At 39.5% G+C, this 121896-nt stretch overlaps 11 protein-coding genes across 15 annotated transcripts in view; 3 read left to right on the top strand and 8 right to left on the bottom strand.

The window, feature by feature from the left end:
* Nucleotides 1–4574: 4574 nt before the first annotated feature.
* hp (haptoglobin) lies at nt 4575–10644 on the bottom strand. The gene is made up of 4 exons (XM_086289100.1): nt 10497–10644; nt 10134–10222; nt 5917–6200; nt 4575–5393 (listed from the first exon to the last, which is right to left on the bottom strand). The coding sequence occupies exons 1-4, from the start codon at nt 10562–10564 to the stop codon at nt 4833–4835; spliced, it is 1002 nt and encodes a 333-aa protein (XP_086145226.1). The 5' UTR covers nt 10565–10644; the 3' UTR covers nt 4575–4832.
* Nucleotides 10645–14302: 3658 nt separating this feature from the next.
* LOC147339101 (trace amine-associated receptor 13c) lies at nt 14303–32911 on the top strand. Of its 2 annotated transcripts, XM_086289088.1 has the most exons (3): nt 14303–14539; nt 25891–26258; nt 27728–32911. In XM_086289088.1, exons 2-3 carry the CDS (start codon nt 25976–25978, stop codon nt 28618–28620), a joined length of 1176 nt encoding a protein of 391 aa, XP_086145214.1. In that variant the 5' UTR covers nt 14303–14539; nt 25891–25975; the 3' UTR covers nt 28621–32911. The 2 variants fall into 2 exon arrangements, with proteins under 2 accessions (XP_086145214.1, XP_086145205.1); XM_086289079.1 differs by lacking the exon at nt 14303–14539 and having other exon boundaries at nt 25835–26258.
* A 10740-nt stretch (nt 32912–43651) lies between these two features.
* Nucleotides 43652–51439, bottom strand: dhodh (dihydroorotate dehydrogenase). Its single transcript, XM_086289068.1, has 9 exons — nt 51333–51439; nt 50597–50809; nt 50315–50514; nt 47964–48046; nt 47446–47633; nt 46334–46447; nt 45831–45984; nt 45594–45753; nt 43652–44647 (listed from the first exon to the last, which is right to left on the bottom strand). Exons 1-9 carry the CDS (start codon nt 51396–51398, stop codon nt 44587–44589), a joined length of 1239 nt encoding a protein of 412 aa, XP_086145194.1. The 5' UTR covers nt 51399–51439; the 3' UTR covers nt 43652–44586.
* A 2090-nt stretch (nt 51440–53529) lies between these two features.
* pkd1l3 (polycystic kidney disease 1-like 3) lies at nt 53530–68408 on the top strand. The gene is made up of 23 exons (XM_086289055.1): nt 53530–53905; nt 55529–55618; nt 55717–55742; nt 55837–55870; nt 56013–56122; nt 56248–56310; nt 56960–57118; nt 57208–57314; nt 57394–57517; nt 57607–57729; nt 58733–58952; nt 59098–59279; nt 59383–59613; nt 59715–59816; nt 62601–62779; nt 63352–63498; nt 63584–63786; nt 64383–64570; nt 64767–64899; nt 65509–65704; nt 65817–66045; nt 66254–66338; nt 67482–68408. The coding sequence occupies exons 1-23, from the start codon at nt 53575–53577 to the stop codon at nt 67526–67528; spliced, it is 3309 nt and encodes a 1102-aa protein (XP_086145181.1). The 5' UTR covers nt 53530–53574; the 3' UTR covers nt 67529–68408.
* A 2207-nt stretch (nt 68409–70615) lies between these two features.
* ist1 (IST1 factor associated with ESCRT-III) lies at nt 70616–75650 on the bottom strand. The gene is made up of 10 exons (XM_086289041.1): nt 75504–75650; nt 74844–74944; nt 74559–74739; nt 74394–74481; nt 74203–74286; nt 73989–74099; nt 73717–73896; nt 72793–72894; nt 72255–72300; nt 70616–71738 (listed from the first exon to the last, which is right to left on the bottom strand). Exons 2-10 carry the CDS (start codon nt 74929–74931, stop codon nt 71572–71574), a joined length of 1047 nt encoding a protein of 348 aa, XP_086145167.1. The 5' UTR covers nt 74932–74944; nt 75504–75650; the 3' UTR covers nt 70616–71571.
* A 3773-nt stretch (nt 75651–79423) lies between these two features.
* Nucleotides 79424–86971, bottom strand: mphosph10 (M-phase phosphoprotein 10 (U3 small nucleolar ribonucleoprotein)). Its single transcript, XM_086289001.1, has 11 exons — nt 86810–86971; nt 84423–85083; nt 84156–84328; nt 83907–84072; nt 82659–82800; nt 82470–82537; nt 82236–82373; nt 82027–82137; nt 81707–81814; nt 81397–81627; nt 79424–79710 (listed from the first exon to the last, which is right to left on the bottom strand). The coding sequence occupies exons 1-11, from the start codon at nt 86893–86895 to the stop codon at nt 79558–79560; spliced, it is 2037 nt and encodes a 678-aa protein (XP_086145127.1). The 5' UTR covers nt 86896–86971; the 3' UTR covers nt 79424–79557.
* Nucleotides 86872–90503, top strand: mcee (methylmalonyl CoA epimerase). The gene is made up of 3 exons (XM_086289026.1): nt 86872–87016; nt 88744–89084; nt 90082–90503. The coding sequence occupies exons 1-3, from the start codon at nt 86989–86991 to the stop codon at nt 90232–90234; spliced, it is 522 nt and encodes a 173-aa protein (XP_086145152.1). The 5' UTR covers nt 86872–86988; the 3' UTR covers nt 90235–90503.
* Nucleotides 90504–92770: 2267 nt separating this feature from the next.
* On the bottom strand, nt 92771–95677 carry fth1a (ferritin, heavy polypeptide 1a). The gene is made up of 5 exons (XM_086289014.1): nt 95397–95677; nt 94615–94720; nt 93916–94062; nt 93481–93606; nt 92771–93189 (listed from the first exon to the last, which is right to left on the bottom strand). Exons 2-5 carry the CDS (start codon nt 94714–94716, stop codon nt 93031–93033), a joined length of 534 nt encoding a protein of 177 aa, XP_086145140.1. The 5' UTR covers nt 94717–94720; nt 95397–95677; the 3' UTR covers nt 92771–93030.
* Nucleotides 95678–98764: 3087 nt separating this feature from the next.
* Nucleotides 98765–101717, bottom strand: rplp2b (ribosomal protein, large P2b). The gene is made up of 5 exons (XM_086288987.1): nt 101565–101717; nt 100621–100744; nt 100453–100501; nt 99304–99399; nt 98765–98877 (listed from the first exon to the last, which is right to left on the bottom strand). Exons 2-5 carry the CDS (start codon nt 100741–100743, stop codon nt 98801–98803), a joined length of 345 nt encoding a protein of 114 aa, XP_086145113.1. The 5' UTR covers nt 100744; nt 101565–101717; the 3' UTR covers nt 98765–98800.
* A 4932-nt stretch (nt 101718–106649) lies between these two features.
* lin7c (lin-7 homolog C (C. elegans)) lies at nt 106650–115246 on the bottom strand. The gene is made up of 5 exons (XM_086288974.1): nt 115040–115246; nt 114076–114194; nt 113119–113190; nt 112760–112969; nt 106650–111556 (listed from the first exon to the last, which is right to left on the bottom strand). The coding sequence occupies exons 1-5, from the start codon at nt 115074–115076 to the stop codon at nt 111389–111391; spliced, it is 606 nt and encodes a 201-aa protein (XP_086145100.1). The 5' UTR covers nt 115077–115246; the 3' UTR covers nt 106650–111388.
* A 2336-nt stretch (nt 115247–117582) lies between these two features.
* bdnf (brain-derived neurotrophic factor) overlaps nt 117583–121896 on the bottom strand; it is a 14667-nt gene continuing 10353 nt past the window's right edge. For 3 of the 4 annotated variants that reach the window (XM_086288935.1, XM_086288953.1, XM_086288961.1), the window contains exon 2: nt 117583–119218. In XM_086288935.1, the coding sequence (XP_086145061.1) occupies nt 118388–119218 (831 nt within the window). In that variant the 3' untranslated portion in view covers nt 117583–118387. The remainder of the gene's footprint in view (nt 119219–121896) is intronic. The other variant, XM_086288944.1, reaches the window with a different exon arrangement.

The following is a 121896-nucleotide window of genomic DNA, read 5'->3' as shown; positions in this document are numbered from 1 at the left end:
CAGTGGAGTGGGGGGTTTTAGGCTTGTAGTTGGTGATATTCCTAAAACCTTTCCACACAGAGGCCGAGTCATTCTCTGAGATCTGCTGCTGCATCTTCTCAGAGTGCTGATGTTTAGCGATGTCCACTTCTTTAGTGAACCTGTACTTGGCCTCTCTGTAGCAGTCCCTGTCTCCGCTTCTGAACGCCTTTCTCTTTTCCAGCCTCAGCTTTTTGAGTTTAGGAGTAAACCAGGGTTTGTCATTGTTATAACTCACCCTGGTGCGTGATGGCACAATGCTGTCCTCACAGAAGTGGATATAGGAGGTGACAGTGTCCGTAAACGCGTCCAAGCTGTTAGAAGCAGCCTTCAATGTGTCCCAGTCTGTGGTCTCCAAACACGTGCGAAGCTCCTCCACAGCCTCGTTGCTCCACAGTTTTTTAGTCCTCACGACAGGTTTGGAGAGCTTCAGCCTCTGTCTGTACGCGGGGATTAGGTGGATCATGACGTGGTCAGAAAGTCCGAATGAAGCGCGGGGCACCGCGCGATAGGCCCCGCTGATCGTGCTGTAACAGTGGTCTAATGTCCTCTCCTCTCTGGTCGGGCATTTAATATACTGCTTATATTTTGGAAGCTCATGGCTCAGATTGGCTTTGTTAAAGTCCCCAAGAGCAATGATGAGAGAGTCCGGGAATGTCCGCTCCGTGTGGAGAATCTGCTCCGCGAGTGCGCACTGAGCTGCCTGCGCATCTGCGTCTGGCGGGATGTAAACAGCGGCCAGGATGAATGAAGCAAACTCCCGCGGAGAATAAAACGGTTTGCAGTGGATAAAAAGATATTCCAGAGAGGAAGAGCAGTGCTGAGCAATCACTGTCACATCTGTGCACCCAAAACATAAGAGTTAGTTTAGTTGTTGCTTTGATTTCAAACTGTTTAGACATCAAAGTGTTCAGCAGAAAAGGCCCCAAATGGATTTGTTAAATGAAAACGCATAGCTTGATGGGGAACTCAACAAAAAACAGAAGCAAACAGAGGGCTTAAAAACATGGGAGGATATAAGGGCAGTGTGGCAACACATGTATGTATTGGTGAGTCATTCCTACTATTCGGTGCCATTTCAGTGTGATCACTCTTCATCAAAAAATACAAAATTTTGAATTATTTTAACATTTCATCTAAAAGAGGGATTTTCAACCTATAAGAAAAATGTATTGGTCCAGCTAAGGATATTATATTATAATATTTTTTAAAATCAAAGTCTTTACCCATGACGTGCCAAATGTCCACCCTGTTACAGGACATTCAATTTTCTATTAATAACTGTTTTGAATACACAGTTATAGTAATATTTACATTTTCTAAAAGCTACAATGTCCCTTTTTAAAATCTGCAAGGAAATTTCATGTTACAGTGCATAGCAATAACAGGGGTGACGGTAACAGGGGGGAGATTTTATGCTAAACTTAGCCATTACTACTAGTATGATGAACAACAAGCTAGTACATGGTGACCACTAAGAACCATTTTTAACATGTTTATTAGCCATATTATAAAAATTACAAAAAAAAAATTGTTTCCACTATTAATAAGCGTAACAGGTTGGACGTGTTATGCTTTGCCACATTACAAAATCTTGCTAAAACATTGAAAAAAGGGTTGATTAAAGAGTGGTACTTACTCGTCTTCTTCTTGAAAGTTTTCCCTCCAAAATATGTTACATCCGGGAGTGTCATGTGACTAAAAGAATAATCAGGTGATGTGTTCTATGGCATTCTTATCAGAGTAACAGGGGTGACAGTTGATTCAGGGACACAACATTTTTTAAAGATTTTAAGTATTAAACATGCATTAATAATAAAAAAGAACATTTGATGAGGAACATTAGAAATAAGCCAATCCAGAAATGATGAAAAATTTTGATTTTGATTTTTTTTTTAAGTTATATTTGTAACTGAAGTCGAGCAAGCATGACTGGGGACATAGTACTTTAGTGACTTGTGCTAAAATAAAAGTAATTTACTTTTAATGTATTTATCCTGTGTATATATCAATGTGTTCTATGGTAGAGGGGGGTTAAACATACAAGAAAATGGTTTAGAAATAAGCATTAGACAAGTTTTACACTAAATATACCATATTATGTCATTAGGACTCAAATGGCACCGAATAGTAAGAATGACCCTGGTATATTAGATGACAGGCTATCAAAATAAAACAGGAAGTAACAAACAAGGTAAAAAAAACATGGAGATTAGACTGACTTTTGCATCACTTCACGCTTCCTGGATGCCTCTATTGGAAATGTTGGAGAGAATATGATTTTTGACTGTCTTGGGTTGATTTATAAGTTTTTCTTTTCTTTTTTTTCCTGGTAAAATCCTGCTCTCCTCCTTTTTTAAGATAAAGTAACTAAAGAAAATCACCATAATTAGAAATGCATGGAGGAAGAAATGAGAAGAAGGAAGAGAATCACAGTATTTCATTTCTTGAGCAATTTTATAAAAGCCAGCAGCAGTTTCCATCGTGGAGGCTGGGGACTATAGCAAGCAGATGAAATGACTCACTTATATATTTGAGATGATAGTAATAAAGACCATCAGTCTCATTATGCCTGTCTCCTTGACCTAAAATTGTTTGTCTTTACAATACAATGAAAAAGATTCCAAGGTATAAAATCAATCATCTCTCCTCCACACTTTGATTTTTCCTTCTGTTTTATCTTTGCTATCACATTGAATCAACTAGACAGGCGGCTGTCGTCATATCACTGTTCAGGGCATTTGTTGTTGAGACAGTTCGTGATTTGTGGCAGAGTGAACACACCTGCCAGACAAAAATATCTTTGAAGTCTTGCTGCTCTAGGTGAAAGAAAAAAAATGTGGAGGCAACACTTAAAGTCCTCAAATTCTGAATTGGGTTATTTTCTTTTGATTTATTGTTAACTTTTGCTTTCACGCTGATGACTGCACATGATGAAATGTAGTCTCAACCTTTGAAGCTCTTAAGTCTCTTTTCAGAATGGGCAACAGGGAAACTTCACGTCTGCGCAGAGCAGTTCCTCATGAGGACACATTATTAATCTGACACCTGTATCAGCAATGATGTCTCACATCATTGTGTTTAAGGAAAGTAGACAAAATAAAATTCAGTTTTTGAAAGTCAGTAAAAGATGATACGGAGCATTCTGAATACAACATAATTTTTCTTTCATAAATTATGGCCCTTTTAGAAAGATCAAGGAGGACAATAAAAGGTTATTGGTTTCACAAACAAATCTGACCCATGCTCATAATTTCTTTTTTTAAGAAGCTGAGATGGATCAGCAGGACTTGGTGGCTACATCCATATTTGCATAGTCACTGGTCCAAAGGTTGTGCACCCATTTGTCCTTTTACATCATTTCACAACTAGTTGATATTGGCAACATCTATTCACCACATAACCAGCCAAAAGTCTCAGACTGACAGCTTAGCTAAAAGGAAGCAGTTTTACCATTTTAGAGCTGTAATAGCAGCAGCATTCTCTTCCTTGACAGAACTCCTCACCAGTGTTGTGGAGTTGTGTTTCGCTTGCAAGTGTTAGTTCAAAATGTAAAATTGAGCCAAATGGGAACCTCCAAGGCTAAAAAATTATGCCAATGCCAATGTTTCTCAAATGGCCACTTGCAGCTCCAAAAGTAGGTCAGCCTTCTTTAAACTACCCACAGCCAGCTACAATATGCATGTGTATCAGTGGATGTATGGCCATTAATTAGAGTTACTGAGCAACTTGTGCTTTTGGAGGACTTAATATGATTAGCCTTCTAGTAGTATTGGTTATTGCCAAATACAAGAAATCCCATTTAAGAATAAGTTTATGCTTACATTTTGATGAGTGAAGGTCTAGAGTCTCTTTCTTAACACTAACTAGCCAATAACTGAGCACAACACTCATCCAAATATGGTCCCAAAATAAAGAGTCAGATAGCAGTGGGTAATATTAATGTCACATCTTTATTATACCGTCTTTGAGTAGAGCTCCATAGCAGCTGATGGATTTCTGTTATAACCTTGGCACAACATAACGTGAACACTTCCATAATTTGATAACTGAGCTGTTGTATTTTATTAGACCTCACATCATCAGAGCTTTCTTTGTTAATGTATTAAATGAATTATTAACAATTTTTTCAAATTTTACATCGCACATGTTGGACAAAGTGGTTAGCAAGATGAAACTCCTTTGTTTACGATGCTATATCACTGAAGCTTGTTTACTTGCTAATGGTCATTGTGTTTCCATATGAAGCAGCAATCATAACTGATCCCAGAGCAGTAAAAGCTGAGACACTGGCAGCTTGCTTTGTATACTGGTCTTTCCTTAGTTAACGGTGAAATACTAGTGCTTTATCCACAAGGAACATGTGCAAACCACCAGAAAAAAAATCTGCTAGCATTTTAGCTTTAGCTCGAGTCTTAACGGGAGATAAACACACTGGTTTGACAGAGAAAGGTGCAGTTTCCTATGAGCATGAAACAAGCGCAACTTTCAGCGAGTTGCAAGAAGGCAGTATGTAAATGATGGATACACATATTAATTGACAGTTGAGATGATGATGATGATGAGATAGCCTTTATTTGAGGAGCTTTATGACATCACTGTCCAAGATGAAAGGAGAGAGATTGCTTTTACTGTGGTACATTTTAATGTCTGTTCCTTCTTCTTCTTTTAAAAAAAAAATATTCAGTGTATTTTTCCCTCTCTTCACAGATTTAAATGATACAAAACAACAGGTGTTACTTCACAAGCACTTAAAAAAAAAAAACAAATCACAGATTAAACACCTCCTCAACACTTAAAGGACAGCCGAATTACTACTGCCTTTTGTACATCGCAGACATCGCTTCAAAGCGCACAGCAGTTGATGTGTCTGTATCTCCTCTCATAATGCTGTGGATCCAGGGCAAATACGAGGAAAGCTTCATATACACTGCATGCTTGTACCTAGTGCAGGATTTATCATAGGAAAGGATCCCTGCAGCATATATGTCCCCAGTTTCAGGATCTGTGACAGCCAGAGCGCCACCTGCATCCCCAAAACAGACATTCTCCTGATATTCTGTGGCAGCAGTGCAGATCATGTCATCATCTACAGTTGGCGTGAGTGCAAGACTTTCATATTCAGCCCTACACTCAGAGTGATTGGCCAGTGGGACTACGATGTGTTTGAGAAAGGGAGAAGGGGTGAGAAGGGGTCCCCAGCCCCATCCAGTGATAATTCCTGACCCACGCACGGCCTTGGCCAGGTCCTGGCCTCTCTCTGGTAATGGGATGGGGGTCACTTTATCATTTATAACGACAGGCTGCTTCAGCTGGATCAGAGCCAGGTCGTTGTTCCAGTCAGACTGATTCTGAAAGCCTGGATGGAGAACAACCTGCAGGAGGGAAATGCAAAAGTTTGTTCTTAAGTTTGATGTTGCATTTAGCTTTGTATTTTTTTTTTCACTTTCAAGCAGTGCTTCCTAACACAGAATAAACGTGTAATGAAGTATGAAGTAAGAGCCATTAAAATGATGACAAATTTCCCGTTGATAATAAATTTTAAGGTCTAAAGACACGTAAGTATGCCAGATTTCAAAGAAGTTCATAAAAAGTGATATATTTTCACATGAATCATTTGGTCTCATTCAGTAGAATTCACATCACTCACCCTGAAGGTTTGAACAAATTTCTTTAAGCTCAGAAATGCTAGCAACTATGTGGTGTTAAAAAGCAATCCTTTCATGACTTAACTTTGACTTTAATGAAAAAGATATCCACATACTTGATTATTTTATAAACTTGTGGAACCTTAAAAACATGGTGTGTATAGAAATGACAGAACAAGAAAACAAAAGAAAAACAAACATATAGTAAAATAATATAATTCTTGACTCTACAACAGTTTCCTTTCCTCACCTTCTCAACAGCAACCTCATTGGAAGATTTAGCATCATCCTTTTTTCTAATTCCCAGGTACACTTTAGGGATGACAGGCTCCTGTCCCTGAATGTCCTCCCGACTCTTCCTAACAAAAAGGTTTCTTCCAGCCGTCAACACCCAGCGGTCAGAGATGAGAGCACCGCCTGCATAACCTCCATCCAGCATGCTCTCAGCAATGTAGACCATGGCCTGCCAGGGCACATGAGGAGCCAGTTTCCCACCAACCATTCGCCTGGAGCGGACAGATGCTGTCCTGGAGGCTGGGAAGTTAACGCAGACATTCTTATTTATAATCCTGTCGATCATGTCAAATATTGTCTTGGCCTACAGTTCAAGTTTACACAATTTAGTTCATCACAAAAAAGCTTCGCCATCCACATTTTACAAAAACTATTGACCTCTGGAGACCATTTATCCACATACTGGGACATTAGACGTTATACTCGACCGGCACCTCATACTTTAATTCTGCTCAGTAAAGTGTTTAAACTCATTATCAACCTCTTTAAAATACTTTGTGTTAAAAAAGGATAAATTTTTTACCTGTGATGTCCGACTATAAGGCACTCTCAAAAATCGACAGTGCACCTTATAATCCCGTGTGCCTTATGTATGAATTCTGGTTGTGCTTACTGACCTCAAACCGATTTTATGTGGTACACGGCGCTCAGCAATCTGTCAAATGTTTTAGTACGACTTTGCTAAGCTACGAACCCGCAATGCTTGATGGACTGTTGGAGCATTACGGCTACCGTAGTCAGGAGCCTCCCGGAGTGATACGTACTGTGCTTCAACATAATATTACTGTATTGTGTGTGTATAAGGACCCCAAAATGGCACCTGTTAAGAGACATGCGTATTAAGCGGATTTTAAACTCAAGGCGTCACGCAGTACAACTTGGGAACAGAGCAGCTGCGAGAAAATTCAGCATTAATGAGTCAATGGTGCAGAAGTGGAGGAAGCAAGAAGAATGAGTTGAATAAAGTTAGACTTATCTGACTGCTTTATTTTTGCTTAATGCGCCTTATAATCCCGTGCACCTTATGATCTGAAAAATACGTATTTGACTTATTTATTTGGCACACTGCAGTTTCATGTTGCAAAGCACCTCTTTTTAACTTTTGTGGATATTATACATGGTTATGCTCAGGATATGTCCATATATTCCACTGCAAATGCCTTTTGGTTAAACTGTCAGCAAGGCATTTGCACTGTTACATTTTTATATAGCTTTAATGCACATAAAAAACTGCTGCTTGTTTAAGTGAAAATACATTGATGGAGGGTTTTTGCACTGTAAACTATTTTGTCTCGCATCAGTTACATCGTCAGTTATATCGTCATCGCAAATTTTCAAATATATCCATCCATTCAAATTGGTTGAAATTAAACATTTAAAGTAAACTACTGTGCTTTGCTGCAACTCTTAGCCCTACATAATTTGCACAAAAAACAACATTTATGCCCATAATGCTGACTTTAAGTAATGTGATCACATGTACATTTTCCATGTAATTTTGTCACATAAACACAATGTAAACCATTCAATTCAATGGCATCTGGTCAAATGCAAGTACAGAGTATAGATTTGTTGTCCTGTAGTATCTTTGTTTTCATTCATTTTATAGTATAAAGTGCTTTGAGATGACTTTTATTGTCATCTTAATTATTATCTTTTTTAATGAAGCACAAATTTTTTGGTATTCCCATAAATTCTAATTCATTTGTTGTTGTTGTTGTTGTTGTTTTAAAAAACAGCTTGCAATTTTTTCATTGCCTGAAACTGTCACAAATGTTATGTTTGACTCGCTCATCTTGTTTTGCTGCTTTCTAATTTGTTCTCTCTCTGTCTTAATGAGACCTCCTGCATAAACGGATATTTAGAACATGTTTGTTTTAGGCGTAGACCTTAAGGACACTTTGTCAGTTTGAGCATTTCTGCTTTGTTAACAGCACTTTTGCTCTTTCCCATTTTCCCTCAAGTAGAACTTAAACCTAATTAATAAAACATGACCTGCTTGATGTCAGGCTTGTCACGTTTTACTTTGTGCCCTTCAGTCATTAAAGAATATTGTTATCTCTTCCTGCTTTTTCAGCAGAGCTTTTCCATCTGAATACGACACTTTCTTGCTCTAAAAAGCCTTTTCAAAAACAACAGACTTTAAATAATGTATCATGGAGCAAAATATGGAATCTGTTCTCTGTGCTTTTCATCCACTAGTCTTTTGTGTGGCTGACATAATCATGAAGACCGCTTTGACTAATGTATTGATAGCTCCGTACAGCACTGAAAGACTATCATCAATTTTCTTCTAATTTTACATCCTTCTGGCAGAATTAATATACCAAGAATGAGTTCCAATATTTTGTTCATTTATTGTATTAAGTACAGCACATAATGTATTACAAGAAATGAACAACTTATTATTTTAACACATCACAGCAACAATGAATGGATTTAGTATCTGTGCTACATTTCTTGTTTTCTTTGTCTCATTATGTTAATATTTTTAGTAAACAATAGCATCCTTTGTCTTATTAAAAATGTCTTTTTCATCACGTCTCCAGTGGGTTCAGTTATCTTTCACTAAAAACTGATTGTTTGGATTATTGTAAAGTTTTTATCAGCTGTTTGGGGAGAAGCAGGGAAGCAGAAGATTTCCCTTTCAAAGGTAGTAGCCTCAGAGCCAAATGAAGGGAAAAAAAGTCACCAGTCCTCAGATCCCTCAGGAAAGCACGTGTCATTTAATGCAGGAGTTATCTGTCTGAACAGCAGCTGCAGAGGAGGTTTCGTTATAACCCAAGGGTGTCAAAGTCATTTTAGTTCAAGGAATACATGAAGCCCAATTTCATCTCAAGTGGGTTTGACCACTAAACTCATATTTAATAACCTGATATTTATAAATTCTTCCCTTTTAGTTTAAAGAAGTATAAGAGCTTTATTGCAGTAATCAAATTGAATGGTATACCCATTTACAGAATTGATGAACAGCCTGCATTTAAAAAAAAGCAACTTTGGCAGCTCTCACACCACACTGTGGTATGCAAATGTGTTAGGTTGCAAAAATAGACCAACAATATAGGAAAAAAGTCTAAAAACAACAAACAATTTTTTGCAGCTGTTACTGTAATTTGCAAGCCCCCCCAACTGGCATAATTTGGAGCCCTTTCACAGCCCACTTCTACGTTTGACACAGCTGGTGAAAACTGTTTTTTTCACAGCTTTGAACTTTGTGGGTGGTTGAAGTGAAAAAGCGGCTGCTGCTGCTGATACTGAAGGAAGTGCAGTGGTAAATGTCACAGTAATCTGAGAGTATGGCAGTAAGTCAAAATACGGTTTGTTCCACACTCATTTATCGGAACAAAGCTGGAATAGTTTACCATAAAATTTCATGTACACAACAATATCACAGGGGTATTCCCTGTATATTGTCATTTTGTTTTAGTTACGTTTCCGAATTTACAAAATCAGTTCAGTTAGTTACAGTTAATTATTTTTAAAAGTCATGTTTATATGTAATTAACAAAAATGTCTTTTGACATATAGTTGTAGTTTTTAGTTTAGTTTTGGTTAAACTTTACTGAACTTTACTGAGACCCATATTTAAACTGCAAGCGTTTTGATTTTGATTTTTTTAACTTGTGGTTTTTAGAAGCGATGAAATGCTTCTCCAACTGAAAACGCAACATTGAGATAAGAGAATCAGCTTTCAGGGTAACTTGATGATGCTTGAATACTTTTAACTATCCTTGTTTGAATTATTTGACTTTATGCTGTTATTTCTTATTTCGAGGCCAACTGAGCCTACTATACTGGCTGACTGATCTTTAGCTGTGATAACCTCTGATTATTCTGCTGACATTCAAAACAAGTTACTACAATCTGCAAAATGAATGACTTCTTTTTGTAGTAAGTGCTAATTAATGTCAATTGTTAGAATGCTTACATGGATATTTACATCACTGGCTTACTTATAAAGCAAGATATGACATGATAAACATATCTGTTAAATATCAGCTGTCACGGTGAGCCAGTTAGCGTGCTGACGTCTCAGTTTGACTCAAAGCAGCATTGCTTTTTAAGGCTGTTTTTTAAATGCTTGGCTGGTCAAATACTATACCATGCAGAAACCTTTTTGTTACATGAAATATTGAAGTAAAAAGCTTATTTCAAATTAAGAGTATGTGTTACCTAACACAGAGGCTTTCATCCTTTCTTCAGCATGAGCCACATCTGCCAGGCAGGCCCACACAGCCAGGACGACCACAGTCAGAGAAAACCTTCACACGACAACAAGAGAGAGAAATGATGAATAAAAATTAAATGCCTCTGCTTCTGTGGGTCGGTGGAGCTGGGAGCAGATAAAAAAATAGAATGAGAAACTGTAAGGAGTCAGTTATTTAATTACTGAGATCGATATATCAGCATTGGATTTACAGCATGTAGGAAATGATAGATGACGAATGGAAAACCTTTCATGGTAAAACAATGCTTTGATTTATGGATTGTAATTATTAAGAGATTTGATGAAAACCAAAAAATAATCCAACTTACGCCATTCTGTGGATCATATTCATCTTCTTCAACAATGCTAAGTCTCTTCTGTCGAGTGTGTTGTGCATTTTTCTGCTGGGAGTATTTATATCTGCTCAGAGGCAACACCTCTGCTCTGGAAATTTCTGTTTAGAACAAAAGCATCGATTCCTGAAATCTAAAATAAATAATTGTGCAATCTGACTTTTATTCCTCTATTCAGACGCTCTCTAAAGACTAGAGTCAGGGTGCATACAATCTGGGGCATATCCATCTTTTGTTAATATATATGATATATTTTGTTGTATAATAAACTGAATTAAATTAAGTATAAAAATGCACAATGGCAAAATACCATAGCACAGTGGTAAAACGTGTTAATTTCTGCTGGTTTAGTCTATTTTTTTATTTTTTGTATTTTAACACTTTAGCTCAGCAGTGGATCTAACAAACTGCAGGTTTTGTAATTCTGTGTTTTTTAATTTTGCAAAGTATAACAGTTTGTACTTTGGTCATAGATTTACTTCATAGTTTACTAAAGATAAACAGTGCTGACGGATTCTGACACACTGCTATCACTTGTGGATGAGAAGTATTTTGCAACACTGTGTTCTGTTTATTTTGTTATTACACAAAACGAGGTTCAGATGAATGGGTTTGTCTGTAGGGAACAAAAACGCAGCATTTCATCAGATTCATGGAAGTAAATAGTTACCTTGTGCTGGAATAATTTAGATGTGTTTCATGGTGGGAAGTCCAGAATTGAGGCTTTGGGCATTTATTTAACAGAGGCTGTGTAGAGGTTACTCAGACGTGCGATTAAAACACGTCTGTGTTCACTACAATGTTCTTATTAGTGATTATAACTTTATTTCGCATTGGGAGTGGTCTAACCAAGGTTGAAACTATCAAGAGGAAGAATCATACAGCCTTAATGCCTAAAATGTTGCGATGCGGTGTAAAATGAAATCAGAGTTTTTCAGAAGTAAAGATGGGCAAAGGGCCCAATAAGATAAAAAGACTGAGAGAAATCTCTCTGCACAAGAGACAAGGCCGAAAATCGATACTGAACGCCTATGATCTCTGGGCCCTCAGGCAGCACGGCATTATAAATAGTCATGGTTCTGTCATGGAAATCATTGCATGTGCTCAGGAACACAGTTAACTATGCTAGCCACAGACGCAGGTTAAAGCTCTATGACACAAGGAATAAGACATATGTGAACATATGTTTTAATTGCCACGATCTTCACTGGGCCAAAGCGCATCTAAAATGGACTGAATTGAAGTGGAAAAGTGTTCAGTGGTCAGATAAAACAAAATTCGTATTTATTTTTGGAAAACATGGAAGATGTGACCCTCTAAAGGGACTAACAGTGCTAGGTTCAAAAGCCTGCATCACTGATGGTATGGGGCTGTATTAGTTTGGAATTGGCAGTATTGGCACATGTGAAAAAGGCACCATCAGTATTGAAATGTATATACAGGTTTTACAGCAACATATGCTCTCACTATTTATTTTTAAGGGAAAGCGTTGCATATTTCAGCAAGACAATGGTAAACCACATACTGCATCTATTACAACAGCATGACCTGCGTGCAGTCCAGACCTTTCACCAGCTGAAAACAATTTGGAGCATCATCAAACAAAAATATGGCAAAGAAGGCCCAGGACTAGAATCCTATATCAGACGAGGCTGTCCTCAATTTCCTGACATTTATGGGCTGCTGTTAAAAGAAGAGGGAATGCTGCACAGTGGTAAACAGGCCCGGTCCCAAGTTTTTTGAGACATGTCAATGACATCAAATTCAAATTAGACTCAATATTTTCCTTAAAATGACACTTTTTAAAAAAAAATGTTTGATATGTAAATAAAATATGAGATTTGCATTGGATTCCGCTTTTATTTACATGCCACACAGAATTAGTCTTGTATGTTATAGTGTTTGCAACACGTATTGAGGATTTTTGGACCACTGCGATAGATCATCAAAAGACCAACTGAGGGAACTGCTTATGGACAAATCGTATTCTTCCCTCCAGTAAAGTTCAGACTTGCAGAATCAATGCCAAACTGAAGGGAAGCTGTTTTGGCAGCTTGTGCTGGCCTGACACATTTTATTTTGTGTTCATTTTTTTATGAGTACTGACAGAAAATGTGTGGAGGCCATTATGCTCTCATTCTCAGTCATGCATTAAAAACTATCAGTAACTGACTAGATAGATTTAATATTCATGCTCTGTACTTAAAATATAGTCTAATTGGGTGTGAAGATTTGACTTCTAGGGAGCCCTGAGAAACATTTCCTAAGGGTAATCAGTTTAAGAACATAACTTGGTAGCAAAACCCTAAAACTCTAACACTAATGTCAGGGTAAGTCACTTTATGGCGGCGGTGCTAAGGAGATGACACTCAGGCGAGTGCACTTTTAATTGGGTCAGACACAGAGCTGTTCATTTAGGAAGCCCTTCTGTTCTCTGAAAGTCCACATTTCAACCTCATCACCGTGTCAGTGGGTGCAAACTACTCAGATCATGCAAATATTTTTCTGGGACAGAAAATGTCACAAATGTTTGTTCTTTACCCAGCTTTGTTAGCGGCATTGCTCTGGAAGGCAAGGTTGAGTAAAGTTGCTATGAATCAATCCAGTATGTGGGAATGGCAGGAAAAATGTACACAGACAGAAGTTAAACCTGCATTCTTTATGATGACCAACAGAGGGCGACTCCTCTGATTGTGGAAACAAAGTAAAAAAGAAGGAAAGGAAGGGTTGACAAATCACTAACACATGTGTTGTCCCTGATCTTATAGGAACTTCATTCAGGTTAATACTGCATGTTTTATGTTGGATTATTCACAGTGTGACTCCCACCAGAGCTTGAGCCATTCAGTTTGTCTGCAGGCTTCACACAGCAATAGATACAGTATGTATAGCTGACAGTGCTGTACCATCAAAAGACCTGTCACTCAGGTTGGTAGGCCTCCAAATGTAATCAACCAGAACAGAAACCAGGCTATAGCTCCCTGACTATAACATGGGATATGTCCTATTTATTTGGCAGATTTACAAACCCCTTGAGGATTAAGTTACATAAAGCTGCTCAGCACGTACACTGTTGTTTATTCCTCAGGCCTCATCAACATTTCTTCAGCCGAATGCTTCAATTTCCATTTCAATCTCAGTGCATTTGCTGTTGAATGACTTCAGCCCGTCTCGTGGAGATTTTGTTAAGGCAAGAACAAATCAGTGCTGTGTACTTAAACCTGATGTTCAGTGTTTCCAATCATATTTGAAGGTAGGAGGTCTCACTTGAAAGCTGTAGTCTTTTCTCCCTGAGGAAAACAACAGAGGATGGATGTGACCCTCAAGCTAGACAAGCTTTGCACATGGGCCCAGACCACTAGGGGCAAACGATGGGTGCCATTGAAATGGAGCTAGAGATGATTTTCAGCAGCACAGGCACGTGAAAAGTTCAAAAGTGAAAGCATGTAAGAAAACTACAATAAGCTTGAGGACAAAGAGTCTATGCAGATAATGAGGCGTGGACTGAAAGTGAGAATTCAACAGCAACAGAAGCTCTGAGACACAACAGCATGACAGATGTTCAGAGCACCGAGGACCAAAGAGAGAAGATGAGAGAGGGTGGGGGGAGACACATGAGAGGCCAAACATGGGAGGGAAACAAAAAGAGAAAGGGAGCAAAGTGCTGCTGTGGACTTTACCTTGAAGCTCTGGGAAAGACCGTGTGCATGTGATAAGCTGTAGAGAGGGGAAACAGTGAAGTAGTGGGGACTGGAGATTAAGCGCTCAATGCAAGGAGAGAGAGTGGGAGGAAGGAGAGGGGAGAGGCTGAATCACATGGACAGAGAGCCGGAGTGTGTGAGAGGCTTTGTGCTTAATGTGTGCTTCTCGGGAGAATGAATGATGAGGACTACAGCTCCACTTTCTTCTCCACTGGACGGTGTTTAACAGGAATTTATTTCCACTAAGTCAGCATCTAAATACTGGATTTTGTTCCTGCTTTCAACCTCTGTCTTGCCAAGTGCTCTGAGGAAATGCCGGTAAGATTGTCTCATTAGATTTCTTGTAAATTGTGTTTTGATTAAATGACAGCAGCTCTTTTATTTTGACACAATTTCTTGATAATATAAGGCTAAATCCCCACGCTGTATGCATTTAGCTCTGAATATTAACTCATAATTACTCACTTAACAGAATTAAATTGTAATGTGTAACATTCAGAAAAATACTATAATTATTTGAAGCATAAGACTTATATTTTCACTTTAAGTTTACCAAAATATTTATATTTTAAATAGTCCCATTGCATTTTTCTTTGCTGGTTGTTATTGGACACAAACATTGAGTAGTCTCTGCGGCCACACAGATACGTGTCTCGTTCAATTTCAATGATATTTTTCACAACAGTTGTTTTTAGTGTTTTTATTTTCTTCTGTTTTATTAAACAAGAAAATTTCTTCAGTTGGAAGCTTTTTAAGAAATCTTAATCAGTGTAAGCTAGCAGTGTCAGCCTAATCAAACCTTCAGTGCTTTGTATTGGGGAAAACGCTTCATACTAACCTGCTAATCTGTCAGGTGTATCATGCTTGGTGTCTGACCATTCAGGCATGCAGCAGCTGTTGGCTGAGTCCAGAGGTGGGTGTGATGTCTGTTAGCTGTGCATAATTTCGATAGGGACAGACAGGATGTAAAGACATATAAGGACAAGTCCAGAAACACATGCTCTGATGTAAAAAGTTCATCATCTTGTGGGTGAATGGGACTTTTCAAATGTATTTAGTTCATTATTAAATACCATTACTGGGAAACAAGGCAATAGCAATCCTTGAGAACCATGATATCACTGACAGAAACAGCTTTTAGAAATTGTAGTGTAATTTTAAAGAAACATAATAATAATGGATACTTTATTGATCCCCATGGGGAAATTACTTGTTTTTCTCTGCATTTGACCCATTCACTCAGTGAAGCAGTGGGCAGCCCACTAAGCAGGCGCCCGGGGAGCAGTGTGTAGGGACGGTACCTTGCTCAGGGGTACCTCAGGGTAGCCGTTAAGTGGATTCGAACCGCCGACCTTCCGATCATGGGGCGACCACTTTACCTACTGAGCTATCCCTGCCCCTTTTTAGGTTTTAATTGATAAATTATTGATTTCTATTTTTTTCTCCCGGGAAACAAACCTGAGAAGAAGGGTGTAAATGTAAAAGCGTAAACTGGACATTTGTCAAATGTTTGATATGTTTTTACAGTTAAATACCAGAATGTCAAGTCTGTGATGCACAGTTTCTTTTATTCAGTTTGTTTGGGATCATTTAAAAATCCTATTAAACTATTTTTGTTCTTCTTGTTGTTCTTGTACTCTCTAAGTATTCATTTGTTACCCTAAATGCACAGCAAAGACCACACACAGAAAAAGAAAAACCTAATTTAAGTGGTTTAAAAAGGGTTGAGGGACTTCCAGAGTATTTCCAGATGTTGCAGTCCATAAAAAAGGGGGGTACACCCTGAATGTCTTATATGATCTCTCCATATAGGGTATCTTTATATGTTAAAAAGGGGCTTTTTCAGTGTTCAGATCATCATTTTAAGTGTAATGTTAAGAAATTTTAAGCAATGGAATAAAAAGAAGAAAAGCTAGAATGAGAAACTACTGAAGTGACAACAAACACTGCCAGAGATTTGTTTTTTCAGACAGAACAAGAGCAAAAATATTCCCAATGATGTCAAAAACACACGAACAAAGGCAAAAATGTGAACTCATTTAAAAAAAAATTCAATGCTTTATAAACTGCATACAACTATATAACTGAACTGCAGTGATTTGATCATTCAGACTCTAAAGTTAAATGAAAATAGTACAAGGATAATTGTTTTATTTTGTTTTTTGAACACTTGCTTTCATTTATTATGAAAGCAACATGTTTAAAAATGTTGGGACACGACCATGTTTACCACACGTTTCATCACCTCCTTGTTTTTCAATTTGGGAACTGAGGATACTGACTGCTGTAACTCTAGAGATAAACACCTTTCCTTTAATTAGTTGATATTTTAGTTACTAAGCAATCCAGGGCTTCCTTTCTCACATTTTTTCATCATTTCATAATGTGCAATTTTAAGTTGGGGACGACTCTGGACTGAAGGCAGACTCTTTGTGATGAGCCATGGTGCTGTAATACATGCAGAAGGCGATTTGGCATTGTGTGTGTGAAATTAGGAGTCCGTTCCTGAAAGATTTTGTAAAATGGCATCATGCATTACTCCAAAGTCTGCAACATCATTTAGCAATAATGGTGCCTACACAGATGAGCCCATGCACTGCAGAAGCTCAGACCATCCCAGGTGTGGATGGGAAATTAGATGCTTACAGCTTAAATAGATTAGTCTGAGGACAGCAGCTCATACTCTGGCAAAAGGATATGAGATGGATCTTTGTCAATTTTATAAATGAATCACTTTTTTTTTCATATTTTGACTGGAGAGACTGGCACTGGTTTCCTAGAATGGTCAGGAGGGTGGTCAGCTCAACCAGGTGAGCCACAGCAGTGCCTTCACCTGGTGTTCTTTAAATGCTCTTTAAATCCTTTGAACCCTAACCCTGTGATGTTCCTGTCCATCCAATTTTTGGACGTTGCTGGCATCATATTCAACAAAACTTCTGTGTTCAAACATTAGAAATGTTAGTCTTGTACTATTTTAAATAAAGTAAAACCTTTAATAAGGTTCTCACATTTTATAGTGTCCCCACTTCTTTTTTTATAACCCTGTTTTTGTGAACAGGGTTATAAAACAACCCTTTTTAAATGTGTGCCTGTATGTGTTTGCTGTACACAGTGAAACAAACACAGACAGAATGACAGGCCAAGATGTGAAGACAAAATTGTATTTCTGCTCATGTGCTGTGGCAGTCGGCCTCAGGCGACTCTGACCCACTTATTACTGCAGATGACCCCTGTGTGCGTTAGGCGACCTGGCTCGAGAGCCCTGACCGGGCCCCCACGGTCTTCCTACATTATCTGTCACTCAGAGACACAGCCCTGTCAAAGAAGGTTCACTGCATGCAAGAAGAACAACCTAAATGCAGCTATTCCACCACAAAGGACTCCATATAGCACAGCATTGTTACTGGAGCTTCTTTCGGGTAGTTTTATCTGTGCATGTGTTTAGAAACCAATAATGAACACTTAATCGAATAAATAATTAGAAATGACTTATTAAGTCAGAGTTATTTAGTCAGAAAAAAGTTTTTCCAGAAAAAACTAAAGACGTTAGATGTAGCAAAAACTATCCAATTAATACTCACACATGCAAACGCAAACTTTTTTTTAATCTGTCGGAAATGTCAATAAATTAAAAAATTAGAGTGTCTGGCAATTATTTCATGGTTCAGGCTTTACAGGGTTCAGAGGCATCTTTATTTCCAAAGTTATTTATTCTAATGGCCATCATCTTCACTGTTATTCCTCATATCGGTTTGCACTGTTGTCAACACTACATTCCTGTAGAAAAAGACCTGATAACAAGTCTTGTAAATGACTGTTAACTCAACAATTTATTTCTTGAGTAAAAAAATAAATAAATAAAATCGGGGAAGATCTGAAGACCAAAAGAGGTGAGAAACAGGAGAATTTCACTCGAATACACACAAAGAACTGATACTGTAGCTTATATATTTACTACTTTCATACCTCAGAAACATGACGCACATTGAATTTTTTGAAAATATTTTTTTAAAACATACTACACAGTAGACAGCCCTGCAAAGTCTATATCAATTAAAGAAGTGTTGACAGAGACTGAGCATGACTAATCGTCATTATGTGAAGACTTATTTGTTATTTGCTATGTGCTAAAATGTGGACATGGCAGAGTGCCTATCAGCCACTGCAACTACTTTTGCAGTTAATATGATGTAATTAATGATAAGATTCATTAAAACTGGAGATGAAATAAACATATATCTATGTAACGAATCACAACCAACATAGTATTAGCAAAAGAAACAAACCAAAAGACAGTGACGCCGTTCTCATTCACAAAAACCTGAGAAAACTGTTCAAAATACAGTCACCTGCTCCACTGCTCAATAAAGTAATCCAAATATCTAATCAGCTTTTCACATCAGCAGCAGCTCCATGCATTTACGTATGTAGACATGAACAAGACAGCCTGCTAAAGTTTAAACCGAGCATCAGAATAGATGAAACATGGCCGAATGTGGCATGGTTGTTCGTGTTAAATGGGCTGTTCTGAGTATTTACGACATTGTTGATGTACTGAAATACACAACCATCTCCAGGGTTTATGGGGAATCGTCTGAATCAGGTTGAGGTCAGAGGAGAATGGCTAGACTACTTTGAGTTTATAGGAAGGCAAGAATAACTCAAATGGTTGATTGTCTCAGACGGGCTGGTTTGTGTATTTCAGAAACGACTGATCTCCTGGGATTTTCTCTGCACACTTATCTCTAACAGAGAATGGTCTGAAAAAGAAAATATCGAGTTCTTTGAGTGAAAATGGCTTGTAGATGCCAGAGGTTAGAGGAGAATGACCAGACTGCTCCAAAATGATAGGAAGGCATCAGTAACTCAAATAACCACTTGTTGCAACCAAGGTATGCAGAAAGGCATCTCTGAATGCTTGATAGGTCAAATATTGAAGCAGAAGACCTTCAGCAGCACACCGGCTGCCTTTCCTGTCTGCTGAAAACAGTAAACTAAGAGTAAAGTTTCCATGGGTCAACCAAAATTGGACAACAGAAGATAGAAAAATGGTATTGTAATGGTGTGGGGATATTCTCTTGCCACTCTTTGGGCCCCTTGGTAACAACTAAGCATTATTGTATATTGAGCAACTGTGTGATGCTATCTTGTCAATATGAACCAAAATCACTGAGCAAGGTTTCCAGCACCTTGTTGAATCTGTGCCATGACAAGACAGGGAACAGAGGAACTTCAGGAACGATTCTAACTCCCCCCTAAAGACTGCTATAGATACCTGAATCATAAAGAAAAAGATTAATAAAACTCCTAACAGCATAGAAGAATACTTTATTAATATTATGGAAAAACATCTCCCAGCTAAGAAACATGTTTCTCATATTTACAAAAGGATTATAAAGGAGTCATGCCAAAACACAGGCTATATTAAGGAGAGATGGGAACTAGAATTAAATGTTATAATCACAGATAATATATGAGAAGAGTTGTGCAAAACCTGTCAAGAGGGAATAAGAAGTCAATTGTAGAGAGAATTTGATTGGAAATTTAAAATCAGACTTTTCAGTACACCTCTTGTTATCTCCTCAAACTATAAAGAACCTAATATAGAACTATGTTGGAGAAAATGTGGGGAAATAGCAGCAAAGTGCACCTAATAAAGTATCCAGTAAATCTGTGGTGGGTAACAGAAAAGGTGTACAAAGCCTCTCTCGATGGCGGCCATCTTTGAGCTGTAAACATCCACACCAATCCCATGCAGGAATCTGCACACTCTAATTATTACACTCTTACTCAGATTTAAGACACAGCAATGGAGGGCTTTTTATAAAAGGAAAGAAAAGCACATCAGTCGCACAAGACGACAAAAACAGCAGTCGTAACGCCCACAAACAAATGCGCAGGGTAACTGTTGATAGTTAAGCAGTTTAGATGTTGGATCTTTGGTCCAGAACTGATTTCTACTGAGACATAAAAAATAAATGACCTTTGTCTTGAGGACTTGAAATTTCAAGTTGTGAAAAAGCTCGTATGTAAATCATCATGCAGCCTATTTTGTTGTGTGTGTGTGTGTGTGTGTGCGTGCGTGCGTGCGTGCGTGCGTGCGTGCGTGCGTGCGTGTGTGTGTGTGTGTGTGTGCGGTCTTTGCTGTCAGCTGCTTGTCTCACTGTGCCTGAGGTCTTGCCACAGGGAAGGCTTCCACTTGTCATCTTCACTCAAGGTAAGGGCAAAAAGCCCCTTAATGAGGTTCATCTCCCATCCTCCCTTAAATAATTTTCCTTTTGTTTTACCACCAGCACCATCAGGAAATTTAAAGTAAAATAATTACTCTGACTTGAAAGCAGTTGTCTAATCCTGTTGATTTTAAGAGCATATAATTTAGACTAGAATCAGTTTTTTTAAACACCCCTATGACACTGTATCTTTCACAGACAAAAGAATGCACTCATAAAAAGACGAAACACAGTCAAAGGCTGAACTATGCTTGACGTCATAATTCCTCACCATTCGCTGCTACCCATTTTAAGAATTTTAGATTTTCAAGAGCTGCTTTCATAAATTGTAAAATGAAAACAGTCTTCTTTAAACACTCTCTTGGCCTTGTTCAGGCTGAGTTATCATTGTGCCTGCAGCTCAGTGTTACCGACACAGAGGGGGAGCAAATATCAAGCTTTAGAGAAAATCAAAAGGGCAGATGGATTTTCTCACAATCTGAATTTTGCTGAACTGAATAACAGATAACGATTCTTCGAAGCTCAGAATTGATTTTCAACATATCTGGCTAATAAAATGAATGCCTTTGGCCACTGCAGCACTGAAATGACAGGGATATTAAGTTTTTGGTCTGAGACTTATAAACTATAATCTAGTATAATCTGTAAAAGAGGAAAAATCTGTTTAAGAAAAGAACAAAACATAGAAATATTCTGGCCGCTGATAAAGTCATAAAAATACAGAAAAATAATTGTTTATAGCTTTAAATGTCATATTTTGTGTTAAATAAAACTAATTTACAAGGGTGGAAGCAATGAAATGAGATCTTTCTTTTGGCACGATACAGCATAGACTACAGAGCACTGTGAAAACGTCTCAAGTTTCTTTATACGTGGCTTGGAAAATGAGTTAGTACATTTTTAACAAGCTTGAAAATCAGTATTTATTCTACAACACTTCCCTGGGTAAGTGTTCTTGTAATTTCTTGAAGTAGTCTTCAGGAATAGTTCTCCAGGCTTCTTGAAGAACATTCAAAGCCCTTCCTTGGATGTTGGCTGCCTTGTTCTGTTTTGGTTCAATAATACTGAGGTCCAGGCTCTTAGGAGGCCAATCTGATCATCCTAAATGATGTGTTTTTCTGCCCAAGCATATTTTTCCTGCACTAGCAGTGTGTTTTTGATCGTAGTCAATCAGATGCTTTCCAGATAGTATTGCATGTTGGATACAAATCCAACAATACGTTCCATCAATTTTGACAAGATCTCCAACACCACTGCCTGAAGTGCAGCCTCAAACCGTGACAGAGCCTCCACTGTGTTTACAGATGGCTCACTGTAACACTCACAGTTTTACCTCTCTGAGCTCCTCTGCATATATTAATGACACTGTGAACAAAAGTTTAAAATTAACAAAGTGCATAAAGACACAATTTAAAATAGGTTCAGTTGTCTGTTTTGTGTAAACACAACACTGGTTCATCACTTGAGTAAGGTGCCTTTTTTATTTGAATGATCGATACTGTAGCTCAGTGTTAAGTGTGCAAAACAACAACAACAAAAAGCAGAAAAATGATAAAAGCATCCATCGACTGCTTATTTCTGCTCTAAAGTGTAATCTTATCATGGCAGGTCTGGGAGGACTGACTTCCTTTAAGGAGCTGCAGTTAATGACACTTCTCCATTGTCCTAATTTTAAAACCCTGGAAGTTGCCCCTTGGTTTTTGCTGTGAACCGCAGCTGAAAGAGACTTGACTCCAACTAAATGACAGTTTGGGTTTCACTGACGACAACTTTCCATTGTTAGCTTTCAGATGCACCACAGTGGGGCTTGTGAGACGGCGAGGATGTAAAATTCATTTTAACAGAACTCCACAGAGAGCCACAGCTGTGCATTTTCCTAAGCATGCTTGAGCAGCAGAGGGGTCTTTGGGAAACTCAGGAACATGATACCAAAAAACAAACATTACAGATATGCACTGGATGTGTCTGCTGTTATTTATGTGCAGCTAATTTGTAACAACAATAATGTTTTCATGGAGGCATATGGGGCCAACCAGATTATGTTTCTGTTAGGATAAAGACAAACAATGTTAATATTGAAGTATTCAACATACTTTTAAGCTTGTGTTGAGACACTGTCAGCACACATCAGACTGCACTCTAGTTTTATGCAGAAAGAGACTGAACAATACAACAATACCACCCTGACCGAGTTGGTATTGTTGCCCAAAATTAATCACAGACAGGAGTGTGCTCGCTCTTCACACTTTGGACTCACATGTCTATCCTTTGCATTCATATGACTGCTGCTGTGGCCAGGATGTATAAATGTAGAACATCGTTTGCTCTGAAAAAATGTCTCTAAACAATCCAAGCAGCAATTGCATTTCTCAGCACAACATAACCATGAAAACGAAAGATTCGTAATTGTCTTTTGAGGCAGGGTTGACATGAAAGAGATGAGCTCAGAGGAAGAAATATCAGAAGTGACGAGAGCTTGACAGGAAAGCCTTGCTTTGAAAGTACAAGAAGACAAATAAAGCTCTTTCTCTTTATTTTACAATGCGAAAAGGTGAGAAAACCACGAAAGCTCATTTGTACCTATGAGGAACAGCATGCCCCGTTGTTTCATAAGCATACGCAAACGATGGGTAAACATGAAAAGTAATCACATACTTAGGATTTCTAGTATTTTGAAAAGCAAATGAGATAAAGCAGCCAATACAGAACATAACAAATTAAAATTAAGGCGTTAGGAGTGATCCAAAATCTTTTTGTCACATGAAAAACAGAAATGTCAGACAACCAAATGTCTTTTTTTCGTTTCAAGATAACCAGGGATGGAAAACCTCCAATAATGAGAACACTGTTTATAATTTACTCAGATGATAAGTGTGAACACACCACTGACATCTAGACATTTGCAATCTGACAGGCCTTATCAACATTAGCAGGAAGTAAAAGTGTTTCCAGCAAGTAAACGATTGACCCACACATGCTGGAGACTGAATCAGAATCAGAATCAGAATCAGAAAGGGGTTTATTGCCAAATGTTGAGCAGGTTTACAACATTAGGAAATTGCTGCGGTGCTTCAGTGCAAACATAGTGTCATAAATAGCACTTAAATAGACATGAAAAAATAAAAGTAGGGATAAGAATTAAAAGTGCTACGTAGAAAGATATGTGCATGAGATATACATGAGATATATACATGAGAATAAGAATTAAGAGTGCTACGTTGAAAGATATATACATGAGTGCAGGTGGTGATCAGTGCCAAACATGGAATGATGCAGTGAACACAGCGTAGGGTCATGTGTTAGTGGCGGGAACAGTCATATGGTTATTGTTCATGTGTCCAACAGCAGAGGGGAAGAAACTGTTCTTATGGCGAGAGGTTCTGGTGCGAATGGACCGGAGCCTCCTGCCTGAGGGGAGCAGGTCAAACAGACTGTGTCCAGGGTGAGAAGGGTCAGCTGAGATCCGAGCTGCACGCCGCAATGTCCTGGAGGTGTACAGGTCCTGCAAAGATGGGAGTCTGCAGCCAATCACCTTCTCAGCAGAGCGCACAACACGCTGCAGTCTCTGTTTGTCCCTGATAGTGGCTCCAGCGTACCACACGGTGATGGAGGAGGTGAGGATGGACTCGATGATTGCAGTGTAGAACTGCATCATCGTCCGTGTTGGCAGGTTGAATTTCTTCAGCTGCCTCAGGAAGTACATCCTCTGCTGGGCTTTCTTGATGACGGAGGTGATGGTGGGCTCCCACTTCAGGTCCTGGGTGATGGTGGTACCCAGGAAGCGGAATGAGTCCACAGAGGTGATGGGGGTGTCAGTCAGGATGATGGGGGGGAGTGGGGCTGTGTGCTTCCTGAAGTCCACAATAATCTCCACTGTCTTCTGGGCATTCAGCACCAGGTTGTTGTGGCTGCACCAGGACACCAGACGTTCAACCACTTGTACCAAAGTCACTTGTACCAAAGGTGCATCTGTGTAATCTAATTTATTGTTTGTAAAATCTTACATCTCAGTAAGAGTCACTTAATTAAAACAAATAACAAAGTGACCAAAATTTCAAAATGATGAAATTTCTTATCAGCTTTATAAATATAAATTTATTTTTCTGTTCATAAAGCTACGTTCAGCTGATCCCTTATTCACGAAGGGTCACCACGTGTTTCGTTTAGCAGATATTTAGCGTGATATCGTTTCCGTGATATCATATAATTTTTTTTGTCTCCGCCCAGGATCAAACCCACTTCACTAAATTGCTAATAACAAGTAAAACGTCAGGTTGTTTTATATCTGGCCCTTGTTTCCAGACAAGCTTTGAGGGTCTTTCATATCTGATCTTAATTCAACCCTGAACCATGAGCCAGTCACAGAAAAAATACACAAGTGTTTCCCTTGCTTCTCAAGAACCTCTAATTCCCTGCTGATATTAGTGAAAGGACTTCAGCCACAGCTGTGATGTTTTGTTGACCATGTTTCTGCACACAAAGCTGCACAGCAAATGCAGGCTTTGATTTGGTTTTGCTCTGGTCTGAATATGTCCACTCCTGTTACCTTTTGTTTCGTCCTCTGTGCGTACCTTCCTGCTCTCTGGCCCAGTGAACAGCATAAATGATTGAAGGACTCGTGTATTTAGTTGTCAGCTGAGACAGACATTTGGTACTGAACTCAGAGTTTCAGCATGGGAACTGACAGCATCGAGGTGCTTCCAACAGTGTTAGGGCACAGAAACAGCACGTAGCTGGTACACACAAGTAATAAATTCAGTGCCAATACTCTCCAGCTGGAGAAAAAGAAGACTACCTATGATTTGTAAGGCTATTTTTTATTCAGCCTTTAGTGTAACATATCTGTACTGCAACATAAGCACAACCTCTCTACCCTACACATGTCATATACTACAGACTTTTAGCACTTCAAACCCTTTGAGTCAAGCATATTATTGGATTACATGCTTCAATTTATATTAAAAGCTATGTTTGTAAGAACTGTTTTAATGCCACTGTTTGAATGGCAGCAAAGATATAGAGTATACACACTTATGTCTTATGGTGGCTTTCAGAGGTTAAAATCAAACATCCCTAAATTTGCAGATGATACATATATATTAAAAGGTTTGCTACTGACTGCAGTAACCGATTCAAAGCTTTAAATGATGTGATTTTGAGTGCTGCAAAAGTGCTATTGTGTCTGGTATGAACGACCTAAAATTATCTGACATTTGTTAAAAAATAAAATTTCTATTGAAATCATGAGAAATAACAAATTTAATGCGATTTTTAACAACTGCATTTAGAAAATCTTTTTAGAAATAGAGAATTAGAAAAAAAAACATTGGTTCAATTCGGCCATCAAAAAGAGAAATACCATGACTGTTAACTGTTGGACATAATGTGCTTATTATGTGATATAAGGTTTTCAATGCTTACCTATTTTTTTCCCATTAGGAGAGTTTCCCAGTCCAGGACATGGTCTCCTGAGTGGTCCCGCCACCACTGCATCACAAGCCTTAAAACCAGTCTAACCTGGGACATGACTGCTCTGCTTCCCAACGTCAGTGTTCCTGGGAGTACGGCAGCTTTGCTGGTGACCACTGACTGTCCGTTTAACCTGACTGCAGCTGCTCAGGCAGGACTGGGGTCAGGCCATTCACTGGCCCCACTATGTACCGTGTGTTGCTGTGGGGTTCTCAATCGCACCTTGGCAGTGGCATTCATGGTCAGCCTAGCATTTGCCATCGTGGTTGGGAACGTGGTCACACTTACAGTGTTTGTGCAGACCAGACAGTCGAGAACACCACAGGGATACCTGAAAGGTAAATGTTGTGAACTGTGTGTTGAGACAACTTTTGTTGTAATTTTGTGCTATATAAATAACATTTATTGAATTGAATTAAAAAATAATAATTGAACTGCTTTATCACCACATCTTAACATGTACATCTAGAGTGTAAATCAAGTTTCATGGATTGATTCCAGTAGAGCCCGACCAACATCAGATATTTACCGATATTTGATATGAAATCTGATATCAGCTGATATTTTTTTTTCTTTCAGGCACAGGAAACATAAACAGATTTACCTGACATTGGTCATGTGCAGTTATTTATAACTCCTTACTAATATAATATAACGATTCTGTTCATATTGCTACATTAAGTCATAGATCACTGGTTTACATTTCTTGTATCTGCTGGCTGTTGTGTTTGTGTGGTTCCAAACACATGCAGGAACGTTGTAGAGTGCCCTCTGGTGGACAAACTATGCAACCTTAATACTAACAACAAGATTATAAGAGTTTGTTCCACCTCTTCTTTCCTTTTGTATTTTAATTTATCCTCTGGTATATCACATAGATATTACTGGGCAATATATCGTCCCTCAACATTATATTGGTAGGGCTCTAATTTCAAGAAACGCAAAAAACAATTCCTTAGTAAAATTTAATTTCCTGTTTGTAAAATGCAGTAATATTAAAGAAGACTTTTTTTTCAGTCTAGAGAGATATAAGAGAATCTTTAATTTTAAGCAATAAATATATTGTAAATTGTATTATATGTATAATGTATAAGTATTGCATTCCTTTCACAAGGTGGCAGTGACCAGAAGGGATTATAAAGTATTATAAATCAACTTCAAATTCAAATTCAAATTTTATTTGTCACGTACACAGTTGTACACAGTCATACACAGTACGATATGTAGTGAAATGCTTAGACAACTGCTCGTGACCTAAAAAAAAAAAAAAAAAAAAAAGGCTATGAATAAGATAGGAAATAAATATGAAAAATTAAAAAGGGTAAATTTAACTAGGAAGGAATAAAATATAAATTAAGGTTAAAAATGAAATAACTGTACAACACAATTTAGAATGAAGGGTAAATTTAACTGGGAAGAATAAGATAAAATATATAAATTAAAGTTGAAAATAAAATAACTGTACAACAAAATACACAATACACAGTATAGAACTATATAAGAATGTATGAAGAAATATAAATAAATATATACACAATAACAGCAGCTGTACAAGTATTAACTGGAAATGAAGAATATAGTGACCAGTGTTGTGCAATCCACATTATGTCTTATATTAAATAGTTTCATTCAGCACAACCGATTCATTTAAATTTATGGAAAACCTAAATCAGAAAGGTTGTTTTTTAAATTCTGCAAATAAAGCAGTTCTTGTGATTAATGGTAAAATGCTAAGTAAATGATAATAAGGAAAACTAAATACAGCTATCCAACATGACATCTTCCTCTTCTTTCTTCTCTGTGACAGTGTCTCTGGCCATAGCAGATATGATGGTCGGTGTCCTCGTGGTTCCTTTTTCCATCTACACTGAAATCTCTCTGATGGTAACCACCACGCCCCCTGTTTGGTATCAGGGTACTTCTACTTCCCCTGCCAACTCCTCTTCTCGTGGTGGACTAGTAAGCCCATGGCAGCCCTGCATGCTGATTGGTCCAGTGTTTGCTGGATGCACATTTGTTTCCATCAGCACCATTTTCCTAATGACTTTGGAGCGCAGTGTGGCCATCCTGTGGCCACTCCAAAAGGACGCCTTGGTGACCCGAAGACGAACTCTGTTCCTCATCCTGTTCTCCTGGGCTTCCAGCTTTCTGCTGGCTTTAGCGCCTCTCATCTTCAGCAGAAACTTCACTTTGGAGTACAATGAGTGCAGTCGCATGTGTAACTACACCCCACTCATGCTTGGAGGCCATCTCCCGCCTGATGCCAACATCTTGTTGTTATTCCCAGCGTTCGATTTCACACTGCTCGGTGGCACATTGGCTGTTAATATCGTGTCTTTCACTAGCATTCGGCGGTACTCCCAAAAACGCAAACTACTCTCAGAGGGGAGTCTGAGCGATGGAGGAGGAGGAGGTGGAGGATGCCCTCACAGGCCCTCTTTTTCAGACATCAAAGCAGCCAAAACAATTGGCATATTAACATTTGCCTTTACAGCATCCTTCACGCCCATTGCAGTGTTTGTGCTCGGGAACGTGGTGGGATACACCTGGTGTAATTTCTCCTTTTTTGCCTTCTGGATTCTGACAGGAAACAGTTGCTGTAATGTTATTATTTACAGCGTCAGGGACCACCGCTTCAGGAAGGGTGTGACCCTGCTGTTTCAACGAGATCAATCCCCCCCGCATGGCGAGAAGAACTAAGAGACGCGTAAATCTGTGTTGTGGCTGTGACCCAAAGTATGACTTGGAATAGTTTAAAAAGTAGAGAAAGGTGAAGAATGGGTTTATTCGCTTACTCTGTGAAAAGATTGTCATCCCTTTCCTGTTTTCAAAGAGAGGAAAAAAGGAACCCTGCCTATTTCAACTTGTGGTCCTTAATATGCCATCAATAATCTCTCTTGCTAAAGCATTATGTTAAAAACATATGAATTTCATCCATTAAAAAAGCAGCAACGTTATTCCATATTATGACCTATAAAGGCTGTGATTATTTTACATGTGCAATGCACTCTGGATTGATGATGGAAACGAGTTCGACTCATTACATCAGTCTCACAACCAAGTACATAATGTATGAACGCTACGAAATGTCTAAAGGAAACAAGAAAAGAGATATTAATCTACACAGTTTTCTCATCCATAGCAAGAGAAAGGGAAATGATCGGGCACATGCGGATGAAGACAACTTCCAAAAGACCCCGAGCTGTGTTCTTGACACTTCTGTACTAACACATTTGATTAATTTAGAGCTCACAAACACTTTTTGTTGTTGTTGGTGAGAAGCAGAAGCTAAGACCAAAAGCTGCACCTATAATTTGTCTCCCCAAAAATGCAGACAGCAAGTGAAAGTGAAAATAACTTTAAGATAGCCTGGGAACAGAAAGTATTAAATGTAAAGATGCTCTGCAGGCAGCAAAATATAACTTATGGCAGGTGCTGCCTTTGAAAGTGCACCAAAGTGTGTTTAAGAGTCTATAAACATAAAGTGTCTTGAGGAGAGATTGACTACATTGAAAAGGTGGATGGTAGGCTGAAATTACAGGTTAGGAAAGACATTTTATCATAACCTGATACACTCCCCTTTCACACCTCTCAAGTGGCTGCACAGAAAAGGATTTTGTCCCATGCTTGCTTCTTCAGCTCTGTGATCGTCTTCATTGTTGGGGTTTTTTAGTGAAGAGGAAACAGAAAGCAGGAAGAGAGAGTGGTGGAAGACACTCCACAAAGGGCCACGGTTCAAAGTCAAATCTGGTTAAATGCATTTAGCCTTTCAGCACATGGTTGCCTGCTCAACCTGGGAGAAGGTCATCCTCGTTTTTTGTTTTTTAATTCTGAGTTATGCCAACAGTCTTTTCATGTTCAGTTATGTCATTCTCAGATTTTAGTTGAATGGGATGTGCTATCTAGCCCAGCGGTTCCCAACCCCTGGGCCTCGGACCGGTACCGGTCCGTGAGTCGTTTGGTACCGGGCCGCGAGAGTTGAGGCTCAGGTGTGAAATGTATAGTTTTCAGGGTTTTTATCGGTTTTCAGCGTTATTTTGTTATCGTTTTTATCGTTTACTCGGTTTTCCTGGGTCTTTTCACGTGTGTTATGAATAAATCTTCTTTTTTTCGCTACCGGTACTAGTTTTATTTTGTTGTATTTATCTGCGACACCTTAAAGGCCGGTCCATGAAAATATTGTCGGGCATAAACCGGTCCGTGGCGCAAAAAGGGTTGGGGACCGCTGATCTAGCCTACCTGCACCATAAATAACAATGGTGGCCTATTATTTTTTTTATTAAAAAAAAACTAAATATCTACATTACATCATGTTTAAGTTGTTGTGGTGTTGTGGGCATAATAAGTCATGTCTTTGTAGTCGCTTTTTTTTTTACAGGTAGTAAACATATTTATTTCTGCTAAGATGTTGACCATTTTACCACTGACTTGCTTTTTAAATCAGCCTCAAGTGGTCATTTGAAGAACTGCAGTTTTTGGCATTAAGCATTACCTTCATTATTAAGCCCCATATGTTGTCTCTTGGACTGGGTTTATACAAACATGATCAAATCTGCCTATAAACACATAGAAAGTTTCCTTACCTTTCTTTTTTTTTTTAATGTGAGTTTCTGTGGTTCATGTCCAGGGTAAAAAATAAATCAACAAATAAACAGTTGCCAAGTAACCACTCTAGACGATTATTGGTGTCAACAAAGAAACAATTTAGTAACACCTTTGTGAGGTTTAGAGGTGCTGGTAGGCGGAGAGTTTTGTTTTTGTATCCAGTTTTTAGACCAAGCCATTTCCTGGTTTAAGCTAATTTGAGGTGTTTTCATCACCTAACACGTTTCCAAAAAAGCCGAGGCTCAAGAGTTCCCATAAGTCAAATGTAAATGCCATTCAAATGGAAACACATAAAACTTTAAATGAAAAAGTTCTGAAAAAGTTAAAAAACGCTTTCAGGTTTGTCCACATATTATGGATCGTGACTGAAAAGGTCATTAACTGCACAACAGCAAGTCCTTGCAGTGAGTCTACTGCCACAACAAATCCATATCCTCTCCCCGGGTGTCCTTGTTTCCTCTCTCCAAATCTAAACCTTGCTTTCAAAGGGCTTTAATGAGCCTTTCACAAATTTCAGAGAAAAAAGTATGTCAAGGAGCCACAACAGCCACAACTGCATAATGAGTAGTTTATTTGTAACTTTTTTTTAATCTTTTGTTTGTTTTTGTGTTGTTTTTTAATGACAGCAGTGTTTTTGTCACCTGTTAATTTATAATGGGGTTTGTTTGTAATTAGAAATCATGTTACAGCCTCCTCATAGGAAACAGTTAAGGTTACTTTTAAAATCCATTAATTCAGTTTATTTTGATAACAGTCTGCCTCAAGTATCAGAAATGCACTTTATCAGTTGCTATATGAGCCATTTCCATTGTGCCAGGTGTCGGACACAAATATTATTTTGGACAGATTTTTATTTTTAGCTTTGTATTTTGTCTGCATATTAAAGAATGATCTGTGTATTTATTAACCCTTGTGTGGTGTTTGTATTTTTGTTACTCAGCCAGTGTTCATGGGTCTGGTGGACCCGCTAGAGTTTTGGCTTTCCAAATTAACACTATCAAACAATTTTATGTTAAATTACTCAACAGATGTTTACTTCATCCCAATTACAAGACATATGAACAGCAAACATGGTTAATTTTTTCCCTTTACCTTTGTTAGATCACATTTATGAATTAATGTGCTTCTCGTTTTTCTTTTATATAAAATGTTATAAATAAATCAGTTATAATCAAGTGGAGTGAGTGGAAAGACACAACACATTTACACGTGAAAAAATAATTAATTGTTTAATTTTTCTTTTGAAAAAAACTGAACACGGGTCTCACAGACCCGAACACCATACAAGGGTTAAATCAGTACTGACTAAATGAATGGGACTCCAGCCACTTGAGATGTAGAATAAAAACATTATGATATATAGCGGACCCTCGGTCTATCTTTTCAGGGTATAACATACAATGTATAACATGAAATAATGTGTTTCTTGTGTACTTAAGAATTAATTATATTTATAAATAATGAGAATTTTGAAGTATAAAATGTCATTAATTTATTTCTTGACAGAATAGCTTAATTTGAGCTATTCTGTCACAACTGAGATCCCTTTGAATGCAGGGAGGAGGTTATTCTTGCCATTGCTGCTGTAAGCAGTTTACAGATTATTCTGTGAATCCATAAACAGCAACCCAACAGTTCGATTGACATAAGAGTGAAAACATTTTTTGTAACTTACCATGAAGTGATTGTTTGACATTTGGAAAGTACATTTATTAGCTCACTGGTCACCTTTACCACAGCAACGAAATTTAAAAGAAATTGGTATTCCACACACAAGTACCTTGGTTTTTAATGTCAAATATGCTGACATATGGTACATGGAAGTTTGTTTTTGGCAATATTAAGAAACATTTGATTGATGCTAATGTGTTTTAAATGGACACTCGCATTGTAATGGCTGATAGGCAAGTTAGATTTTAGAGGTAAGTCTGAAAACAAGTTCTAAAATACACTACATAATAAATCAGCCTCCCAAATCAGGGAACTGGAGGAATCTGTGGAGCTTGTGATTGCATATTTGGATAAAAGATTTAAAACTGCAAAAAAGACAAAAGGATAAGCCAATCATGTAGCTGGGAAAATATTAGAAAACGACGACGTAAGATAAAATAAGAATTTACCTGCCAGCAAATATAAAGCTCACAATTAATATGTTTTATTTATTTAACCCTTTCACGCATAGTGGTCGCTACAGTGAGCAGCTATTCAAAGACTGTTTTCTTGTATTTGTGTCAGTGTTGATGGTATACTTGCACATAGACCACTACGTTGGACACTGATGTGTCACTCCATACCCTGCCACCCTCTGGTCGTTTAATGTTACTATAGATGTATGCCGTGTTTCATTGTAAATATTGTTATTTAACCCTGTCATGGATGAATTATGACAACCTCAATCAGGATTTTTTCTTACGTATTTTTATTCATCTTTTCATGCCTAAAGATGAATAAAAACACTTAAAAAAAAGTCCTGATTGAGGTTGTCATAATTCATGCATGACAGGGTTAAACCATAAAAAATGAAATCAAAGACACTTTATTTTTATTTATTTACACCAAACACCATTAAACACCATAGACATGCAATTGTATATATTATAAAACATTTACAGTCGCACAAATTTTAAAAACTTGCCCAAAATTTGTACATAATTTTTAGGATGAGCTTTATTGGGGCTGGAAGGATTGTGTTACCTTTGGACAGACCAGTTTAGCAGTTTGCCCCGCCGTCCAGTGTTTGTGTTAAACCAAATTGCGGGATTTTTACCTTTCTCAGTTCTCAGTAAGAAGATTAATAATGTACTTACCAAACTGTCAAACTAACCATCCATCCAGCCATCCATCCATCCCTCTCGCCCTAAGACAGCTGGGATAGGCTCCAGCACCCCCCGCAACCCTGAAAAGGATAAGCGGAATGGATGGATGGATGCAAACTGTCAAACTACTCATTTAAATCATAGATCTCACAGAATGGATGAATGAATGAAAAACATTTTCCAGGAAAAACTATCATTATCTTCTAGTTTAAAAATTTGTCACAGCAAGGTTTCAAATCAAAAGCATTTCAATCATCTTGGGCTCAGTGTAAAGGTCAAATTGTCTACTACTACTGCACTACTGAGACTATAAACTTGTATGAGTAGTGCATAATTCCTCAGTGGTGACTGCGTCAGATTTGGTAACAATAAATGTGTTTGTGAACACATCATTTGTGACTTTAATAGGTTTCAGTGTGACAGTAATGCACTCAGTTTACTGCGATGATATTCACAACCTCCACAGTTACTCTTGAGTATTGAAGGGCTGTCACATTATGTAATGTGAAGAAGAAGGAGTGGCAGTGACGCTATGGGACACCTGGATACTTAGCATGGAGGACTCTTTGACTGTGTACAGGAGAGAAAGCAGAATTAGGTAGACCGAGTTCGCATCTTTACATCTAGAGAAGAGGATCCTAAAACCGAGTGACCTAAATTGTATTTTGCGTGTGTGTGCATTTGGGTAGATGGGGACAGAGTTTATATTTTACATTTACACGGTTAAAGCGCAATCTTGTAATGTGGGAAGACATTTGGGTGGAGACGGAAGTGTAGAGCAGTAGACTTCTATCAGTAGTGACATGATAGAAGTCTACTCCACCACCAGTCCCACCACAAGATAAATGAGCTGACATTTGGTTGCTCATGTAATTGAGTTCAACGATGAAAAACACAAAGCTGTCCGACAGATATCGGGAGAATGGGTAGAAACAATAAAGAGAGAGAACAAATCATGTACTCTGGAATGGCATCTAGCAGCCTCATATGTCATTTATAATCAGTACAATAAATGAATTTGATCTGTATTTCTGCTGTGGACTCATTAATCAGTACATTGTACCCTCACAACAGTCCTGTTAATCATGTTCATTGTGCAGAGCACTGACTCACTGCATCATTCATGCATGCTTTCATACTTGCTGCAGGTGGATTAATGGTGGGTTTGTTATAGTTGTTGTTGTTGTTTTTTATATTTTGTGAGTCACACTTTTGCAAAGCACGAGGCATGTTTAAAGCTGCATCTGGCATTTTGAGACATATTTGAACTATTGCAGCTTGTCAAGTCAATCTTACAGACATAAATCAGTGCCGTGGAGTATTTGCCTTCATGATTTTTTTTTTTTTTTTTTGCATACTTCAGCTCATGAAACAAATGTTAATATTAGACAAAGATTACTTGAGTAAAAACAAAATTCCCTTTTTAAATGATGATTTAATTTAGTGAGATGAAAAAGCTATCCAAAGTAACTGCTCTCCCAACCTTGGCAGCAATGAGCCTTTCACATCGCTGTGGAGGAATTTTGCCCCATTCTTGATGGTAAATGGTAAATGGCCTGTATTTATATAGCGCTTTACTAGTCCCTAAGGACCCCAAAGCACTTTACATATCCAGTCATCCACACATTCACACACATTCTTCTGTGCAGCACTGTTTTAATTCAGCCACACTCGAGGATTTTTTCACGTTTAACTCATTCCCAGACAGAGTTTCTGGTAGACAGCAGAATTCATGATCCCATCAGTTACGGCAAGTCCACATCTTGAAGCGGCAAAGCAGCTGCAGACCATCATACTACCACCACTATGATTGACACATGACTGTTTGTGTGATGTTATTTTTATGAAATGCTGTTTTCAATTACATGTCTGATTTAATGGGACTCAAACCTTCTAAATTGTTTACATTGCTTCCCAAAACTCATAAAATTTCAGTGGGCTGGCCACTCCTGGGCAGGTTCCCCACAGTTCCAAGTTTTCACCTTTTGTGGACACAAGCTTTGTGTAGTCCAAAAGCCAGTCTGTAACCCTGTCCAGATTGATAGATGTCAGTGACTTCATTTGTCACCTGTTTCTTCAGATTGTGACATGTGTGAAGCAGAAGTGTGCAGGAGGAAAAAGTCACGTTTCATGTTTTGTTTTGTTTTTCTTTCTATTCACCTGTCGTTCAGAATCTTTGTAAGACAAGTAATCACATGATAGAACTGCAGTGTGAATTTATCTGGATCTGAATTTAGTACATTACTGTTATTTATAAGTCAACAAGGAGCGGGAGGCTGAGGGACGGTTATTTTTCAAACAGGGCTCGGTAGGTTTGGATAATTAAAATTTGTTTAATGATGTGAAATGTGTAAGTGTGACAAATATGAAAAAAAAAAAAAACCCATAAGAACTGGAGAAGAGGGGTAAATACTTTTTTTTACAGTACCATAAGTTTATATCATTTTAATTTTCAACAGCAATGAAAAGACTTGTTACCTGAATATGTTTTCTATTTCTTTTCTTCATATAGTAAAATCGTCCCTGACAAAAGATTTTATGCTATAACGTCTGCTGCTTACTTGTTCTTTTTCCACTGTCTTTGCTGGACCTTCACAGTCCTGAGTGTTTGTGTGTTCATGCAAATAAAAAGGAAACTAGATCTTTAAAAACATCATGCTAGTAGGCTTAAAAGTCCACATGATGTCTTTAACACACTGTACACAGTAATTATGCTTCTTAAAAAACAAATAAAAGTACATTGGTCTTATTTCTACTTGATTACTTACAAAAGACTATGGAAGCCCTTCAAGACTCACTAGCTTGATAATCACCACTCATGGATATGCACACTTAATGATTACACGGGAACAGGAGGAATAGGTTTAAAGGTGTTGTGTGTTATAACAAGGATACGTCAAGGAGAAAAACAAATTCAGTTCCTTATTTAAAAAAAAGCTCTAGAGTGACAGTAAAGGCTAATTTGCAAGTAAAAGAAAAAAACATGAGGGAAATATTTGTTATTCAGAATCATTTAAATGTGTTCAAATGTCTGACGATAGTGTACTTGAGTCATATTCCCCACCTTTGTTTTGATGGACTGAAGAAGTGAGAAACGAACTGCTTAAACACAGAAGAGACTTTAATCAACGGCTTGAAACAACAAAGTAGAGATTAAAGAAAATGTCCGTTTCCCCCGTGACTCTAAGGGCAGCACCAGGGCAACCTTCTTTTTTGTTTTAGACAAGCGCTGTATCTCTATAGTTACACTACAACGAAACCACACACAGACGTGCACAATAATACCGCCAGCGAGACATATTGTAAATGGTAGGTCAGAGATCTTTAGAGCCACAGCAAGGTTATATATTTTTGTTTGTCCCGTTTCTTTTATTTATTTATTTTTGCCCCCTCTCTCGTTTCAGTGTCCTAATGAATTTTTAATTGTCTCTCTAAGCTCTTAAGGCAAGAGATGTGTGTCAGAACCAATAAAGCACAGAGACCACCTGTGGCTGGTGTCTGTTTTTGGCTCAACAGAGGAAAGGGCAAAGGCAGAGATGGCTGAGAGGGGTGACATGGAAGGGGGGCGTGGGAGCGGTGCTTAATCCAGCAGGGGCAACAGCAAGCCACTGTCCACTCTGGGTTCACATGAATTAAACTAATCTGTAAGATGATACAAAACAACTGGGACTGCCCTCATCTCTGTATCCCTCTATGCTTTGCAGCAGTTAAAGTCATGTGAGAAAGTTTCCTGCAGCAAGGTGTTCAATGCACCACTGTCTGTCAGCGTGTCCCTGACCTGGTCTGTTAATATTCTGAAGACCTGGCTGTACACTTATCATGGAGACTGCTATAGTGACGTTTGGGAGTTCAACTATTCACTCAGCTGCAGAGAGATAATTGGTCCTTATCCAGATCTGATTGCCTGCCATCTCTCATATGTAATTTACATACTCTGGAAAGTGAACAGCTTCCCTGTTTACTGGTTTATTGGTGATGTTTGTGAAGTGCTGCATACAGCTTGAAGGGAGAATTGGAAAAGTGTAAGGTTGGCATTATTAAAGTAATCATTCATGCAGGGTCAAAAAGAGCAAAATATCCTTTAAGAGCCCAAACAAAACCCCAGCGCCATCACCACCCATCCATGCTGCTCAGTCACACATCATGCTGATATGTCAGCTAGATTATTCATCCATAATCACAGCGTGGCCCCGGTGAGCTGACCTGCCAGCGCACGTATGCACAGACCTTTAGTCTTCCTGGACTCCCCGCTTATGTTGTCAGCTATAAATACACAAACCTGCACAGTTCATCCAGTCTCCTCAGTGAGCTCACTAGTGCACTTAACTTGAGTGTTCCTGTCACTGCAGCCTGTCCTCGTGCAGAGAGGGTGCCCTGTAATATTTAACACAGAGATTTTACCCTGTTTGAAAAAGGTGCGATGAAAAGACAACATCTGCTGCTCATGACGTGATCAGTTTTCAAGTGAAAAGTACACTATGAACTTCAAAAGTTTCATGCCTTTTAAATATTAATCATTGTTCGCATCTGCTTAAAAATAGAAATTTTATTAGTTACACTGCAATAAAACACTGCCGTTAGTTTCTCTATCTCTCACTTTGATTGATTCCAGTGCACCTAGTGTGCGTATTTACTGAATGGCAGTTATCTCTGATGCCTTTCAGCCAGCTTGTTTTATGCTGTCCTGGGCTAATGAGAACTGAAGTCCCATATGGCTATACAGCATGGCTGAGAGAGAGTGGCTGTTTACTTACTGTTTTGGAAGTGGGAGTTATGTAAACCAACTGTAGGACAAGATTAAAAATAGAAGCAGAAAAGTCACACAAGCTAGGAAAAATTGGAACAGGGTCATTTGCTCTTTTGCCTAATACTTTCAATATTCTGTGTGTATTGAACCAGTCATTAATAGGAAATGTAAACAAATTAACTCTATTTAGATTGCAGCAATATATGTACTGTATTGCAGCAGGATTATCTGAATTCACCTTTTGCAGCTATAACCATATCAAGGTTTAGGAGTGTGTTTCTGGGAATTTCTGACCATTCTTCCAGAAGCACATTCATGAGGTCAGTAATTTATGTTGAAAGAGAAGGTCTGGCTCACAATTTCTGCTCTAATTCCTCCCAAAGGTGTTCTGTTTGGTTGAGTTGGGGATCCCCAACTCAACCAAACAGCATACCAAAACATTTTCCAAAATGTTTTGGTATGCTGTTTCAGTGTAACTAAGAGGCCGAGCCCAGCTCCTGGAAAACACCCCAACACCATAATCTCCCCTCCACCAAACACAGTCAGACAAGTTCTCCTGGCATCTACCAAGCCCTGGGAGCTTGAGGGTGCTGCACAGTATCTTAGCTGTTCCTAGGACTGTGCTCTTCTGGACAGAGATCTCCGATGTTGTTCATGGGATCTGCTGAAGCCATTTGCCTAGCTTGGGAGTCACTGCACCTAGTGCTCCAATTACCACAGGGACCACTGTTGCCGGATTGCGGGGCAAGCTGTGTGTAAATTATTAAAGCACCCAGGATGCAGACATTATTGAAGTGAGGGAGCTTTATTAATGGAGGGTGAATATACAAAAAGGCGAGGGTGGCATAAACAGAACTCAGTAAAACCTAAACTGGGAAAAACTAAGCATGGAAAACAAACCAGAAACCTAGAGACACACACGTAGATACACGTAGATGCAGGGAGAGACAACGGAAGAAGATACGCAGATGAACCAGCAACCCACACAAGAAAACACAGGGCTTAAATACACACAGGGCAATCAGGGAATGGGAAACAGGAGGGAGGCACGGCTGGGAATAATTGGACATAATGAGAGAAGGGAAGTGAAACTAGAAACACTGATGAGAGACACAGACTTACAAAATAAAACAGGAACTCACACATGCAAAGACAGACTAAGAAATGCGGACATGGCACAGGAATACACAGGCAGAAAAGACTAAACACTAAACTGACGAAGAACAGAACCAAAACCCAAAGAAATAGAAAACCAGAACCAAAATACATCACAATAATAGAAAACACAAAACACTGGGTCAAAAGTCCCAGAATCATTACAATATACAGGGTGGGCCATTTATATGGAAACACCGTAATAACATGGGAATGGTTGGTGCTATTAAAGTTGTGGCACAGATATATATATATATATATATATATATGTATATATATATATATATATATATATATATATATATATACACACACACACACACACACACATATATATACAGAGGGGGTGGCTGATATCCAGAAATCCTACCAGTGGTTGGACAAAGCTGGACTGAAAGACAGCACAGAGGCACTAATCATGGCAGCACAAGAACAAGCTCTGAGTACAAGATCCATAGAGGCTGGGGTCTATCACACCAGGCAAGACCCCAGGTGCAGGCTGTGTAAAGATGCCCCTGAAACAATCCAGCACATAACAGCAGGGTGCAAGATGCTAGCAGGCAAGGCATACATGGAACGCCATAAACAAGTGGCCGGCATAGTATAGAGAAACATCTGTACTAAATATGGCCTGGAAGTCCCGAGGTCAAAATGGGAGACGCCCCAAAGGGTGATGGAGAATGACCGAGCTAAGATCCTGTGAGACTTCCACATACAGACGGACAAAATCGTGGTGGCTAACCAACCGGACATAGTGGTGGTAGACAAACAGAAGAAGACGGCCGTAGTGATCGATGTAGCGGTTCCCAATGACAGCATCATCAGAAAGAAGGAACACGAGAAGCTTGAGAAATACCAAGGGCTCAGAGAAGAGCTCGAGAGGATGTGGAGGGTGAAGGTAACGGTGGTCCCAGTGGTAATCAGAGCACTAGGTGCGGTGACTCCCAAGCTAGGCGAGTGGCTCCAGCAGATTCCAGGAACAACATCTGAGATCTCTGTCCAGAAGAGCGCAGTCCTGGGAACAGCTAAGATACTGTGCAGCACCCTGAAGCTCCCAGGCCTCTGGTAAAGGACCCAAGCTTAAAGGAGAGACCGCCCGCAGGGGCGAGTGGGGATTTTGTATATATATATATATATATATATATATATATATATAGGCATATATTGGCATGATAACACTTTCAAGTCAAACTGCTGCTGATTGCAAGCTATTGTAAGGCATTTTCCAGGCTATAATATTTATATAAAAATACTAAACCTGTGTCAAAATAACTTTGGTAGTACAAAGCAAAGAGCACCCATATAACATACATTTCATGCAAATTAGATCATCTAACAGGGCTGTATCTCCCTCCTGCCTCTCTAGGGTTTTTCTTTTTTTTTTTGTATGTATAGACACCCTCCCATCAGCTGTAATCGGTTTGGGCAGGGTGGTGTGTGATTTATAGCTCTCTCTGCCTCCACCACACCTGTGACTTCCTGTAGCCAGAGGCTTCACCAGCTTTCATAACAGCCATCTGCAGAAGGACACTTGTCTTTATTCTTCAGTCACGCTGCAGTGCGAACATGGAGCATTCAAGTTCAAAATGAACAAAGTTCTTAAAGTGCTCACGCCACCATCTTCCTTTTCCACCCTTCTTTTAATACATGTGTTTTGTATCCAATTACACTAAATTGGAATTCTTATCTCCATCACCTTGCAGATGTTCCTCAGCAGTGTCTGATTGTTCATTTATTTGGTATTTATATGCATTTTCTCCTGTGGCACACCATAAAAACAAAAAAAGTAAAAATCCTGGAAACAATCTTTCTACAAAGCTCTTGTTTGCATGAAATGCAATGATGTATGAAAGACGAGGAGGGTGTGGTAATGCTGGTGCCCACTGTGGACATCAAAAAAGATGTTTCCTATACCGAGAACTGCGTAATGAATAAATACTGCGGATAACATAGGTCAGAGACTTTTCCTGAATCAGACACCATCCTACAACATACTAATACTCATTTTTAATATTTATATTAAGATTAAAGGCACTCATTTCAATTCAGTCGGTGGATGTGGATAAAATCAGCAATGATTTTAACTCTACTTTTTCTCTAAAACATAAATGACTGGTACTATAAGTGCTAATTTGGTCTCTGTTCATTTGAAAGATATATATTCTAGAAAATACTCTTGTGACTGGGTTGACTACCAATGTAACAACACGCGCATGATTTAACAAGGTAATAAACTAGCCAAAAGATAATAAACAACTAATATCTATAAAATGTGTAAACCTTCAGTGAATCTTTCAGCAAATGTAACTTTGATAAGTCACGCTCAGCTTAAAAATATGTCAATACAAATATCCAACTGAGATTACATCACCAGCAGGATTTGAGAAGAACATGTTCCTTATTTGTTGACCATGTTTATTCCTTTAATTCAACATTAGATGGCCACTTCCAGAAGGATAAAACACCATGTCACCAAGCTCAAATCACTTCAAACTGGTTTCTTTAACATGACTATGAGTTCACTTCACTCAAATGACCTCCAAAGTCACCAGATCTCAGTCCAATAAAGCAAATTTGGGATGTTATGCCATGGCAGACTTGTATCACTGATATGCCGCTAACAGATCTGCAGCAACTGTGTGATCCAGTCACACCAGTGTGGAACAAAATCTCTGAGGGAGCTTGTTGAATCTATGTAACGAAGCATTACAGCAGATCTGAGCAACTCTGAGCACACAGATGTTAATGACAATCAGCCCGATGTGTAGAAGTTGAATGTTTACTACACTTGAGACATTTACCAAAACTTCACAAAGATGCTGGAGAAATAGTGATAAAAGCCGGCACCATCATCTTTGGGGACCATTCCAACCTGTACAAAAGTTTCAAGCAACTCGTTTAACAGTTCATAAAACATTTTTTGTAATGACATTTTTTTCTCGTGTGACATTTAGCCATTTTACACACAGCTAGCTGCTTTTGGGTTTGATCAAATCATGTAAAACAGCCAATTTGTGAAAACTACTTTGTGCTCTGGAGCATTTTTCATAATTATCTGACATTTAGGCACTTCATTCAAAAACAATGATTTGCTTTCTACACCAGTGAAAAAAAAGCTGCAACCCTGAAATTTCACAAAATTATAAACCTTGGAACTCTTCTTCCACGCTTCCTACCGCATTAGCAGAGCTTTAAACGTTTTTGCAGACAGATTTTAAGACTGAATGAGCGCTTTGTGCTAATTGACTGTTTTTTCATTCAGCAATTTTCTTTTTTCCCTCGCTGTCCTATTACAAGGACATGCCCTCCACGGAGAATAGTACGATCCATGCAGTATTGAGTAGAAGAAAAAAATGCTTCCGCTCTACATCCACATATTGGCCTTGTGTACAACACTATCTACAAAAGACAATATTTGGTTAATCCTTGCTGAAGATGATGTACCTGGCCTTTCCTATTAGTGTTCAGATTTTAAAAAACGCAGCACAAACACCATCTCAGGGACAGATAAGTGCTGCCTCCTGGCTACAATCAAAGTTATAAGAGTACATGTAAGTGGCCCTCAGTTTTAGTTTTGCTTGTCTGGAGGCTAGGATTCGCCTCTCCTGCCCCTCTAACACCACACATGGGATAAAACCCAGTCTGGACCTAGAGTAGCCTCAGGAAAGGAAGGAGGCGGCGCTTGGCAGCTCACAGCTGATCCTCACAGATTCTCTGGCTTCACTGGTTGTACCTAATGACCGCCGTCTATTCTGGGATTAACAGGCAGTACTGTGACGGGATAGAAAGGCGTCTCAAAGTGTCAATAAGTGAGAAATCCAATAATAACTATAAAAGCAGCAGCCGACACCAATGGGAGGCCATGATGCAACACCGCTAATAGAACAGAGAGGAGTGGGAGTCCAGCTGAGAGGAGCATGACTTAAGGGCTTCATGCGTTGCTGTCAAGAACACAGAAAACTCAGAGTCCTTTCATGTCTGAAACTACTTCAATCACAAGAAACACTTCATGTATGGATCTATAATAGAACATATATGCACAGTTCCTCCTAGAGTGAACCTTTTATGTTGTTGCTGCACCTTCATTTTTTTCTACTCCACATGAATTATTCCATTATTAAGACCTTTATATCTCCACATTTATATAAAACATGCCAAAACAATTTATTAAGTCAGTTCCAATCCCCATCACTCTCTCACACACACACACACACACACACACACACACACACACACACACACACACACACACACACACACACACACACACACACACACACAGAGCAAAATGTAGTGATGTATTTAATCTACTTGAAGGCTAAAGGCAGGCTGTTAAAGGAAACTGAAAGATGTTTATTCTTTGAGGAGCATCACAGCACTGAAAACAGATTCTAAGATGACGTAAAACTTCATTTTTGTTAGCATGAGAAGTCAACACATTCAGCTTATTGGATCCTCTGGATAGTGATAAACATGGGCTTTCAGTAGTGGTTACCTTTCAGAACACAAGTTGGGTTTTGATCTTTGAAGTGAAAAAGGTACGTTTTACACACTGAATCAGAAATAAGTCTAGAATCTTTCTAATGCGTCACCTGCAAACGTTTCAAAGCACATATTCAGAATACACCAGAACAAAACAAGCGCTCTGAAAATTTATCAGCCCAGCAATTCCTGAATACTGGCCTTTGTGGCTCATTGGTTACTGAATATTTTAGTTTTGCACTTAGAAGTAAAATCACGACATTCTCTGAGCAGGGAAATGAATAACAAAACTATCCGTTTTACTTGGTGCATGTTGTCAGGTTCAGGGCATTCTTCTTTGTAACTTGAAGCTCCACCATGAAACAGTTCAAGTCCTTCAAGGATGCTCCTGTGATGTTTCAGAGCAAAATAAATGACTTGATGGTATCTGAGCCTTTAAAGTCTTTGATTTTATTTTCACACAATACCATTACAAATATGTTTCAAGGTCATATACTCTACATCACAAACAATGATTTTCTTCACACTGAAGAAAAGTTTGCATCATTAAAAATCAGTTGTGGGGCTTGAAAGGTTTAGGCCTGCATGTGAGAAACACCAACTGCTGTTACACTGTAACAAAGTCTGAATGTCTGAAATCAAGGTACAGATCTCAGGTTCTTAATACTTACGACAACATAAAACACTGATCATTACTCACTTACTGGTTTTTACTGTGATTTCAGACCATAATGTGTACTCCACCCTGGAAATTAAGATGGACGGATAATAAATACTCCGGATTCACCCCAGTTCAGGAGCCACGGCTGGCTACGTTAGCAATCCCCCATCTCCCGATGTGGGCTCTGCTTAGGAGTCGACTCATCTGCTCTGCCTGTGATCAGCTCCAACTGCCTCGGACACACTGCTGAAACCCTGATCTCTGTGGAAGCAGACACAGCAGCGTAGGTTATAAGTATTTGTCCTGAGAAGCAAAAGGACCGGAATAAACTGATGGAAGCCTGTGCTCCAAATTTGTATCCCGTAATAACATAAGATTTTAGGCACAGCTGTTTCATGCCTTGCTGAGGTGTGCCAACAAAGGTACTGATAAAACTGAGGAGTGATACAGTCTGGTTAAATGGTTGCTGTATGCATGTACAAAAGTTCTTCTGAAAATGCAATGAAAGGGAAGTTTTTGGGGGCTGGTGATTGCTGCTGTCTCAGACTTTAAACAATCATATATAAATAAGGATGCTCCGACCTAGCAGCTAAATATCGGTATATCACATCAGCCTGGCTACATAGTAGAGTAGTTAGTGGGCAAAAAAAGATGTCATCTACTGGCTGCTGTATGTCTGTTATCATGTTAACACACCTTTACACTGGCTTTAAAAAAGGGGGGGGATGAAGAGGTTTTAAAACACACAGGGAGGAGTGAACGATAAAGTATCGCCAAACTCTTATTTCAACATGGATATTGGCTAAAGAGTTTAAACCTTTAGCAAAACTTATAGTATGAATACAATCTTCATTGGTGTTAATACAGAACACACAAGTTTGTGTTTCTTCATACTACAACCATTCCTGGAGCTTTAACATCTTCAGATTTTTTATTTTTCCTTCTATGTTCACCTTCAAACTAAGTGAAGTTGTACTTGAAGCCTCTATTCTGTTTCTACAAGCTTGCATATCAGCCCAGACAGTCACAATTCTTGTGTCCCTACACTAAAATTAAAATTTATAAACAGTAGGAACAACATCCAATAGTTCTAAGAAAAATGTGTCCTAAACAAGAACAACTCTTAAAATAAACTATTAAAAACACCAGAAAAATTCTTAAACCTTTCACTTGAGAACTCGGCCTTAATGGTTATTTTCATACTCACTTAAGAAGCTGTTCCAGTTCTCGCTTTATCTTTATCACTACAGGTGGACCCTGATAGGTCAAAGCAGTGTAGAGCTGAACCAATGATGCACCAGCACGGATCTTATCCATTGCATCCTGCCCACTAGCAACACCGCCAATCCCAATAATTGGTATTTTACCTACAATAATAACAACATACAGGAAATTTACTTTATATGCACAGTCGATACTGAGGGAGATGGACATAACTCCGTACCTTTGGTGAGGTTGTACATCTCTCTGACAGTTGTAGTAGAGAGGTCTCTGAGAGGTTCTCCACTCAGCCCTCCAACCTCAGACTTATTTGGGTCCTGAAGTGTCTCTGGCCTTGACACAGTGGTGTTAGACACCATTAAACCATCCACTCCCAGCTGGAAACACAGAGCATAAGCGGAGATAGAAAGTAGGTGTCACAGGTGGCGGCACCTACAGCAGCAGAACTGATGTATGTATGCGAGTGACCTCTGATGTGAAATACTCAGTGACAAAGAAAGAGACAAAGTGTGATTCGCTTTCTGTTCCGTCCTCAATGTCACATCTACTAAAGTGCAACTCCTCACCGCTCCAATGAGCACAAAAACCTACTGAAGTAGTGACAAGGTTACCCGAGCACAGAGGAGGAAGGGAGCCATGTGAAGCTTTACGCAGAGTTAAGGCTGTTTTTTTTTTTTAGTTTTTAGATAAAGCATGTTTTACTTTAGACATAACAATGATTCCCACCTCAGTGACGACATCAGCAATGTCTTGTTTGTCTTGGGCAGTTAGGTCAGGAGCAATCTTCACCAGGACGGGAGGTTTACGCTGTTCCTGCAGGGCATCACGTTCTTTCTGCACCTGAGCAGATAGTGCAAGTGATGAGGTAGAGAGACTAGTTAGAAAGATGGTTTACTGTGGCATAAGATCTAAAGCCTTGGAAATAGGAAGGGCTAAAAATACAGCCTATGGTTCAAGAACTGATGTACAGAAAAGAGACTTTGGAGCTACAGATTTTATTACATTGAATACCTAACATATACCCATCAAATCCACTTGAATGCCTTTCTAATTATTTTCAGTCAACCTAACGGGGAGTTTATAAAAATGCCTTTTTTTAAATTCCATTATTACCCATCACTACCCAATCTGAACCAGTGAAGCCAATGAGTACTCAAATTGGTGCTGATGGGGCATGAAGCTTTTATCACAGATGTCGCAGTTCTGTGACATTCATTAACCCTGTCCTTGACTTATTTTCCCCTTTTGCTGCAAGGGAAAACAACATTTGCTTCTCACTGGAGGGGTGTGGGTGGAGGAGGGTGGTGGTGGGTGTGGGGGGGAAATACTACAGCTGGGGAAGCTGTAGAAGTTAAAGCAAAACCAACACGGGAGAAATACTATCGATTATACAAATATCAGCTGAACAAATCACTGTTGAAACCATTTTTCAGTACACAAAGGCAAAATTAGCACATGGCTACAGGTCAGATTCAAAGCATTGTGTTCAAGTTACAAAAAACTACAAACTGTTACGTCAAAAGAGCAGCACATATGACCTAGTGGCATCTAGCAGTGAGGTTGTGGATTATAACTTCAGCCTTGAATAGCATCCTCATCGTCACTTTTCAAGAGTGTAGTCTACAGGTTAGTAAAGATAGACAGGTTATGTTGAAGAATAGAGGTGATCATACCAAATTATCAACTTCAGGCTTGTTAGAACTGCTTCTTACAAATGTTATTGTCTTATAAACTGTATTACATGGCATGCGTCCATTAATCACTGCACCAATATGCCGGTGAGGATTTGTTTGTGCTTCTCAGTGTTTGCAATTCAATTATCACTTCTGTAGTCCTACTGTGTGCAGAAGCTGGCGAAGCTCAGCCTTGCCCTGTAGATCCCGGAGACCTGGTGTATTAGGGCTGCTAACGTTGACCACCAGGTAGTCGGCCAGCGGGCCCAGCACTTTCACGCCCTCCAGATAATCTGTCCCCGCATCCTGTGACAGCTTGTTCTTCCCCAGGTTGATGCCGAGGGGAAGGCCAGCTATAAACAAACATGCACACACACACAAACAGGAAAGTTCAGAAAACACAGACACAGGTTGCATCATCAGGCACATGACTCAACTGGGGCACAAGCTGCTGACGTGCTAAATGAGATTTAAGTAAGTATGCAGGCGTGATTAAAATACAAGATGAGGAAAGGTCAAGATCATTAAAAACATATTTAACCTTATACATAATTTAATGCTGACATCCCACATCTCAAGCCACCAAAAAAACAAAAGTATGTAAGATCTAAATGAAAGTGAACTATGTAATCTCTGGTGCCACATTTACAGTACTTCAGAGAATACAAAGAGAATCTGCTAACCTTTACTTCGCCCTTGCTGCGTTTCTTCTCTGGCCTTCAGCCTCGTGTGTACTTCTGCCAGACCACAGCTGTTGAATCCATATCTACACACAGAGGGGGTAAAAAAAACCCTGTTAAAACATTGGCTTAAACTCTATGCACGTACCAACAGACAAACTGAAGCTTAACCCTCTCAGGCCCAAATTAAGTTTTTTGTTGCTAATGCACAACCAAGTCCTGCAGTGGTACTTCTGAGTAAAAGAAACTCATAAAATATGTATGTGGGGTAATCAGGTTGTCAGTTCTTAACTGTTGCAAATCTGCAACGTCTGCCTGGAGAGGGTTAAAATCATGTCTGTCCACACACACACACACGCACGCACGCACGCACGCACACACACACACCCTGTTTAGTAAAGAATGTAATTAACTGACCAAATGTCACATACAGTCAAAAAACTATAGGTTTGTTATGGCACGTAATTTTGTACAAGACATGATAATGTGACAGTCAAGCTGACCTTTGACATTTCGACATCATATTAAACATCTTTGAAATCATGAGTGCATGAAATCTCTACCTATGTAAGAAAAACCTATAATCATCTCAGAAACATGTAATTTAATGCAAAAAAATCCAGTGATGAATTACTAATGCTTGTTTGTTGTATATGCTCAGACCTGCAAACATCCAGTGCAAGTATCAGTATAACTAATATCTGGCTTACTTTTTGACATCATTCTACCTTTCTAGTATTTTCTACAAGCAAACATCCTCTGCTTCCGGATTAGGCTGGCAAATGCACTAAAGCAGCGGTCCTCAACCCCTGGGCCTCGGACCGGTACCGGTCAGTGAGTCGTTTGGCACCGGGCCGCGAGAGTTGAGGCTCAGGTGTGAAATGTATGGTTTTCAGGGTTTTTATCGGTTTTCAGCATTATTTTGTTATCGTTTTTATTGTTAACTCGGTTTTCCTGGGTCTTTTCACATGTGTTATGAATAAATCTTCTTTTTTTCGGTACTGGTACTAGTTTTATTTTGTTGTATTTATCCGAGACACCTTAAAGGCCGGTCCGTGAAAATATTGTCGGGCATAAACTGGTCTGTGGCGCAAAAAAGGTTGGGGACCGCTGCACTAAAGGATATGAACAGCAGATGTGGCAAAAGTACAGACTTTCTTCGCTTAATTCATTCAGTGAATTAATGTAAGTATCCTCATTGTAAATGCAATTTAATCTCTGCTATGTAACCTAAATGTGAGCATGAGCACCACTGTGGCCCAGTCCAACACAGACCTTTAATTCACCAAATTACTGCAAAACACATCAAATACAGATCCAATATGTGATTCAAATTACACATAAGCTGTAAGTTGTCTGAAAAATAAATACTCAAGTACAGTACAGGTACCTGAAAATTCTACTTAAGTATTTGCACTTTGTTACTTCCCACCTCTGATGTCAGTGTGATGTGCATTTACATAAGAGTTCGACAGGTTACTTACAAGCCAGTGATATTATTTATATTGGCGCTGAGTGTCCTATACTTGCTGCTGTATCGTCCTGAATGACAGGTGTCACTACACAGACAAAACCTCAGCATCAGCACTAATGTAAGTCAAAAAAGCAGAGAAAAGATTTTCTCTTTCCTAGCTGTTGCATCATTGCCCTCTGAATAATTTGGGAAACTCACTGACATGACGGTAAAAACCAACATGAGCATACACTCGTGTCTTCGACATGGCTGTGGTGAGGTACACGACTGGCCAAAAACAGCATCAAAAACACAACACCTGTTGTCGTCATCATTGTCGTAAGCGCACGCCAAAAGTGACGTCACACACCAACACTGATGCTGCGGTTTTGGACAATTTACGACACCTACCATTCAGGAGAATACTGCCCACAACCTCAGTGGCAGTGTTGTCTGTGTTTAAACAGTTGCAAATGATCTCTCATATCGCTCATGAACGACATGTTGTCATTTTGAACAACAAAGGACATTTCTGTCACAAGATAAAAGCTGCAATCAGTGCTCGGCAAAGAGATTTAATATATTCTTTATTTATTAAGTCTCACTGAGATTTAAAATCTCTTTTTCAAGAGCAATCCAGCCAAAAGGGCATCAGGAATGACAACAAATAGAACTTAACAAACTTAACAGTTCTACAAAGATGTTCATCCAAAAAATTGTAAAACTCCTTCATAAATCCTGTCGATTACAGACTATTTACAACTAAAGATAAGGTTATTAGACATAAAACACACACAGAACCATGAGCCATCACTTTTTACTTTCAGCTAAGTATGTCAACCTAAAGACATAAAACAGGCCTTTTAAAGCACCAACTGTGGTGCAGCACTTCCAACCTCACCTGTTGATTATTGCATTATCTGCAGTGAGGCGAAACACGCGTGGCTTCGGGTTCCCCTCCTGAGGTTTGGGAGTAACTGTCCCCACCTCAACAAAGCCAAAGCCCAGTTTGTACAAGCCATCAACGGCTTCTCCGTGCTTGTCGAAGCCGGCCGCAATCCCAATCGGGTTTTTGAACTTTAACCCAAGGACGTTGACTTCCTGCAGACAAACAGAACAAACCCTTAGAGAAGTCCAGAAGCGCATGCAACCCACTGAGGAGACAGCCCTGTGACATGCTTACCAATGACGCAGGGTCCTGGTAACGGTTCAGAGGTACCAGACCCAAACCTATCATCTTCACTGCCAGCACATGGGCTGTCTCAGGCCCCACAATCCTCTGCAGCAGGGGCATTAGCTGGTTGGCATAGAAACGCTCATCTCCAGTCACAGTGAGGTAGGAAGCGAACAGGAGGCTACCTGAGCTGATGACCTTCACGGCTTCTTTTAACTTTTTCTGTTGAACGGTGATAAACATCATGTGACCAGACTGCTAAGAGTTCAATACGACTACTCACTCTGTTTACAATGACACAATCTGGGGTTGAATAAACAGACACAATACAAATAAAAGTATGTGTGGTATCAAACACATACCTCACTCATGTGTGTTTTAATACGAAAATGCATTTCAAATGGACAAAAAATAAAGTATTATTAGTAAAAAATAAAATAAAAATTAGTTTTACTTTTTGAGGTCAGGTTTGGTCCCTGTCAGTAGTAGATGCAAGATACGCATTAAAAAACTTAAACAGCAGACTTTGTTCAGCTTTCTTAGAGTAAATGCAAATAAACCCAATAACAACTCATTCATTGCATGCTTGTGTTTACGCAGTAAAACGAGAAGAGACGACCTGGAGTGTTTTACAGTAATATTACTTTCAGGCAGAGAAAACGAGCTAGCAAACAGGAGCACAAGTATCGCTGCGACGCTGAAACCCTGCCAGACAAACTCTGTTGTCCACGGTCTCTGACATTACCTTCAATCCCGCCATAGACGCAGTTTTGCCTTCGCAATAAAGGGCATTGAATGTATTTCCTAACATGTTACACAAACCCACGCGGTGTTAACTTCCGGCACATCATCTCGCGATATTTCAATCATGGGCGGGCGGACAGTGACATTCTCAGATACCACGGGTGATTAAAGTTGACGTGCATTACACTACATTACGTGTGTATTAGATTTAATACAGGTTTTTTTTGGTAATTATTTTTTTAATAGCCTCTATTTTTTATTCAGTCTAGTGTCAGTTGGTTTCCAGAGTGGATTTTCTCATTTCAGTTTAGTTTTTATTGTTGTGAAAAAGTTTAGTATTATTTTTTTAATCTTATTTAATTTTTATGCTTTATTATTGTATGGAGAGCATATGTTGGGGACAAGACTTAGGAAAAGCAGTACAATAAAAACACAGAATTTCTTGAAAGTAGTTCAAGTCTGTTGTACACAAAGTCTTAATAAACATGTTCATCTAAGCCTCATTAGGTGTACTGTAATAAAATTAATACCAGACTAACATGAAATAAAACTCAGGATATTTCCTCATTTTAATTTAATTTAATTGAATTTTAGTTTTCCAAATTCATCAAACTCTTTTGATTTTATATATTTTTTTCAAAAGTCAAATTTTTATTTTTATTTAATTAAGTAATTTTTTTAGTTTAGTATTAGTTAACTATAATGCCTTAGACAGGGAATAGGCAGGGAATTTAAGAAGAGAGACCTGATTAAGTATTAACCTCTTAACCCCTAGTGTATCATATTTGATACATACAGTTTTTGTCAGACTTCTACACCATCAGTGTGATTTTTTTTCCACTGAAAAAAACACAAAAAATTGCACAAAGTCCTCAGGAACTTCTACAGATGTACACTGTTCAGGAAAGCATGTGGTAAAAAAACTGCACAGTACATCACTTTACAGTAGCAGGGTTGTTAAGACAATACTCACCCACAACACAGCCTGTTCACACATTTGCCCTCAGGTAAACTGTACAGAAGGCTGAAATGAATGATTAAAAGACTCTCACTTCTATCCACAGGCCATCAGACTCCTGAATATGTCAGCACAACCCTCTCCCACCCCATCACTACTGTTCACTGCTACTGTAATTATTATATTATATACCACTGAACGACACAGGAAATCATTCCTGCCTGTGGCCATCTCCCTGTACAACGCATCCACTTAACACACTGTTTGCTGCTACAACTACACATGTTTCTTTTCCAAATATTTATTTATAAGTGACTTATGTATGTATGTATGTATATATATGTATATATTGTACTATTCTTAGTTAGCGTATTGTCTGTCTTGTCTTAATGTTGGTTTAAAATGGAGCACTGTAACAAAAAATAATTTCCCCCAGGGATCAATAAAGTATTCTGATTCTGATTCTGATTCTGATATTCTGCTGTTGCTGGGACAGATATATTTCCAGACTAGCTCAAGGCATTTCTTTAAACTCATTTAATTTTTTTTGCATATTTATTACTTATAAGCATAAGTAATAAATTATTTAATAGTAATAAATAATAATAAATCATTAATTAATTAATCATTATCATAAGTAATAAATCATTTTCCTTTGTAAATTTCTTGGATCTTTATTGTTATTTTATTAGAATGCTATAATTGTTTTGTGTGAAGGGAGACTGACAAAATAAGAATTTCACTGTACATTGTAAACCATTGTGTTTATCTCCACTGTGCATATGAGAATGAAACTTCATAACTTCTGGTAACAACAGGGTAATACTGAACAACAGTAGACTACAGGGATCATAACAATGGACAGCTAAAGCAAAAAGAAGACAAAGAAAGAAAAGAAAATGCAAACGACTAATAAGAAGATGCTTCTCACAAAAAGTCAACACGAAGACAGGCAAGCGTTGATTCAAGAATTATTTTGGGGGGAAAATGTCATTGTAATGGAATAAAGTGTTTTTACTGTTAACTGCAAATCAAACAATGGAATTGTCCTTACTCTTAGAAGGTCAGCCTGACTGGCCTTTAATGACACCGAGTGATTCCTTCAGTTTGCATCTTGTTTGAGTGTCTCGGGTGATTTTCCTAATGTATTAAGAACATATGCAGGGTTTCTCTGGAGAAAGCTCTCTGATTTTCATGTGATGGATTGAAGTGACCTTGCTCAGTATCTGTTCCAGCCACAGTTCGAGCAGCACTAAGCGCTCGTGCTCTCCACAGAACAATAACAATGGATACGGTACTCCGGACAGCTGTCTTTGTGTGGATTTCAGCTGGATTTCTGTGTGTAGCTGAAAGAACCGAGAACTGTCCAGGAAACAACTTCACGGCAAACTGTGAATTTGTTTTCAGAAATGTATGTTTCGAGTTTGTTGGAGAACCGAAAACCTATTCCCAGGCTAGGAGCAGCTGTGAAAAGCAAGGAGGAGAGCTCCTGAAGGTGATGAACAACCCAACCAAAATCTTCTTGGACAACATAACTCAAGACTGGAACACCAACTTCAATCACACATGGTGGCTTGAAAAGACAGTTGGAGAGGATAACTGGAAATCCACCGATAGTAAGTAAAATACACAAACACAACATGCATTTTGGTGCCGTAATTTTATTTTCTGTTGCACAGGTTATTGTGCTTTTGTGGCCTGTGAGTTTTCAAGTGAAGGCATGTCTGACAGACGTTGGGAAAGAAGAAAAGAAAAAAGTAATACTTGTCTGTTTGAATTGATCAATCACCAGTGCTTTGGGTTTTTTTGGTTTTTGGGGGGGTTTTTTGGAGGGGGGGGGGTTGCTAATGGTTTAATCACAATAGTTTTGTTGGCAAGCAATAAGATACTGAATGTCGATTGTCAGTTTAGCCCACTCTGTGAGCAAGTAAGTCCTTCTCTCTCTCACTCAACTTCCCTGTCTGTCTTCACTGCTCCACTATCTAAAAAATCAAAATGCCATAAAAATAATCTTAAAAAAGAGACTGAATGTCTTGTTTGCTTTAAACAACCCTCAAATCTCTTCACTAACTGTGGCAGTGTCATCATGAGTCTCTCACTGAAATACTGCCATTTTCAAATCAACCAGGACCTGAAAGTAAGTTCAGGTCACTATATCGTTAAGAAGAAATAATTATACATTACAATAAATTGACATAAATGTAAGAGAGGTTGATGACGTTTGTGTGCTGAGAAAAGGCTGGGTTTCATTTGAATTTTTGTCATGTCACCAGCACCAATTGAATTTAAATATTTTTGAATATGTTCCCTTGGGTGTGTAAATGCTTTGTTTTGTTTTGCTTTTTAAAGAAGATTCATGTCATAAAATAAGACAAACTTGCAGATCACAATAAATAAATTACCCAATAAGATTTCCAACACTATTTGCTTCCTGTGAGGGATTAGGTTAAGGTTTTTTTTACTTTGCGTCTTTATGCGAGGCCTGCTTTGGAGGGTGAGACGAGTCAGGCTTGGTAGAGCCTGAATAAAGCTCGATGAGCTAACCGCAGGTCTTCTGCAGAGGGTTCGAGGATAGCCTGGTTGCATATTGTCCAGCTGTGGGAGAGCGCATATTCTCTTGTCTAGAAGTGAAAGTAGATGTAGACAAGGAATGAAGGTATAAGGAAATCTCTGTGAAATGAAATCCTTCAAAACTAAATGAACACCTGTGCTGATAACTCTTCTCCTTGATTATATATTTTATGCTTTACACCCATGTCTCCAGAATATGGAAATTTGTTTCCACATCTGTAACAAAGAAAACTTTTTGTGTTTCTCAAGCGTTGAGAAAACAGCTTGAAATTTCAAGTTATTAGGTCAAAATGTTTAGATAATAATACAAAATTTTAACTTATGGTGGCAGAAATAAGTTTCCGTACCTGAAGGATTATCTCTACGATGAGATGTTTGCCTCATAAGATTCCCACAACACTACCAGGATCAAAAAGGAAAATCTGCTCCATCCACCTGTGTTATGATCATTCAAATGTGTGTTTTTAATTACATAAAGCAAGAAATGAGAAGACTTTACACATGGCTTTATGTGGCTTCTGGGATCATCTGTTTACATTTTACCTATAGATTATTGATTTGTAAATAATTAACCGTGTATTGACAGTTGCAGCCCTGTTAGTTGTTGTCTCGTTGTTAAACCTTTGTCTCAAAAACTAACCTTTCCTAATGCCATTTCTTTTCAACAGAAAACACCTCATGCACATACATGAAGCTGAATCCTCTCCAGCTCGTAACGTCTGACTGTAAAAAGAAAAGAGGCTTCCTCTGCACCCACAGTACGTGAAGCTTTCTGATCCGAGCTTTAACCTAACCAGATTTGTTTTCATTCTTCATTTGTGCTCTTTCATTCATAACATAACTTTGTGTTTTAAAGGTTTACAGTCTCCCTCAAACACAAAGGTAAGACAAATAAATTTCACAGGCAGTAATAAGCCATGCAAGCCTCTAAGACTCAGCTTTCATATTGTCCACCTTGTTCATGTTTTCTTTGTAGTGTACCGAAATTTCCAGCCATGCAACCAAACTTCGTAAGTTAGAATGCACTTTATTTGTGTCTTCTTATTCAACACCCTAAATGACATAAATCTAGTGTTGTATCGCTTATTTTTTCCCTTTTCTTTTCTTTTTTTTACTGGACCTTGTTAAACATCACATACTCTTTGATTCCAGGGCACAAAAGGGGTCTACTTTCAGATTTAATTCAAAACCTTGACGATCAAAAGATCCAAACAATCCTTGAAACAGCTTTGCGTACCTCAAACATTAACGTATTTCTCAAGGTGAGACAAATCATTTTACATATCAACATTTTTTTTTATAAATTATGAGGAGCTTTGAATTACAATTTTTTTTTTTTATAAAAAAGCACCCCAGAGTTAAAAGCTGTCCCTTGTTTCTGAGACAGGATGCAGACAGAGTACTAAATACGATGGACGTGACACCAGGGGAACCGACAAATAGCAACGGGGTGGGTACCTTTATTTACGAAAGCAAGAACACTTTCATCATTACTGTTTTTAGTTTTGTACTGTTGTTTTTTTTAATTGACATTTAGGAATCACTGTACCATACCATCAACTTTAGCAATTTGTTACTACATCCTCCTCCCTTTTTCTGTATTTAAACAACTAAAATATCGATACAAAAAGAATGAAAGAAGAAGAAAGAAAAGAAAGAAAAAAGAAAAAGAAGCAAAACAGAAAAATAAATAAAAAATACAAAGGAAAAAAAAGGCATGTAGGGAGTGTGTTTCTGTTTCCATTAATATAACTTATATTTCCTCTAGTCTTCAAAGGTAAATATCTTCCAAATGTCTCTTGTATTTTTGCATGTATTCCCTTCCAATAAGTTTTAATAACATGACAGTCCCAGAAAATATGATAGTGATTTGCATTTGTATTTCCACAATTTCTCCAGCAAGTGAGAGGGTTACCTTCATAGTGAGATTTTTGGTGAGGTGTAATAAAATATCTTATCAGGTTTTCCACCCAAATTCCCTCCAGCTCTGTGAGCTGCTACATTTCCATTGATATGCCCATATTGTCATCATTACTGTTTTATTCTCATGTTTTTATATTCATGCTGTGCTAAATTCTCCCTCCTTTTTCTTCCAAAAGAAAGCATTCGTGAGTAATTTGTTGAAAAGTGTTGCGTTACTGAACACCTCATTTGCTTTGAACAACACCGAGACACTCAATCACATCCTCAACTGCAGCAGTGCCATCCTGAGTCTGTCACTGAAAAAATGCGATCATGAAAACAACCCAAACCCTAAAGTAAGTTCACGTAACTACATCACCAGCAACATAAATGTCTCTGTTATTGTTTCAGCTCTCACACTGGAATGATGTTTTTTCTTCTCCAGGATTTGTTTGGAGATGTCTTTACGATTTTTGCGAAAGTTGCTAACCTGCTATCAGGAGAGAACGAATTTGTCATGCAATACCCAATGGGCACCATTCATCAGAGAACGTGGGTATTTTGCTTTAAAATGTCACTTGCCTCTGCTTTAAAAACTTTTACATATAAAATTAATTTTCCCCTCCATCAGACAAAAACCTGCTGACATTGGCAATTCAGTGCTGGGTTCAGAAAAAGTTGGCAGTTCCGCTAAGCTCCCTTCAAATTCAGTGCTTGGACCAGTGCTTAATAAGTACAACAACATCATCTCTCAGGTCTGAGTATGTGTGTGTGTTATCATCATTAGTGTTTTTATCTTTGCTGACATCCACAGCCTGTTTAACTGAGCATTTGTCACTATTAGATGACTACGTTCAATGAAAATCCCTATCGATCTGAAGACAACATAACAGGGAGTGTGTGCAGCCTTTCACTTAGTGATGGAACGCAGGACATTAAGGTGGCAAACCTGACAGAGATGGTGGAGGTACAGCCAACTTACTGCTTACTGTATGAGAACAGCTCAGTCGACATTATTCATTATACAGTGGACATTTTGACATTGCAGTGTCTTGCAGTTGTAGTAGAAAAAGACAGAAAAACAAAAATAAATACACAATTAGACAAAACATAATAAACATGCTGAGATGCTTACGCAGACAATGAAGCCACAAAACAAAACAAACAACATAAAAACGGTTCAAAATAATCACATACAAAGTCCAAAAATTCATAATGTTTAGTCATTTAACTTACATACTGTTTTTCAAGCCTTCATCCTCAGTGTACTCCAAACATGCTGTCTTCCTGAACTCCTCTTTGCCAACACACCTGCCAATATCAAATTTCTCCGCACAGTCAACACACCCAACGCAATTACAAAAGTGACATCACAGCTATAGAAAAATTAAGAAAAAAAATCTAATCGCAAATCTTGTTTTATTGTCAGTTTTGAAAATATCAGTACCGGGAGGTATGAAAGTGCACAATAACCTACTGGAAGCACAAAGGCACAATTACTTAGATGAGATCAATTATATGCGTATGCATCAATAACATGACGTTAATAATTAACTGTTTAAACATCGTGATTAGTGTCAATTATCTTTACTAAAATAACATGATTTAAGGTCATAGTTTTACTTTTTTGTTTTATTTAATTTTTGAATAAGGATTACCAGCAGTTCCTTCATTTGCTAATTGTTTCAAATGTCAGTTGTCACAGGAGGTGACTTTTACATTCTTAGTGTAGCTACAGTTAGAAGAATGGAGGTGTAAGTACAGTAAAGCTTTCAGTGATGCCTGGTTTATAGTTTTAATCGTTTCTAATATGTAACTAGTAAATAACCGATTAAATATGAATCAAGATGGGTCGGTTAATACTAGGAAGCTTGCTTTAAAACAAAAACATCTGAATATTTAATTTTAAAACCCAGACTGAAATAAGATGTTTTTCTTCATGCCACAAATTCTTTCCTTCCTTTCACCAGATCTTTTTGGCTCGTCCAAATGCTGCAGCTCTGATCAACACTACTGTCGTGTTAGAGAAAAACTCAAAATCGGTGACTACACTCAATGTCTCAGACCCTAATGTGACGATCTTCTTCGGCGTGGAGCCCAATGTGAATGTGTCACTGGTTCTCCTCTTGTCTCATGGGTTGCCTCCTAATAACACAAACTACAGCAACAGAACTGTACTGAACCGCACAGGTAGCTGTCAGCAAAGTCAAATTAGGTCACTAGAATGGCCACACCTCGCTCTGGTATTATTTATATGTACTGATCATAGCAAAAACACTTATTTATGCAGTATATTTAAGTTTTGTTTTCGGGGGGTTTTGCTTTTTTGCTTTAGAGGGATTTCGCTGGATGATAACACCAGAGATGTTACAAAAGACTCCTGGGATTTGGTATATTGATACAAGAGTTTCTGATTCTGAATGGCAGCCAGACATGAACCTGAAGATCACCACTTTTATGAGCAAGTGCCTGTACTGGAACACAGACGCAAAGGAATGGCGCACTGAAGGCTGTATGGTATGTTTTCCCCTGGATAAAATCTGATCATTTGGCTCTGCATGCACTATAATATTCTAGCATAGGTGAGTACCAGTCAGTCATGTGTTGTGTTTTTCCTCAGGTGGGGAAAGAAAGCACTCCACACCGAACGCAGTGTCTCTGTAATCACCTCACTATCTTTGGGAGCTCCTTCTTTGTGATGCCAAACTACGTCGACATATCCCGCACTGCAGAGCTGTTTGCCACTGTGAATCAGAACTATGTGGTGCTGGCCCTGCTGTGTGCATTTTTCGGACTCTACCTGATGACACTGCTGTGGGCCTGCTATGCTGACCGGAGGGCACGCACAAGGGTCAGCCTGTCTCCCGCCAGTTTTCATAAATCCAGCCTTTTTTTGCATGTATATTTTCATGTTATTTAACATCACAATGTTGTACGTTTTTGAACCATCAGAGAAAGATGACACTCTTGGAGGACAATCACCCAGCTGCACAGTACAGCTACCTGATCGGCATCCAAACTGGACGCCGCAGAAATGCTGGGACCAGTGCCAATGTAAGTCTTTTTTCCACTGACAGCAGAGATGGGCAGATCAATCAAAATATCATTTCAACTCAGTTTTATTTATATAGTGCCAAATCACAACAACAGTCATCTCAAGGCGCTTAGTATCAATAATACTAATACAAGTGCTGGTATTAGTATTATTGATACTATCACAATAGGATTGATACTTTGCTTGTATCCTCTAAGTTCAGTATGTAGTCCACTGAACTGTGTTAAATATTCTTTTAATGAAAAATATACCTCAAACATGCTCTATTAAAAATCTCTGAAGCCTTTCGTGTTGATGGTCACGTCTTTATTTGTAGCTGATGGCACAATATAGCTTTAGAGACACATCAACATTCCAGGTCGCAGTTTCAAAATACACAAAAAGCTGAGAAGCATTGCTTTGTTGCATTAACTAAGTTTTGTGAAAAGTACAAATCACAGTTTTTAGTGGTCATTAAAATGTGTTTAGAATTTGCAAATTGATGATGACTCATCTGATACATCATGACCCATTGCTTTCCCCTGCAAAGTGTCGATCTTCACAATACTGGCCCTGTATTTACACGGTTTCAGATTGATACCAAAATTTGCAGTATCATGCAGCACTGACAATCACTACCTTACAGACAGGCAGTGGATTCAGTTCAGTTTATAGTGGGAATTTAGTTGATAAAGAACATTTACATTTAAAACAAGTCAATATATTTGTTAAAAAGAAAAAAAAAGCTCCATTTAGGCAAACAAGAAGCAAACACGGCCATCGGAAAAAGGACTATGTAAATATGGGCGCCTCCCTAAAGGATAGGCTCATTTAAATTTTACTACATGTAGAAGACTATAAACCACAATCACTGCGGATAAGAGATGATTACAGAAAACAAACCCGATTCAACGCTCAGACAGGCATCTTAGTGTTGTTTTCAGACAGGATGACATACCTGTCTTTAATGAATAAGACTATTTTACAGCCAACTCACAACTTCCCACTGACACTGGATTACTGGATAGGTTGACAGAGTCACTCACTATAACAACAATACTATAATAACTATAAATGAAGAAGTATGAAAGAAATTCCTAAGGACTACATGTCAAAGAATATTGTTAACTTGTGTTTTCCTAACATTATTTTGTCAAGCACTAATATTATATCTACAAGAAGAGGGAAGGTACTTAAATTAATGGAAGCCGGTTTGAAATTACATATGAAATCCCTCTAGAAACCTCGGTCACCGGTTATGTCAAGTCTTCACAGTTTGTTGCACAAGGCCAAAAATAGTGCGGTCCTTCAAGTACAGGGAGTGCAGAATTATTAGGCAAGTTGTATTTTTGAGGAATAATTTTATTATTGAACAACAACCATGTTCTCAATGAACCCAAAAAACTCATTAATATCAAAGCTGAATGTTTTTGGAAGTAGTTTTTAGTTTGTTTTTAGTTTTAGCTATTTTAGGGGGATATCTGTGTGTGCAGGTGACTATTACTGTGCATAATTATTAGGCAACTTAACAAAAAACAAATATATACCCATTTCAATTATTTATTTTTACCAGTGAAACCAATATAACATCTCCACATTCACAAATATACATTTCTGACATTCAAAAACAAAACAAAAACAAATCAGCGACCAATATAGCCACCTTTCTTTGCAAGGACACTCAAGAGCCTGCCATCCATGGATTCTGTCAGTGTTTTGATCTGTTCACCATCAACATTGCGTGCAGCAGCAACCACAGCCTCCCAGACACTGTTCAGAGAGGTGTACTGTTTTCCCTCCTTGTAAATCTCACATTTGATGATGGACCACAGGTTCTCAATGGGGTTCAGATCAGGTGAACAAGGAGGCCATGTCATTAGTTTTTCTTCTTTTATACCCTTTCTTGCCAGCCACGCTGTGGAGTACTTGGACGCGTGTGATGGAGCATTGTCCTGCATGAAAATCATGTTTTTCTTGAAGGATGCAGACTTCTTCCTGTACCACTGCTTGAAGAAGGTGTCTTCCAGAAACTGGCAGTAGGACTGGGAGTTGAGCTTGGCTCCATCCTCAACCCGAAAAGGCCCCACAAGCTCATCTTTGATGATACCAGCCCAAACCAGTACTCCACATCCACCTTGCTGGCGTCTGAGTCGGACTGGAGCTCTCTGCCCTTTACCAATCCAGCCACGGGCCCATCCATCTGGCCCATCAAGACTCACTCTCATTTCATCAGTCCATAAAACCTTAGAAAAACCAGTCTTGAGATATTTCTTGGCCCAGTCTTGACGTTTCAGCTTGTGTGTCTTGTTCAGTGGTGGTCGTCTTTCAGCCTTTCTTACCTTGGCCATGTCTCTGAGTATTGCACACCTTGTGCTTTTGGGCACTCCAGTGATGTTGCAGCTCTGAAATATGGCCAAACTGGTGGCAAGTGGCATCTTGGCAGCTGCACGCTTGACTTTTCTCAGTTCATGGGCAGTTATTTTGCGCCTTGGTTTTTCCACACGCTTCTTGCGACCCTGTTAACTATTTTGAATGAAACGCTTGATTGTTCGAGGACGTTGCCTAATAATTATGCACACCTGATATAGGGTGTTGATGTCATTAGACCACACCCCTTCTCATTACAGAGACGCACATCACCTAATATGCTTAATTGGTAGTAGGCTTTCGAGCCTATACAGCTTGCAGTAAGACAACATGCATGAAGAGGATGATGTGGACAAAATACTCATTTGCCTAATAATTCTGCACTCCCTGTATATACAGTCTGGGTCACTTCACCGGTACGCTGTGCTCTCCCGCAGGTCACAGTGAAGCTGATTGGCTCAGAAGCAGAGAGTAACGTACACACTCTCACAGACCCAGAGAAGCCAGTGTTTGAGAGAGGATCTGTTGATTATTTCGTGCTGACCACACCCTTCCCACTGGGTGAAGTGCAGACCATCAGGCTGCAGCACGACAACTCTGGAGGTCATCCATCGTGGTAAGGACATGAGCAGCAAAAAGTAGATCGTTTGGCGTTACGTCAGATCAGGATGAAGTGCTTTTCATCAGAAATGAGAATGTTTTCTCTCATACGTGTTGAAAAGTTGGCAACTATTTAAAGACTACTATACTACACAGACAGCTGTGTGTTTTTTTTATACTTGGATTGATTTGGTATTATACAGGTAAGGGACTAGTCAAAAGGGACTAGTGCATTAAGGTGCTTAAAAATGCCTTTAAATACCTTCCTGATGGGTTTATTTATTCGTTTCAAGTCTCCTTTAATGCAATATAATGCTCATTTTGTTAACTGTGACTCTATTTAGAGTAAAATAGATGATAAAGCAAGGTATGATTTACAGTGTGGCTATGAATATATAGATTTGGGTTCTACTAATGACGTCTGGTGAGTGTTTCTTTCACATGGTATGGCGAGTTAAATAACTGAATTCTTTTTTTTCTGTTTTGGTGCTCCTAGTTTGCAATGTTGCTTTTTATTTCCATGATTTTAATTCCTTAGGTAAATGTTAAATGTGTCATCTTTCATTTCTGTATATTTTTTCTTTAAAGGTACATAAACAAAATGACTGTACAGGACCTCCAAACGCGACACATGTGGCACTTCTTTTGTGAATGCTGGCTGAGTTCTGAGCGCGGAGACGGCATGACCAAAAAAACCTTCAATGCTGCAAAAGTCAACGAGGTTGCCAGCTTCAGGTTAGAGTCCCTTTACACTGCTGAAAATAAATTGCTCATCACATCGCTTAAATTAAGTGATTATTTATTCTCCGTCCTCTCTCAGGAACATTTTCCAGACCAGGACATCGACTGGTTTTAGAGACGAACACATCTGGGTGTCCATCGTGGATCCTCCCTCACGCAGCCCGTTCACACGTGCCCAGAGGGTTTCTTGCTGCATGTGCCTTCTGCTCTGTACCATGGCCATCAACATCGCCTTCTGGAACATCCCTGTGGATCCAAACTCAACAGTACTCTTTTCAATTGGTGATTACAAAGTCTTAGATTATTGTTTGATTACTGATTACATCTGTTTCTTAGCATCAAACAACAAAGTTTAATTCAGGAGGGGAACCTGCTCTTTGTGCTAATATTAGCAGTGTTTGGATAAGGATTACTGCTCACAAGCGATTGTATCTAGGAGCAAGGCTGCATGCCGAAGGTGAACATGACTGGTTCTTAATAATTACCTACAACACATTTGCATCCAGATGTGCACCAAACTCAGAACCTTACTAACTCCACCTGGCCAAACACTGTTAAAACTGGTGTTTTCTTAGCAGATCTACGTGTTATTGAGTTTTTACATTCTGCACTTGGATCTTCTGTTGATGTGACCTTTAGTCACACCTTTCTATTGTATGGATAGATATTCAATATTCAAACTGAAATAATGTAAAGTTGATTCCACGAGGTCAGAGAGCAAACAGTCGCACACAGCTTTCTGTTAAAATCAACTGAGAAAGAACCCTGCAGTAAAACATTGCATTACTGTTTGCAGCTGTTTATTTGGGTGTTATTAGCTGGAGCTGTATTAGTTGCTTCACATCATCATCACCGTGTCCTTTGTTGTGTCTGTCCAGGTTCAATAAAGATGACCTGGCAGGACCTCATGGTGGGCGTGCAGTGCGGTCTCCTCATGTTCCCAATCAACATCCTCATCATCACAATCTTTCGAAGCATCAAACCTCGCATAGTTCCAAAATCTAAAAAAGCTGACCCTGAGGAGAACGTGAAACCCCCCATACTCAACATACCGACTGTGCTGAGGGTGCGTTACATGTTTATATTTGTCAGATGACCCGTACTCATCACAGAACCTGCAAGCCTGAGATGTTTTTTGAATATAGTCCATGTCATAGTCCGTGTAGCTCTGGTTTCTCCTTTACTATTACATACTTATCTATGCAGTGAAACAGTGCACCGCTCATGTATAATTTAGTACTTGTTGTTCTTCCCTGCAACAGGATGTAGAGCAGATCATTTCTTTGGCGAGCAAGAGCCCAAGAAACAAGATGTTAGAGATGCACAGACTGGAGTCCGTTGTTGATCTCTTCTCGGCCTTGGACAGGTTGAATGAATTAATTCAGCACATGCAAGGTAGTTTTATTTCATTCACTTTAATCTCAGCAAAAGAAAGAAAAAAGAGACAGATAAAATGTTTATAATATACTCAAATTAACATGAATACACATAAGCAACATACTATTAGTGATCTTAAACTAATAAAAGAGTACATAAGATGCATAAGCTTATGAATACAGCAGTTTGTTGCTACTCTAACTGAGAAGAACCAATAAGACGGCTAGTGAACGCTTATTTCCTTGCTCTCACCCCATCAACAGTTATTTCAAACAATCTAAAAACTATCTCAAAGACCTATCTCAAAGAAACAACAGTGCTGAGAAACATGACGCTTGTATTTAAGGCTTATTTTCTTTTTTTTTTATGTTGTCAGGAAAAAAACATCAATACCATCAGACGTGTCTTTTAAAGATTTCCATGTAGCACACTGCTAGGACCTATTTCTTTCTATTCAAATTGAGTTTTAGGCAAATAACTTCTCCTCTGTCTGATCGGGCCAAGCAGCAGCACTTTTCTGCCTTGTGTAGTGTGACAGTAGTGTTACCTTTCTTCTCAGAAAGAGGTAACTTCAAGAGAAATGTAACTACCTTCTTATGTATATGTTTGAATATAAATCTTTCTCAGGAGAGAGTGAGAGCGACCATCACTTGGTGTACTGCAGCAAGTTTCTCCTAGCTAGTCTCTGTCATCTCCTGATGTGCCTGGAGAAACTGGATTTCAGATACTTTGCGACTCTAGGCCAGTACCAGCAGGCCCTCAACTACACCAACGCACTGGTTCACAAGACTGAGATGGTCTTCAGCAGCCACTTGGCCTACTGGTCAGTACTCCAACTGCCAGTGAGACAAAAATATTTGCAGAGCTATTTGTGCTATTATACTGAACTGGTACGTCATGCGTGTGTTTTTTCTGTCCATCTCGTCCCAACCCAGCCCACCTCCTGCGAAGAAGCCAAAGAAGAAGGCAACGACCATCCTGGGCTGTTGGCTGCCATGGTGGTTTGTGTTTGTAGGCTGGTTCCTGTTGCTGTCCATCAGCGGCATTTCAACTTTCTTCACCTTGTTGTATGGCTTTCAGTACGGCAAGGAGAAGTCCATCAAGTGGGTCATGTCTCTGGGCCTCTCCCTTTTCGAAAGCATCTTTATTCTGCAGCCTCTAAAGGTGGGTAAAATAAATCCTTTTTTTTTTAAAGTCAATTCGCTTGGCTGATAATCTGAAGTGTTTCCTGCATGTCACACTCTGAGATGATGTATGTATTTGAAGATACTTGGGTTTCTACAGAATGTTATAGTTTGTTTCTGTTTTTGAAATTTCTGCAAACGTGTATGCAACACTATTCGTTTCTTGTGCGGTCTGCTTTTTCTCACAGGTGATAGGCGTTGCTGTGATTTTCGCCCTGCTGCTCAAACCTGTAGCTGTAGACGAGAGTGAAGAAGTTGAGCAAGTCCTGTTAGGTAAGAAAACTTGTTCTGTAGTCTCTGTGCAGCCAGAACAGGTCAGTGCAAAGCTTTAAGTATATACTGTGATGTGATGTTTTTGTTGAATAATTTTTTTATATTTACAAAAAAGTACCCATTTTTTCTCTTTTATAAATATTTTTATAATATTTTATAGATATTTACTATAGATATTAAAATTAAATAAAAAAATTTTTCTTTGATAATAATCATTAGTAGTATTAGTAATAACAAGTCACTTTTGTTACTCTCTTTAATGACCTCTTTGTGCTACTTGTGACGTTTTTCTCAGCAGCGTATAATCAGTATCTTTTCTTTTTGGAGTACTTTTTTTAAAATAAAAAAAATTAGAAAGCCTTATTGTCACCGTACTAAAATATAATGATGTTAGGAGAGCTGCTATTGTTTAGTGCATTAAAGTTCTTAACATATTGTCCACTATAACACTATGCATCTGTGTATGTATCAGTCTTATACAACTGAATGTAAACAATTAGATTCATGAATATATATAAAAATTAGTAGATGCAACAAGGATGCATTTGTTGCAAAAAGCAAAATTGTGGTGGACTGATTTCATTTTACATGTTTGCACTGACTTAGAGTCCAAATGGCCTTGGCATTATGATTCCTGTGGCCTGTAGCTCCTGTCAGAGGACAATGGGTCAGATAGGTGGTCACCAGGCTGTCCTAAAATCAAAAAATATGAAGTTTTCATTAATTCACAGAAAATGAAACAGGTTGGATGAACCTATTTTGCGTGTACATGTAAAAATAATCATTCATATTTCAAATTAGAAGAATTTATTTACCAACATGCAAAGATTATATGGATTCATATTAACCTGAGATAGTGTCTAAATATTATTCAACACACAGGAAAGATTTACTGCAACCGTCTCATTCATATTTCACGAAGCAGACCAAGGAAGCCTTTTCCCCTTTTTTCAGCTTGGCTGCCGAGAGCTCTGATGTAATCATGCAGATCACACACACCCAAAATTTTGTTGACTGCGATAAAGGACTGACCCTTTTCTTTTCCTGTTACCTTTCTCTCGTGCATCTGTGTATCCATGTACCCTTTGCGGAGCTTAAGATAAGTGCTTTGAGTCTTACAGTTGTGTCTTCTCCATTTAACAGAGCAACAGGAAAAGTGCAGACAGTACAGCGGCAGGGACACAATGTGAGGTTACTGCATTTGACGACATGAGCTGACTCCTCTGACATGCACAGCTGCGACACATGCCCCGCCCCCCCGCTTCTTAGGAAATCTTTTGCACTTATTGTAAGTTTTACTTTCTGGATATAGAGTTGCATTACACGTCATGGTGTTTTGTATGTGTACAGAGGTTCCAGTGCCTATGAGAATCTTTTTGAAGTTGTGAGTCATAATAATGGGCAATTAAATAACTGTTCTTGTATGTGAAATTCACCAGGATTACGTATGAGAAAAAGAGATTTTTTTTCCTTTTTAAAAAAACAGTTGATACATTCATTTAATGCTAGTGCAAAACACATATACAGATTCAGACATATGTAAACACGTTAAGAACTATTATCATCGAGTGTGAAAAAAGCTGTCTTTTATCCAATAAAGTAGTGATCCAGGAGAAATAGAAGAGAAATTTCAACAGAAAAAAACCTGCAAAGTAACTTTAACACAGCTTTCTGTTTAAATGCTTCCCTATGATTCTAATGGTTAATAGTTGTAAATGAAGTTGTGTGAAATAGTGCGAAGGTGCTTTTATGTTGCTGCCCATCTGGGAGCTAATGATTAATTGATTACATTTTTCATTTTACTCCTGTCACTGTAATTGATTCTGAAAGTGTGTTTCATGCCTCTTTATCACTCTTGGCTGCATCTTTGAGATTCATTCAGTCCTCAGTTTAAAAGGCTTATGTAACAGATCTCATTCAAGTTTGTGCTTTTGGTTTGGGAATACAAGCTGTTCTTCAGACAGCTGATTGTCCTGTCTTAGATCTTCTGTGCTTAATCACAAATGATTTAAACTATTTATTCACTGGTGTCATACAGTAGTATTATATGTGTGAATTTCAATAAACAGCTCTCTGGTAAAATCTGCAGTTGCTTAGTTGATGTTTAATGTTTAAATGATTTATAAAATTGAACTCAGGTCAAAAAGAGATGTGCTGATCTGTGTATGCATCCCTAGTGAATCCCAGAGATGACCAGCAGCTTACATAACAATTAACAGTCATTGCATTAGTAAAATAATCAGTGCACAAAGACTATCACACCAGATTACCCTGGAAAGCGGAACCAAAAGGTGGTATTTGAGACCTTTGCATGATTACTGCTAAACCTCTTGCAAATTTTGTATGTATGATTTTATAAGTTCAATATTAAAAAAAGAAATTAACTACCTCCCAGCTTTAGTACTTCCCACACACGTTCATCCACATTTTCCCTGGCTGAGGCTCAGGAGGTGGAGCAGATTGTCCACTAAAGGTTGGGAGTTCAGTGGCTGGCTGCTCCAGTCTACATGCCAAAGTATCGTGGGCCAAAACATTGACCCCCAGGTTGCTTCTGATGCGTTCGTCAGAGTGTGAATTGTGAAGTGCTATATAAGAAGCAGTCCACTTACTATTTACAAACACACTCCCGCATTTAGTTTGTTGGGATCTACTCATCTCAACAGCATCCCAACCCTTGGAAACAGAACTCTCGAGTCTTTTTTGGACACCAGTTTAAAAAACAGTCGGCTCAATCACACAGAAAAACACAAATATTATCACAAGTGTGTAAAACGGTGTGACCACAGACTACAAGACTCAAGAAATTCATCTCATACCAATTCAAAACTACAGCAACCTCAAGGCATTTTATATTGTAAAGTAAAGATCCTACAATATTAGATAGAAAACCAACAACAAGCCTATAATTAGGACTAGGCAACAGTGGGGAGGAAGAACTCCCTTTCAACAGGAAGAAACATCCAGGATAACCAGGCTCAGGGAGGGAAAAGAGAAAAGGAAAAAAGGAGATGATAGGGAGACACAGATAAAACAAACTATGAAAGAGAAAACATGAGCTTTAGGAAAAAGTAAAATTTTAAGCCTAATCTCTCTCCCAAATCCAAACTGAGAGCTGGAGTGAGGCCTGATACCTGAAGGCTCTGCCTCTCATCCTACTTTTAGAAACTCAAAGAAAGAACAAAGAGGAGACTGTCCAAAGCCAAATGATCACTAAAACTTAACAGGATGAGTTTTCACATGATTGAGCCGCTCTTAACTCACACCTGTATTGATCACAAGTGTCAAACAGAAAATGAGTCAACTATGACTTGATGCAAGACTATGTTGCGATAACTGAAAGGATCCATTATGTAAAGAGGTTAGTTTCATATTAACTTAAATCACAGTATGTTTTACATAATTGAAAAAATTATTTCCCTTTCAGAGCTTTCCCTTAATATTAGCGACCTCTGCTGGTTACCATTGAGCATTACAGGTTGTTTTTAAAAAGAAAAACTGATGGAAAATTATGTGCAGACCTTACAAGCTTTCCAGTTCCAAATAGTCTTTTATTAAATTGTTATTGTAGTATACATTGTTTGGGGGGAGGGGAACTATTTTTTGCAACAAGACACTATTTTGTGTCTTAAAGTTTAACATGAAAGAACAATCGAACATAGAAAAGACAGTGAGCAGATCACAGTTCTGTAGGGTTAATTATCTCTCCGTTTTTTCCCAGCTCATGTAAAACTATTAATTAACTGCACGTATAACCCAGTGGGGAAGCTTTTCAAAGCGCTGAGTCATATTATTCAAGGCCACCGTCTATTTGCCATGCAAGCAGAGCCCGGTGTAGTCAGGTTACAGGAACAATAACAAAAACCTCTCACTACACTTATTACAATAATTAGAAACATCTACCTCTAATGCCTGTACAGATTTTTTTTAATCTATCAAGCAAATTAAAACTCAGAATCTGTGGAGTGTAACGCAAATAAGGTCAATTAGAAACTGAAAAACGCATTATGTGTCCAGTCTTGGTGGATAACAGATGCTTAATCCTAAAACAGACTGGCAAGGCCTCAGATGAGAGGTGAAAGGTAAGGCAAATGGAGTGGTGAACATACAGTACAAGACCCATGCACAAGATCACAATGGCACGAACTTTTTCCTCTGCTCTCAAACTTTACATCTAATCAAATCAGTTTGCTGGCTGGCTGCTTTCGCCTGCCAGGATTTTAATTGCAAATTTGTTTGTTCAGTCATAAAAAAAGTGCAGGTATTTTGTAAAACTGAAATTCAAAAGGGCAAAAAGAAAACTTTATTTGGAGATAGTGTATATAAAACAGATTTGTCAAATATTGAACAACTCCCGGTTGCCAAACTCCTTTTCCTATACAGTTAAATCATTCATGTACATAAGTCTACCTATATTGCTGTAAGTGTATTAAATTACAGATTTCCATACATGTTGTCATTTTACATCTGTGTCCCATCGCCCTCAAACGGAAAAGGTTTGAAACCATACTATTTTTCTGATACAAATACACCTTGAAGTTTGAGAACCTCGGTAATAATGAGTATTTAACAATCCCACAGTGAGAAAAACTGCGTAACACACTGAAAATATGGCTTCTATGTGTCCCGGTACAGCTGAGAAAAACCTCACTACTGTTGGAGCCTCACTTTGGAAACTAAATGGTGATTTTAATGCGTAAAAGCTTGTTCGCCACAGAGGTGGCGCAGCCCGCTATACCTGTCAAACTGGTCTGAGACGGGACTGAGCGACACAGTGGCAAAGATCACAGCGACAGTGTGTCCAAAGTAGAATAAAGGCATGTACTATAAATATCAATCAAACCCAAAACCTTCAGAAAAATCAACACTTAAGATCTAAATGTGAACATATTAATTACCACACAGACAAATGGAAAAGGTTAAACTTCAGTGCGATTTTAAATAAGGAGCGAGAAGGGGTGAATACCCGCATGATTGTTTAAGATTTTATCCAACGTGCCAAATAGAAGAAATGAAAACATGTGGCGCTAAAAAGTACTCTCTCTCATTAGCTGGTCACAGCTATATAAATGAGGTAATAGATTACATGTATGTTTAATATTTGTGTAAAATTACTTCACCAAGAAAGAGGGAGGAGAGCTACCCAAATCTGATTCAGAGCCTTGAACAATTCCTATTTCCTGTTCTGAGCTGTGTAGGTGACACAGGCCTGTTTATGTATATCAGGTTAAAGCATTTAGGTCTTCTTCTTCAGCTCCTCAAAGCGCCGCGTCAAATCATCAAAGTCAATGTCATCCGAGGTGGTGTTGCTTCTGCCCAAGGAGGATGTTGGGAGTGTGTCAGGAACAGATGGGAGTTCTGGAAGAGCGTTGTTGTCATAAATCTGAGCCGAAGGAGCGGGACCTGGAGAGTAACAGGCATTAATTATTTAGGAAAATGTTTGGCAGGTGAGCATTTTAAGGATAACTTAAGTCCTACCCTACTTTATTTTCCCACCTTGTTAAAATCTACTGCAAACAAGACAGATTAAAATAAATAAACAAACGAGGTCTGTTCCACAGACCTCCCCCACCTGTGAGCTGCACTCTGTAACCTTTGCTTTCATTAGTATGAGCCTCACCATCCTTCTGCAGCAAATACACATCAAAGCAGCAAATCTGCTTCCAACAAGCACACTGGCATGCTAATAATGCTCAATTTGCACAATAAATTACAAGATAATTTTGTCAAAGAGTTACGTATATATATGAAATGTTTTAAAAAATTATTTCATGTGGGTAGAGTTAAAAGATTTAAATGCTATTCAAGACTAACTGGCACAATGTGGGTTATAGTTATTTCAGTTGATTCGCTGACAATAAGAAAACAAACTATTCCCCTCTCATCATTTAAGTGCTGCTGATTGTTGACAGAACTCACCTATGCCCTGGGAAGGAACAGAAGGTTTTTCAGTTAGGTCGTCAATCTGAAACAAACAAATGTGTTCGTGATGAACTCATCCCCATATTTAAAAACAAAAACAAATATATACATATATTTGTTAGTATTAATAAGATTTTGATTAATACTTCATTTATAAAAGGCAGATGCAAAAACAAACCAAAAAACAAAAAAGAAAAGAAAAATGGAAACCATCACCTTTAGTGTGCAACACTAAACATGATTTTTGGTAAAGGGCCTCAGTTATCGCTTCTTTCAGTCCCGCTAAGAAAAGCTGATCAGGTCATAGTTAGTAGGTTAAAGTTGGCCAATTTCAAGCTACCTACATCTGTGCAGATGAACCTGAATCTGGGCCTACTCTGAGAAATAATGTTAAAGTATGGAGGACAGGCAGAACTGTAAGCAAGCCGAATAAACAGTTCTTCCCTGAGTGGTTCCCTGCCCTGTCCGTCTGTCCATCTTTGGAAACATGAAGGGGGCATGGATGGAGGGGAAGGGTTCAGTCGTACAGACTTACAGACTCGTATGTAGGGGGAGAAGTGGGCAACTGAGGTGGCTGCCCTCCTCCCATGGGGGGCTGGAAGCTGTTGTAGGTTCCAACGGGTGTATGAAACGGTTCCTGGGGGTAAGCAAAAAAAAAAAAAAAAGAAAAAAGTCAAACAAGTTTGAGGAAGGTAGTACATATTACACTACAAGGTCAAAAGTATTGGGCCATATCCCTTTTGTGAACATTTATGAATGAATGGGTCATTCACTGTCACTGAACAGGTACTGTAATACAATGTTACCAGGTTAACAAGTCAGGCTGTTAAATGAGTCACTAAGACTGCTGACTCAATAACTATAGAGTTCTAACATCTGGCATTAACATCAGCCCAAAAACTGCGTGCCAGGAGCTTCATGATATGGGTCTTGATTGATTCCAATAGGTGTAGGTAGCCCAGTACTTTTATCAATATAGTGTATAGTTCTCATACAGAGTAAATACAACAAACTAGAATCTATTTCATCCTGGTGATCTTACTGCCATTAAATTGTCCTCAAAACAACATGCTTCAAAAGTCAGAAGCAGCTGTGAAGGACTTTTCATACTGTTAAAATGTAACAAAATATACTTTTTTTTAGAACAAGTGCTGTAAATGCTCCATGCCATCTATGCCTTTCAGAAATGGATGAAAAGCTGAGGGGTCACTGCCAGTAGTAACAATTTGCTAATTTCTTTAGATGTTCTGAGAACCAAAAACAAAATTCCATCCAGATACACATGTAGCAATATCCTGAAAATGAGCATAACATTATCTGCATGTCATTACAAGGCAAAGTTAAAAAAAGTGTTTTTGTTTTAATATCAGTGAAATGTTCACGTTAAATCTGTAACAGAAAGTAAAAAGCAACACAATATTATTCAACTAAATCATCGTCTTTAAAAGGAAACTCTTACAGCTCCATTGGGAGGTGGATAGTTGAAAGCTGTTGGCATTGGCATAGCCATAGGCATGGGCATAGGCATATGGATTCCAGGAGCTAGAGGAGCTGTGAATCCTCCACCACCTCCTCCTCCAAACTTCCTGTCATTGTCGACATCAATCAGGTCTGCCTCCTCCCCAGTACACACCTCGGGCTATCCGGAGAAGTAGCGGATGGTAAATAAACAAACAGAGGGCAAAATTTCCAACTTTCACATTGAGTAACAACAGATTCTTTGCTGCTTACCCGGACCATGGCGTCAGGTTCATAGGGGACATTGTAGTTCTTTGCGATCTCTATCAAGTAGCGCTCGACCAAGATCTTGGGAGGAGCCTCAACACTCAGTTTGTGCATCAGCTGAAATCAGATATTTGATTAGATGTCGCTAAGAGCACACTAGACAAAAGGTTCATACATTCCTATACAAGCTTGTGGACAGTCACTGGGGAAAAAAAATTACCCTGTCGTTGACTGTGCCAATCTGGTTTGTCCTGCATAGCTTGCCGTACTCCTTGCTATATTTTGCACACAGCTGTTCAGACACCTGAAAGAAGATTTTAGAAACAAGATTGTCAATACTGACTTGAAAGGAATAGATGTAAATACCAAGTGTTTATTATCACTGGAGACAAATTTTTAGATAGAACTTACAATTTTTAGCTCAGACACCTCTGACTGCAGACGAGGAGCTGCCCAGATGAGAGTGGACACTGCTTCCTGTAAGCCTGGATCTAGTTCTCTAATAATGGATAAACAGCAACCGTGTTAACGAGGACGGACACTGAAGGTAAGGAATTTACAATGCTCAGTACTCACTTCATGGACTGAATGAGGCCAAAGCGAGTCAACAGCAGGTCACAGTAAAGCTCTAAGATCTCCATGGCTTCAACCAGATAGTCCTCTCTGATGATGTGCTCCACACGGATCCGTGCCCGCTCATCCTTACCTGATGACAGGTAATCTGCAATCTCTTTCCTGGCCTTCTGAGCAAGCTCAGCTTTATATTAAATTTGGCAATATGGGAAAAGGAAAAAAAAACATTAGAACTACTTTACAAATAAAGAGCCACTTCAGCTATTGGAGAGCAGCACAGTGACTCACTTTTCTTTTTCTCAAGGAGTTTGAGTCGGTTGATGACCAGTCGGAGATTGACTCTCAGCCTCTCTGATTTGAAACCTCCTCCCAGCATGATGACGGACAGCCTTTGGACAGGAGAGAGGAGAGGGGAAATAAGTGAAGACGACCTATGGAGCCCATCTAACTTACCATCTCTGATCCAGTGAGTCACTCAATCATGTGAGCATGACCAACCCATCGTAACACAATGACTCCGCACATTCACGCGAAACACAACACAAACACACACGTAAACAAGGTCAGGAATAAACATAAGTTAGTTACCAACACAAAGTATTAAACTACCAACGACTCAAAACATTAGCTTTAGCTTGACGCCGAGAACAGGTAACAAGAAGGCCAACCATGCTACTTTAAACGATACCGTCTTATCGTGTCCAGTACCGTTTTATCCATTAACATTACAATCATTCATTTTTAAAAACCCGAGCCGGTGCTTGTGTGAACAAATCTGCTAGCTACAGCCTTTGCTTTGTTAGCAGTCTTCTGTTATCGTTTGTGCTAGCTACCGACCTAGCTCCGTCGTTTAACGTCAACAAAACCAAGTCAAATACACTGAAAGACTTTAAGAATTCAGATAGTTTCGAAATAGTTTAACAGGTTAAAAAAAAGCCAGAAGCTTACCTGTAAATACGAGTCGAGCGCACACACCAACTTATTTGAGTCTTGTTTCGTCGCTCACTTCACTTCCGTGATTATCTCCAGTGACGTCATGGGGAATAACCCAGGGGCGGGGTTGCTGTCCGAATCAAAGGAGCGTCAATCACAGGTGCAGGTGTGACCCAGTTGTCAGCCGATGACGTTACTTTTTCCTTTTTTTTTTTTTTTTTTTTTTTTTTTAAATATGGCCCTAATACTTCTTCTTATAGATAAATAAAACAGTTTGTATGCTATTTTAGAAATACCGCAGCTGTCCACAGTACAGGGTAAACCAATCAGTTTAAATGCTACCTAACACAGAAAACTCCAAAAGTTAATAGTTAACAGAGGTTAAGTTAGGTGGAGGCTAATTACAATGTTTGTTTGTTTTTTTCCTTTGCTTGAAATAATTTAATTGTGGGATAACCCAGTTGATAAAATTAGGGGGGACAAAGGTGGGTTTGGGGACTAGGGGGTATGAATATATTATCAAGATGAAGCAGTCTGTTTCAAATCTGTGGTTTATCACAGCATAAATTAAATGAAATAAACCTCAAAATTAAGTATCCAAGTAAACATTGTACCATAGATTTAAATGAAATAAATAACTGGGAAGCCGAAACAACTACAAACATGTTAAAAATACACAGACTAATCTACAGACATGATTGGTTAATAATTAAAATGATCAATATACAGGGAGTGCAGAATTATTAGGCAAATGAGTATTTTGTGCTGGAAAGGAGAGTTCGTCCGTTAGTCGAACCTCGGATACAGGAGGAACAATGCGGTTTTCGTCCTGGTCGCGGAACACTGGACCAGCTCTTTATCCTCTCCAGGATACTTGAGGGTGCATGGGAGTTTGCCCAACCAGTCTACATGTGTTTTGTGGACTTGGAGAAGGCATTCGACCGTGTCCCTCGGGGTGTCCTGTGGGAGGTGTTGCGGGAATATGGGGTGTCTGGCCCATTGCTACGGGCCATTCGATCCCTATACAACCGTTGCAAGAGCTTGGTTCGCATTGCCGGCAATAAGTCGGACTCGTTCCCGGTGGGTGATGGGCTCCGCCAGGGCTGCCCTTTGTCTCCGGTTCTGTTCATAATTTTTATGGACAGGATTTCTAGGCGCAGCCAAGTGGCGGAGGGCTTTCGCTTTGGTGGCCTCAGAATCTCATCTCTGATTTTTGCAGATGATGTGGTTCTGTTGGCTTCATCGGGTGAGGGCCTCCAGCTCGCACTGGAACGGTTCGCAGCCGAGTGTGAAGCAGCGGGAATGAGGATCAGCACCTCCAAATCTGAGGCCATGGTTCTCAGCCGGAAAAGGGTGGAGTGCCCACTCCGGGTCGGGGATGAGTTCCTGCCCCAAGTGGAGGAGTTCAAGTATCTCGGGGTCTTGTTCGCGAGTGATGGGAGAAGGGAGCCGGAGATCGACAGACGGATTGGGGCTGCAGCTGCAGTAATGCGGACGCTGCACCGGTCCGTCGTGGTGAAGAGGGAGCTGAGTGTAAAAGCGAAGCTCTCAATTTACCGGTCGATCTACGTCCCTACCCTCACCTATGGCCACGAGCTGTGGGTAGTGACCGAAAGAACGAGATCGCGGATACAAGCGGCAGAAATGAGCTTCCTCCGAAGGGTGGCTGGCCTCTCCCTTAGAGATAGGGTGAGAAGTTCGGCCATCCGGGAGGGGCTCAGAGTAGAGCAGCTGCTGCTCCACATCGAAAGGAGCCAGCTGAGGTGGTTCGGGCATCTGACAAGGATGCCCCCTGGGCGCCTCCTGGGTGAGGTGTTCCAGGCATGTCCCACCGGGAGGAGGCCCCGGGGCAGACCCAGGACACGATGGAGAGATTATATCTCTCGGCTGGCCTGGGAACGCCTTGGTGTTCCCCCGGATAAGCTGGAGGAGGTGGCTGGGGAGAGGGAGGTCTGGGCCTCTTTGCTTAGGCTGCTGCCCTCGCGACCCGGCCCCGGACAAAGCGGATGAGGATGGATGAGTATTTTGTCCACATCATCCTCTTCATGCATGTTGTCTTACCCCAAGCTGTATAGACTCGAAAGCCTACTACCAATTAAGCATATTAGGTGATGTGCATCTCTGTAATGAGAAGGGGTGTGGTCTAATGACATCAACACCCTATATCAGGTGTGCATAATTATTAGGTAACTTCCTTTCCTTTGGCAAAATGGGTCAAAAGAAGGACTTGACAGGCTCAGAAAAGTCAAAAATAGTGAGATATCTTGCAGAGGGATGCAGCAGTCTCAAAATTGCAAAGATTCTGAAGCGTGATCATCGAACAATCAAGTGTTTCATTCAAAATAGTCAACAGGGTCGCAAGAAGCGTGTGGAAAAACCAAGGCGCCAAATAACTGCCCATGAACTGAGAAAAGTCAAGCGTGCAGCTGCCAAGATGCCACTTGCCACCAGTTTGGCCATATTTCAGAGCTGCAACATCACTGGAGTGCCCAAAAGCACAAGGTGTGCAATACTCAGAGACATGGCCAAGGTAAGAAAGGCTGAAAGACGACCACCACTGAACAAGACACACAAGCTGAAACCAAGACTGGGCCAAGAAATATCTCAAGACTGATTTTTATAAGGTTTATGGACTGATGAAATGAGAGTGAGTCTTGATGGGCCAGATGGATGGGCCCGTGGCTGGATTGGTAAAGGGCAGAGAGCTCCAGTCCGACTCAGACGCCAGCAAGGTGGAGGTGGAGTACTGGTTTGGGCTGGTATCATCAAAGATGAGCTTGTGGGGCCTTTTCGGGTTGAGGATGGAGTCAAGCTCAACTCCCAGTCCTACTGCCAGTTTCTGGAAGACACCTTCTTCAAGCAGTGGTACAGGAAGAAGTCTGCATCCTTCAAGAAAAACATGATTTTCATGCAGGACAATGCTCCATCACACGCGTCCAAGTACTCCACAGCGTGGCTGGCAAGAAAGGGTATAAAAGAAGAAAAACTAATGACATGGCCACCTTGTTCACCTGATCTGAGCCCCATTGAGAACCTGTGGTCCATCATCAAATGTGAGATTTACAAGGAGGGAAAACAGTACACCTCTCTGAACAGTGTCTGGGAGGCTGTGGTTGCTGCTGCACGCAATGTTGATGGTGAACAGATCAAAACACTGACAGAATCCATGGATGGCAGGCTTTTGAGTGTCCTTGCAAAGAAAGGTGGCTATATTGGTCGCTGATTTGTTTTGTTTTTGAATGTCAGAAATGTATATTTGTGAATGTGGAGATGTTATATTGGTGTCACTGGTAAAAATAAATAATTGAAATGGGTATATATTTGTTTTTTGTTAAGTTGCCTAATAATTATGCACAGTAATAGTCACCTGCACACACAGATATCCCCCTAAAATAGCTAAAACTAAAAACTACTTCCAAAAACATTCAGCTTTGATATTAATGAGTTTTTTGGGTTCATTGAGAACATGGTTGTTGTTCAATAATAAAATTATTCCTCAAAAATACAACTTGCCTAATAATTCTGCACTCCCTGTACTTGAATTCCACTTTTGAAATAAAATAAAATGAAGAGCTGCTTTTCACTGTGAAATTGATCGTTTCCAGTCTGGGAAATTACATGTCTTTGATCTATAAATACAGTCTTTACAAAAAGATATCAATTAATATGCATTAGTGAGAGAAGTACCTACTTTATTCAAGGTTTAGAGGCTATTTTATATTATTTGCATAGTTCCCACACTACAGAGTGAGTACAATACCCAGTTGTTGTCTGCCCAGAATGATTCAGAGGATCACTAGCTTACATTTTATAAGAGTGTAAAGAGATAAGACTCCCTTAGAAAATGGCTTAATATTCAGAGGACCGTCTAAAGCCATGTGGTGGAGTCTCTATTCATACAGAGGGATATGGGAAATGAGCAAAAACCAAACAGAGCACCAGCACATCTGTAATCCTGATTATTTTTAATCAAAATGTTACAAGAATTTCAGACATAACATTTATTTTGCATTTTCATAAAAATATATACAATAAATCATTGCTAATCCCTAACAAACCATCACAGCTATTATAACTTGAGTTTGCTAACAGAAACCTCTTTGTTTTTCTTCTTCTTCTTTGAAGGCTGGTCCTTTGCGCTTTTGATCTGACTTTTGACCTGGTCCTGCAGCTGAGAGAAGAACGCTTGAGAGGACCGCAGAGCCTTGTCCTTCCCCTCGTCCTGAAACAGGAACACTTGGTTAGTAAAGTCACCTCAGGAACATCTGCAGCATAAAGTAGGAATTTGTGTAATGTTTACAACAAAAGCCTTCCTTAAAGGTGTGGTGTGTCTGAGAAGTGGAAAAGGCTGACTAATTGTTTGCTAAAAATAGATTACCCAGTCTGTGATGGCACTACATAGTTAAAACATGAGTTAATCCATAGAGCACAACCTGCTGAAGTTCAAACTGTGCATCAGAATGAGGAACACCGGTGACTTTGAACGTGACACAGTCGTTGACTCTGAGAATATTCTGAAGCTGCTGATCTACTGGGATTTTCCCCAAACAATGTCTAGTATTACAGAGAATGGTCCGAATAAGATCAAAATATCCAGTCAGCAGTAGTTCCATGTGTGAAAATGGCATGTTGATGTAAGAGGATAACGAACTGGTAGGAAGGCAACAGTAACTCACAGAACTGCTCGCTACCACTAAAGCCCCGTTTCCACTGGTAGCTACTCAGATCGACTCGCAACAGTTCGCCACAGTTTAAGTGTGACGTCGTCAGACTACATGCCACCGATTGGCCTGTCAGGGGGTCACTCCATGAGTCATTAGATTATCTCATTCATGAAAATCAAAACTGCCATTTTTTAAACCCAGCTAGGAGGGAAATGGCTACAAATAATGCCGGTGCCTCCCGAGTCTGACGGAAAGCCATAGACCGAGTAGCAGGTATATTCTTGCCTCGACATCCACCTTTGTTGTAGGGTTCACGTCTCAAACTAATCACGGGATGCTTGGCCATGTTGCTATGACAATGACCACACACATTAGGTGGTACACTATTGTATTGGAAAACCAGTCGATCCCAATCAAGTCGTGGCGAACAGTGGCAAGTCGATCCATGTAGATACTAATGGAAAAAGGGGCTTAAGGTATGCAGAAGAGCATCTCTGAACGCACAACTCGTTGAACTTTGAAGCAGCAGAAGATCACACTGGGTGCTGCTCCGGTACGGACATGAAACTGAGGCTGCAGTTTTCAGAGGCTCAAGAAAATTGAACCACAGAACATTGTAAAAATGTTGTCTCGTCTGATGAGTCTTGATTTCTGCTGCATCACACAGATGGTTGCGTGGCTGGTTATAAACAACATGAAACAGGGCTGTAGAGTGTGACCAATTTGGTCGCAAATGTGACCTAATTTCTCAATGGTGTGACTAAAAAAAACATCCTAGGTCGCACCGGTGCGACCAGGCGTTCGAGTTACTAAAAAAAAAAAAAAAAAGTCTCCACATCTCTGAAAGTCTCTGTGTGGCCAACAGCAGACAACATTGAGCCCAAATCATGGTGTAAACCAATCTGAGGTAGTCAAGGGTAGAACCTCTCAGATGATGTCAGCGAAGCACCTTAAGCACAATAACTTTTTCAGTACCGTATTTTTCTGACTAGAAGGCACACTTAAAATCCTTTAATTTCCTTTGTTTAAAAAAAAAAAAAAAAAAAAAAAAAAAAAAAAAAGCATCACATTGGTGTTTAGTGATATTTAGACTTAGTTGTATCATATGAATAATGATTACTTTCTCCTGTGTGCATCTTTAAAGCACTTCCAAACATTTATAACGTTGATCTGACAGAACTCTGAGCAGGTTGATGACGACTTCCTACCGAGAGCAGCAGAGTGAAGCGAGATCAGGCACTCACCTTGAGTATCGTCGCTTTTCCTCCTTTTGTGACTTTCTTGAGGGTTTCTGTCACTTGAGCCTTCGATGGCTTTTTGTTCTCCTCTGTTTTATTGGCCTCTTTAAGTTTCTGTTTCTTTTCCTTCTCTTTGATCTTCAATCGCTTAACCTTCTTTTTGTTGCGCCTCTCACGTTTCTTGTCTGTTGATGTCTTCTCTGTCGCTCCCAGCAAATCTCCCGCTTTGTTCTTCTCCTTTGGTTGGAGGAGAGGATTGTTAGACAAAATCCTCATATGAAAATAATGGACTTCTGTACATGGATTGAAGACTAACCTTGATTTCTTCTGGTGCGAGTAGCGTAGCATCACTAGTGCTGACAGGAGCCACCTCCTCCATTGTAATGGATGGCAAATTAGACACCACTTTGACCTCAGGAACGGGCTATGGACAAAAGCAAACATGAATACAAAATGAATCAGAAACCTTTTACCTTTCACAGTACAGCACTGTGTAAATATACATTCAGTTTATCCAACAATAATTACAGCTTAAATTAAAGACTACAATCACGTTGGGACAGGTTTTTAAAGAACCATGCACCTGAGAAACTGCAGAGTATCTAGTTTTAGTCACTGCTAGCAGGAAAAACTCACCGGCTTAGGTGTGAAGTGGAAGTTGGAAAGAGCATCTAACTTTAGGAAGAGTGTGTCCATAAGCTTCTGAATTTCTACATGGGCTGGGTTCTCCTCCTCCTCCGTTTTTTGCTGAAATTACAAAAGATGATAATAATAATACAATGAATATTTGAGGAAATGCTTCATATGTGTCAAAGTTCTAATGAAAACAAGAAAAAAAGTCAAACCTGATTCTGCTTGAGATATTCTTGCTCATAGATTTCTGCTAAACTCTGCTTGCTCTTCTCATGGTCCAACGTGAGCCTCTTCTTGTACTCAAACACCTCCTCCTTAGGCTTCTCTTTGCGAACCACGTCATCGAAAGCCTTCCAGAAACACAAGTATAAGTAACTAGGTTATTCATTATAATAATATAAAAAATGAATAATAATAATAAAAAAATACTGGTTACTGTTACTAACTTGGTCTTTAATTCTCTGTTTGATGATGTCTTCCAGCTGTAGTGTAGTTTCTTCTGTGATTGCAGGGGCTGAAAAAACAAATGAGAAATTTTACTCTATGATTTGACATAATAAGGCTGCTATTAATTATTCAAACTAAAGCATGCACAAACAGAGTGGGAGTTTGGGAGGTGCTGGGTGGTCACTAACCCGTCCTGGACGTCTGCTCAAACGCCACGTCTTCCTCCAGCATGCTGTTTTCAGGACGGGTCTGTGCAGTTACTTCTCCGGACAGCTGCCAGGGTTTCTCTGCTAAAGCTGCTTTCTCTAGCTCTTCAATCTTCTGGGACATCTGCAGGTTACAGCAAATGCAGGATTGCACAGTCACCAACAGTGAACTAAAAATCAGCCCTGTTGGGTCAATGTTGGGTACCCATGATCTGTGCTCCTTCAGGTACAGGTGAGACATTCAATCGAAGGAGGCAGGTAAGGAGTTAAACTAATCTCCACTCTGAAGCAACTACCAACAAGAGTGAAGGACGCCGTTCACTAATGTGATACGTTGGGAAATTTACACTATAGGATCACCTATAGTGCAAGAATCTGAAATTTATGATTTCAAAACAAATAAACAAACAAACAAAAAGTGGTATTAGCACTCCGGCAGATTTAAAGAGTGTACTCACACAAAGCAATCAGTATCGTGCCTAAACCCCCAAATTCTAGTTCATTCGTCAAGTGTGATCGCTGCTCCCCACTGTTTAGTTCAACTCAGGCCTGATACAGATGGATGCAACTACATCATCATCATTCACTGGTTTCTGAACTCCTGATACCTCGAAATGAGAGTTTTCACCCTTGCCATCTCGGTGTTTTAAAACCAGATGAGATGAGGGGTGGATCTGACTGTGAAACCACAAGTAAATCGCCTAATAAGCTGTCAATCACAAGCCAATGAGCATAACCTGGATAATTCTCCTTTCTGACAAACACAATGACCAAAATTAATCAGCAAAGTGTTTACAGAGGTTCATTTACTTGTAGACTTGAATAGGATTTTAAGTCTTTCTGCAACCACAACTATGCCACCTGGGGGCCATTCAAAAGAATGCAAGTTTAATGGGGCCTTTTAAATACATCTATAACACATGTGAGAGGACACATGCATCCTAGAATTATGAACTGTGCTCTACAAGAGCACTTTTAAGAGTTTTACGTGCATGAAAGAGCAAGCACGATACAAGACAACCACACTTAGTGTGAGCACACCCTCAGTCCTCTTGTGATTTAACACTTTATTTTGCTTTTTATTATTCTGGAGGGCTTACAGCTGCATCCTCTTAAGTCAAACAGGGATAAATTGGAATCAAATTAAAAAACTTGCTCCAACTTGCTGTGTTGGATATGTTAATCAAACCAGAGACATCTAAAACCTCGTTTCAGTTGCATTTCATTTACCTTTTCTTGCCGTTTCTCAAACGATGATTTTGCTTCAGACTTGGCTGAGCCTTTGGCTTTTCCTCCCAAAATGTCCTCCACATCCTCTCCCTCGCTGTCTTCATCATCCGAGAGATTAAAGGTCACTTTCTTATGAGACGACCTAGACTGACCCCTCTCCTCTTCCCTGCCAAAGTGCAGACACGAACATGGTGAAATTGACTTCTCCCACACATAACTGCACGTTTTATAATTTTTGATTGCACTTACTCATCATCACCCTCCTCTTCGCCATCATAGTCGTCATCTATTACTTCTTCACCTTCCTCCTGGCTTTCATCCACGCTGTCATCCTCTCCATCTGACGGGTCGTCTGTTTTAGCGGGTTCGCTGTCCACGGCGTCAAAGAAGTCCTTGTACTTGAGATTCCTGGAGCTCTTCACCTGTCGGTATAAAGAACAATCAACATATTTGCTGTAGTTTGAACTATTGGGAGGCAAAAAAAAATGAGTGGAAAATGTGTGATAAGTTACATACAGTATTTTTCTTTTGCTTTTTGGTGGAAATGATTTGCTCTAGGTCAAGATCATCATCCTCATCTGAGGGCAGATCCTGAAAATAGTCTACGTCATCTTCATCCTCCTTTCCCTCGCGCTTGTCCATATCATCCAAAAATGCCTCCATCTCTGACAGTTTAAAGAACTTATCATCAACCTCAGAGGGCACCACTTTTGCTTTGGATGCCTTCCTTCCTGTATCCTTCTTCTGTTTCTCTTTTTTCTCCAGAGCATCCACATCAAAATCCAAATCAGAGTCATCCTCTGTGTTATCGTCTTCCTCCACAGCCATTTTCTTTGTCCGTCTCGGTGGTTCCAATTCTTGTTCCTCCTCCTCTTCTTCATCGTCATCATTATCTGCTGATGCTCCTTCTTCTTCTTGACCACTCTCTTCCTGCTCCTCTTCCTCCAGCACAGTTAACGTCTCATCTGCTAAAGCTTCGTCTATGGTGTTTTTAAAGTGTTTCAGTACAGCTTTGTTCTGCAGCTCTAGCTCCTGCCAAATCTGTTCTTCATCAAAATTTTCCACAACCAGCTGACCTAGCGGGCTTCCTGTATAATGTCCAGGTTCCTGAGCTTTGTGGAGGTCATACAGAGTCTTAGTGATGGAGGTAAAGTCTGTTGCCACTTCATCTTGAAGGCTGCAAAGATGAAAAGACACAGAATTAGTCGGGTATGTCTTATGATGCGATATTGGGGGGGAAATTTGTTGTTGTTGTTTTTATTAAATAACTGAATTGGATGAAAGTCTGTGGTTTATTTGTTAATGTGTTGGTACAAAAACAAAACCACTACATTTCATCCATACATCTTCTACCGCTTATCTGGGTTCAGGTCGCAGGGGCAGCAGTCTAATCAGAGAAGACTTCCCTCACCACCTCTTGCAGCTTATCCAGATGGGTGCAATCACATCCGTGACCTCGTTCTTTCGGTCACTGCCCAGAGCTCGTGACCATAAGTGAGGGCAGGAATGTAAATCGATCGGTAATCCAAACTTCATTTTTAGGCTCAGCTCTCTCTTCACCACAACAAACCGACAGACTATCCGCATCACTGCTGATGCCGCTTCAATCCATCTGCCAGTCTCCTCCTCCCCTCATTCATGCTTAAACTCTTCCACTTGGGGCAGCAACTTGCCCCATGGGACTGTTTCATCCTTCAAATTATTGATTTAGTTGCCATGGGATGATGTGGCCTGTGGTTTTGGGCTGGCTCTAAGATCACTACTATACCACATACAGTCTAGAAGTGCACGTTTTGCCACTTTTCAGCAATTTTCTTCTCTTGTTTCAGTAGCTCAGAATGAAGTGAAAATTTGATACAGAAAATCATATTTTTATGACTGCAGCAGTAGCATTCGACATAAATTACTACAGTTGCCACTCCAAAAAGCAATGAAATGCCACAATTTGGGATTGATTAACAATTTTCCTGTATTACGCCGACTTTTGGGCTCCTCAAGAAAAAGCTGTGCTCTGTGTGTGTGTGTGTGTGTGTGTGTGTGTGTGATCCAGGCCTCCCACACCAAAACAGCATTGTGCTTATTTGTTAAACTGCTTAAGCAGCTCCAGCACCAAGAGCTCAGGCCTTTTTTGACTACTGGGCTTTGAGATGTGCCGTCTATGGCAAACCTGTGGAATCAGTCCTGTTCTGTTGGGAAAAACTTCCCTGTCTGATTGTGGAAATTCAGTAGGGCTTCTCCACCATTTTATTCATACAAGTTGTCTCCCGTTTGGTGAGGGGTCTTAACCCCCATTTGAAATACGGTAACACAGACTTGTGTGCACAAATGCATATACCGTACTAGATATTTACTTCATTCAAGACATTTGAAGTTTTACATTTTCTAACAGGTGTGGACTTTCTGAGTCTAAATCAGGATTGACAAACATGATATGCAATGAATAAACATCTGGTGTGTCACAGCAGTTGGTAGTCTAACACACGTCAGTTATTACAAGCACATCATCTTTGTTTTCTTTTCTTTATTTTTTTTTACGTAGCTCTACAGACAGCTTACAGTAATGACCTAACTTTTATTTTATGAGCATAAATGTTACTGCAGTTGGATACGCTCATACCATGAAGATCTGTTTAAAGGTGTAGCAATCCCCAAATGCGTGAGCCAGCTGATTTTAGGAACATAAAGCGACTAAATGTTTCTACATGAAGCAAAAAGGAGAAACTCGCCTAATCATTTATATCTTACCAAAACCTCGACGTATAAACGTGTTGTCAGGTAAATGTGTTAATGCTGTGCTAACGCTACAGTTAGCTTCAGCTAGCTGGAGCGAATTTATAAAAATATTTAACAGCTTCTTCAAAAGATTTAAAAAAAATTACTCAACGCAAACAACAAACACTTACCCGAGGAAGTTTTCTGGCTGTGCTGTGTTGGCATTTATTTTCTTTACACACTCTTCCAGAACACCGAGCACATCTCCACTAGCCATGATTGTCCCCACATGTGTGGCTGTCTGTGTCGCACGTAAACAGGCTCACCGAGAAACCGCTCTGTACCTGCCACTTGGTTCCGGGGAACGAACATGGCGTCCGCCGTGCTGAAGGTTGCAGGTCTGTGTCAACAATTATTCAGCTTCGAAATTTTCGCTATTAAGTTCACTGTTCTGCAAACGATAAACGATGATACTAAGCTTCGTTATAGTGAGCTGTAATTTTTTTCGGAAGCTCAAACGAGCCCGCAAAGTTGACGAACATAAACAATGTTTACGTTACATCATGAACCAGAAGCACTCAAAAAGCGCAAACCTCCGCCAAGGCAGCTCACTCTGTATACAGTATTTACTTTTAAGGGAGTAGTATTGTATTTTCTCTATATTCAGTTATTTTCTTTGTTCTTTTCAAATATACTTTAGGAAGTTTGTAGTGCAGCAAAAAGGCTTTTGTTATTTGCCGCCTTGAAACCCATTTGAATATAGTTGGCATAATTTTGAGTATCATTTTTTATGTGGATATAGTACATGTGTAGCATTTATTTCAGTGGTTCCTAAAATGTTTAGCAATACATGTCAGGTGAAAAAAGTCTTTGATCAAACTAGTTTTTACTTTTGTTTTCCAATAAAATAGCTCCACATAGCGTTGTTATCACCTCTCAATCAATTCAGTCTATCAGGCTATCAATTGATCAATCAATTGACCTTGAAGGTGACACATTTGAAATCTTTACAATCTGCTTTCTCCATGTTTACAATACACAGGACAATCATAAGAATTATAGTTTCTAAGTTACAAAGCTTTTTGTGAATTTGTGACCAATAAATCATTACGCTGACCTTGGTGGATGTAAGCCAAGTTAACATGACCCCACGCTACACCCCTACAAAGTTTTATCATTCACTTCAAGCTGTTGCGTTTACAGACAGAGATGCTTGGCCAAGGTACCTATTAACTTCCTAACTACTAACTTAAGCCAAAGCCATACCATGAAGTAACTTCACACTGGAGCATTTTATTCCAAGATTTTTGTATGGCAAGGAGATGTGTGTAAAATTATATGGGTACTGTTATTTACTCTCTGAAACACAGGGTTGACCTAATAACCTAATTATATGTATATGTTCAGTACATAAACAGCAGGTTTCCCAGACAGGGATTAAGCCTTGTCTGAGACTAGGAGAAGAATTCAAAGATGACCTCCAATGAAGGCAAAAACAAGATTATGGCCTGGGAAACAAAAGATTGCTCTTATAGTAATAAAACAAAGATTATTGATATGTTCTCCTGATACTTCAGCTTTAAAATAAAAAACTAAGTATCATCAGTAAAAAACTATGTCTTCATAAGGAGACGGTAGGTTTATTTTACAACATAACTCAATAAAGTCATTTGAAAGTATGAAACACTTTATTGAGTTGAATGAATGGTAAGGTGCAGAAAAGCCAAAATGAGGGTATTATTTTATGCTCAGTATGAGCACTTTACTTTAAAAAGTCGTCTTTAAGGAATTGCCCTGTCGATTGGTCGTAGGAGGAAGGGAAGCCTAATCATTTTAATTTGAAAAGTCTTTCTTTCACAAATTAGTGTTATTCATGTTTACATTAAGTCAGCAAGCATCAAACAGAACACCAAACGGTAAAGATTGGTCTATTTATTATTTATACGATCTAAAACCAACAGTCAGTCACACAAAGGAGAACAGATTTGGGAGTGCAGGAAGCATAGGATTTAAATATCATTAATGTAACTCGGGACTTGGTCCAGAATATACAGCATACATCAAAGCTACTCGAGTAGAAACAACAAACACAGCTGATCTCTTTGTATTTTAATTTCATATTTAGCGGCGGGTGTTTCCAGATGCTCTCGCGTCGCGCTCCGGAGGGCACATTCAACAACGGTGCCCCTCCATCAGGGTGTTCCCGCGTCTCTGTGGAAGCTGGGCAGGCTTAACCACATCGCCATCGCTGTCCCCGACATGGAGAAGGCCACGGCGCTGTATCGGGACGTGCTGGGGGCCACGGTGAGTGAGAAGGTGCCCCTGCCCGATCATGGTGTCTACACTGTGTTCGTGGAGCTCGGCAACACCAAGCTGGAGCTGCTCCATCCTCTCGGAGAGAAGAGCCCCATCTCGGGCTTCTTGTTGAAAAACAAGTCAGGAGGAATGCATCACATTTGTATCGAGGTGAGACGGCGATGACAGGGGAGAGCTTTTATTACATTTTTGCATGGCTCTGCTTCATTTATCTGTTCACGTGACCCCAAATTCACGAGACTGAATTCAGAATTTGTTCATTTTCGTACTTCCTCTTGTCTACGTCTACTGTGACGTGTATATAATGAATGAGTGTACTGGTTTAAAGCATTAGTTGCACTAGTGTTTTATGAGACAATCCTTGCCTTCTGGTTCATATTCATTTTCCTTTTGCTCTGAGGATGTGCTGCAGCAAAATCTTTCTCTCGTGTTTTATGAGGATTGTGAGTCAGAATGGCCCAAAGAAAACATGCTTTCCTTCAGACTGTGACATGGTATTTATAAGAAACTGTTGTGTTGCATTTGTTGTGTTGTGAACCGGTGTAGTAGTATGGCTATTTGGTACATATAAATACATATGATATGACCTGGGATGACCACACGATTATCTTTGCTTGTGTTTTTATTTTAAGATCTACTCTGAATTTACAAATACCCATCATAAGGTAATAATTTAAAAGACGGAAACTAACAAATTAATCTAAAAATGAACATCTTCAAACACTAAAAACTGAAAAATAATTGTCATCACTGACCATGAGAATGGCCTAATGTAATATTATGAATTTACTAAATTACATAAAGTAAAATAACTTTTTTTTTAAAAAAGCAGTTCAGCTTTTGCAGAAATCATAATTACTACGTGTATCGAAGCTTAAAAAGTATTTAGGAATAATTATCTAGGGCCTGTGTGAGTGTAGTAGAGTTTGTTGTTAGTGTTATGTGTTCATGTCAGACAACAAATGTCAGTGTTGTTGTTGGTCCTATAAATCCAGTAACAGCTTGTCCCAAATTATGTGACTCAGCACGGGGGGCCTGTGCGTTAGTTTGCAGTGTTATGAGAGTTGACACTCAGTTGTGATCATTTTTAACCCTAATGATAACAAGTGAATTGAACAATAATGTTTTGTTCCCCCTATGACTGCAGGTAGACGACATTAGCGCTGTGATAGCCGACCTAAAAACCAAGAACATCAGAATGCTTTCGGCGGAGCCGCGGATAGGTGCTCACGGCAAACCGGTCATGTTTCTCCATCCTAAAGACTGTGACGGTGTGCTGGTGGAGCTTGAAGAAGCGTGAAACATCACATCCTGCTGTTGACTGAGAGTTTTCCAGGCAGTTTGATGATCAGAGTGATAGCGGGGATTGTTCCTTATAGCACTTCTGCTTTTGGAAAAACAGTTCTTCTTTGTATGGAATAAAGTTTTATGTGGTACATTAACATGTGATGTATTAGTATGCGGTGTGTTGTTCTAACAGCTTCCCCTAAAGTGTTTGTGATAGAAATTTGATATTTCCCATATCTGCTAATTTGTGACATACAGTAAATGGTGGCTTTCTTAGATACAGCACTGGGTTGGACTTCCTCTTGGGTTCAGAGCATGAATTCAACAAGGTGCTGGAATCATTCGTCACAGATTTTGGTCCATATTGACATGATAGCATTTTTTGTCAGCTCATCCACAACGTCAATCTCTCATTCCACCACATCCAAAAGGTGCTCTGTTGGACTGAGATCTGGATGGTGACTCTGGAGGCCATTTGAGTACAGTCAGCTCACTGTCATGTTCAAGAAAACAATTTGCGATAATTTGAGCTTCGCGACATGTAAGATATCCTGCTGTAAGCAGCCATCAGACGATGGCACACTGGTGTTTAAAAGATGCTCAATTGGTAAAAAGAGTCCCAATAAAATCTCTCCATCACTGTTACAAAACCAGCAGTCTGAACAACTAATACTGACCCTACCATCTAAATACTGAAGCAGAAATTGAAAGGCAATGTTTTTCCAGTTTTGGTGAGCCTGTGAATTGCAGCCTTAGCACTCTGGTCATTCTTCTTTGAACTCTTGCATTAGGACTTTTTTCACCCACAGAAAATTCTTAAAGCATTCATAGTTAAAGGATTTGTTGTAATGTAAATATCCAGACTTTACTTAACTTCACTAGTAGACAGAAGTGCATTTACAAAGTATGTAAGAGGAAAACGCTAAGATAAAATTAGCACCTAAATAAATAGAGAACACAGACTATCAATATCAACGTCTATGAAGACAATTATGCTTTTAAAGAAAAGAGAGCTTGAGAGAAAATTGAGTAGATCAACTCCTGAAAATCTCAGACCACCACATCTAACACCAACAACCATATTATGTTTAAAGTCACTGACGCTCAGTTTGAACCTCAGGTCATTTTGACGATGTCTACATAAGTTGCTGCCACGTGATTGGCTGGTAAGATTTACAGTAGGAAGCAGCTGAACAGATTTTCTCACTAACATGAATTCACTTTTGCATTTTGACTGACATGGTTTAAATTGGACTACTCTGATGCATTGATTACTGTTTAATCCCTTTAAATTTTGAACTAGTTCTGAATAAAATATGTTGATAATATATTTTTAAATGCAAATCAAGCCAGGCAGCACGGTGGCACGGTGGTTAGCACTGTTGCCGCACAGCAAGAAGGTCCTGAGTTCAATTCCACCATCAGGCCGGGATCTTTCTGTGTGGAGTTTGCATGTTCTCCCCGTGTTTGCGTGGGTTCTCTCCGGGTACTCCGGCTTCCTCCCACCGTCCAAAGACATGCAGCTTGTGGGGATAGGTTAATTGATTAATCCAAATTGTCACTAGGTGTGAATGTGTGAGTGTGAATGGTTGTCTGTCCCTGTGTGTTAGCCCTGCGACAGACTGGCGACCTGTCCAGGGTGTACCCTGCCTCTCGCCCTATGACAGCTGGGATAGGCTCCAGCGCCCCCCGCGACCCTGAAAAGGATAAGCGGAAGCGAATGGATGGATGCAAATCAAGCCATAAAAAAATAAATCTTAAGTTTGTTTTAGGTGAAGCCCAAATACGTTCATTTCATTTAGGCTAATTAACACATTTCCCTGGCATACATTATCCTGCATTTAGTAACTTGCAGTTTTTTTCCATTATGGCAGCTTGTAAGGCATTCTTCCGCCTTGCTGACACCTTTACTCTTGCCACCAACGCTGTTGTTAGTCTTGCTGGCTGTAACTCACCACTGGAGGGAGTCACAATTAATACCAGAGCGCACAGTCTCTATCCTTGGAAGAAAACATGTATGCGACTGCAAAACAGAGGGAACTGCTGATGACGCAGATAGACTCTCGGACATTTCATCTTGATTTCCTGTACAAGCTTTGCTCAAGCTGGAAATCCCCAGATTAGTTTCGTAAACTTTGAGGGATAAAATAAAATAAAATACTGAGGGAGCTTGAGAACGTAAATTTGAAAAACTTGGACAACAAACTGCCAATTAGTATAACATCAAGGTGCTTATTTGGGATTTCTGGTGGGTACGTTTCAGGAGAATTGAGGCTCTCTGAAAACTGTTTACGTTCAGCTAAACTGACTATTTTGCTTGTTTATGCTAAAACAAGAATTGCTGCCAGACTTTAAACTACCAGTTGCTGAAAAATTTAAACGGACCTGACATTTGTGCCATTTAGCTCCAACGTGTGTGAATTTTTTATCTGAAGGCAATCAGCTGCAGTTTATTTTCTCTGGAGAAGGAACTGAAACAGATTGATGTTTGGTGTAGGCAGGTTTTTTTGCACTTTTACCATCACAGAAACATGAAAGACAAAAAACTGTTCAGAATCCAGAGGGTTGGTTTATTTGGTCTGAGTAACACCTCCAGGCTTTAAAATACAGCAAATATGTAGCAATGACGAGCATTTCTAATTGTAGAGAGACATGCAAGATATAGGGAGGGTTTGAACAAACTCACAGGGGCTTCTAATAATAACATGAGTAATAACTTTAAAGGTCTAACCAGCAACATGCAGATGGCTTTTCATTTTGAAGCAAGATACAAATACACATAAGCTGTAGTAAATGTGGTGTGAGAGATTTAGCTGCTCTCTTTGCCAAGAGTGTGTTTGTCAAACAGGTACTCCGCCATGCCATTCTGGGGAGCGCCCATGCGGCGCAGATTAGTCACCCAGTCAGCCAGCTCTTTGATGGACTTCACCTGCTCATCCAGGTAGTGATTCTCAATGAAGTCGCACATCTGAAAGAGACAGTTTGGTTTAATAAGACGACACCAAAACAAAAAAAACCAAACAAAAAAACCAAGAAAGGAGAGACATCTCCTGCATTATACGTACACTTTAAAAATAAATGTCATACAGGCCACATCAGAGTCACCTATGTTTTTATATTACACAAAAAATAAAATGGATTTCCAGATTTGCAGGTGTACAACCAATCAGCATGCCTTACGTGTGTTCACAATTTAATTTTGGTGTTCCTTCTCACTGCACTTTGCTGTGTAACATACACATCATATTTTAGTACTCACATGTGGGTCATTGTGTTCAGAGCAGAGTTTGTGCAAATCCAGCAGTGACTGGTTCACGCTCTTCTCGAGCTGCAGGGCACATTCAAGAGCCTCGACACCGCTGCCCCACTCATCCCTGTCTGGCTTCTGCAATTAAAGCATCATAAAAAAACAAAACCCAAAAACAAGTGAGACATTTATTAATGAAAGATAAACGTTCACCAACCTGACCTAAAAAACAAGCTTCCTGAATATGTAAAGCAGATTTGCGGTTTAACGTTTCACTCGAGTTCTGGCGGTCATGTTTGCATGCCCGAAAGCGATAAGAGACTCTGCACGCCCACGCCCTTGGTATCTCTCTGTCCCTATGTGAAGCTTAAGATAGCCCAGAACAATCTCACACTCAGCCAGAAGTTAACATAAGTTACAGTCCATTTGTTTTCACAAATCTCATACCTTGACGTCTTGGAGGAAGATCCTTCCACCCCTCTGGTTCTGCAGTTTCATTAGCTTCTCAGCGTGCTCACGCTCCTCATGCGACTGATGATGGAAAAACTTGGCAAAGTTGTGCAATGCCTGGTCATCACGATCAAAGTAGTAGGACTGTAAGGAAGAAAGTTTGTAAACTTTAGGTAAGGTTTTTAAAATCTACCTGCCAAAACCATTACAAACAAAAAGGACTTGTCATACAGAGGACAGAAACCATAGTTGCCTGCCTGTTCTTTATACATACTCAAAGGAACTTCAACTTTTTTTAATTCAATACCTAAACATTAATATCCCCTCAGTTTAAAAACCTCCCTTATATTTGACTAATCCTGTTTAAAAAGCAGCTTGCTCTGATAGTGGGTTATTTATTTATCCATTTTAAATGGCAGTAGGCTGCTTCAACACCTCCGAAACCACTTCCCCTGCCTTTTTCTCAGCTCAATGGCTGTACCTGGACTGAAACCAAGCACAGCACTTATACCACATAGCAGCCTAGTTAAAAGGAATTAAAATCACTTCTTGATTATAAATAAAATCTACTCACACTTCCCTTTTCTCTGAGCACGATTACCCAAATGTCACCAGATGTTACAGACTGGTACTTTCCACTGAGCTGTCCTTCAATAACCCTTTTTAATCTGACCGTGCACCATGGATTGCTCTTACCATAGACAAGTAGACGTAGGAGGCATACAGCTCTAGGTTGATCTGCCTGTTGACTGCAGCCTCGCAGTCCTGGTGGAAGTTCTGTCTGACCTGGGAACTCATGGTTCTGAAACATAAAAATCACAATTATATCAGTAACTAATTGCAAAGGTGATTAGAGTAGGACGAGTTCAAGAGCAGTGAAAAGGTTCTGATTTTTTTTTTTTTTTTTTTTTTTTTTTTTTTTAAATAGGCTCCTTTTACTGTGTTTAAATACATTTCTGGGGTTTGGCCCACGAACCTCAGACAATAGCTCGACTTATAAGTGTCACACCTCATAACAGCTGCGTAATACTGATTGTGTTGCTCAGTATTTTTGATGTTTGACGAACGTTATTCTTTCATCAAACAGTATCACTGGGCTAGGCCATGTACGTTACGTAAGGCAAAAATCAGGGGAAAAAAAAGTTTCATGAAAACATTTGCTAAACTTTGCACTCTTTACCATTAAAACAGGCCTTAACAATTACATAAGTCACAACGTAAAGTATGAATCTGGTTAAAGCTCGACTTGTTTAAATAAAGTAAATATTTATTTAGTACGATGTGTTTGAAGGAAGCCACACATGGCGCTGAAAACACTGCGCAAAGCTTGGGCAGCCAAATGCGTACAGGCCCACACTGACTGCGACCTGAAGCGGATAAATCGAACCAGTATTATCAAACTACAAAGCCAATGGCAGCCTGGAATCTATAATCAAACATAACGATAAGAAAAGAAAACATAGGGAACGTTTCCTTACCAAATTTCAGTGGCAGGTCTTGTTGAGAGGAGGTCGAAGCAGTGCGTTGTTAGCAAAACAAAGAGTTAGCTTCCGAGCTAGGTGGTTTTCAAGGCTGACTAAGCTAGCTAATGTTTCAAGTTTAAATTCACTCGATGTATCGGAGCGACTGGTCCCGTGCTGTGCTGTATAAAGACAGTTGAAAGGTTGCCGTTCAAGCACTGTTGAAGCAGGTAACCTTCACTGTCCGATAACGAGAGACACGACTGAATGTTTCGACTCAGGCGCCTGTAGTTTAGCACTTAGTGACGTCACCTGGCGGGGGTGTGGGAGGGGCCAAGAGGCAGAACATCAGAGCACGTACCCCAGTGTTAGTGAGCCTATTTGACTTTATTTTGTTTAATTTCAAAACATCCTTTTCATCATTTTCATTCACATGTGAACAAAGTCAACTTAGAAGTGATAATACTAACTAGTTCATACGTCTTTGGTCCTGTTTGTGGTTTGTAACAAGATCTGCTGACTCACCTTTGATCACGTGGAATGATTCATCTATTTTTTTTTATTTTTTTTTTTACTATGTCATTAAAACATTCCAGAAAATTGGAGGTTAAGAAACAGTCTCATGATCACTTACCAGAACATGACTAACAAGTTCATTATGACACCCTGCACAGGAGTTGCCTTGGTAAAAATCCATAGCGTAGGCTTGTTGTGTCATTACCAAGGCAAGGTTTCCCAAAGGGGCAACCAGCTCTCCCTAGGGTTGTTTTTGTTTGTTTCTTCACTTTTTGTTTTTAATGAGAGAAAAAAATAAACACTACTTGCACATACTAAGTATTGTATTTGTTGGAGCATTGTGTGTAGTTTTCCTCACTTAGATGCCAACAAACTGGGATCTAGAGTACACTCACAATTTCTAGTACAAGTTTGGACCAGCTAAACTCTTCATCGCCTAGATTTAACAAGGTGCTATAAACACTCCTCAGAGATTTTGGTTCATATTGATGTGACAGCATCACACACTCGCTCCATGATGTACATTTCCTGACCCACCACACCCCAAAGGTGCTCTACTGGATTGAGATCTAGTGTCCATGGAGATCATTTGTGTAGTGAACTTATTGTCATCTTCAAAAAAACAGTTTGGGATGATTCAAGCTTTGTGATATGGCACATTATTCTGCTGGAAGTAGCTATCCACAAATAAGTGCATTGTAGTCACAAATGGATGGACATGGTCAATAACAGTACTCAGGTGGGCTGTGGTGTTTAAATAATGCCCAGTTGATATTAAGGGGCTCAAAGCATGGTGAAAAATATCCCCACATCTTTTCACCACTACCGCTAGTCTGAACCACTGATCCAAGACAGTATGGATCAGTATTTTCATCTTGTTTACACCAAATTCTGATCAGGATTCTGAATGTGGGAGCAGAAATTTAGACTCATGAGATCAACATTTATCCAGTCTTTTGTTGTACAATTTTGGTGAGTTTGTGTGAATTGTAGCCTCCGTTTCCCATTCTTTGCAGACAAGAGTAGCACACAGTGTGGTCGTCCGCTGTGTAACTGCTTCAGGTTTTGTGTATCCAGTGTTATGCTCTTCTGCACACCTTTGTTGTAATGAGTGGTTATTTCGGTAACTGTTGTTTTCCAGAGTTTGAAGCAAGTCTGGCAATTCTCCTCTGACATCAACAAGGCTTTTCATCCAGAGAAACTGCATAATTTCTCTTTTTCATACTCCGTAAACCCTAGAAATGTTTGTGTGGGAAAATCCCAATAGATCAGCAGTTTCTGAAACACTCAGACCAGCCTATCTGACACCAGCAACCACGTTCAGAGTCACTTGAATCATCTTTCTTCCCCCATTGTGATGATAGCTTGGTTTGAACTGGTTTGAACTAGCAAGTCATTGTGACCATCCTTAAAAACCTACTTGCACTGAGCGGCTGCGGTGTGATTGGCTGATTTTAGGTATTTACATTATCAAGCTGTTGAACAGGTGCACCCAACAAATTGTCCACTGAGTGTATGTTTGCTTGGAACCCATTTCTAAAGTTTGGAGGTTGTTTGAATTTTTTTTAATGTATCTAACTTGAAAAATAAACACGGACAAGGTGTTTCGGTTAAAATTTTGGCACAGATCATAAAAAATAACAAATGTGCTGTAATTGTTTTTAAATTAAAATGTTAAGGCTTTTTACAAGGAAGCAAATATTTCAGCATTTGATCTTTAGTTTTCAGTAGGAACGAATCCATATTTGAGCCAAATCTTTCTAGGGAGCTATCTGTCTCTTTTAAACAAGAGCCAAATATAGAGCAATGTCCAAATATGTGGGACAAGGGTTCAAGGTATAAAAATGCTGTTAAGCTCCACGTGAAGCAGGACACCTTGTCACCCTAGATACTTGGAAGAGGCATTCAGTAGAACTCCCAGTCAATAAAAACAACATGTGATGTTTGGTCCCATATAATGAAAGAAAATCGCTCTTGATACTGGACGCCTGCGCGGTTTATACTGTGGTGAATAATTTACATTCTGGGTGTTGACCTTTACACGCTGATAATATATGCTTTCAGGAGAGTGTTTGTTTTAATTTTATTATTGCTTATTACACCTGAGCTGTTTTGTAAAACCGTTTGTTCCCTGCTAAAATCTAATGAATTAACCATAAAAGTATCATTTCTAGACCAACGTTCGAATTTTACATACATGTAGTTTTACGTTTTACTCACATCAAGCACTGCAAAACAGTCTTACTTGTTAAATATGTATTTTATAAAACATTAAGATGTATGCGAATATATTTACTAATGTGTAAAGTTGTCATAGCGACAGGCTGCCGACACTCAATCGGCGAAGCGTTTATCGTTTACACAACTGTCTTATTTACCTTTACGCTATGAAATTGAAGCAGCAGCATCCTTTCTTTTCCTCAAAACTAATACTTCTTTTTTTGCAACTTTGCTTTTCCCCCTCTGAGGCTCACTGCTGCTGACGCACAGAGGACTACGTGCAGCTTCAGCCGTGCCGGCAGCAGTTCGCCGTCACGTGACACTTTGTCCCTAGCTGTTAATAATTTAAGTGTTAGCCTCACAGGTGTCAAGTGTGGATATCTGCGTCTAAGCTCGTGGATAATTCAAACTGCTGAACAAAAGCCCAAAAATGAAGGATTTGGTGTCGTCTGCTTTAGCGCTCAAAGGCTCCACAGCGCCATCTACTGAACACTGGGCTCAATCTCATCAGCCAGAGCCTTTTCAGTTTTTTTTTCTCCATTAAACTGAATAAGATCACATACCCGAACAAAGAATAGGCCCGATCAGGTCAAATTACACAACCCCCCCACACACAAGTTTTAAAGTAAAGAGAAAAGCTGCATAAGAGGGATTTTGTAAAAACTTTATTGATCAGTTCAAGGAGTTTAATCGAAAAGGCCGAATCCCATGTCGTCATCGGACTCCTCAGACTCTTCCTTCTTCTCCTCTTTCTTCTCCTCAGCTGAAAAACAAAAAGCACTTGACATCACGTCCTGCTGTCATCACCATGACACAGCAACCTGCTCACGTGGTTGCCTAATATAACGGTTGTTTTAAAATATATTTAAATGCAACTGATTTTTATTTTGGAATTTCCCAGTTTTTGTTGAGCGTTTCTTACACGCTGCTGTATTAATATAAAAACAAAAAAAGCCTCTTTTCTAAAACCATTCAACTTAAAACCGTAGAATAAATTTAAATGCCTGCACTGTATTTACCCAGTATAGTGCGGATTTTGTGTAGATTAACTTGTGTAGATGCATCTTTCATGTCAACAGATCATTATTTGGCTCCATGTAGTCGTACAAGCATACAAGGTGAAGGCAAAATCACAAAGTGGCAAATATGATTGATGGTGCCAAACAAGGTGCTAAGCTGCAATGCTCACCTGCAGCAGGAGCTGCGGCTCCGCCCGAGCCAGCAGCTGCAGAGCTGGCAACGGCTACGGCACCACCTGCTGGCATGCTGGCCAGCTTACCGTAACCTGAGGAGACACGAGTTGGCAGACATGAAGCACAAGTGATAACATCGACACTCAGCAGTCAGAAACAAGACAGAGGTCAGAAACGGTCCGTTATCATTACATGTGGTCTGACTTTACACATCTGATTAAATACAACTTTTTTCTTATCTTATATTCAAATCGATTCACTTTGTCCAGTGAGATATCATGCCCTGCGGGTTTATAGAAACTATGGCAAGAAAACTCATTATCACAGCAAATGCACCATGACACACTCAGGAAATATTTTATTTCAGCCCACAAATAGGGTGCAAGATCAGCTATCACGAAGACCCAAATAAGAAAATCAAATATTGATGTTTTGCAACTTGCACTCACACCATCCCAACTGTATTTTAGGATTGTTTTTGCATTACAAGTATCACTTGCTGCATGTACCAGTAGCACTGATATTAACCCTTTAACACTGTGCCACTTTTCTGCCCATCTGCAGTACTCTACATTATGACGTTTATATTTCATTCTGTTGTTCTTCGCTGTATCTTTTTTAGTAGTAGTTTAGTAATGAGTTCTTTTTTTAGTCTTTTAAACTTGCTACTGGGTTTCTGTTTTTTACTCCTATTGCACTGAGTGTGTAAGATGACTAATAAAAATTAATTAAGAAGTATAATTTGTGCATACAATAAGTAATTTGTCTATACACAATACCCTTATGAACCATTTTCAATGAACAAATTCTCCAGTATAACTGTGGTCCATACACAGTGTGCCATCCTCCATTACGGAGGAATCCAGCATTGAGAGCTTAGTTCACTCATATTTTTAATAACTCTTTTTTTTTTTTACCCTTAAATCTGTTTTCCCTGTGCGTCAAATGAGTTTATCACTAGTCACAGTATCCAACATCATAAACTAGTTCAGACCCCTGCAGGGAGTCCATGTCAGTATTAAAATACTGCCTGAAGCCATTTAATTCTAAACTTTCAGACCTAACAACATTTCAGCCAAACAAAATTGTAAACCAAAATTAATCATGGTCTCACACACACATAAATGAAACTGTGGGAAACTCACCTGTGGTAATAACGTCATTCACGTTCTTGCCCTTCAGCTCACTGATAACCTGTTGAGAGAGAAAGATAGACGCAATTATAAACATAACCTAAAGGTAGGAACCAGCTGCCGGGAAAAACTGAAGCCACAACAGTAATAAAACACAAACAGGAGCAGGTGGCTGTGTACCTTGTCGAGGCGTGTGTCATCGGTTTCAATGCCAACGCTCTCCAGGATCTTCTTGATGTCCTTGGCATCAGGGTTTTCATTGCCACCGAGGGCAGCCAGCAGGTAAGCAGCAACGTAACGCATCCTGAAACACCAAGTTTACTGGAAACATTAGTAACCATGTGGGATGTTTTTATGGACACAGGAAAATGAGTTATGTCTAAAGTTCAGACAATCTGTTTTTGCATTAACAAAAGTGGAAACACAACAACTCATACAACATGTTAATTTTTCTTCATTATCAGCATATGCTAAATTTTTATATAAAAATCAAAGCCTGGAGAAAGTTATGGTATGCCTCAAAAGCTCAATCTCTGATTTTTATGTGAAAATGTTACAGTTTATAAGAAATATATGGCTTCACCACAGCAGGGGAATATTAAATGCTGTCCTTGTTAGTGCATCATTTAACAAAAAAAACCCCAAACAAACAAAAAACATCAAAAGACGTAGGGTCGACCCCTTTAGGGGTCCGTTTTTTCCTGGGTTTAGACAGCTACAGGACTGTGATCCCAACGCATTTCTGAGTTATTACGGCGATTTTCAGTAAAACAGAAGTTCGCTGCTTTACTTTACAGCCGATACCCATCGTCCACTCATCTAAAAACTACATATTTTCGAATATTGAATATGCTTCTACTAAAATACTGTTTTCTCTACCTCTATAAATCCTCAAAAATGCGACAATGTGGGAAAACACGGCATAATTTTAACACCCATGCGGCTCTCCGCTACCATTAGCCAACCTAGCGTAAGCTCCGGGAGCCAAAGAAAGGAATTAATGTTGGCTAAACGCTCTTTAATATTCTTAAAATGCCTGGGCTGAAAGTGTACATGCTTATCTGGGTGGCTCAGTTATTTTCTCAGTGTTTAATACGTTATTTACGTTTTAAAACCAAACTTACTTGAGCTAGATAGGAGAGCGCGTGTTCACTCTGAGGTTAGCACGGACAGAAAGGAAGTTACGTCACCGGAAAAAAGCAAAGTAGCCTTTCTTCTTCGTAAAAGCATTAAAAGTAAGCAGGAACCGAGGCGAGGCCTGCTGCTCAGGAGTGTGTTTGCAACCTCGGTGTAAAAACTTTACCTAACGCGAAATATTACACAAAAAATACATTCTTCTTCTTCTTCTTCTTCTTCTTCTTCTTCTTGGATTGGATTTGATCTTGGATTCACCGTGGATTGAATATCTGCCTTAATTTCACTTTATGTCTTGCATCCTCCTCTGGTATACCAATCCTCTCCATGTCCTCCATCTCTCACTCTATGAATCAGTTTTGTGGTCTTACTCTTTTGCTCCTAACTGGCATCTCCATATTCAACATCCTTTGTCTCTCTAACTTTGCTTTCAAACCGTTCAAACTAAGCTGTCCCTCTGATGTACTCATATCCTGTATAAAAGATTTGGAGCTTGTAACTACATGCTTTATTGATATGAAGCGCTGGATGAAATGTCACTTTTACAAGAATCAAGGTTACTTTAATGTCGCTGTGTAAAAAAAAAAAGTGACACTACACTTCCTTGAAAATTAATTTCTCAGGAGTTCTCAGGAAACAGTCTATGTTGTACTTTTTGTGACGAGGCAGTGTGTGTTGTGTGTCTGTGTGAGGCCCCTGAAACTTGACACTCTCTCCAACCCTTTTCCATATATGTGTTGTGAACAAATATGAAAAAAAGACAGAAATCAGGAAGAGGGCAAATACTTTTTCACAGCACTGTATACATAAGGGCGTCTAGAGAGTCTCCGGTTTCAGGGACCTCACATGGACACACAACACGCACCGCCTCATTAAATAAGCATAACACAGACTGTTTCCTGAGAACAGCACTGTATGTTCAGTGGTAAGTGGCCATTCTGACTTCTCCTGAAATCAATTATCAGCTCTCTGGTCCTGTTGGTATTTAGAACCAACTTGTTTTTAGCACATCAGCCTGTCATCTTCTGAACCTCTGCAGGCAGAGTCATCTCCTCCACTGATCAGCCCCGCCATGGCATTGTCTGTGGACTCAGTGTTGGGTTTTGTGTTACAACGCAGTGTGCAGTCATATGCATACAGAGTATGTAGAGTAAAGAGAAGGGCTCCAGCCGCAACCTTGAGAGGCTCCTGTACTGAGTATGTGAGTGGTTTGGCTGTGGACACTTGGAGGCCTAGAGTGGACATCCTGTGGACATTTTTCTTTGATTATAAATTATTATATATGAAACTTGACCAACTGTGAATAAATGTAAAAGTTTACAAGTTGTGGGCCGAGTTTCTTTGGAACTAACTTCCAGTGAGCCAGGGTTACAATATGGACAAATCAATGTCGCAAAACACAGCTGTTTTTTGTTAACATAGTGCCTAATATAATGCATAATAGTAATCAATTGCTAATTAACTAATAATACAGTATTAGAGACGTTTGTAAAGCCTAATCATAACCCTGTTAGATAGTGAGGAACTAAACAAGAAGAAAAGCAGTAAAGACATTTATGTAGATGTATTATTTTAATCTTGTGATTTTTCAAGATGGGTGGGAACGAACCTCTGAGATTTATTTCAGCATAGTGCAACATTAAATTATAGTTCGCTTGTTTTTTAATTTGCACTCTGTCCAGTTAAACAGGAAAAGTAAATAAAATCTTAAATGATCCACAAAGGTTACTGGGAATCCATATTTGTATCTCATCCAGGAGACTTTTATCAGCCTTCTTCTGGTGCTGTTTGCAGAAGTCCATCCCCACCTCATTATTTGGGTCAATACTCATGTATAAGATAAGATAATAATCAGATAATATCTATAAATCATCTGCATCTTTTTGCACACGAAGCTTTGTGCTTTCGTGACTCTGCAGCAGCTCTCCTCTAACCATTTCAGTGTGTGTTACACTGTATATGAACATGAATCAGCTTCTTCCTCCTTGTCTGCTGCTACTGCTCACTTGGCTCCTGGTCCGGTTTGGCTTCCTGCCTCTTCTTCTGTCCCCGCTGCTGCTGCGTTTGGTCCTGGGTGTGATTGATTTCAGTTGCCAGAAGAGACGAAGTGAACCATCCACACATGAGAGCCTGCGACGGATGGCGTCAATGCCATGAGAAGGCAGCAGCTGTGCTGTGCTCTCAAGCTGTAGTGTGAACAACCAGCTCTAATGAATCGCTGTCACGTGCGCTGCTTGGTTCCAGGAGAACAGGCCCGAGCTCTTGTTACAGACCTCCTTCCTCTCAGACATATACAGTCTGGATGGGGTGCAAAGACTACTTAATACTGACAAGAGCAGCAAACTTGCAGGAGTTACCTGAGAGGGATACTTGTCAGATAGGCAGACTGTTGTCTTAAACGATCTTGGATGTATAACATTTAGTGAGTAAGCATTTATTTCTGGATTTCATCACTCATGGCGATTTGTACCTCAAAGCTACCTGTGCACAGTCTTCATGTTGATGTTAATGCCAGAGGTTTGGAGCGCTGCAGTTTCTGAGTCTGCAGAGTGTTGGTGGCTTAGGTGCTTTTTACTACAAGCCCCAATAGAACCTTTTAATGTTTACTTTTAAAATTTCAAAGATTAAGAAGTGTGGCCCAATACCTTTGTCTGTATAGTGTATTATTAGCCTTGATATTTGTGAATGTTAACAATTTATCTTTGCATTGAAAAAACCTTAGGAAATACTTGTTTTATGGATTTGTACTTTATCTTTCCTTTTTTGTGGAAGGAGCCAACAGAAAATATCTCTGGATATCAATGAGTGTCAGCTCCTCCGCCCTCTGGAGCAATCAGCCCACAGAGATGACTCATATTGAATATGTTTCGAATATAAAGGAAAACGATGGACACAAAAGAACTGCTGACCTTCACGCAGTCATGTCATTCGTTCCTTTACTTTGTTCCCCTCTGTTATCCTATGCATTTCGCTCTACCCCTGATGGCCGTGTCTCTCTTTGTGTGATTGTGTGACGTCAGAAATTAATTTCAACCTGCCACATAGTATGTCTATATGTTTGTGGCATAGAGCCATAGTTGGTTATATTAGAGAAGTCAAAATAGCTGCTGTGAAAAAGGCTTATGAATCACATTCACACGAAAGCCGTTTATTCAGACAACGAATTTCCAGTTTCTATGCTACTTGATTTTTCTATATGCATCTAATGATTAATACAGTTTTAAATGGAATTCTGAACTTACTCATGATTGTCATGGTTGTGATTTTATTTTTATGTTCTACTTTCACATCCATTTGGGTATTTCCATAATGCTCCGACCACGTTTCCTTACCTTTTAGTTTTGGTGATGATCTGGAAGTATGTGAAAGCAAATATTTGACCATTTCCTCTATGCCATAACAAGTAGTGCTACATGTTTCAAAAAATAATTAAACATCCTGGAGTGAAAGAAAAGAGAGAAATAACAACAACTATGCAATAAAAAAAACATAAATATTGCCAGGGTCCATAAAGATCACCAGGCCTACATTTGTTTTGTTGAGCTGGGAAATCACAGCTGCTTCCTCCACTGATAGTTCAGTTCTCCACACTGACTCATGCTGGTTGATTAGTGTCTCTTCTTTTTAGCTGATAGAAAGGCCAGTGCTTTTCTATTTACAGTTTTTTTGCTTATGCAATGGACATTTTTCCATCTAGTGAACAAGTAAGCAGACGAGGTTTAATTTCCAAATTAAAAATACCTCAAATACTTAGTTTTATCAACTAAAAATGCTTAATGAGACCAGTGTAACTGCATTAGTTCAGTTGAGTTTGAAAACCTAGGGGCCATCCGAAGCAACGGACAGGGCCTCTTTTCCACAGTGTGTTTTTTGTCCTGTCTTCCTCCCCTCACCCTCCACTGGAGACTGTAGATGGCCGTCCTTATGTTAGCCTGGTTCTGCCGGAGGTTTCTTATTGTTAAAAGGGAGTTTTTCCTTCCCACTGTCACCAAAGTGCCTGCTCATAGGGGGGGTTATGATTACTGTGGTTTTCTCTCTAGCTATCATTGTAGAATCTTTACTTTACAGCGCCTCAAGGCAACTGTTGTTGGGATTTGGTGCTATATAAATAAAATTTAATTAAATTGATTTTAATCGCACAAGAGATGTGAAGAGGAGAGTGCAGGCAGGGTGTAGAAAAGGGGTGAGTGTGAGAGAAGGACAGCAGAAAAAGTGAAAGTTTATAAGATGAGACCTGCTGTGATGTATGGTTTGGTTTGGAGATGGTGGCACTGACAATAAAACAGCAGGGTAAGCTGGAGGTGGCAGAGTTAAAAAGACGGGAGTGACCATAATGGAAAGGATAAGAAATGACAGAGGATGTTTAAGATGGAGCTACCAGGAAAGGAGGATTGTTCATGGATGCAGTGAAGAAGGACACACAGTGGACTGGAGGATGTTTGATAGGGTGAGATGGAGGCGGACCCCTGAAGAGAGCAACGGAAAGAAGATGATGTTATTTTTGCTTCATTATTTTTGTACTATTTTGCATGCAGGGTTAGCAGAACACAAGCAGCTAAAACCTGCTGAGACTGCACCTCTTCTGACAGCAGGAACCATCAGTTCATCTTCCAGAGTTTTCCTTATTCCCTGTGTCTTTGCTCTTAGAAAGTATCCGCATTGCAGAAATCATTTGCAGATGAGATGAACAGATTTCTACGTGGAGCTTGCACATTCTCTTTGTGCCTTCCAGCTCCAAAGACATGCATGTTAGGTTAACTGATGACTAAATTGGCCCAAAGTTTAAATGGGAGTGTGAATGGCTGTCTTTCTCTCTCTGCTAGGCCTGCAATAGACTAGCAACTGGCTCCAGCACCCTCAACAGCACTTTCAAATTTGCCTTGTGAATTCCCTGAAGGGTCCATGTTACCATTTCTGATCACATGACCCACCTTTTTCATGCTGCGCTGCTGCCATACTACTCTTTTCTTTATAGATTTACCTTTTTGACACCTACCTTGTACCACAAGAGTGACAGAGATGTGTCTTTCTTTCTAAAAATGAATGTAACGTGTAACAGATAGTGGAAAAACACGTTTAAAAGTCATAAACTTAAGCACGGTTTATTGAGCCTCCTGTCCAACTATTATGTTCTACATCACAACATTTTACATTCCACATCAATGTAACACAGTAAATTAGATAAACAGACTAGAGAACATAAAATAACACAACACTATCTACAGGCAATCATAAATAAGCAACGACTAAAACAGTATCAACATTTTAAGTTTGGTCTCGGTCCTAGAAAGAAAGGAGAGATCAGTGCAGAGCTCAGAAAAGAGGAGCTGATCTGTGACAGTTAATCTGTCCCACATCTGCCCCGCTTTTCAGAGACGCTGCGCTGATATGGCCCTGGTACACAGTCAAAATGGAAGTACCAATCATTCCTGGTATCTGATTTTTTTTTAGGAAAATCACTTATAAAAATTGAGAAAAATATCAAAAAAAGAAAACCATTATAAAAAAATACTCTATTGACCAATACACAATGAAAACGGGTAGAAAGTTGAAGGTTTACCTCACCAAAGGTTTGTAACTAAAATCAGACTATAGTCAGTGACATTCAGTGGAGAGTGTGCAATATCAATACCAAGTCTCATTACATTTTTTTCCTGATTTACTATACATGTTTGTATGTGCGTGAGAAGTGAATCTAGCTAGCTAATGTTAGTTAAAACACAATCAAGGGACAAACTATACATCATATTAAGTCTTTTATGTACACCCCGACTGCTGTGCTAAATGTTCTGCCTCCAAACAAAAGCATAATCAATGTAGTTTAAATAAACTGTTACGTGAAACTATTCAGGAACGCTTATTTAAATCCCACTATTTAGCATTTTAGTGTGTACAGCAGTGTACAAGTAACCAACAAAACCACACTATACTGTAGTTGTAAGGACACGTAAGAACATTTCTAATGTTTTTAAATATTTTTATTCTATTGCCTGTCACAATTTGAGAATACATCACATTGATGACAACTTTTAGTTTACAACTACATTATAGCCTGTTAACTACTGCTTATGAATGTTTAATAGAGAGCCATCTCCCAAAGTTTTGCCAATTGCCTTCTTTGACTCCTTCATGGTAATCAGTATGTTACATCAAAAAAACAAACAAAAAACCTCCCAAAATTTGTAAACATCTCATAGGATCATCCAACTACATGCAACTCTTCTCAAAATCCTGCTGAATGTCATATTTCATTAGACATTCGTCTACACAGCCTTATTGTTGTAAGTTTAATAACATTCTGGAGGAAAATGACAACTATTTTGCACCAATAAAGGTTTTTTTTTAAAGACCTTGCATAGATAATTGATGTGCATTCCATATTTGCAGCGCGTTTTACTTGAGACTTTGACCTTCAACTCAGCTGTCTTCATAAAGATAAATGGATTACAGGGGATTCACCCACCAAATTTTACCTGTACTCGTCATGTGTCGTCATTTCTTGTGATATTTAAAGCATTATTTAAGTACCATACGATCAGATGAGAGTCGATGACCCCTTTCACTGACTTACAAAAACCTGCTAATCAAAGCAACAGCTGAGCAAGTTGATGTGAGGGAAACGTGCAGAGACATTCAAATCATCAACACTAGCACGCCACTTTCAACTAATAAAAGGTACTGCTTTTTAACCAGTGATTCATTTCAACGGATTTAATCTACAGTAATCTTTTTACGAGTCTTTTAAAACTTAAAGGATCGATTACCAAAAGCTCAGAAGCCGGATTTTAGATTTTATCCTCCCAAAAACAGTACCGATGGACCTCTGAACATCCCATTTATGATTTGTTAGTAACTTGGGGAACATCAGAGTACGCCAGGAGACGGTGGATAAAGTAATAAAAGAAACAGATGGAAATACAAACAGCTGTGGAGCAGCTAACCAGGCAAACGGAAACTCAAAGTGACCTCATTTCAGATGACATGGTCACAAGAACCAGACAGCACACATCTATCGTGCCCGCACACGCCAATCAGCGGCATGCTCATAAGACTCCCTCTCGATAAAACGGTTCGCTTCTGAAGAACAGTTTGGCATCGGATGGTTAATCTACACCGATAGGAATCACTACCGTTACGTTACTACCTTCCTGTCTCAATAATGCCAGGTGTTGATCCTGAGACTGGACAATAGTATGGCTTAGTCAGCAAAAGCCTGGTTTCCATAATTCTGTACACATATTATTAGAACTACCCTGCAAACAAAAAACCTCTAGGAATAAATCTTTGAAGTTAAATCTGTCCTGTAGACATTTTGCCAAAAAAGGTGGATGATTAGACATCTAGTGAGTTGATTTTTTTAATTTAAACAATACATTTTATTTTTAAGAGAAAACCAAGACTTGTGGACTTGTTTGACTGAGATGCTGAATGAAGATTTCCCTATGATGACTATCAACACAGTAGCTAAACATGCAGCCACTTCATAACTATAAAATGTGGAACATGAATAAGTGTAACTGTGGCAGCCTACACATTAAAATATACAGTAGACAATTAAGACTGTTTTGTGATTTGCCTGCTTAACAATTCACATCAGAACAAACTTGATTGTTTGGCAGTATTTGGTAATAAAGTGTTTCTCATTTTTATGATATGCATTTTGTATATTATATATGAGTACATTTGTGCCCAACCCACCTAAAAAAGAAAAAAGAAAAAAACTTATTTGCGCAAAGATGAATGGAAAATGAATTGGTAATAACATGCAGGCAAGACCAAGTTTGAAATTATTGCTGTAAATTATTGAAATATGGGCTTTACTAACATTTTATTAACATTTTACAAGCATCAAAAAATGTTTTTTTTAAAAGTAGCTGTCGATAGATCTTACCCAAGCACCTGTATCGTCTTTTGTTCTTTAACATGAATGCGATATGTGAATAAAAAAACGTCAGGTTAAGCGAATGTTTGATTTACGACTCCCTTGCTAGATGTTAAGTTACAAAATGTAATAAAAAAAACTGATGAAAGATTACAAATAGATATATGTCACTGCAGCACATTTACAGCATAATACACCAAACACTGTAGAGGTTATATACAGTATGTGTACTAACATTTCATTCATTGAACAAGTGATCAAAACTCACATGCTGCATTAATGTGACTGAAGTTTTGGTCACACGGGCTTAGAGGCTGGTTGGCAACCCCTTGGTGTCCTCTGGTTGCTAGGGGGAAAACGTGTATTCCTTGACTAGTTGGTGATTGCTTGCAAGCAGGGGGAAATGAGCTCCAAAGAGGGCGCTGCACCAAAAATCTCAGACACTCGCCAATTACTCGCTGAGCGATAGTGAAACTTGAGGGAGTGCAAGTTTGGAGAACTTTCACCTTCAAAGTAAAAGTTGTGTCTTACTATTGCTGTCAACATGTTTTAAAAGGCGCAAATGGATCAGCTTCTGGTTTGTGTCACAGTTTTTGAAATTTCACTCAGTGAACAGTTGGCGAGTATTTGGAGCTAAGTTGGTATTATCCATGCAAACTGTAAGTAACCACAGCAATAAGCTAGCAACCAAACCTCTTTGTTAATCATTTCACGTAGTCGCTGGCAGCAACTACTTGCCAGCTGGTTGGGGAGCACACTTATTTTCCCTGGCAACCAGAGGTTTCCAGGGATTTGCTAACAAGCCTCTGAGGCTTTGTGACTGAGGCTGTAGCAGTCGATTTCACAGATAGCCAGCAATCTCCAGCAAACAATCTCCAATCGGCTGGATAATATACATTTTTCCCTAATGATCGGTGGTTGCCAGGGGGTCACAGCTTGGTTTCTAGGCTTGCATGACCAGGGCCTTACAGAGACTGTAGGCATCTGACTAGCTGAATTTTACAAATGCCTAATTTTATCTTATTCTGATGGTCACTGGATAACTGACTTCTTATCAAGTTCTGTCACTGGCAGAGTAAAAATGTGACACAGTACATTCCTCATTTATGTCAAAACAAAATAACTGACTTTCATCTCATGTCATACTGACTCCAGAGTTTCGAGGGTTTATTTTTTTTTGATAAATGTGCGAGTCTTTGTGGTGTCAGCTATTTAGTTCACAAGTTGCTGAGACCCCATTACATCACTTACTGGAGCTTTTTATAGCGTGGCATGATGTTAAAGTCTTGCAGGGTAAGCCTAGAGAACGCTCAAACATAATCCAGCACTTTTGCTACTTTTTGTAGGGTAGCCATAATACCAATCTAACAACTTATCACTTTTTAACTAATTTAGACTGTCGTCAGCACCTCTAAAGCTACGGTCTCTGAGAAAACAGGTGAAAAGCATGAATTAATTCCTGCCACAATAGTTTAATTTCCAGAAATTTAAACGGCTAAAGAAAGAAGAGAAACGAAAAAACAGTACATAAGATAAATGTGTTTGCCCTGAGGCACTTGGTAGTGGCTCTGATAAATCACTGAAAAACACTACCTTTTCAGTCAAAGCAGTTGTATAGTTTGTCTCAGAAGTTGCATTCAAATTGTCAATTCAAAAATAATGCACATGGTGTGACACACACTGACAATCGTGATCTTCCTAGTGTTCGTCTAGAGTTGTAGTGTCTAGTACAATACACGATGCTGAATATCAAAATGCTAAAGAAAAGGGCAGAAGCGCAATATACAGTATGTATGAGCTAAAACTAAACATGAGCGTGTTCTTTTTTTTGTTCTTTTTTCAGGGGCGGGGAGATGAGAAAGGGATCAGAACAGATGGCCAGAAGGCTAAAGAAGGAGAGACACGGGAGCTGGGCATCAACATGGGAAAATCCTACTTGGGAAAGTTGTTCTGTTGCCGGCGCTTCGCCGACCTCATTTTCTCAAAGCGTGACTCCATTTCCTCTAGGACTTTGGGGGTGTACCTTACTACCAGCTTCACTGTGCCCTGAGCTGCTTTGAGGAGTTCCACAGCTTTCTCATGGTGCTCTCCTTCCACACTCTGAAGGCAAAAGAAACAGAAATTGAGTTTACGATTTCACCAGGAACAGATAAAAGTCCATGATCTCTACAGATTAACCTACTGGGTCCAATTATTAAACACAAGAGCAACGAGGTATGTGGCCACTTTTGGAGTAAACAAGAGTTTTATATGTACTGGAGTGAATGTAGTTCCAACATAAGCTCTAGCAGCTGTTCACATAAAACAGCCTGCAATTTGGAAATTTTAATGAGGGAACAAGCTGAGCAATAAACAAAGTCAACTGGATGATTGCTATTGGCTGAACTTTGAGATTTACACTTCCAGACAATAGCATGGCACGTTTACATTCAGTGTTCCATCAGTACTCACTGTGTCCATCTTTAAGCCATAATAAACATGTTGAACACATTAAGATTTCCAGAGCTTTACAAGAGGAACCTGACACCTTCATTATTTACATCAATGTACTATTACTACCATCATTATTATTATTATTATTAGTATTATTTCTAAACGTACACAATTGACAGCTTCCTGTCACTGACATAAGGAAATGCTTTTCCATTGCAGCAAGAAGACACCAAAGACTCCACAGGGTTTCTGAGGTTTTTTTCTGACAGCTCACTGGTAATATGGATTACTGAAGAAGGTTTAGCTGGTAAATGGCCATCATTGTCAGACTCTATGGCTAACAATGAACCAACATGATGATGATAGTCTGAAAATAAAAAAGCACAGGTGAGCAAAGGGGATTTTATTGATTTTTTTGGTTTTCTTTGTTGATCCAAATTCCACTGATTGAATCCTGTCAGTCCCTATGATGGACAAACTGTTGCCAACAACTCCAAGCTACAAGCTGATATCTTCTTATAGCACTCCCCTGTTTATTAGGCTTTAATAAGCTTAATTTTAAGGCACTACTAGAAGAGTTTAACGAGCGGGAGAGTTGTTGACCTGCCTTACAAGTTCTCATTAATAAATTATGGTGTAACAAGTTAATAAACAACGATTTTACAAGTAGATGGGACCCAGATTTTTGCACGGTGATTGCAGTTCCTTTTTTTTAAAATCCTGAAACAAAATCTAGCTGTGCATTCGTTTTTTTTGAAGAATGTATTATTTCTAATATCTGTCTGTTTAAAAAAAAAAAAAAAATCTGAAATAGAGAATTTGCTCAGGCTCAGTCTAAAATGTAAACCATGCTGTGAATTACACACACACCACTCCATTCACTGAGAGAAGCTGGTCCCCTCTTTTCAGGCCTCCATGTCGGTCAGCGATGCCTCCTGGGATGATCCGTGAGATGTAAATTGGTGAGTTTTGCTCCTTTCCGCCCATTATATTGAAACCCAACCCTTCTTCTGTCTTGGGCAGTTCCACAACTCGTGGATGTGAGTGTCCCTCACTTGCTGCAAAAGCTGCCACTGTAGCCTACAAATAGGAAAGTGGTGTTTAGATATCTCGTCTGTATGTACTGCAGTCAAAGCACAAAATTACCCATTTTAAGAAATTAAATGTCTGAAATTAAGATTACAAAAAGACCAAATCTTGTATTCAGACAGTAACTGACAACTGTCTACCTTTGCTGTGGCATTGGCCCTGACCTCGGGGCTGCTGTTGATGTCCACCGTTTCATACACATGCTCATAGACCTGAGGAGATATTAGTGGACAGTATTTCAACCGGCGAACACAAAGAATTCAAACCAAACCAAAGGGTTAATCTTCTATAACCCATAAAAGCTGTGGGCAGCCAGCATATTTCTACTACTGTCACAAACACTTTTGGACACAGTATACTTTAAAAATTTGAATAAATCTGGGGGAAAAAAGAAATGGCTGTGCAATTTAAGTATTTTGCAATATTTTACATTTTATTTCACACTATGGCTGACGTACATCTGTAAACAGTGTCGGTTGTCAGTCCACTATTTACAGCATTCGATCACATCAATTTCGAGGAGGCTGCAAAACTTTGTAAAAGGGGACTTATATGATGTGAAAATGTTTATCAAAGGGAAATGTGATTGTTCAGACTCTCTAGCTTAATGTTATCTGGTATACACTAGCTTTTGTTCTTATAGCCGTCTGGCTATCAGCTGTCCCAAAGTGGCAGTACACTTTTAGTTATTTAGTTAGTTATATTATCGGGAACGAATAAGTATGTTTATGCATGTTTTATTATGTTAGAGTCTCAATTTCAGTTGCGGGGATGAGGCGTGAGGTGAGGAAAACGAGAATGAGTTGGAGGTTAGGGAGCAGAGAGGAGGGGTGGATGTGCCAGATGAAGAAGAGGAGGACAAAGAAGTAATGATAAAGAGATGTTGAAAACATAAATGTACAAATCTTAAATGGTCATATATAGCTGGACATTAAATTTAAACTAACTTTTTTACCAGACTTCCACTCTTTTTCTTAATTCTGGAGTATTCTATTGGGAATCCTATTGGGATGCAGAGGGTTAAGCTCCAAACTGTGAACTAATGTCTCTTAATTAAGTGTTTGATAAGTGAATGATACAAGACGAAAGAGACTCACTTCTCTGACAGCATTACAGAATTCACTCTGTAGGACCCTCTGCAGTGCCTGCAGCTTCTGGGGAGGCACTTCCCCTGTCCTCTGGAGTTTATCAAGCAATTCAATAGCACGGTTGATATCTGTCAACAAGAACATGTACATAACCATTACTGAGGCCTGCAAATGTAGATTTTAGCATTGGCAGTGAGAGTTTCCCACATCAGTGTCAGAGCACATTTACTTGCACTACATTTGTTCTGATTATAGATATGCTCCGGACAAGCTTGACTCCCACGGTCACCAGAACATACTACAATTAGTACAAATCGCTATAATGCAATAATAAAGCAACTCTCAGAGTAACATGAAGTAAATTCAAGGCACCAGGCATCACGTTTTTGTTTTGTTTATTTTGTTTTTGTGAATGTACAGCTTACGTTAATAGCAATGAATTCATAAGCATTTGTAATTTTATTAAATATTTCTAATCGTGAAGGTTTACGTGTGTATTTGTGTAACCCGTAAGTTTAAACTATCACACAAATCTGGGCTTCCTCTGCACATTTCAGCAACACACACCCAGAACTTGTTATTTACAGACAGGTCACAAAAATGAATATAATGATACAACCAGGGTAACTGTAAAATCTTCTTTCTTTTATGGTAAGATACAGTGAACAAACCAGCCAGATTGACTAATCACTGTCTGTTGTCATTCATATTAGCTAGGTGGCTAATGTACTAAGTACAAAAATGTAGCCGTAATAGCTGTGGCTGCTTTAGCTGGGTGACTATATATACATAATCATACAAGAATTAACCGCAAGATGTCTATTCTATCGTTATCCCACCATAAAACAGAGTACACAGACAAAAAAATAAACCGCTTGCTTTAATGAGCTAATGCTAGCTAGGCTAGGTTTATGTCGCCCGCATATCACAACAAATATTTTTAAGCTAAAGCTAGCTAGCTAATTAACTTCACCTCTTTCCAATCGCACGGGCTCCCCAAGCGATGCCATTATTGAACTAGGAGGATGTTTGGCGTTAGGGAGATAGTTAGCTAAAAGGAAAAATACTGAAAACTAAATTTGGTAATCCTGGCTGGCGTTATGTGCGCTTAACTGAGACGATAAATCAGATTAGCCAAGTTAGCCGGCTAGGCTAGCTGCCAGTGTCGTGATGCATTCAGGGAAACCTCGTAAAACTGTGAACTCGGAATGTTCAGTCACATTCTAAAGTCACTGCGTGTGTATTTGTTACCCTATCCTTTTACTAGACGACTACTCGTGTAAAACTATGATATATCATACATACATAAGACACATAGCTTTACCAATATTCCACCTCGCTTTAGTGTACAAATGTCCTTTCTTTAATTCGTCCAAACGTACACCTTAGATAGCAGCTTCAAATGTTGTATATTAGTAATGCCATATTTAGTTTTAAGCACAGAGGTTTGATTTTATTATGTTTACTGCTGATGCTGACAATGAGAGTAGGGATATTTTTGTGCCATGCATATAGCCCACTGAAGGTCTCGTTGGCTAGAATCCAAACCTAGATTCCATATCACCATTTACCAACCTGAGGGGCGGAGAACTCTCCATTTAACAGCTTCTCTCAGCCTCCACAGACATAGCTCAAAGGACGATTACATTAATATGTACTGTCATAACAAGGGCCAGCCAGAGGAAACTTTATTTGGCTTTTTGTTGACGTCTGATATGAGCGCTCTCTCTGCCACCCCCTACTGGTGAGCTGCATCACATTTTGAGCCTCCATAAATGCAGAAAACTGCAGCTGCACTGCTTCTCTGTATCCTGAAAGTTTCGAGCATGATTCACTCCTGACCACACCCCAGTGGGGGATGAACGCAAATCTTTTGACAGGTGATGAAAAATACCTAACGTGACATCACAAATGTGGGCGTGGCATAAAGCAGACACACGGAAAGACTTGGTGAGCAGCAGCTTTTGTTCTTTTCTTAACACAGTAGACCCATTGTTTTCCTAAAATATTTTTTCTTCTTGTTTTTATTTCCTCAGCAACAGCAAAGTAATACCACATTATACTGTAGGATTCACTCATATGCCTGATTTATGGTCACACCGAAAAACACCATGGGCTTCACCCTGCCTCCCTTTATGCACTCTTTTATTAAATGTTGAATTGGCAGATTACTTTTTTGATCTTTGTAAAAAATAATAGCCTAAGGCTCATGCTCATGATAAACAAAACACATCCTTATCATCTTATCTAAAATGTTGAATGGCTGATTCATTGTCCTATGTGCTGAGGACGGGATAGTGTCATTCAGGTGGATTTTTCTGGAAGACCAGATCATTTATGATATTGTTCGTCTTCCCACTGTTTGTGTTGCAGAAGCCTCTGTATCTTTTTTTAAATTTATGATATTAACTCACAGCATCATCATCAGCCTTCTGTGAAGGGTCCAAGCAGGGCAGTGAAGAAGCTGGCCCATCCTTCCTTCAACATCTTCAGATCTGGCTGTCTTCGCACTTACCTTCAGGCTGATGGAGGCGTGGTAAAATGAGGTGATTGTGTTCATTCATAAGGGATCGCTGGTGTTTTGAAGAAATCTTGTATATTCATTTTCTTGTTGTTGTTTTTAATCTTTTTGCAGTATGTTCTAGAAATGTTTCATGTAACGAAGATGAGACGCTGAACATATTTTATTGTATTCCCACTAAAACCTTAAGCTATGGAATCCAGACTTGGCAGGCATGCATTGCAATGAGTTATTAGCTGCCTGAGGGAGAAAGTTGATTCTTTTAACCCAGGTGCCAAACCAGTTATGGAGATCGGCTTCTCCTTCTGATCGCAGTGACTTTAGAGCTAGAAAAAATCAGTGGTGATTGTCCTATTGTGGAGGAGTTAAAGCTGGGATTACAGCACACTAATAACAAAACACTGGGTGTACGTTTGTAATGTACACAAATGTATGGGTGGTTGAATCCATCACTGTCAAGCTCAGGCAGTGTACCCACTTGTACTAGTCTGCACTTGAACGTGTAGGCGCTTTTCTTGTGTTAATAGGGTCTCGTAATTGTGCGACATCACACATGCCGCTGGAGCAAAAGCTCTGAACACCTGTGTATGAACACTAAAGATCCAAAGCACATAAATGTGTTTTGAAAAAATGTGCTGGTGGAGAGCAGGAAGCGGTTTAGGGGCACCTCCTCTCTCCTTCTCCAGTTTCTTTTCCTTCCTGAAGTAGCTGAATGACACCAGGAGCTGCTTTCTGTACTCTAACACTTGTTATCTTTCAGTGACCCAAAGCAAGGTCTCGTTTTCTTCTCTTAAAACATCACTTCTTGTTGCTCAGGATTTGAATTTCTGCTCTTTCATGCTTCGGACGTGTGGCGGTTTGTGCGCATGCATGTGTGCATATGTGCCTCCTCCCTCCTTGCCTGCAGACTGTCCGTATAATAAAGTTTACTCTGCCTAAAAATGCACCGTTGAAACTTTATCGACATTGATTTTGTTTTTCAGTTGCCTATAGTCATTTTTATTTCTTCAAATATTTCAGTTTAATATTGCAAACAACTTCACAACATACAAAATGAATAATATTAACCCAGAAACATGTCAATGAATAAATTTTATATATATATATATATTTATATAATTTTTTATATATATATCTTGTCCTCTGGTGGGGATAAAAAAATAAACAGCAAAGCTTTGACAACAGCACCTTGACATAGTATGTAATTCCAACATTACCTTGAGAAGTTTAGAACAGTAAACAGATAAATTACTTGAGAGGAAATTGTTTTCTGCTGAATATGTAAACGGAATGTTTTTTTTAATAATTTTTTTTGGTCAGCATCATATCCTTTTTTTTCTGTAAGTGGAGAATTTATCGATTTACAATTGAAGCAGCATGCAAGCTTTTGAAGATGGAACTGTCCTCGCGCTCTCTCTGTCTCCCTCTTTGTCTCCCTCTCTGTCTCCCTCTTTGTCTCCCTCTTTGTCGCTCATTTCTTGCCTGTTAATTTTTTTTCCTTCCTTTTCTAATTCTTGGCAACGTAAACAAATCACAATGTCTTGAGGAATGTGATATAGTAATTTAAACTGGGCGCAAATGACTGATCAGATTTTTTTTAATTGTTTACAAGGTCATGAATATGTTCAATAAATAGACTGTAGTATCACTTTTACTGTATAAACTTCATCTTTTTTTACATGCAGTCCATAAAATTTTCATTTGACGGAATAATTTACCCTGTTATGTATATATACAAATAGATATTTTCTCTTTATTCTCTTTTTTAAACTCTTCAATAAAATCTATACATTTTATACACTATCTCCCTCTTTTAATGGTCAATGTGCATACACATGAAGTGTCTATCCTTATAAACCGCCAGCCAATCTTCTTTTTGCTATCCATGGTAAGCGCTCGCACGTAGGACTGGGTTGTCCTGCATTGGGAATTATAATGCCGCTTGTCTATTCCTCTGCAGCCCTCCTTTGTGTACCCCATGGGGTTGCATTTGGTCTCATAAAAGTATTGCTTCAGTTGGCCATTGGGGACAGGGACCTTTTCCATGACGGTAACTTGCTGCCCGGACATGTCTATTGCAGTCTTTTTATCCACAGCTGTCACCCACTGGCTAATACTGTCACACACACTGAGCTCTCCACGTCGTGAGGGATCGGAGTGTCGCCGCACCCTCATGGACATATTAGCGGCATCCAGATAGTTTTTGTATTCCTCCAGGAGAAAGAGCAACGGCGGCTCCAAAGGCACTTGGTTGCTGATCATCACCCGTGAGTTGTACAGATCGACATCCTTGGCCTCCGTGGTGACCACAGAGGATGGGCCACCACCTCCCTGGCTCTTATCGGCCCCCTGTCCCAGCTGCGCCGCCTCGCCCTCCACCTCCAGCAACTCCTCTATCACTTGCTCAAACGTGTCTGTGAGCGAGGGCAGTTCCCCACGCTGGCCTGGGCCTCCACCGCTCTGGGGAGTCCCGTGGCCTCTTTCGGCCGTTGCAGCAGCGCCCAAGTAGCCTTCCGTCCGATGGCCCCGCATGCCCGGGGCATCTCTCAGGGGCGCAGCTCTCATGCAACTGAAGTATGAAATAACCATAGTAAGGAACAGGATGGTCATCACTCTTCTAACCTGGTGGAACTGGAGGGACGGGAGAGAGACACAGAAAGAAAACAAGAGGAGAGAGGAGGGTTGGGGGAGGGCGAGAGAACGAGATGGTCAGTCAAAGAGCATCTTCAACAAAGTTAGCTTATTTTTGATCCATAATGCACCATGTAAGCCTCTCCTCCTATTTCCACCCTCCACTCTTTGTTTTGCAAGCCAAAAAACTGGAGCCAGTAGCTTCGGAATAATCATAACATGTTTTTATTAAACTGATATTGGCACTGTGTCATCGGTGTTTTCAAATTGTTTGCAAACTGTAATCATTCTGTTCCTATGTGAGGTCTGGCTTAGATCTCTATTTGTTGGCAGCAATGCACAAAAGCTGTGCTGAGCATCAAAGCGGCTGCTTATTACAAAAGATAAGATTACACAAATAGATGTGGAAACATCCTAACAGCTTTTTGACTGGTCTGTTAAAAGTCCAATCATGGCTTTCTGTTGGAATAATTGGCTCTTTTTCTTTCTTTCTTTTTATTTGGCTGTACTAAAAGCTCACAGGTGCCCCCTGCTTTTGGGTAAGGAAATTGAGGATTTTCATTCTTGCACTTCATCCTGTAGTTGTTGAATTCTTGTGGATGGATTTATGCCCGCCCCCCCAACCCGCGTTACGAATACGCGACCGTGACGTTACCGTACAAACAAATCACCGGTATTAACACTTCGGGAACCTCCGGTGTGGACAGCACTACCTAACAGAGTCAGTGTGTTTGTGTCAGCGCTGGCAAACACTGATGCTCCAGTATTACTTTATTAAAAAGAGAAAACAAAAAAAAAAACTGGTCAGTACTACACCTTGTAGTCATGAATGGGAACTATGGGTTTGTTGAGGGACACTGTTTGTTTTCGGCAGGTGGAAGGCGAGAGCACTGCGGGATGAATTAACAGGAAATTGAATGACAGAATGATTTGACATCCTGCCGTGCAAAGCACTGCTATCGAGGCTCTGGAGAACAACTCAAAGCACACGCAAAACCAAACTGAAACACTGTACATATATATTGTAAAATTACCTGAGCATGTGTGCGTCCCTTACCTCTGAGAAGCTCTAAGATTCACAGCAAATCAATGAATCCAAAGGACATAGATCTTAAAACACCCATAATTTAAAAAAAAAAAATCTAGATCTTGCTTACCACAGGGGCTAATTTAAAAATAGCCCGGCCGAGGCTTTGACTGCACTCTGCATGTCCAAGCCTGACACAGGAAAACACGGCGAGAGCGAGCCCCTGCTCCAGCCTCCACTCACAGAATGGACACAAGGACCTTTACAGTATAAGGAGGAGCAAAACCCCACCTTAAAAGCATTCGTTTCATTCTTAATTGGTATCTGGGGCTGTGGCTGCAATTAACCGACACCACGGTGACTGCCATAGAGATATCTCGTCTAAAAATAGACGTGCTGGGAGTCTCACAGTCTCTATTCAGAATATCACATCCTTCTTCTTAATGAGCCACTCATTCCCTGAGCTCAGTGACGTGCTCCTCCGGAGTGTGTGAGTGTGCGTGTTAGAGGGAGGGCATGGGGAGGGGCTGGCTTGTATGTGTTTTGCAGTGAGGTGGTGATGGTGGTGCTGGTGGTGGGGTGGGTATTTTTCCTCTTACCAACTACAATGGGGACAAAGCCAAGAATAAAGAGCTAATTGTCAACTCGGATATTGTTAACAAAATTCCATTTATGGCTCATTAACCCTTCAGTTTTGTGAAGGTTGTGGTTAATGATATCTGAAATGATATCTGCGAGGCTTCCCAGCACTGAGAATCGTGTAGGTTTTTACGGGATCGAGGCCAGTCACGAGCTTTATGTGTAGGATGCATTTAGGCTGATATTATTATCAGCATCGCGCTCAAATGGTTCCACTTCCACAAGAGGGAAATGAAGGCAGAGGGCTGATTACTGTTAGGCGTCAAACTTCATGCTGGAAATGGTGCAGACGAAGAGTGCTGCATCTTCCGTAACAGACCACAGGGGTAATATTGCAGTAGCAGGGGGTGGAGAGAGTGCCAGCGTCATTTCGCAGCATAACAACCACAGATGACGTCTCTTCCAGGTCTCCATAGGGGAGAGAATGGAGAGAAGGGGTGGGGTGGAGGAGAGGGGGGGAGAGGTTGCTGGGGGTAATGCCACTCAACAGTGTGCAATTGCAGAGCCATTCCCCCGTGTATCGTCACACCGGGAACAACAGATGATTTTATTTCTATCTCGCTGATTTCCTGTTTCCATCAGTACAATCAATATGGCTTATGCTCTCAATCAACATCCTGTTAAAATGCGATAAAGCCAATGAATCATTTAATTGCTGTGGGACCGGCGGAGGATCTCTGGCTTATATCTGTGAGAGGCTAAATGTGACAACATCCAGTGTCTGAAGATTTTATGTGGATTTCACAGTTAATAAAAAAGCAGCCCGAGCATTAACAGGATGAGCAATGAATAATAAAGCGAGGGATGGATTACATATGGAAGAATAAGACCCCCCCCCCCCCCCCCCCCCCCACACACACACACACACACACTCCTTTGGAGCTTCTAGTTCTCAGCTTTGTGGCAACTTGTGCTTGAGAAAGGTGCAGTTTCCTCTGAGCTGACTGTTTAAAGAATGCACAGCCATCTAAACATGACATGCTGAGAACTGAGCTAATAACATGAACGAGGG

The sequence above is a fragment of the Aulonocara sp. 'chitande type north' Nkhata Bay genome, linkage group LG1, assembly GCF_057382095.1.
Source record: "Aulonocara sp. 'chitande type north' Nkhata Bay isolate Kocher_YH1m ecotype deep benthic linkage group LG1, A_spYH_male_GT1.1, whole genome shotgun sequence".
Taxonomy (NCBI): Eukaryota; Metazoa; Chordata; class Actinopteri; order Cichliformes; family Cichlidae; genus Aulonocara; species Aulonocara sp. 'chitande type north' Nkhata Bay.
Note: the sequence above shows the minus strand (reverse complement) of the source record. Positions and strands in the feature narration are given on the sequence as shown.

Excerpts from the sequence above, each read along its gene's own strand:
- hp (XM_086289100.1), bottom strand. The coding sequence starts at position 10,564 with ATGCACAACACACTCGACAGAAGAGACTTAGCATTGTTGAAGAAGATG. Across the intron at positions 6,201-10,133 it reads GATGAAAGCCTCTGTGTTAG|CCTCCAGGACAGCATCTGTC; the intron begins GTAACACATACT and ends TTAACTTCCCAG. Across the intron at positions 5,394-5,916 it reads ATGAGGTTGCTGTTGAGAAG|GTTGTTCTCCATCCAGGCTT; the intron begins GTGAGGAAAGGA and ends TCCCTCCTGCAG.
- LOC147339101 (XM_086289079.1), top strand. The coding sequence starts at position 25,835 with ATGTGCTTATTATGTGATATAAGGTTTTCAATGCTTACCTATTTTTTT. Across the intron at positions 26,259-27,727 it reads ACCACAGGGATACCTGAAAG|TGTCTCTGGCCATAGCAGAT; the intron begins GTAAATGTTGTG and ends TCTCTGTGACAG.
- dhodh (XM_086289068.1), bottom strand. The coding sequence starts at position 51,398 with ATGTTAGGAAATACATTCAATGCCCTTTATTGCGAAGGCAAAACTGCG. Across the intron at positions 47,634-47,963 it reads GCAGCAAGGGCGAAGTAAAG|CTGGCCTTCCCCTCGGCATC; the intron begins GTTAGCAGATTC and ends GTTTGTTTATAG. Across the intron at positions 46,448-47,445 it reads TTCGCCAGCTTCTGCACACA|GTGCAGAAAGAACGTGATGC; the intron begins GTAGGACTACAG and ends CTATCTGCTCAG.
- pkd1l3 (XM_086289055.1), top strand. The coding sequence starts at position 53,575 with ATGGATACGGTACTCCGGACAGCTGTCTTTGTGTGGATTTCAGCTGGA. Across the intron at positions 55,871-56,012 it reads CAGCCATGCAACCAAACTTC|GGCACAAAAGGGGTCTACTT; the intron begins GTAAGTTAGAAT and ends CTTTGATTCCAG. Across the intron at positions 58,953-59,097 it reads AACTGTACTGAACCGCACAG|AGGGATTTCGCTGGATGATA; the intron begins GTAGCTGTCAGC and ends TTTTTGCTTTAG.
- ist1 (XM_086289041.1), bottom strand. The coding sequence starts at position 74,931 with ATGCTGGGAGGAGGTTTCAAATCAGAGAGGCTGAGAGTCAATCTCCGA. Across the intron at positions 74,482-74,558 it reads GGCCTCATTCAGTCCATGAA|AGAACTAGATCCAGGCTTAC; the intron begins GTGAGTACTGAG and ends ATCCATTATTAG. Across the intron at positions 71,739-72,254 it reads TGTTCCTTCCCAGGGCATAG|GTCCCGCTCCTTCGGCTCAG; the intron begins GTGAGTTCTGTC and ends GTTACTCTCCAG.
- mphosph10 (XM_086289001.1), bottom strand. The coding sequence starts at position 86,895 with ATGGCTAGTGGAGATGTGCTCGGTGTTCTGGAAGAGTGTGTAAAGAAA. Across the intron at positions 84,329-84,422 it reads AAAAGCAAAAGAAAAATACT|GTGAAGAGCTCCAGGAATCT; the intron begins GTATGTAACTTA and ends TTATACCGACAG. Across the intron at positions 79,711-81,396 it reads GAAAAGCGACGATACTCAAG|GACGAGGGGAAGGACAAGGC; the intron begins GTGAGTGCCTGA and ends TTCCTGTTTCAG.
- mcee (XM_086289026.1), top strand. The coding sequence starts at position 86,989 with ATGGCGTCCGCCGTGCTGAAGGTTGCAG. Across the intron at positions 87,017-88,743 it reads CGCCGTGCTGAAGGTTGCAG|CGGCGGGTGTTTCCAGATGC; the intron begins GTCTGTGTCAAC and ends TTTCATATTTAG. Across the intron at positions 89,085-90,081 it reads TGCATCACATTTGTATCGAG|GTAGACGACATTAGCGCTGT; the intron begins GTGAGACGGCGA and ends CTATGACTGCAG.
- fth1a (XM_086289014.1), bottom strand. The coding sequence starts at position 94,716 with ATGAGTTCCCAGGTCAGACAGAACTTCCACCAGGACTGCGAGGCTGCA. Across the intron at positions 94,063-94,614 it reads CCTACGTCTACTTGTCTATG|TCCTACTACTTTGATCGTGA; the intron begins GTAAGAGCAATC and ends TCTTCCTTACAG. Across the intron at positions 93,190-93,480 it reads CTGAACACAATGACCCACAT|ATGTGCGACTTCATTGAGAA; the intron begins GTGAGTACTAAA and ends TGTCTCTTTCAG.
- rplp2b (XM_086288987.1), bottom strand. The coding sequence starts at position 100,743 with ATGCGTTACGTTGCTGCTTACCTGCTGGCTGCCCTCGGTGGCAATGAA. Across the intron at positions 99,400-100,452 it reads GAATGACGTTATTACCACAG|GTTACGGTAAGCTGGCCAGC; the intron begins GTGAGTTTCCCA and ends GTGTCTCCTCAG. Across the intron at positions 98,878-99,303 it reads AGCCGCAGCTCCTGCTGCAG|CTGAGGAGAAGAAAGAGGAG; the intron begins GTGAGCATTGCA and ends TTTGTTTTTCAG.
- lin7c (XM_086288974.1), bottom strand. The coding sequence starts at position 115,076 with ATGGCATCGCTTGGGGAGCCCGTGCGATTGGAAAGAG. Across the intron at positions 113,191-114,075 it reads TCTGTAATGCTGTCAGAGAA|GTCTATGAGCATGTGTATGA; the intron begins GTGAGTCTCTTT and ends ATATCTCCTCAG. Across the intron at positions 112,970-113,118 it reads GGGCCAATGCCACAGCAAAG|GCTACAGTGGCAGCTTTTGC; the intron begins GTAGACAGTTGT and ends TCCTATTTGTAG.